This window comes from Mytilus galloprovincialis, chromosome 1 (assembly GCF_965363235.1).
Source record: "Mytilus galloprovincialis chromosome 1, xbMytGall1.hap1.1, whole genome shotgun sequence".
Classification (NCBI taxonomy): Eukaryota; Metazoa; Mollusca; class Bivalvia; order Mytilida; family Mytilidae; genus Mytilus; species Mytilus galloprovincialis.
In genome coordinates this window covers 25383812-25527990 of record NC_134838.1, presented here as the reverse complement: position 1 = coordinate 25527990, position 144179 = coordinate 25383812, and the positions used below count along the sequence as shown (strand labels likewise).

Here is a 144179-nt window from a genome sequence, read left to right as displayed (position 1 = left end):
TGCGACCAAACAGACATCAGACAGTGACCAGACAGTGAACCGACGCTGACGGAAGATATCCGTTAGAAAACTGTCGCTATATTTGGGATGATCAGGTACTGTCGGAACGCAATCCTATCACAGTCCTCTGGACCGCATTTCAAACGGCTTTGTATGGACTCGTATCGTGTTCTGTAATTTTCTGGACTCAGACGAGGGTATTGTTGCCAATTTTGTATTAATAACGGGACTGTTCCGGAACGGTTTCGTCAAAGACGGTTCGTATTCAGGATGTAATCTGGACTCAACCGACAAAACACAGCAATGACAAATCTCACCAAATCATGCCCGGTCCACAGGACAATGTCTAGACAGTTCAGAACATTGTTACGATTTCGATCAGATACAGCAGAATCTGTCATGACATAATCAAGATTGTAATCCGACTAGACAAAATCGGATGAGTTTTCCCGAATGTTACGAGACGCATCTAACTATCTGGGGTGCTTTTCCGACCTCTTCGATCCGTAAGAATATGTAACGAACGTTTACAACAGCGTTCAGGCAATAATAGTATATTCCAGATCATTGTGGAATCCGACTTTTTTACTTTTCGTTTTTTAAGGATGTCTGATTTTAAACGGGAGCAATAATCGGCACTGTGTGAACGCCGCATCAACGTTTCAATTTTCAGTTACGATACACAGGATCTTAATCAGACTTGGGATAAATTCGAATCCGGAATTATCCTGTCATGGACAACAGTAAAAATCGTGAATGTGTAACCCTGGCTTAAATCGGCTCTATTTTAATGTCTCCGCGACAAATTGTCAGCGGGGCATATTTTTTTTTTATATCCCTGTCTTTCCGTCTGTAAATCTAATTTACAATAACAGTGGTATATATATTAAATGCTACCCCTCTATCAGCATATATGCTATATCCTTGTAAGTAAAGTTAAGTTTCTGCTTTAACATGTTTAATGTAAATATTTTTAACATTTCTGAAATGGGTTTTCTAAGCAAAAGCAAATTCAGGATAAGAATAATAATAAGAATATTTTATTATTCCAATCAAGGGCCCTTGATGGGCAGCATAACATATACACATAGAACAATACATCATGATTTGTAACAGACAAACATTTTTATATAATAAAATGAACCATAAATATTATCTTCATTCTATAAAAATCAAATACAGTTAGTTCCAGGCAGGATCAGAACCATAAAATCATTACGATTATCATTGTTTTTACATTCATTAATTAACATTTCGTCTAACATCTAGACATGTAATAATATAGCTCCCTAAATATTTAAGTACAGACACATTTTCATTAGTAAATAACCAAACAAATTTTGCCTCAATTGAAAGATGTATAAAATTAGGACAAATACAGTTTATCTCCTTAAAAAATATCTCCCTATCATTTTTGTATGCTGGACAACTAGTTATAAAATGTTGTTCATCTTCAACCAGATTTATGATTAGGATATGATTTAGATATTTAAATTATTTTTGACGAACACTTCTTTAAAACACATTTTCTAATATACATATGGAAATGGGGAATATGTCAAAAAGTCAACAACCCGACCAAAGAGCAGACAATAGCCGAAAGCCACTAATGGGTCTTCAACGCAGCGAGAAAATCCCACACCCGGAAGTGGTCCTCAGCTGGCCCCTACATAATTTAGTGTACTAGTTAATTATATATATAAAAATAATCAATACCCCTTCAGTCTGTCCCTGCTCACCAAGTGAATGATAGTTAGAATTCTAGCAGAATAAGTTTATTGTTAAAGTTTATAAATCTAAATTACACGTAAAACCGTAACAGTTTGTCGTCAACAGCACATTTGTATATTTACACAATTAATCTAAGTACATATGTTGGCAACATTTATGGTGAACTACAACCTTGCAATATCTTTTCTACATTACATCCTATACATTTGACTGACAAAGTTCCTTTTTTTTCTTAACCATATAATGCTACTGTTAACCTCATTGGCCAATTAACTTAGGCGGAAGTCCATGTGATTCTGTCTCATTTGTTTAATATCCACTGAAGAGAGCGGACCGTGTCCTGACTGCTCAGGCCAAGTTGGCAACATACTTCATAGGAAAGGTATATATTTTTTATTTTAAATGGCAAGAGGCCATATGATATAAGAATGACAAGAGGTCATGTAATTTGAGAATAGCAATAGACATAATACATTTTTAAATGGGCAAGAGGCCATGAGATATGATACTGGAAAAATGGCGAGGGCCAAGGAGATGGTTTGATTTATTTGGAGATGGTAATATTTATTTTTTGATAAAGCAAGAGGTTTTGAGATATAATTGAAGAATAATGACAAGGGTTGTAAGGTATAATTTGAAAAAATAACCAGGGCCAAGGAGATATAATAAATTTTAGATTGGCCGGAAAGTCCGACACCACGAGGTCGAGTGCGAAATAAATTATATCTATAGGACCAATGTTTTTTTTTTTTTTTAACATTTGTATTGTATTTATATTCTAAACTGGTTGATAAGATATGTTCATTTCATAGTTTCTCACGAAATTTAATGAGGTATAAAGATTTTCAACAATCCCGTCGTGGCGAAAGGTGCGCTCGACACGTGTTATCATAGATTTTATAAGATTTGATTTATATAATCAAATGATAGACACTTTTAAAAATGTTGTTTGTTTCTTTAAGATTATAATGATAAATAACATTTGCCTATGTTCGTTTATTATGTGTGGTACTTCAGATAGTTTTAAAAAATGCCAAAAGGGGATTTCCCTCAACAGGTGCGCAAGGTCATTTGATGTCTAGACTAGTGTGTAGAGTTGTGTATTTATTTTCAGATGGTTTTAACCACGTGTTTGAAACGGAGGCACTCATTAAAAGGGGTACGGTTAGTGGCAGCTATTAAGAGAATAAGAGGAGGACAACCACAGGGCTTAAAGGAGTTTGCCCGTTTTCAAAAGGACAACAAATTGGATAATTTATCCATGGATGATCTGAGGCAACAGGTTTGTAGTACTATTAATCATTTCATTGTTTGACTTGATTTATCTTGCTACTATTTTAAAACCATTTATAGACAATCATATGCAAGTCAAGTGTTTTGTAATACATTATAAATAAACCAGTTTTATTTTAATTTAGCAAGGTTACTAGTACAAGAAGTAAAACAAAAGCTCTGTTGAGTTTTATTTGTCATTTTTTTGTTTTAAATTATTGATCAGGTTCTGGATTTAACTGGTGCAGAACTACAAGATTTACTTCAATTTGCCAATAGAGATAATACAGTTGAAGAAGCCAGGTGGGCCACACATTGTTTGATACTGTATGCAAATGAATATGGGCAACCTAGTGGACAAGATTTAACCCAGTCACAAGATCAAGTAAGTAATTTCTAGTCCTGCACTTTGAATGTAATGTCTTGGCTGGCAGATAAAATTAAATCTATTGAATTTTACATATACAATTCTGCACATTGACTAGGATGACAAGCTTAGAAGACAAATCAATGATCGCACTAGAGAATTTCTAAAATTGTATGCCAATGAGATAATAACCTAAGAAGTAATTGGACAATGCCATCATTTATGGTCTTTGTGTGGCCTTCACTTATGAGCAACAAATTGTACCACATAACGAGCATATAAAAATATAAAATTGTCTTGTTGGTTAATACATAATTACTTGTCTTACTGTGACGTAATCCATACTGGTTGAATCCAAGTATATGTTTATTCATATTTATAAATGAAAATATTGACAACACTGTGGTAATTTACATAGAATTTTGATATTAATAGTGATTCACTGGCATTGACTGGTGTTATGTAATGTGTGTTAATAATGATACCGGTTTTGTTTCTGTTTTTAAGACCGATTTTGTTTTCTGTTTTTAAGACTCCCACTACTAGTGCTAATCCTGTCAATGTGCAGATGAGTGGTGACATTGTGCAGAGTAGTGGTGACAACAACAACAATGGGACAAATAAAAGGAAGAGGGACGATTTGGAAGACAGGATTGCTAACTTAGAGAATACTACAAAAGAAGAAGTTGTTAAGAACTTAAAGGAGAAGGTGAGGACACTTTGTCTGCAAGATAATCCTAGTGATTCACTCATATTACTTACTCTGGAGGAACTTGCTAAAGCTGCAAGACGGGTTAATCATGATGATGCCGATACCTTTGAAGAGTTAACACGTCAGGCAAACCGACATCAATTAAAATTAGATATCTCTTCTTTGTGTTTGTCCGTACTGGGTGGTAAGGTTGCGGATGCAATCACAAAAGCTGTGTCGAAGTGTTTAAAGGAAAAGCAACCTGAAAAGGATACTACTCCAAAACCTGAAGATTCGCCATTGCATAATTTATACCCGCCATACCAGGCTCCTTGTATGTATCCATACAATGCTATGCCTTACTTGCAACCGCCATATCCAGGTGGCTTTAATAATAATTATAGGGGTAGACCCCGAAATTCTGGAAATTTTGGAAATTCTGGAATACGTCAGAGAGGTGCTTGTCTGTTTTGCGAGAGTACAAGTCATCAGATAAGAGACTGTGACAAAATGAAGGCTGCAAAGGGAAAATAATGTTTTTCGTATATTTGTATGTTCAATTAATTGGGGAATTTTAATTTATTGTGAAATATTTTGTTTTTTATTTTATTTTATTTTTTCTCTATTTGAAATGTCTTCATTTACAATTCAAGGGTCACTGATACCCTAGTGGTTCTACATGTTCCACGTGGATTGTAGGTGAAGGGGTTTCTCCTTAAAGTGCTCTTATGTTGGTTCTTGGATATAGAGAGAGTTTTATTTTCTCTTCAGAATAGTAATAAATTGGGAAGTTTAAATTCATTCAACATTCATGTTCCAGAATGGGAAATGGAAAGTGGTTTTAATCCCGAAAAGGTACAAGTACGCCAAGAACCAGCATGGGTAACACTTGGAGGTGAAACTCCTTCACTTACAACACACGTTCCTTCGGCTGAAGAAGTTCTGAATGGTGCATGTGGTGTTCATTTTGATAGTGGGACTTTTCCTTTGCGTGATCCTGATCTTTTTCTAAGCGGTCAGATTCATCACCATTTGTCTAACTGGAAAGATATTCTAGTAGGGACAGATGATAAAGATATACTAAAATGGCTTATAAATGGGGTTGATGCTACAGATTTTTTCAGATACTTTAAAGGAAATTTTAAGGGTCGTTTCTATGATTCGGATATCCCTCCAAATCAATATTTTCAAAATTCAAAAATTTGTAAGCAACATGTTGATTTTATTTCAAAAGAATTATGCGAGAAAATTGCTATGGGTTCAGTTAAGCTGTTGGGAGCAGTTGGTGAATGTGAACCCCCTAGAATAGTAATGCCACTTACAGTCGAACCCAGCAAGCCACGTTTATGCCATGATGAACGTTTTTTAAATTTGTGGGTGAAAGATTTACCATTTCATCTTGAAACTTTGAAAGATATTCCTAGATTAGTACAGAAAGATGCATTAATGGTAACATATGATGAAAAGTCAGGTTATGACCATGTTAAACTTAGTCAACATTCATTTACATATTTTGGTATTCAGTTTGGGGGATTTTACATGACTTACACAACATTGCCCTTTGGTTGGAAAGCAAGCCCATTCATATACCAGTCAATAGGGATGTGTGTAACATCATATTTAAGAAAATTAAATGTACTGAATACATTATATATTGATGATAGGTTTTCAGTAACTCGAGGGGGCCCATTGCAGTTTAGTGAGGAGAAAGAGTTCGAAGGTAGGAGGTTGGTTTATGTTATGCTGGAGGTTTTGACAAGGTTAGGGTATACTCTTTCGCTTAAGAAGTGTTCATTGGTTCCAGAATTTTGTAAGAAATTTCTTGGTTTTTTCGTTGATTCGGAAAAGCAAGCATTTATTTTACCAGAGGATAAGCGGAAAAAAATTATTGAGTTGCGTGAATTTATTTTGTCTTCTAAGGAGGTAGACTTGAGAACTTTACAAAGGTTTTCTGGAAAGTGTATTAGTATGCAATTAGCTGTACCTGGCTGTAAGCTTTTTTGCAGGGAGGTGAATGCTGCTATTTCTGTTTGTACTAAATGTAGTAGGCCTGTTAGGGTATTTGGACCTCTTAAAGAGGAGATTGAATATTGGAAATTTTTGGACAAATGGGAAGGCTTCTCAAAATGGAGACCAGAATTTCATAATAAGATTGACATGGTTACAGACTCTTCAGGTTATAGATATGGGGCACTTGTGAATTTAGGTGACAACCATTTGACTATGGGTGATTATTGGTTGGCTGATGATACTAGACCTATTCATGAAAAGGAGGCTGAAGCCATTTTGAAGGCATTGCAATCTTTGGGAAAATCTTTATTAGACTCTCGGGTTGATGTATTAACTGATAGCATGGCGGTAATAGGAGCCTGGAATAGTCAAGGGAGCAAATGTCCGGCCTTGAATTGTATTATGAAGGATATATTTCAGTTGGTCGCTGGGCAAAATGTTGATTTGCATCTAAGTTTTGTTCCATCTGAACTGAATATGGCTGATGGTCCTTCTAGAATTTTGAACACGGCTGATACTATGTTGAGTAATGCTTCATGGGTTTTAGTTGATTCTCGATTTGGTCCACATACTGTTGATCTTATGTCTTTAGACTCGAATGTAATGCAATCAGTAGACAGTAGGCCACTTAGACATTTTACCCCATGGTTAACACCAGAAACCTCTGGTGTTAATGTGTTTTCCCAAGATTTAAAGGCAGAATCTAATATGTATGTATATCCACCCTATGTATTGATTTTTCCTTTGCTATGTTTTTTGAAGGAACAGTCAGTTTCTTGCACAGTTGTGGTACCTGAACTTTATCCAGTTCCTATGTGGTGGCCAATGTTGACTAGTTGTTCATCAACCTCCATTCTTCTAGGAGCTAGGGGTCAAAAAGGGGTTGTCAAAGCACCTTCAAGGAAAGGCTTTGTTGTTGATGAATTTGGTTTAAGATGGCCATTGTGGGCATTCAGAGTTTCTTTTTCTTGATCTTATTTTTGTTTATATTTCATGTGAAGTAATACATCTGTAATACGGATATTTCAAGTGAACTTAAAATGAATTGAATGTTTTTGTATAATTTTAATGTACCAGTGTTGCTAATCTTTTCATTTATGAAAAATATGTATATTGTTATTGGGTAATGCATGTGCATTGTATTTCTTTTGAGGTTATAAGTCCTATTAAGATATTTTCAATTTTTAATTGTTAAAATTTTTGTCATTGACCTAAAAATGGACCTTATATTTGTCATTGCAGATAAATAGTGACATTGATTTGGAAAAAATTTAGGGAAGAATGGACGAGTTAGATAAACGAATAACTTGTTCATCGGGTCACAAGAGGAAGAAAAGTTTTCAAGGTTCTTTTCTCCAATTTCTCCAAGATTTAGATTGCAAACATTTGTCAGTTTGTACACCTGATGATATTCGAAGATTTTTAATTTGGAAGGATTTTTCTGGAAAAACTACTATTCACGGTGGTCATTGCAAACATTTAGGCCAAAAGGGGGAGTTTGACTGTTTTTGTCCAAAACGACTGGCTTCCGGTACAGTTGAAGGGGTGATTAATCAATTGGTTAATATATTTGATGATAATGGCTTTGGGAGATATTGGGACATTTTTTCTAAGTCTGGTAACCCTGCTTGTGCCCCCATAGTAAAAGAATATCTTAAACTAATCAGGGAAGAACAAGCCAGTGCACATGTATTGCCAAAACAAGCTAAGCCTATATTTTTATCAAAAATTAAGGCAATGTGTTCATACATTGATAGGGAAATTAAAAGTCCTGGTCTGTCATTACGGGAGAGGTATATTCTGTATAGAGATAGAGCTTGGATGAAACTACAATTTTTTGCAGGTGATAGGGCTAGTGACCTTTCTTTAGTTGTTGCTCAGGAGGTAAAAGTATTAAATGATAATAGTGGCTTGGTTTTTCAACATACGTTTGGAAAGACACTCCGAGGTGATAAGGGAAAGAGTAATACATTTGTTATTAAAAAGTGTGATGACTTGTCTATTTGTCCTGTACAAGGTCTGCTTGATTATGTTAATTTTTGCCAAGTCAGTACAGTTGATATGTCAGTAGGTTATTTGTTCAGAATAGTTTCTGAAAAAGGCAGAGTGTTGGATAAGGCTGTCAATTACTCTGTCATGTATGAGAGATTGCGTTATTACTTATCACTGTTGGGAATTTATGAAGGAGAAACCCCCCATAGCTTTCGATCAGGTTGTGCAGTTACCATGGCTTTATCAGGGGCAGCTGAAAATGTAGACCAGGCAATGAAACATATTGGTTGGTTTGGCAGAACAAGTGCCGAGTACTATAGTAGAATTCATACATTAGTTGATGCAGGCAGTATTGCATTGAGATTATCTCAAGTTGCAAATGGGTCTGAAAATATTGAAACTGTATTTAAAGAACAAGCTGACTATTCTAGTTTAGTTCATGTTTTTAACAAAGAGTAAAAGTAATCTTAATTGTGATCTAGCCCTAAGATTGAGGAAGTTTAATGAAGTATTTGCACCATATTCATTGTACTTGCATTGGTAATTAAAAATGTTTTCATCGTAACTATCATTTTGATAAGTTTTATTTGAATAATTGAAATTGCACAAGTTATTATTGTTAAATTTATAAAATACCCATGCATACATTTTGTGAATCTAAGAGCAATGTATAATTAATGTTATCTGTACAACACTTGTTATGTAATAAATAATATTAAGAAAGAAGATATGTTTTATTTTGAGTTTTGGGAAGAGGCATTATACTGTATTTGAGATTTTGGGTTTCATCTTCAGGAAGTCTGTAGAGTTTCTGCTACCCATAACTTAATGGAACTGTAGCAAGAAGATATTGGACACTGAGGATATGGTCATAACCTCATTGGCCAATTAACTTAGGCGGAAGTCCATGTGATTCTGTCTCATTTGTTTAATATCCACTCAATGAGGAGGCAAACGTTTGACAGAATAGGCAACGTTTGTACTGTAATGTATGTTTATAGCCTGCAAGTGAAGTTATTTTAATCCCACCTCATCCCACCCATTGTCTGTTTATAGTCGTGTGGTACCAAAATGTGATATACAGGATTGTATGTGAAATGTTGAGTTATTTTTGTTTTTAATTTATTCAATGCAGAGGCACCACAAGTCCTTCTAGTCTTTGATGTTTATTTTCCATCATAATAGGAGTTGAACAATAGACATGATAGAAATCATGACACCTAATTGCTAATTTCATGACATAGATTTGATTGGTTTTGTTATACTGAGTCATTTGGATTGTTGTTTGCTTAAAAGTTAAGCATTGTCTTGTTTAGAATCTATAGGAAAGGTATATCCCCATTTTGGTACTCCAGGAGTGTTCGATATCATCTCACACCAGTTCCCTGCAGAGTTTCTGCTACCCATAACTTAATGGAACTGTAGCAAGAAGATATTGGACACTGAGGATATGGTCAGAACCTCCTATATTTATTTTTTTTTTCTACATCAATTTTGGAGAATATAGCAAATCACGAACTTTGTGAGGAGTAGGTGGTATCATTTTATTGTGAGAGCTATGCGATCTATACTTCTTTTTATGTACGAGTATACGGTCCGGACCGTACGCGTACGGTCTTATTACTCATATGGTCTGGAACATATCTACATTTACGAAGGGAATTATAATGTTTTAGTTCCGTTTCTTCCTCTTTTTATACCCCCGCTTTAAAAAAGGGGGGGTATACTGTTTTACCTCTGTCTGTCCGTCTGTCCGTCAGTCCGTCCGTCAGTCCGTCAGTCCGTCCGTCCGTCAGTCAGTCCGTCCCATGAAACTTTCGTCACATTTTTCTCAGGAACTACACATCCACCCTTTCTGTAATTTGGTATCAACATTTATATATGTTAGCCATACCGTGTGATGCGTTTTCAGATTCATCACTTGACAACTTCCTGTTTACCGAACACTTGTATGATTTTACACATAATAGCCAAGTTGAAAATTTTCGTCACATTTTTCTCAGGAACTACACATCCACCCTTTCTGTAATTTGGTATCAACATTTATATATGTTAGCCATACCGTGTGATGCGTTTTCAGATTCATCACTTGACAACTTCCTGTTTATCGAACACTTGTATGATTTTACACATAATAGCCAAGTTGAAAATTTTCGTCACATTTTTCTCAGGAACTACACATCCACCCTTTCTGTAATTTGGTATCAACATTTATATATGTTAGCCATACCGTGTGATGCGTTTTCAGATTCATCACTTGACAACTTCCTGTTTACCGAACACTTGTATGATTTTACACATAATAGCCAAGTTGAAAATTTTCGTCACATTTTTCTCAGGAACTACACATCCACCCTTTCTGTAATTTGGTATCAACATTTATATATGTTAGCCATACCGTGTGATGCGTTTTCAGATTCATCACTTGACAACTTCCTGTTTACCGAACACTTGTATGATTTTACACATGATAGCCAAGTTGAAAATTTTCGTCACATTTTTCTCAGCAACTACAATACAAGGATTTCTGAAATTTGGTTTCAGGATTTATATAAGTCAGTTATACCGTGTGATGCGTTTTCAGATTCATCACTCGACAACTTCCTGTTTACCGAACACTTGTATGATTTTACACATGATAGCCAAGTTGAAAATTTTCGTCACATTTTTCTCAGGAACTACAATACAAGGATTTCTGAAATTTGGTTTCAGGATTTATATAAGTCAGCTATACCGTGTGATGCGTTTTCAGATTTATCACTTGACAACTTCCTGTTTACCGAACACTTGCATATTTTTACACTATTAATATTATCCACTTGCGGCGGGGGTATCATCAGTGAGCAGTAGCTCGCAGTTTCACTTGTTTTATCTTTTTTTTTCATTCAAGCTTTCCATGCAGGTAGTGTTTGTTTTGTTTTACATTTTCTTGTTTTGTCTTTCAAATTTTAGCATATGAATAAATTATTACTTTTTACTGTATTTTTCATTTGTAGATTATATGTCAAGAATGGTTGCTGATGAATATTTTACATTTTTTGGATTATTATCATTTTATTTAAAGACACAAAGATGACCAAGACAATAAGATAAAAAATAAATCAGTCATCATGGCAGAAATCCTTATAATTGAGCCCTTATATGAGTAATTTTCTTTCTGTAGAACCTCTAGTCTTATTGTCATTCTGAATTCTGCCCATTCATTGTAATTATATAGAATGTATACATATAATTTGAATTTTGAATCAGTGTGGCTGTATCATATCTCTATCGTTGTTTCGGGTTGCCTTTTCTTATCTGAACATCAATAGTGTATGTTTCTATAAAGGCAACTATAATGATCAGCTTATATGGTTATGTGAAGTATTTGGAATTTGCTTTTATGCATTAAAACAAAGGGACAATCAAACTCATAACCAGAAGACAAACTGACATCGCACACACGTCATAGCAAAAAATCAAACAATAAAAAAAGACTAGCGCCAGTCTTCAAAGCACTACACAGAAAGCTAAGGATCAACAAATACCTAACAAATACTGGAAGAGGTCTCAGATGCCCAGCAAGGGTGAGCAGATCCTGCTCCACATGTGACAATAGTCTTGATGGTCATGTTTAATTCAGCTGACAAGTCTCGTGCATTCGAAGTGATGACATATTTGAGGAAGGTTACAGAGGATTGTGGTAACAACACTTGGAAAATATCCGTGTCTCAGATATTCCCTAATGGTCAACCAACTCGTGATGTAAATAAGTCAAGGGAGGACTGCAACTTTATCTGGTTGATACCCTAGGTTTTATGAGCTTCTTTGTAAGCAGCAACCCTCTACCACATAAATCATGTAAACTTCATAACATGACATCAACTTGGATATTTACTTCATATAAAGGAACTTCATCCATAGAAAATGAAATGTTCACAATAAGGAAGCTGAAACTAGAATTGTGAGTCTTCTCACAATAGCATTCCCCAATCCCGCACTACTTTATGCACATCCTCATGTCTTGTACTATAACTGTTCATCCTTCCACACCAGTCCATCCGTTACGGAGGAGTTGCGCTTACCAGACAAATTGACAGACATGCAGACCTAATGACATATCGTAACTTTGGACAGTTTTGAAAACATATCTTACGACTATGGCATGTCCTACAACTATCACAAGACATGGCTCAGTCATAAGATATTTTCGAAAACCAAGCCCCTTGTCAATAAGGTTATTAAAAGACCTGGTTATTATTAAAGCGAGTACTATAAAACATGATAAATATATATTATCGACTTTGTGCACTTGCAAGTATAGTATTACATTTCCAGTGCGAAATAATAATCTCAAAGAGTACAAGATATTATACTTGAAGTAAAGAATGTCAAAATACATATATCGCACATCTAATGAATTGTCAAAACCTGCCGGGATTTAGGTATAGGAAGATGTGGTATGAGTGCCAATGAGACAACACTTCATCCAAATAACAATTTATAAAAGTAAACCATTATAGGTTAAGGTACGGCCTTCAACACGGAGCCTTGGCTCACGCCGAACAACAAGCTATAAAGGGCCCCACAGTTACAAGTGTTAAACCATTCAAACCAGAAAACCAACGGTCTAATCTATATAAAAAAAATTAGAAACGAGAAACACGTATAAATTACATCAACAAACGACAACTACTGTACATCAGATTCATGACTTAGGACAGGTGTAAACATTTGCAGCGGGATTAAACGTTTTAATGGTGCCAAACCTTCTCCCTTTTCCTGAGACAATAGTATAACATCACAACATAGAAAAACACACGATAAAATATCAATTGCACGCCTGGTAAACCATCTAATCTCAACCAAATGTTGAGACGGAAAAAAGTATTCTGGCACTTCCTGTTGAGCTATTCTGGTTCAAAATATTCAAAATAAACACAGGGTAGGTTGACTTTCCGTCAATTTACTGAAAATCAATGCGTTTTTTGTAAAATCGGAGAATGTCATGCCAGAGATATTTGAATTACAGTTTGTCTCGTGTATAACACAAATGAATTGGATTTAAAATTACATCGTAATGACTTTTCTCCAGCAGGTAAATGTGACCAGCGCAGTCAGCTATTGACAAAATGACAGTGATATCATTGATAAACTAGCATATATATTAGTAAATTAGTATTTTTCTAAAACATTATAAACATAAAATTATAGTTTGTTCTTTTTCTTTACTAATATAATTTCATTATGCTAAATATGTTATAAAGTATGTCATGTTGAGATTTTCTGGTATCGGTTGAGATATTCTGGAACAATGTTGAGATCTTCTGGTGAATGAAATTTTCAACTATAAAAAGGAAGATGTGGTATGACTGCCAATGGGACAACTGTCCACAAGAGACCAACATGACACAGACATTAACAACCATAGGTAACCGTACAGCCTTCAACAATGAGCAAAGCCCATACCGCATAGTCAGCTATAAAAGGCCTCGATATGACAATGCAAAACAATTTAAACGAGAAAACTAAAGGCCTTATTTATAAAAAAAAAAATTACGAAAAACAAATATGATTCAATATGTAACACATAAACAAACGACAACCACTGAATTACAGGCTCCTGACTTGGGACGGGCACATACATAAATAATGTGGAGGGGTTAAACATGTTAGCGGGATCCCCGCTTACCTGGGACAGTGGTATATATAACAGTACAACATAAGAACATAAGAACGAACTATAAAAATCAGTTGAAAAACGTTTAACTCATCAGATGGACAAAAATACAATTGGACGTGGCCGGGTTCTTGAACATCCCGACAACAAAACGACAATAGATCTGAGAGTACTCGCAGTTATCTGACAGCTAGTTCAAAGCCACTAACAACTAATAAAACTAGAGGCTCTAAAGAGCCTGTGTCGCTCACCTTGGTCTATGTGCATATTAAGCAAAGGACACAAATGGATTCATGACAAAATTGTATTTTGGTGATGGTGATGTGTTTGAAGTTCTTACTTTACTGAACGTTCTTGCTTCTTACAATTATATCTATAATGAACTTTGCCAATTAGTAACAGAGAAAAATATTTGGTAAAAATTTACATAAATTTACCAAATTAATGAAAATTGTTAAAAATTGACTATAAAGGGCAATAACTCCTTAAGGGGTCAATTGACCATTTAGGTCATGTTGACTTATTTGTAGATCTTACTTTGATGAACATTATCGCTGTTAACAGTTTATCGCTATTTACAATAGTAGTCAAGATAATAACCAAAAACAGCAAAATTTCTTTAAAAACTACCAATTGGAGGGCAGCAACCCAACAACTGGTTGTCCAATTCATTTGAATATTTCAGGGCAGATATATATTGACTTTATAAACAATTTAACTCCTTGTCAGATTTCCCCTAAATGATTTGGTCTCAGAGTTATAAGCAAAAAACTACATTTTACCCCTGTTCTATTTTTAGACGTGGTGGCCATCTTGGTTGGATGGCCAGGTCATCGGACACATTTTTCAAACAAGGTACATCAAAGATGATTGCGGCCAAGTTTGAATTAATTTGGCCCAGTAATTTCAGAGGAGAAGATTTTTGTAAACGATAACTTAAGATTTACGAAAAATGGTTAAAAATTGACTATAAAGGGCAATAACTCCTAAAGGGGTCAACTGACCATTTCGGTCATGTTGACTTATTTGTAAATCTTACTTTGATGAACATTATTGCTGTTTACAGTTTATCTCTATCTATAATAATATTCAAGATAATAACCAAAAACAGCAAAATTTCCTCAAAATTACCAATTCAGGGGCAGCAACCCAACAACAGGTTGACCGGTTCATCTGAAAATTTCAGGGCAGATAGATCTTGACCTGATGAACATTTTTACCCCATGTCAGATTTCCTCTAAATGCTTTGGTTTTTGATTTATAAGCCAAAAACTGCATTTTACCCCTATGTTCTATTTTTAGCCGTGGCGGCCATCTTGGTTGGTTGACTGGGTCACGCCACACATTTTTTAAACTAGATACCCCAAAGATGATTGTGGCCAAGTTTGGATTAATTTGGCCCTGTAGTTTCAGAGGAGAAGATTTTTGTAAAAGATTACTTAGATTTATGAAAAATGGTTAAAAATTGACTATAAAGGGCAATAACTCCTAAAGGGGTCAATTGACCATTTCGGTCATTTGACTTATTTGTAAATCTAACTTTGCCGAACATTATTGCTGTTTACAGTTTATCTCTATCTATAATAATATTCAAGATAATAACCAAAAACAGCAAAATTTCCTCAAAATTACCAATTCAGGGGCAGCAACCCAACAACGGGTTGACCGATTCATCTGAAAATTTCAGGGCAGATAGATCTTGACCTGATAAACATTTTTACCCCGTCAGATTTCCTCTAAATGCTTTGGTTTTTGAGTTATAAGCCAAAAACTGCATTTTACCCCTATGTTCTATTTTTAGCCGTGGCGGCCATCTTGGTTGGTTGACCGGGTCACGCCACACATTTTTTAAACTAGATACCCCAATGATGATTGTGGCCAAGTTTGGTTCAATTTGGATTAGTAGTTTCAGAGGAGAAGATTTTTGTAAAAGTTAATGACGACGGACGACGGACGACAGTCGACGGACGACGACGACGACGACGGACGCCGGACGCAAAGTGATGGGAAAAGCTCACTTGGCCCTTCGGGCCAGGTGAGCTAAAAATCATGCATCTAAGACTAAACTATCAATCCGTACACATCCAACATCCAATGAATTTAGTGTAAAGACGTCATAAACAGTCAGAGAAAAACATGACCTTGTGTAGCTTAGTATCAATTACATATACAACTGTCAAAATTCACCAACTTGCCGTATATTGTTTCATTTCAACAGTCATTTTAATCTTGTATGTAGTTATCACAGCAGCTTTTAAAGAGGCCTTTGGTTGTAATAGAGTCTAAATAGTAAATAGCTGTGTTTTTAAGTACTACTAGTATTAAAGTTCTAACGCTGGAGATTAAGTCTAGCATTTGAGATGCAGTTTTGCACAGAATCTTTAACGTCAATAATGTTGTAATTGACATCTCCAGGGCTAGAATTTATTTATTTTTTTTATGTGTAACATATTTGTTTTTCGTTCATTTTTTTTTCATATATTAATAAGGCCGTTAGTTTTCTCGTTACAATTGTTTTACATTGTCATTTCGGGGTCTTTTATAGCTGTCTATGCAGTATGGGCTTTGCTTATTATTGAAGGCCGTACGTCGACCTCTGGTTGTTACTTTATGTGTCATTAATGATTTTGGTCCCCTTTGGAGAGTTGTATTATTGGAAATCGTACCACAGAAAGAACATTGATAATAAAACGGATACATACAAATTGAAAACAAATCGCGTAAGAAAAATCAATTATTCACGGTGGGTATGGTTGTCCTGCGAGAGAACGTTCTGTGCTGGTGATTCGGTCCTGACGGGTGCTGGTGATCAATGAAAAAATGTAAACAAAGACGAAAATGATGATTTTTGACGTTTTCACTCATAAAAAATGGAAGAAACAGTTGAGACTTTTCAATTTTGTTTCTTATGGGTTCATATGTAAACCATTAAAAAGTTGACCCTCTAAACTGTTTCAGTAAGCGTAACACAAAAGTGCTCGTTTTCAGAAAGTCTAGAACTGAAAAAATAAAACAAAAATGCTCATAGAGTCCGCTTTCCATACCGCAATCCACACGGCAAAACTATTTTGTGAAAAAACATTGCAATTTATTAAAATTTAGCATTTTCTCAATTTATTCATGTCCTGATACTGTGCTGGTGGGTCCTGTCATTGTGCTGGTGGGTCCTGATACGGTGCTGGTGATTTTGGATAAGAAGTTGGTCATATTTGTAACAAATGTTACAAAATCAATAAAATTGGGCAGATAATTGTTGTCAATAGGATCTATGACTCCTATTTTAGCTCTTGTGCATCGATTTGGCTGTTTAATATGTGTTTTCAAATGATCGTAACTTGTATTACATAATTACATATTAAGGGCAACATCTTTCGTCCTCCTCATTTCCTCCTTCATTGTTACAGTGGTGTACCAACACAACAATTTATCACATAAAATAATAACACAAAGACACACATTATTGAACAACAAATGCTCGCAGGTACTGAAAGCTAGTTCAAAGCCGCATTTTCAACTAATAGATAAACCATGTTCTCATATACAAAAATTCCAATCGTGTCGATTAAAAAAGTCTCAAAACTTAAGTTCACATTTTAATGTTTAATGAAGCAGAACTTTAAAAGTGTGCAGTAAATCTTGTGCTCACAACAGTTATTGTCATAATTATGTATACATAAGACTTATTAAGGAATTAAGAAGGTACCAAAAAATATTTTACAGTTCAATTTAATGATCATGAATGGAAGGAAATGGTACGGAAGTTTACATAGGACAAAAAGAAATTGATAGTATTTTTTGGCGAAAGACTTAAATGCTTCTTTACAGCTCTTCTATAAAAGCATGCAAAAAAAAAACTTTGATTGACTTGCTTGCTATGTTTGCTTGGATGTTTTGAGGTAGTCGGAGTTTCAATACATACTGGGATTTGATTGGACAAATACAAACTTATAGTTAATGTTTATTGTCCAAACAAATTCTAGTATATAGTAAACAGACTACTTACCTGTCGTTTACAAACATCCAAACAATCATAGCAAGCAATTTGGTTTGTTTTGCATATATTTATAGAAGAGCTGTAAATTCTAAAAAAAAAATCTTGTTGTCGTAGATGGTTAAATCCTCAACAAAATCTCAATAACTTTGTTGGAACGAATAAAAGTTTTAAATCAAATTTTCGTGGACTTTTTAGCTTCCACCCTGACGAGGCATGTTAGCTGTTCGTATGCTGTTGCACCTGATGCACGGAAACTTTCACATTTCCATCTTCTTTTCTGAAATATTTTCCCCAGCTCATACTTGACAGGATTTTATCCTAGTAAAAGGTGTAACCAATAAATTGAACACAAGTTAAAAATTCCACAATACTATATAATTCATTTTATGTGTCAATTTGTTCGAAAAAAGTCGAAAAGAAGAGAGTTTTTTTAATGTCATGATTATCTGTCGCTTTCTAGATCTTTGCTTAGCATTTATTTCAGATGACATGGACTCCTCACCCTGGTGACCCTGCTGCCTTTCATAACTTTATCCGTATACATATATTAATAGATAAACAAAAGGCTGCAACTGGTATTTTTGTATTTAAAATGATTCGTTGTAACGAGAATATTTGTGGTGAATGGAAACTGTGAGGGTCAAAATCTTAAATTGCTTATAAATTTTGCTGGACCCAGTTTCGTTATCTGATCTGAATTTTCTGAAATGTGCAAGGTAGATAGACATTGGCCTTTTGATTTTTTTACTCGGTAAGTTTTGCCCTAATTGCTAGAACTTTTGCAATATTAAAGCCGATTTCAATGAGTGTGTAGACAAAGTGAATATCTTTGGTTATCTTGCTTGCTGAACAGAAAAGTCATTGTTAGGTTATGTAAACTACCCTACTTTAAGAGTAGACTAGTCCGACAAATGACACATTTTTCTGTCTGTAGGACCAGGCTACTTCGAAAGGAGGGTAGTATACCTTACCTAACAATGACTTCACGGTTTAGCTAACAAGCAAGCTAACCAAAGATATTACTTTTGCCTACATACTCAATGTAATCGGCTGTAACTAAAAACTCGAATACATTTTAACAGACAGTGGTCATGTTTGTTGATGAATATTGTTTTTCCTAGATTCACTCTTGAAAAATCATTTGGTAACATTTGGTCAAGTAATTTCAGAAAAGATCTTTTTGTAATTGCGGACGCTAAGACAATACATGAACCTCACACAACCCCTCCACACAGGTGAGCTAATATATGATCTTATAGCGATTCGGGTTGATAACCAGTTGAAATTAAGCCAGTTTTGTGTGTGTGTGTGTGTAGATTTGTATTGTTTTAAACTGTTATGACCTTTTAAAGTTAAATGTAGGTGTTTAATCTAAGAAGTTCTTTTTTAAACTTATATACTTGTTTTATACTCAATTGGTAGTATGAAGCTATGAGATATTTTAATGTTTGAAATTGAAGGCACAATTAACAAAGCAAACGGTAGTTTCAAATACTTTTAAATAGATCTTTAAGGATAATGTACCCTTGTGTTGATCCCATGCTAAACATAACAAAAATCTCTGTACAAAGGTTATCTCGTCTTCATTCTCTGACATATTCTAGTCTGCCCTTTCATAAAATAGTGAATTTTTTTTAGTGTTCTATCGAACTTTTGAAAAAATATACCTGATAACCGTTCAGACAAAAAAATTATGTTGAAAAAATCTTACAGATACAGCAAGTGATTCTTAATAGCTATAAGATACATTTTTCTTTTAAAATACAACTTTTAAATCTTACGAGAAACTATGCCAAGCTTAAAACTTTCACTGTAATCTCGCTCTAACTTATTACCCACCCCCCCCCCCCCCCCCCCAAAAAAAAAAAAAAACAAACAAACAAACCTGCAACACTATTGTCATTCTTATAGTCAGCACTAAATTGTTCACAAACAAATGTGTTTTAAGCTGCTAAAGACATATGATTCAAACGCTCAGAAAGTCCTTTGTTCTATATTTTTGCTCTCCATTTTTATGCAAAACCTTTTACATTTTTATTTTATGGGTTATTGTTGAAGGTCGTACGATGACGTATGGTTGTTAACACATACTTCCTTTGGTTTCTTATGGAAATTTGTCCATTGACAACAAACATACCACATCATCTACTTTATATAAGTATTGTATAATTTACAACGCATTTTGGTGATCTTGCAAAATGATCGTAATCCCGAAAATCGTAAACATATTTTCTTATCTTAAAAGGGTGCAAGAAGGGTTCCATTAACAGGCCAATAAATAAGATTACAGTTAATTTAAAAAAAAATAAAAATATAGGGGTATTTTTTCTCTCATAATAACAGTAATCAGATTCACAACAATGTCAATTTCAAGAAAGCAGACAACAGTTAATTAACCAATAACAGTACAGCATCAATGATCTTGAATATATGCCACTTTTAACTAAAATATAAAGGCACAGAACCAGGACATAGGAGCACAGAACCAGGACCGTTTTTCTTATCACCAGCACTGCGTCAGGACAATTCCGTTTAACGAACTTGCACGACTTTTGCAATATAATATTGTTGTAATATACTTTGCATGGTACTTATGACGCATCAGAGAAAAATTAAGCAACAAAACAGTCGTTTTATTGCCGTTCTGATACAATGTAAACAAACCCACCAGCACAGAATCAGGACCCACCAGCACCTGACAGGACCAAATCACCAGCACAGAACGTTCTCTCGCAGGACAACCATACCCACCGTGTTATTGGTATGTTAGTTTTCTTTGGTATCATTAATATTTTTGGCTCAACTTCTTAATCATGATCAGGCAAAACTATTGGCTCTTTATTCTGACATTATTTTTTTTTTTTTTTATACCTCTTCCAACCCATTTTTCGGCTTATTACACGTCCGTTTTATTTGGTCATTACATCGCGGACTCCTAACGGATGCAAAAATTTTGTAGATGTAAAACTTTTGTTTATCCTTTATGCGTTCGTTCGAGCTATATGGTAAGGTGTGACCACAGTTTTTAGCAGATATCGCATGCTTAGCATAGACACACACAATTTTTTTTTTTAGAATTTAAGTTGACCAGGCCAGAGTTCAAACTAACTATCTCCCACAATTTACCTACGTCGAATCCAGTTTTAAAATATTTCAAAAGAAAACTGAATTAATATTCAGAAATGGATAATAATTAATTTCATTCATTTCATCAAAAGTTATTCTCATTTAAAAAATTGCAAAGGAGATGTACATACAATGGAGATTACCTCTAACTGTCATAATCTGAAGGAGAACTGTTCTAGCAGACAAATGTGGAACTATCTCCTGACACTTTTAAGACAGTTCTAGCTAGAACAGTTCTAACCAAGAACTGATTTGGTCATTGGTAAGTTCTATACCTAGAATCGATTTACACAGTTCAACCTGGAACTGATCCTGACAGTTCCACGGCTAAAAAAAATCTTAGTCTCGATCATTTAGCCGCTTTATTTTTCAAAGTAGATATATTTAAATATGCGTCTGGGTAATCGAGACTAAAAAATCTACGACTAGAACAGAACTGCGACCTGATTTCGCCACGAACGCATCACGATTGTTTTGAACATGTTTAAATTAATAAAAGTTGGCTACTCTCAACACGAATACCAAGATCTCATCAAGACCGTAACACGACCATACTGCACTACGATCGCCAATAGCATTATATTTTTAGATATCGTAGTGCGATCACGGCCTAGTGTAACGGTTATAATATAAATGTTGCTGAATATTACCAAATATTAAGGATTTGCCCTGAATGCAGTTGTGAACAAACATCTAAGTTTTAATTATTTCCATACAACACCTGTGATTACACTAAGTTGGACGTCACTTATAATACTTACAAAGCAATTTTAAAATCGAATCACATTTTTATTTTGTAATAAGTTTTATAATGACAAAAATGACATCTTTTACTCATATTTAAGTTATCACCACCTTTTACCTGAAATAATGTGTACGATAAAATAAACCTAGAAAAGGGGTACTGTTCGATTGTTTAGTTTTTAACTATTTTATTTCTTTATAAATGAACGCATTTTCGGCATTAAATAAATTTTGATGTCTGTTAGGAATCGAATTCATCCAAATCATATTAATAAATAACCACTGTAAAATAATGTTATTTATATTTGTAAGGCATGCATTTTTCTATCGGCAATGCTTAAAATTGTATCTGAGTGTATTTAGATTTTATGTTACCACAGACAGAAAACATGAATCAGGTTAACCATAAAAAAAAAGGTAAACTCGAATAGTACAGCGCAACCAGAAAGTCTCAACATTGTGACAGAAAGACTCAACCAATACCTTTATATCTCAACCATTTATATTTTTTTTATTTTTCTGCTCAGAGTAGGCTTGACAAAATATTAGTTACAATTATGATTTATCTATGGCATGACATTCTCCGATTTTACAAAAAAGTCATTGATTTTCAGTAAATCGACGAAAATTCGACCTACCCTGTGTTTATTTTCAATATTTTGAACCAGAAAAGCTCAACAGGAAGTGCCAGAATACTTTTTTCCGTCTCAACCATTTGGTTGAGATTAGATGGTTTACCAGGCGTGAATTGGAAGGCTTAACTCAATCAAAAAACGTAAATTAACACACTATGAACGAATAAATTTGAGATGCGATACCTGAATGCATATACATAGTACATTGTATAGATCAGCAACACTGCAATAAACATATTTTGTCGAAAATTGCATCTGGTGCAATAAAGGAGTAGGTTCAGTAAGACCCCTTTTTGGTCCCAAAATATAGCAGTTTTACAAAATTGGGAAAATGTATTCGTTAAGCTATTTGTTGGAAAGAAGAATGATTCTGCTACATAAATATGGGCTGATTTTGACAATACAATGCACATATACCCAGTATTAGCATCATTAAGTCATGCTAATTTACTGAAATCTTCACAATTTTAGCATTTTAGTTAAATTTTAGACGGTTTCCGTCTGAAATGAAAGTGGCCGCATTCGTGTTCATTCATAATATTGAAATGTAAGTTGTATTTGATGATAATACATGATATATATAAAGGTTGAGGATGAACACGGATGCAGCCACTTTCGTTTTTGACAAAAACCATCTGAAAAATTACGATTTTTGGCATATTTAATAGATTTTTCATATTTAAGCTTGCATAGGAGCGTTTTTAATGACTTAATCAGTTAAAATCTGTCACATAAACTAATGGAATCAATTGAAATAGTCACTTAAATGTTTAAAAAGTGTCTAAAATATTTCGTTAGGTGAACTTGAAAATTGAGGCCAAAATCGGCCCTTACCGGACCTACTCCTTTGTATCCATAGTCATGGTACTAGCATTTGTTCGTGTTTGAATATTAATAGCATGTAATCTTTATTGTTTGTGGTTTGTACTTGGTTGAAGGTCAAATAGTGACAGCCCATTGCTTCTACGGGTGTGTTTAACTACATTGACTACTCATGAGAGTCCTGTGAGTTGTCAATTTGACTATCATATCACATTTCCTATATCTTTCTATCAGATTTCGTCCATTTTTGTACACAATATTTGCCACTGAACGTTAGACCCCCATTTGTCACTGTCAGTACTGTGGTGTCTTTTTCACGTTTTTACATGCCGTCTCATATATATAATCATGGTGGAACTTTCTAGAGCATGAATTTTTTTAGGTGTTTTGTATTTCAAAATTAAAGAATATATACATATGGAAAAAGTAATGCAACGCCGTATTTTTTTTTTAACCTTAGAAAACTAGCCTCCTTTTTTTTGATATGATATGATAAATTATTGGTATAATGATATTTAAACATTTTACTGTAATCGAACATTACGATGTCAGACATTAAAAAAACATAATTTTAAAATGATTGTTCACATCATGTATGGTTGATCTTATACGAAAAGGGATCAATACTTGGTGCAGCTTCTATTCGACAAATTTGTTGCTGAGGTAACCTCAACCATTCCTGATGAAGGACATTGTTTATTTCATGCAATGTTTGAACTGGGGTGTCTTTGTGCACTTTGCGCCCAATAATGTCTCATATATGCTCGATATGATTCAAATTCGGGCCTCGATCAGGCCAAGGAAGATAAACCGACTTTCATTGGACCGATGGATCTTCCTCCAAGATACTAATTTACAACGTTGGCGAGCTCTGCACAGTTGGATACATGCCACTCTTTGTTCGGAAACAAAGGTCTCAGAAATGAGCTTTTCGCACGATAACCAGTAATTATGAGTCGATTTCGAACAGTTCTTGTTATAGTCTCCTGTATGTCAACCACTCTCTCTTTTTTAGGGGGGAGGGGGGATTGTACTGTTTGCAAATGGTTCCTTCTGACCAACCTTCATAAGGTTTGGTTTTCCCTATTTGTTGTTATATGGGGGTATTTCTGATCTCGGTAGGTCGTTTAAGCCTCGTTCACTCCTTAACGGATAGCTTGAACGGATGCCTAAACGGATAACTTTTTTTCAATCTGTTCATGTCCGTTAGACGTCCGTTCTTATCCGTTAGACGTCCGTCCATATCTGTTACATGCCCTTTAGCGTACGTTTTATCCGTCGACGACTGTTCTGTCCGGTGGAAAATTTTGAGCATTTTCAAAACTTTGAACGGACGTCCAACGGATGAAATGTCCGTTGAACGTCCGGTAGGCGTCCGTTTTGTACGATACCTGTCCGTTTCGTTTCCGTTTTGTATCCGTTACGTGTCCGTTATACATCTGTTGGAGGTCTGGTAGATAAATTCACTAACGGACTTCTAACGGACGTCTAACGGATAAAACGGATGTTGAACGAATGTGGAACGGACGTCCAACGGATGAAATGTCCGTTGAACGTCCGGTAGGCGTCCGTTTTGTACGATACCTGTCCGTTTCGTTTCCGTTTTGTATCCGTTACGTGTCCGTTACACATCTGTTGGAGGTCTGGTAGATAAATTCACTAACGGACTTCTAACGGACGTCTAACGGATAAAACGGATGTTGAACGAATGTGGAACGGACTTCTAACGGACGTGTAACGGATAAAACGGATGAACGCATCTGAACTGGATAAATGCCAATTGAAAATGTCGCGTCAGAAATGCCAATTAGATTTCGTAAGGTTCATGAATTCTTATTATTCATAATCGATCTTAGAGTAAGGGCACGTCTTCACAATGCAGTAGCTCTTATTCAGACCAGACACTGCCCTTTGGCGGCATTTTGAATATCAAACCAAAACCAGTTACACAGAAACATTTTGAATATTTATGCAATTTACATGTTTTATTATTGTCGCCTTTAATTTTTCCCTATATCTTGTCCATCCGTTTTATCCGGTATGCTTTCGTTAGGTGTCCGTTTTATGCGATACTCGTCCGTTGGATGTACGTTCGACATCCGTTCTGTCCGGTACGTTTCCGTTTCTGGTACGTTGCATATAAGGTGTGTGTCCGTTATGCATTCGTTACGCGTCAATTTTTATTTGTCAGTACATCAACGGCCTCCCAATGGATAACAATTTTGTCAACGGACACCTTTTCTTTCATCCGTTAGTCGTCTGTTCGTGCTATCTGGTAAGGTGTGACCGAGGCTTAACATAATTTATTGCCTGAATTTTATTCATAAAACGACTTATAGTGGAGTATGGTGCTGACCAACTATAATTTGTCGAACAGACATACCTGCTTGTCTCATGCTGATAATCCGCCGTCTTACTCCAGTTAAGAGTTGTCGAGAACCCATTACATGGTTTCATTCACATAACTTTACAAACTTGTTAAAGTTATTGACCAAGCAAGTCGGCATATATCATTTAACCCACACGGCTCTGGTGATCATAATTAACCCGATAACGTAGCAGTTCGTGTTAAATGGTCATCCTGGGCGTGCAGATTAAAGGATATATACCGATTTGATTGGCCAATAACTGTTTTAACACATGACGCCTTCAATTTATGTGATTATTTTGGAAATATACGGACGATAATCCGCAATCCCGGACTCCCATGAAAGTTTCTTGTAGGCTAAAGAAAGGGGAATTACACTCTTATGTAGTTAAAGGTGTGTAAGTATTTAATAACTATTAACTTTTTTACATTTTTTGAGAATTCGATTTAATGGTAGATTTTTTTTGCTTCTGTTAAATTTATTCTCAATTTTTTATATAAATAAGTGACGAAATTGTGTAGAGACCTCTATTGTTGAATACTACTTCATGTTGCCTTCTATAGATGTCCTTAACTTGTGTTTGTCGTCTGTATGCTGTCTTATTGACGTATAATCTACATCTCCAGAGCTACAGTTTTAGTTCGGTTTGGTGTACTTTTTGAATATGCAAGAAAAAAATCAAAATTGACAGGGTTATTAAGTTAAAATTAATTGAATTTCTTTCGCTAAATAATATGCTTAGAGGAAGATGAACCAAGGATAGATCTACATAAATTTATACAGATAAAGTAAACTGAAAGAAAAAAAATCGTTTCAATCTTTAAATTTGTTTCTACTGTATTAATTATTGAAGACATGTCGTATCTTTATAAAGTCTGGTTGATCTGCAGCTTATTCCCCCTTAAATATGACCCTCCTTAAAATCGAGCATAAAATAGTCACTTAAAAGGCATACATACATGTATCTAAATAGTCGTAATAAAATCCATTGAGTAAAAAACTAATCCAAATCGGATTTAAGTTATTTGGATATTCTATAAAAAAAAATGAGTAAGGAAAACCCGACCAAAGAGCAGAGAACAGCAGGAAGGTCACCAATAGGTCTTAAATGCAGCGAGAAACTCCCGCACCCGGAATCGTGCTTCAGCTTGCCCCTAAACAAAAACAAGTATATATTAAGTTAAATTAGAATACAGATAGATACATGTAGATATACATCACTGTTTTAACAAAAATTACCAAAAAAATGTTTTTTTATCGGTTTGACTTTGAAACACTGATTTGAGATTTACATTGAATACAAAAAAAATCATAAAATATTTAAGATCCCACCTTTTGATTGAAAACAAATACAATGTTTAATCGTAAAATTGTCAAAAATGTTTTTAGTCTCGTTGCACACGATGATGTTTTTTTTTTTTTTTTTTTTTTTGTTTTTTTGTTTTTTTTTTAACTTTATGGAATTACATGTACACACCTTTCAAAATCCAGGGTCCGCTCCTACAGGTTAGAGTATTTTAAACTGTGCAATATATCTGATGTAGTTTATGCACACTTTTACTATGCATTATCCATATTATAGCACAGTAATAACAAAGATAAAATTGAGAATGGAAATGGGGAATGTGCCAAAGAGACAACAACCCGACCAAATAAAAAACAACAGCAGAGGGTCACCAACAGGTCTTCAATGTAGCGAGAAATTCCCGCACCCGGAGGCGTCCTTCAGCTGGCCCCTAAAAAAATATATACTAGTCCAGTGATAATGAACGCCATACTAATTTCCAAAATGTACACAAGAAACTAAAATTAAAATAATACAAGACTAACAAAGGCCAGAGGCTCCTGACTTGGGACAGGCGCAAAAATGCGGCGGGGTTAAACATGTTTGTGAGATCTCAACCCTCCCCCTATACCTCTAACCAATGTAGTAAAGTAAACGCATAACAATACGCACATTAAAATTCAGTTCAAGAGAAATCCGAGTCTGATGTCAGAAGATGTAACCAAAGAAAATAAACAAAATTACAATAATACATAAATAACAACAGACTACTAGCAGTTAACTGACATGCCAGCTCCAGACTTCAATTAAACTGACTGAAAGATTATGATTTCATCATATGAACATCAGGCACAATCCTTCCCGTTAGGGGTTTAGTATCATACCATCATAACATATATGAGAAGAACATAACCCGTGTCATGCCAACAACTGTTTTTTAAAAAATAATGTGTTTAGTTAGAGACTTTACCCAGGTCATGTGTTGAAAACAATGAGGATAAAAGCAGTTATTTTGCTGTTTACGGGAACAGTAAATAGAACTTATCGAGTCGACATTTATTTCGATTAAACTCAAGTGAGATTTAAGTAATGTTTAACTAGTCCTATTGCAATAACTTATATCACAAAACAATATAGAGTGTTTTTTTTATTTTGAATTTCAAAATACCTTTTTCCATGTGTATATATAGACCGTTGAAGAATCTTAGAGATCTAACTTATTTTACGGTAGTTTGCAGGATGTTAGACTAGAAGTAAAAGTCGAAGCCTTATGGGCTATAGCTAGCTAGGACACAAGATGTTGTTCCAAGGTTAAATTAATATAGTTAAACTGATTTAAATAGCAATTACAGTCAATCTTATGAAAAAAGACAGGGTCACCGCGGATTATTAGAGAAACTATGTGGAGCTCGCTTCGAAATTATAAAGCGTATTGATAGCAACATTTAGTATAATTAACGGATGCGTATAACACGTTCTTAGTCATTTTGTAACATTCAAATTACATCGACCTAATACACATTTTCGTAAATTCCATATTCTACAAGCCGTGCACTTGTCTGTCTAAACTGATTAGTGTATTACTATGCAATGTAGGCATTTTAATTATATCATTTTGAAATTGGCGTACCACACGGCCGTTTCTTTATTGAAAATGACACATAACAAATAAGGTGAACAAAAATTAGAAATAAACTGAAAATAGGTGCATTGTTGATGTGTGCAAATGTTAAATGCTTATTCAGCAAAGTGAAATTGCTTTTTAAATTTGTTACACACTATATTTTCTGAACGAAACGTATATATCTAATTTTCTAAAACCTATACGATTGCCTTTTCTCTGAAAAAGAAGCTTATTGTGCACGTCGCTTGATATGCATGCCAAAATTATGCAAGTATTGAATAAAGATGTAAAATATTTATCACTGAGACAGTAACATAACAGACAAAATAAAAACAAAACACATGCGTTTGGTATCCATCTTCCGATTTTCTTTATTGGATTCACTATAGTTCCAGCTCTCAATCGATTAGGGTGTTAAAAGGGAGTCGTAGCATCTATAGGAGCGATCTTCCATTTCATAAAGAAACAAAAAGATTTAGTTGATAATATGAGGAATAAGCTACCTTAACTGCCAGCTTTATACTAAGACAATGTCCTATATATTGATTGGTTGTTGGTTGTTTAACGTCCAGTGGCAAATATTTCATGCATGTTCAGAACAAATGATCTAGGCTACATTAACATATTGTTTATGTCTAAAATAAATTATAAGTTCAGATGAAAAATGTTTAGGGAACGAACATTGAACTTGAAAAGGCATGAGGGGTTATGGTATTTTTCCTGAAAAAAAATATTCTGATTCCCGAAATTGATGAATAAAAAATATGTTCAAGCATAGGACAAAACAAATATTTTGAATCCAGATCTTCACCAAAAATGATTTTATCTTTCAGATATATGCAAAATAAATTTAACTTTTATATATCTAAAAACATAAAAACTTCCCTAACCGCACATGTAATATGTACACATTAGTTGTTTAGGTGATAAAAAGGCCGTATTTGCCAATTTGTTATGATAAACCTTAATACTAGTGTTAAATTTTGACTAAATAATTTTAATTGATAGGGCTGAAGGGTTTCGGTAAAAAAAATCTGACTCGAATAAAAAAACATTTGTATTTCTGATTATCTTCAGTTTGTGAGTTCTACATCAATTTCATGAACTAATTCAGAGTCGGTTTTATGACATTTCTTGCATACTTTTTTTTTGTTACATGTACATGATGTAGCTTACTTTTCAAGTTTTTATATGACTGCAAAATAAAATTGAGAATGGAAATGGGAAGTACAAGCATGTAAAATTTTGCTTTCGAGTAATGCTTAATCATGTCAAAGTTGTTTTCAAGAAAAAACACATTTGGTTTCCAGACAATAACTTGAGTATAAGTGAATGGATATCTATGAAATTTTACTAGAAGGTTCAATACACAAAAGGAAGATCAGAATTGATTTTGGGGTTATGGTACACCATTATTGGGGGTGGATTTTTTTTCAAAATTTTGGGTTTTTCTTCCAAAAATTACCTTATTTACATTGATTATACTCATCTAGTATAAATAGATGCAACAAATACTGATTTGGCAGGAGATGCACTCAAAATAGGGTGATTTAAATATTTTATCTGTAATTTGTGCATTTTTCCTATGATATGTACTTTATGATAATGTTGATGTGAGTATCATGATAAAGAAAATACATTTGGTAAGTATGTATTATATTCACAATTGACATGCGCCAGTGCGCTGCAAAAGGATTTTTTTCCCCTCTAATTCCAAAAATTGCACATGATTTTTTTTTTCTCACAGAAACACATGAGTTATTTGGTAAATAAAACACTTGTCATTGTTTGAAACTTTCAGTAATAAAATTCTAGTTTAGCCTGTTTGAATGTTCCACTGATTGTGTGAAAATGTCAACAGAAAATGTACAAAACACTTGATAAAATTGCATTATCTGCAGAATTATTGATAAATTTCCTCACAATATATTCACAAGGACATAGAACTAACATATTGTCCATGCTATTCTGATCTGAGTTTTTATTCATACATATACTGGCATGGCTGGTGCTGTTTCAAGTTGTCTTCTTTTTCGGTTTCTTGAGAAGTATTTGTTTAACCTGTTCAGTCACTATAAAGTGTTACAATTCTTATTTAGACGCAACACATAAATAGTGACCAAAAAGGTACTGCTTTCACATGAGAGAAGCTAGAAAAAAAATTAAATGTACACATTTTCAATATTTTTGTAGGACTTACTGTCATATGAAATTAAGGAGATATGTAGTTAGAGACTTCTGCTAAATAGAAATATGTGGGTTCACCTGATACCTGTTTTCAAATTAGTCCATATTGAAGTTTAAATGAACTTAAATTAAAATATGTTTGAATTCAAGTGACATACAAAAAAATGGTGTTTTTTATATGCTAAATATAGATCTGTGGTTGTATCAGGCTGTGCGTGGCGAAGCATTTTATTGCCTTTAGGTTTGTACTTTTTTTTTTTGCTTTGGTCATGAAAATAAATTTGTAGTTCTGTTGTAAAGTTGCTTACATGAGAATACCCAAATTGGACCTAAATTGTCATTTTTTTTAACAACTTTTTTTATGTACCAGACAAAAGTTTATTCTGTGCTTATTTTGTAGACTACATGTATATAAAAAAGAAGATGTGGTATGATTGCCAATGAGACAACTATCCACAAAAGTTCAAAATGACAGACATTAACAACTATAGGTCACCGTATGGCCTTCAACAATGAGCAAAGCCCATACCGCATAGTCAGCTATAAAAGGCCCCGATAAGACAATGTAAAACAATTCAAACGAGAAAACTAACGGCCTTATTTATGTAAAAAAAAAAATGAAAGAAAAACAAATATGTAACACATAAACAAACGACAACCACTGAAATACAGGCTCCTGACTTGGGACAGGAACATACATAAATAATGTGGCGGGGTTAAACATGTTAGCGGGATCCCATCCCTCCCCTAACCTGGGACAGTGGTATAACAGTACAACATAAGAACGAAATATATCATTGTTTACAATTTAGTTACACCAATTTAATTTTGAGTCCATGTAGAGTCATTAAAAATGGGTTTGAAATTACATCCAAACAATCCATGATACTGTAATGAGCTTCATTATGAGGTCAGTACCCAAATTCCATACATCATTACATGTATGGTTAATTTCAAATCCTTAAAACTGGGATATAAACAGAGATTTTGTTTTATTTCTTCAAATATTTCGAACAATTTGACATTATTCCATGCTTTTACTATTATTTTTTGAAGAAAAGTATGCTGGTAACAAATTTAATTTGCTCATTTTAAAAAGATGATAATAAGATAACTTCACATGGTGAAGAAAACTTGTAAGATTTTTGCAGTTGTTTTTTTTTTTTTTTGCTGAATAGGTGCAATTTGGTTACTGAGTACAATTTTGGTACTGTGATGTTATATAACCATAAGTGTGTATTGCTAAATATAGGTTGAAATGTGAACCTGATAGTAATATAGTGATAAAGTACTTGGTAGAGTGAAAATGTTTTGATCAGGTTTAAACTGATGCATAAAATATGCAGGCGACTGCTGCAGCTTGAATTTTAAAGGATGTAGCCCACATACTTCCAAGTAACATGCCCTGTATATACCTATCAAAGTCATGGTACATGGGTTATCATTATAACTCCGTCTTCCCATAAAATCCAATGTTGGACCTTTATGAAAAAATACAAACTACGAAACACTCAATTATGTATGATTTCCCAACTAAAAGACATTTCAGTATATTCGCCCAACTAAGAACTGGCTATACAGAATTCAATTACTACAAGAACCGAGTAGGCCAAACCAACGCCATAGAGTCATGCAACTGTGGAGCACCTGAAACGCCTCAACATTTCCTTCTGGGGTGTCCCTGCTATGAAAACGAACGAGAAGATATGTTACACCAAATATCCAAAGAGGTCGGGGTCAGAAACTTGAATTTAGCTACTATGCTAACGAGACTGGACGGCGAGAACACAGAAGAGACAAAAGCCAAACTACAAACAGTGGCACATTACATTGACAGAACGGGTAGATTTAATACTGCTGTTCTACAATCCCAATCTTAACCAGCGCATACCAATTTAAAGCACAGAGAAGAAAATACGTCGAGGAAAACCGCACATTGGGACGATTCGTGCCAACAGGCCTTAAGATTGAGGATTGAGGATTTGGACAATATGGAAGCATACAATATATATATACAGTAGTCAGTTCTAAATGTACTACTCAGACTCAAGTCTCCTTTTGTGATTAAACTTAGAGAGAGAAAACAAAACAGTTTCCATCTCCTGGGACTGTATAAGGTGCGACATAATCAATGAAAAGATTTGTTGAGAGTTTGCCAAAGGAAGTACAAAATTAGAAGATTGTGAATTATTTGAATAATGTTTTATGTTTTTTAACTTTTGTGAAGTTTTGAATTAGTCTGTGGGTTACCATTGGATCCAGAGGGGGGACGGCCCCCCTTTTCTTTGGATTTTTTTTTATTATATAGGGAAGCACTGAAGCATGACTGGAGCGTCAGCGGGCCCCCTTATGAAAATTTTTTGGATTCGCCATTGACTATACGAATAACCGTGATCACATCTAACAGTAATACTATAATTATCACTGGTCCTTGATGTGGGGAATAATGTGGGGTTATTAGACCTCAAAAACTCGACTTTAACAGTCACAATTTGAACAGAACGTTGACTTAAACGTCCTTATTTGTTTTCAAGGGGTGGGGGGTTCGTCTGAACCCCTGAACCCCCTGTCTACAGGTATGAACATAAGTAGTCATGGTCAACCAGTGCACCGGAGTTTACCCCGCATGCCGCATGGCCATTATAAAAAACAAATCCGAAATGTATTGCTTGCAGAGGTTTTTTCTGTGTTCCCATGGTTGGACGGAACTTTTACGCTAAATATGTTATCGTTAACTATGATTGTGTGACTTTTAAATGAAGTACCTATGATTATTTAGGTAATTTGTTTTTTACCTCACTGATAATGGAATGTTGAAGCAGACGAAACATGGCGTCAGATGTTGTTCTCCTAACTTCGGTAATTTCCGTGGTACAATAAAATTTAAATGAGCTACACAAATTACCAAAATTTCTGCATGAATTCTTGTTTTTGCAAACAAATAAAATTCATGTCGTATTTAACATCGAAATTATTTCGATCTGTCCCGTTATTTCAAGATCGGGTTGAAATGTTAAATTCGGCCGCCATTAAAAAAAAATAATCATACGAGATTTAATGAGAGTGACGAAACTTTTCAGATGGGTCGTGTAGAGAGAGTTATCGTTCTTTATTCCAAAACGATGCTTCTACCATAAGTGCCAGCTAAAGCTGGCATATGACGACTTTTACCACGGATTTTGAGATATTTTTCGAGGTTTATAAATTTTGATAATTGATAAACTATTACAAGGTTAATAAGAGAACATCCATAGAATGCAGGTGCAAGATTTACCGCGCTGAAGTACGTTCATTATTCATTTTTCATTATTCAAAATTCAATAATGAATAATGAAATAGTTCATTTTTTTTTATTCACTATTCAACGTTAAATGATGAATAATAAATAATGATATAGTTTATATTTCAGTATTCAAGTTGAAAAGTGCATAATGAAATTAAAAAAAAAAAAATGACTGTGACACTAGTACTTAGTCTTTATCCCGTATTTCGGAACTCGTCGATTTGGTGATATTCAACAAATATTCAAATTAATATACTAAGAAAAAAAATCACCCTTTGAAATTTTCCTCTTTATCTATTTTTTTTTTTCAATTTCGGAGCTTAAACTAGTTTATTTCCCTAACTATTTTAACAGAATTTTCTTTGTAAATAATAATAAACGATATAAACGACCTACATACCAAAACATTTATAAAAAATATGATACATTGTCTTTTTTTAGTTTACAAATATATCTTATACCACATTCGAAAGCTCACCAACAGAGTAATAAAAGATATATAGTAAATATGTTCCACGACACCTATTAGAAGAGTTACGGAGAACCTAAATGTCGAAATACGCGTGAACATTAAAAAATAGCTTATTTTGAATAATGGACTGCTGCGACCCGCCATTCCTTACGGACAGAACACTTTATACACCTTTTGAAAGCTTGTTGATAGAAGATCAAAATGGATATAAACAATATGTGCCACAGTGACCATTGGAGGTGTTATGGAGGACAAAAATGGCAAAATACGCGTGAAAATTCAGAAATATCCTATTTCAAATATTGGAATGGATATTTTAAATCAGGAAATGGATTGCTGCGACGCTTTAGCCCCTAATTACAGATATGTCTTATACCTTATTCGAAAGCTTCCCAATAGAAGAACAAAAGGTATATAGAAAATATTTCAGCAACGCGTATTAGAAGAGTAAATGGAGAATCTAGATATCGAAATACGCGTGAACATTCAGAAATAGCTTATTTGGAATAATGGAATGGACTGCTGCGACCCGCCAGGCCTTAGACAGAAGACTGTATACACTTTCTGAATGCTGGTTGATAGAAGAACAAAATGGATAAAAACAATATGTGCCACAATGACATTAGATGGGTTATGGAGGACATCAATACCAAAATTCGCGTGAAAATTCAGAAATAGCCAATTTTAAATAAATGGAATGGAAATTTTAAATAAAAAAACGGATTGCTGCGACGCTACATAATTACAGATATGTCTTATACCTTTTTCGGAAGCTTACCAACAGAGGAACATAAGGTACATAGTAAATATGTTCAGCAACGCCTATTAGAGGAGTCACGGAGAACGCAAATGTCAAAACACGCGTGCATTTTAAAAAAAAATAACCTATTCTAAATAATGAAATGGACTGCTGCGACCCTTAAGCCTGTATTTTCATACATATATTATACCCACTTCGAAAGTTACAATGGGTAAATAGTAAATATGTTCTGCAACGCCTATTAGAGGAGTAACGGAGAACCTAAATGTCGAAATACGCGTGAACATTAAGACATAACTTATTTTGAATAATGGAATGGACTGCTACAATCCGCCAGCCCCTATATGTGGAACACTTTATTCTACCTTTGAAAGCTTGTTGATAGAGGTAAAAAAGTGGATATAAACAAAATGTGCTTAATACGCGTGAACATTAAGAAATAACTTATTTTAAATAAAATAACAGACCCATCAGCCCCTAGATACAGAAAATGTCATACACTTTTTGAAAGCTTGTTGATAGAGGAACAAAATGGATATACACAATATGTGACGCAATGACAATAAGGGGTTACGGAGGACATAAATGCCAAAATTACGCATGAAAATTCAAAAATGGCCAATTTTGAATGATTGAATGGATATTTTGAATAATAGAATGCATGGACTGCTGCGACTCTTCAGCCCATAATTACAAACATTTTTTTATACCTCATTCGAAAGGTAATTAATAGAGGAACAAAAGGTATATACATTTAGGTATATAGTAAAACTTGTTCCACAACGCCTATTAGAGGAGTCACGGAAAACCTAAAAGTCGAAATACGCGTGAACATTAAAAGAAATAACTTATTTTAAATAATGAAATGGACTGATGCGACCCACTAGTCCCTTTATTAGAAAAGTTTATACACCCTTAGCAAACGTGTTGATAGAAGAACAAATTGGATATGATAAATATGTGCCGCAATGAATATTAGAGGGGTTACAGAGGTCATGAATACCAAAATACGCATGAAAATTCAGAATTAGCCAACTTTGAATAACAAATTGGACTGCTGCGACACTTCGGGCCATAATTACAGATGTATTTTATACCTCATTCGAAAACTTACCAAAAGAGGAACAAAAGGTATATAGGTATAAAGTAAATTTGTTCCGCAACGCCTATTAGAGGAGTAACGGAGAATATAAATGTTGAAATACGCTAGAACTTCAATAAATAGCTGATTTTGAGTAATGGCATGGACTGATGCGAGCATCTAGCCCCTATATACAAAACAGTTAATACACTTTTTAAAAGCTTGTTGATAGTGGAACAAAATGGATATACACAATATGTGACTGAATAACAATATTAGGGGTTACGGAGGGCATGAATGCCAAAATAAAATTAAGAAATAGCCATTTTTGAATAATGGAATAGATATTTTGAGTAATGGAATGGACTGCTGCGACTCTTCAGCCCTTATTATTTATATATCTTAGACCTCATTCAAAAGCTAATCAAAAGAGGAACCAAATGAATAAAATAGATATGCTCCGCAACGCCTATTAGAGGAGTAACGGAAAACCTAATGTCGAAATACGCGTGAACATTATGTGGAACGCATCTATCCAATCGAACTAGAGATAAAGGATACTACAGATACAGATAAGTCGGCTTCATATCTTGACTTACATCTAGAAATTGACAATGAGGGTCGGTTGAAAACAAAACTTTACGACAAAAGAGATGATTTCAGCTTTCCAATTGTGAACTTTCCATTTCTAAGTAGCAACATTCCAGCAGCACCTGCATACGGGGTATATATCTCCCAATTGATACGATATTCCCGTGCTTGCATTTCCTATCATGATTTTCTTGATAGAGGTTTGCTGCTCACAAGGAAGCTATTAAACCAAGAGTTCCAAATGGTGAAGTTGAAATCATCCCTTCGTAAATTTTACGGACGCCATCACGAGTTGGTTGACCGTTATGGAATAACCGTTTCACAAATGATATCGGATATGTTTCTTACGTCGTAACTACAATCCCCTTCCCTTTCATGAATATGGCCTACCGAATTAGACTATTTATCGGATTTGTAATCGCATAAGCAACGCGACGGGTGCCACATGTGGAGCAGGATCTGCTTACCCTTCCGGAGCACCTGAGATCACCCCTAGTTTTTGTGTGGGGTTCGTGTTGTTTATTCTTTAGTTTTCTATGTTGTGTCGTGTGTACTATTGTTTTTCTGTTTGTCTTTTTCATTTTTAGCCATGGCGTTGTCAGTTTGTTTTAGATTTATGAGTTTGACTGTATCTTTGGTATCTTTTGTCCCTCTTTTAAGAAATAGCTTATTTTGAAAAATCCAATGGACTGCTGCCCCTTATTACTAAAATATCATATGCCTCATTCCAAAGCTTACCAATAGAGTATTTAGGGGCATGCTCATGCGGATTTGGACATATAGCTTCAAATCTATTTTGTTCCTCTATCAACAAGCTGACAAGGGTGAATAAACTTTCTGTATAAAGGGTTTGCGGGTCCCAGCAGTCCATTCCATTATTTAAAATAAGTTATTTCTTAATGTCACGCGTATTTCGACATTTAGGTTCTTCGTTTCTCCTCTAATAGCCGTTGCGGAACATATTAACTTCATACTTTTTGTTGCTCTATTTATTAGCTTTCGAATACTTCAAGTAAACAGAAAAGCTGTGCATCATGTCACTTTAAGCCTTCTTCTTGGAGCACATGGGGGTATCTGGTTTGGTAGCTTATTCTTAAATGACTTGGTTAGAATCTTAAATAGATAATATAATCGCAATTTTACATTAGACGTTTTACTAAAACACTTAGTAAATGACAATAGGGAAGTAAAAAGATGTAGAGAGGGCAGAACAGCTCTTCTTATTCCACTGATTGAAAAGTTCTAACAGACTTTTTTAAACTGCTTTTGCCCCGAAAACTCAGTGCAAAAAATTGCTGCTGCAATTCATTCACTTTATATCAAACCAATGTATCGTTCTGTCATTAATGAGTTTTATTTACTTAATTCAAAGGAGTAAATTCACAGGGACATATAGGTACAGAAGATTTTATGAGGTTATTGGATGAACTTAAAACCTGTCATGCTAATTATTTAGTGCACATTTTACCAGTTTGCATTTGTTTGAGATGCAATGAATATAGACATGAAAGACTAAATCAGCTTTCAGAATGTACTTATGTGACACCTTACCATAGTCCTATTACAAATAGTCCTTTCCGTCATTTACCAGGAGAACTACAACAGATCATGATAAATGATTAGTACACAATTGATTTATTGATAGAAAAAACATACTGAAAAATAATAAACAGGAAAAAAGATTTGAAGAGGCCATATTTTGAATGAACATTCAAAATTATTGTAGCATTTTCAAAGGTCTCAAGGTCTATTGATTCACGGAAATGTGTTTTTTTTTATGTATTAATAAAACAATTTCTCATTAAATTTCCAAATATAGGCAACCAATGTTCAATAGTCATAATTCGATAAAAAGGAAACAAATCAAGGCTGCAAACAAAAACTAAGGGAAACGCATCAGTCGCTAAAAGAAAATAAAGGAACAACAGAAATACTAAACTCCAAGAAAAAAATCTATGTAAAACAATCGCTAATAGCCTGGCCAAAACAAACGCCCGAAAGCTTATAGATACGGGCCAACTAATAAACAACTGTCAAATTATTGACTTGGTACAGGCCATTATTTAAAACAAATAAAAAAAAATGTTTTAGTTTAACCAGGTTTATGTGTTTTTATTGTTTGTTATTGTTTTGATGTATTATTGTGTTTCATTTAGCTTGTTGAATTTGTTGCTTTGTTGCTTTGTTACTTGTGTAGCTCATTTGACAAAAGAATGTCCTTTTCCAATTACTGTTGTACAGGGGACTTAGATTCTCTTGATTGGGTATTTTAAAGTTTCTCAACGTGTCAGTTTTATTTCTTATTTTCCTCCTTCCAAAGTCATTTAACCCTATACCTAGAATAACTTTTATAGTTAGGTAATGAGGTTTCATGATTGCCTATGGTCTACTCTCCAGCCAAAGACACAAGGATATGAATATTACAGTATAGCCTTCATCATGAAAAAACTATTTGATTGTATTTAAAGCAACAGTAGTATACCGCTGTTCAATAGTCATAAATCTAATCAAACAATAAAACAAATTTGGGTTACAAGTCAAAACCGAACAATCAATTATAAGAGGAAAACAGAACATCAAAAGCACTGAACTACAACGAAAACAAACGGCAAGTTGAACATACATAGAAGCTGTATAGTCTGGAATAACATTTAGCCTCAGAAACAGTTCAAAGAGATTATTCAAAAGCAGAGATCAAGTTAAGTGTAAATGTTGAATAAGATTCTAGCATATCAAATCACACAAAATATCAGAACCCTATCATTTCTGTCATCAATACAAGTGTTCTCTAAAGATAAAAGATAATTTCAACGAGTGAATAAGCCATATGGTACTAGAATTAAACATCAGCTCAGTTTACAAACCTTAAGACAAAATTATAAGCATTCGCCGAAAATTGGAGGGTTTGTTAGCATTGATAGCATGTAGAACTTGCATTACATTTCATAAACAATGCGTCTCCGGAGTGCTTTTATGGATGCTTCTTCAGCGGCTTCCGCTTGATCTCTGTTTTTGAAATGTCGACTTATTTTTTTTTTTGTTTTGTTCCGCATTTTTCTCTAATGGTTGACATTCTTCCTACCCCAATGAATGAGAAAGTGAGCTTAACGTGCTTAAGTGGAAGAATCGGAATTACAAATAAATAATCATGCATATTATATATACATTCGGAAGCATCTGTATTTTCTTCCAAAAATCACTGAACGAGTTAACAAATACTACACTATTGCAATTGCTATTGTGACTATGTTGAACGTATCTATTCCATCGAACACGAGATAAAGGATACAACAGATACAGTTAAGTCGGCCTTTATCTTGAGTAACATCTACACATTGACAATAAGGGTCTAAGTAGAAACATTCTAGCAGCGCCTGCATACTGAGTATATATCTCCAAATTGGTACGGTTTTCCCGATCTTGTATTTCCTATCAATATATGATTTTCTTGGTAGAGGGTTGCTACTCACAAGGAAGCTATTAACCCAAGAGTTTCAAATGGTGAAGTTGAAATCATCCCTTCGTAAATTTAACTGACGCCATTACGAGCCGGTTGGCCGTTATGGAATAAAAGTTTCACAGATGATATCGGATATATTCCTTAAGTGGTAACATCAATCCCCGTCCCTTTGCATGAAGGTGACCTACCGAAATAGTCTATTTACCGGGTGTGTAATAACATAAGCAACACGACGAGTGCCACATGTAGAGCAGGATCTACTTACCCTTCCAGAGCACTAAGATCACCCCCAGTTTTTGGTGGGGTTGTGTTGCTAAGTTTTTAGTTTTCTATGTTGTGTCATGTGTACTATCATTTGTCTGTTTGTCTTTTTTTTTAGCCATGGCGTTGTCAGTTTATTTTCGATCTGTCCCTCTGGTATCTTTTGCCCCTCTTTTGCAAACAAAGTTTACCTTATATCCTCCTCCTGCGTTGTATCATATATTTTATATTACATCACTTATGAAAACAGTTTGTGACTGAGGTCAGACTACGATAACCGTTGACAACAAAATTATCTGCAATAGTAAAAAAAATGAAAATAAGGTATATATTGCATGCGTCCGAAGCGCTATTCCGGGTTGATCTTAATCATTTACGCTCAGAGCCTGATATTTGAAAGACGAGGATGTAAAACAAAACAGAAACAGTTGAAGAGCTGTTCGACCAAAAGAACAAAAAAATTAGACAACATAGTTGACGGTCAGCTGCACTTGGTGGACTTGAAATATTATGTTTTTTTTATTTAAATATTTATAATTGGACAATTGAAGGGAATTAAAGGAATTGCAGAATCAAAACTCCTTTTTTTTGCTGGCATGGTTTCTAAAAAAAAATCGGAATTATATCTGTAATTACCAATGTAATTTCAACTGATCTTGCACTTTAATTTGCATATGGACAGTCTTTTTGAAGATGTGTGCGATAAGGATGATTTCCGTTACAATTATTATTGATTCTAATCACTTATCAGTGTCACCAAACGGATATATAAAAGAACTGACGGTATTATACTAGTATGGGACAAATAGTTGAACACTAATTGATGAGTGTAACACAAAACACCTGTATATATACGGACTGGTCCATGATGAGCAAACCGGTTAAACCCCGCCAGTCAAGTGAAATAAATCAAGTATTAACATCAGAGCAGTTAAAAGTAAATTAGAAATATATTATAATTGCTTCCTTTGTTGAAAAACCATTTCAAGCATTTAGGAGACAAAAGTCAAAACATAAAAGCGCTTTTAAGGTTCATCATAACCTTTTGGCTAAAATGGCCGTATTTACACCCCAAATTTTACTCTGAGTACAGACTAACCTATACACCTGCAACAGTTTTAAGGGATGGCAGGAACTAGATATATAAATTTTAAATGCATTTTATGTTTCAGAAAATTATAAACTTTTCTAGATGTTGCTATCCATTTTTTTTCGCTCCTGCAGAAGGTGCAAAAATTAACTAAGTAGTGAAAACGATTGAGAAGCTCCCCTCATATAATCAATGTTGTGAGTAGTATTGATTTAAATGGACAATAGATGGACAATAGACACCTGTAAACAATAGGTTATTTAACAGGTTTAAACTGTGTAACTGAGTGGACCGTATCAAATGAAACTCGGGTGTTTGTTTATTTTGCTATCTTCTGCAGACTGGAAAAAAATGAACATCAAAATCCAGGTAAGTTTTTAATTTTCTGAAACGTAGACTTCATATAACTTTTATATATCTAGTTCCTGCCATGCCTTAAAACTTTCCTGGATGTACCAGTTTGTCTGTACTCATAGTAATTTTGGAGGTGTAAACACGGCCATATTTTTCAATTCCTTATGATGAACCTTAATGCTGAACTCACCTGAACGTTTGAAAAGTCCTTGATTTATCCTTTGTCTAAAGCGTTTGAAAGATAAAGAATTTAGAAGACTTCAAAATGGCGCAAATTTATATTTTATTTATAGTTAAATGGCAAAAACATCAAATTTTTCTGTTTTATAAATTGCAATGAGAATTTTATTTAGAGAAAGAATCATACCAAAACAGGAGGAAACATCAGGAATCTTTTACGTGAGTGTTTCTTTATATTTGACTTGTTTATCTAGTTTTTATTTGTATGAGAAAATGTAAACAAAGTATCTACTGGATCCATATGCTCATGTACAAGTTCTATAGCTGATATGTATGTTCAAACAGCTCAGTCAATTGTTGATTGTTATACATTTTTTTCAATTATTTTTTTATTCATATTTTGGACATCTTCACTCGCCTGTCCAAAGCCAAACTGATCCCTCTTTAGGTTTGTCTTGTCTTGACTTAATCTTAATGGTTTATATATTGTTTTTAAAACAAACGACGTATAATATATGTGGACACAACATATAACAAACAGTACTGCCTGGTATACAATATGAATTTGAAGTAAACAAAAGGAGGATGATAACAAACATTTAGCGATAATACCATATCATAAATATGCAAATGCAGCTATTGTGTTTCTTTGAAACCTACATGTAAATAAGTACCTGTGTTACTTAGTACTCTTAAATCAAGATACAGGGGCAGATCCAGCCATTTTCAAAAGGGGGAAAAGGGGGGTCCAAACATAAGTTCCAGGAGTCCCCCCTAATCCGCCCCTGAGACATAATATACATAACACCTCATATGTGAAATATTTTACATTTACTGTATCATCGTACAATTTCGTAAAAAAACTAAAACTTTAGCAATTTATATCATGTAACTTTAATATAATAAGAACTTGTTCAAATTTCGAAGATTGCTAAAATTTTAGTTTCATAAATTAAATCGTTTTTTGGCAGCTAAAATTTTAGCCGTAAAAGTTTTGAATTAAAATTTCTGTAGGCTAAAAATTTAGTTTTAATATATAAATTTATTGTGTATTATATATAAAAAGGGAATGCTAAAGTTGTAGCAAACATGTTATTTCTTTTCTTTTTATTGCAGGATGATACTAAACCAGTTCGGAATTGTTTTTTCTTGTTTCTTTTATAGATAAATTGTATTCAGCTGAATTATTGAAAAGCTGAATGCAGTTTCTCTGGCACTAAAGAAATTAAGGTTTTTCAACATAGATGCGAATTGTTTCTCTTTATGAAATGGTTATTTAAAAAAATACATGTAAGTAATCATACATTAAATTTAAAACACAGGTTTTTAGCGAAAAAAACATAGAGTTTTAGCCATTTTGCAATGATTCAAAACAATCCATTTTGAGAATGAAAATTGCAGAGTATCAATATTTATTGCAGTCCGTTAAAGTCTAATATAGACATTGCTATCAAAAATAACATTGATATCAGTAATAGTGATTTGAGGTCGATCAGTTCAAAATGTATTTTTATGCAATTTATAATTAAAAAAAAATAGATTTTAGGCTCCAAGAATTAGCGGTTAAAATATAGTTGACAACGGTGGTATCTCCACAATGTTTTTTTTTATTATTAAGGTTACAAAAACCGTGTGTTGTCTCATTGGCAATCATAATCAATATCTTCTTTTTTATATGTTCATTATAAATTGTAAATTAAAAAACGAGTTACATTTTTGTTTCTATTTTATATAATACACATTAGACGATGTTTAGTTCAAAATTTACCAAAGGACGGTGGTAGTTTTGGGCACTCAAGCTTCCTCCAAAAACGCTAGCACTGCATAATAGGTACGAGGTATGAAGGACGCGTAAAAACACATTAGACTTTAGACTTTGTTATCACAAGTTTTAAAAAGCATACCATCATTTATAAAAACAACATAATCACTTATCTGCACTCTGATTATTTTTATAAAAGGTTTGTAAATGACTTTGTATAACACTTCTGAAGATAATTTTTAACTACCAATAACACACAAATAATTAATCAATCAATCAATAATCGGGAATTGGAAATAACAGTCCATACGACTATTCTGAATACCTTAAACTGTAAAATAATCGCTAGAAAGTTCTTTCAGAGTGAAGATGACTTCATTTAGGTTTATTGAATTTGAGGATCAGTCTTAATATATACTTGACTACAAGTTTGAACTGACATATCTTTTGAATCATTAAGAATATTAGTCACTACTAAACTATTGAAACAAACCATGGTAACAAAGCCGACTGTTTGACCATGATTTTTATGTATTATGATCTAAATTAGATAAAACTGCTAATTTTAACGAATCAAAAAATTGAATCATTTGTACGAGTTCTTCATTAACTGATTCGAGATCTTTATTCATATTGTTAAATTAATAACTTCGATTTTTATACGAAATGGAGTTTTTATTACATAAAACTGAGATTTATTTTTTTACTAAATAGCGCAAATACGTAATTGTGGTATCAATTTTCTGAATAGGGAAGCTGAATACAAAATGAAATAAAGCGTGTTCAAACAATGCTATCATATAAATCACTCGCTAGTATTTAACGTTATAGTACCCAAATTGCACCTGATACACAAATATCAGCTGTAATCCCTGAAAAAAAAACATACCGAACGTATCCATGCGACGTCCACAAATGTTCATCTTTTAAAAATGAGCACATTAAATAGGTTAAATTCATCAATGTTTCTCAAAAATTAATAGTAAGCATGACCTTATGTCAAATTGTTCTAGATATTGGAAAAAAATAAGAGAAAATATAAGTAATCGATTTTCAAGGATATGAATTCAAGCATGGATGCAATTTTTGGTACAGTACTCCTCGTGATAGGGTGTTACCTATAAACATGGTGTTTTTTTTTATTATTATGATGTTTTGAAGTTATTATGTATCGCATTGTATTAGCCCATTGATTATAAACCTATTCATAAAAATTCTTTAGCACATGAAAAAAAACATGAATGATGTTTATTGATACAAACATCTCTATTTTAAACAAATTTGATCAATTAAAAAGTTGCTATTTACCTTAAAATTTAATATGATATTTATTTACTAGTTCACATCTAATAGGACACGCTTCTAAAATAGGAAATTGAATCTACAGTATTTAAAACAAAACTAGGTAATATGTTAACAGTTAAATTGATAATAACAATATACAAGATTTTTACAGGCACATATTAGGATTTTTATTTGAAATTAGATGTCAAATAATTTTCCTAAATACTTCGTATTCTGTATATAATTATTATTTTTCTTATAGTATACACACATATGTCTCCATACGAATTAATTTAACTAAATTTGAGAATTGAAATGGGGAATGTGTCAATGTTTTTAGTTTTTGGTTGAGTTTACTTGAAAAATAAGCAAGTAAATTGACTTTCTTATTTTAGTAATGATTTTTGTCTAAATCTTTTACTGTTAATCATTCTATTTTATTATCACAAACGCTTGTAGAAATGACACTTTTTACAGATATATTGTGATTTTCAGTTGTTTTCTTCTTTTATATCTCAATTCCAAAATGATCACAAAATAACACATTCCGCAGAATACAAAGAATATACTTAAACAGTATAGTCCAATCTGCAAACCGACCAAAAGGACTTAATTCAACATTTGATCTATTCATTAAATGATTGAAGGACTAATGTGCATCACGGTTTTCTTTAATCACTAATTTATAAATAAACAAATATGGTGTCAAATACCACTGTCTACCTGCAAAAGAAATTATAGAAAACACTTACACTATGTTCAGGATAGAATTTTGTAATAAAAGTGTCAACTATTTATTGCGTCAGAAACGCTTTTATTGAAAAAACTTTATAGTAAAAGTGGCAGTTTTGATCAGTAAACTGAGTTCCTATGGGAAAATTACATTGTTTATATTTACAGACGTAATATGACCCCGTTTTTAATTATTTTTCTAAAAATCAGACAACACCAGTAAGTCTACATTAGATAGAACAGATTAAATATAAGTTAGGGTTTATAGCTACAAAACCTGATTCAGAACCTATACAGTATTTTTGACTGATCGATACTATAAATAAAAGTCTACGAAAAATTGGTGATATTCTTCAATGGACGTTTTTATTTTAACACGAATTCACAGTTAATATGTAATAGGTATACGGTTTGTTTCCTTTCCCAAGACATCAACAATAAAAATGTTTCCCTACATAAACAGACACTATCTATGTCACTAATTTATTTACGTGCTAATGTCAGATATACGATTGCATTCCCTTCTACTTTGAATATTATTCAGATCAGATCATATGTTCGTGGTTATTTTACAGAAACAATACACACAGTTATAACAACAAACCGCTTTTTAGTATTACACCTTCATGGATTTAGATACTATTTTAAATGTTCCCCCTTAGTTTTTTACAAGTATTTATACTATATTTATTTGAGAAGATTTTTAAAGTTTAAAATCATAAAAAAACTTGTTTAAAAGGGCAATAACTCCTTAAGGGCTCAAATGACACTTTACGTCATAAAACTTTATTGCAGATCTTACTTTGCTGAACACATATCCTGTTTACAGTGTATCTACTTCTTCAATAATATTAAAGGTAATATCCAAAAACTGTACAATGTCATAAGAATAACCAAATTAGTGGCATTAACATAACAATGGGTTTTTCGGTCTGTCTGAAAATTTCATGACTAATAGATTGTGAACATGTTTACCCCATGTTAGATTTGCTCTAAATGCTTTTGTTTCTGAGATATAAGCCGAAAACTGCATTTGACTCCTGTGTTCTATGTTTATTCATGGCGTTCATGTTTGTCAATTGATCACAACTTCGGTTACAATTTAAAAACTAGATACCCTAAGGAACATGTAGTTAAAGGTTGAATGTATTTGGCGGAGTAGTTTCAGATGAGAAGATTTTTTAAATAGTTTACGACGACAGACGACGACAAACGACGGACGACGACAGACGACGGACGACGACAGACAACGGACGCCAAATACAACAATAATACATGAGCAAACAACATTCATTGAAATACAAAACGATAAACTAACAAAAATAATTCAACTGTGTCAAAGTGATTATCAAAGAAATTCTAGATTGTAAATGATCAAATGTTTGCCAGATAAACTAAATGTTTATATTGATGATAAAAAGACTTACCTTATCGCTAATGTTAGTATCCAGTATAACACAATGTTGAATTTATCCGAAAAATCTATTTTTAATTTTGGTAAAACCTGATTTACCTGTGTCACAGATATTACTTCGCAAATACGTTTTGTTTCTGTCATTCTATATCTCTTTCTTTAAATGCATCATTAGTTATATAAACGTTTAATCCCCCATTTTTCTACGTGAGAAAAGACAAGTACTAAGTCCTTATTGTGACAGTTGTTATTCATTCGATTGATGTGTTTGCGCTTTTGATTTTGTCATTTGATAAGGGCTTTTTGACCTGAATTTTTCTCGAAGTTCGGTATTTTTGTGATTTAAGTCTTAACATACAGACTATTGTTGTTCTGTATAAATCAAGCAACTTATTATATCCATGCATAAATTGTTTGTCAAAGTGGTCTTTGTTTGGAATTAACTTCTAATCTTGTTTGCTTTGAGTGTCACTGATGAGTCTTATGAGGACACACCCCGGGTTTAGTGTACCAAATTATAAAACCGGTATATCAATTATTTAAACATATTTTCTTATACTTTTGTTATTAAGAAATACGTATTAGAATATCATGAATTAAATATGAGAATTTGAGTGAAATCTTTGAACTTGACTTAAGACATTTCTATTTTTAAACAGTATGATAATTAAACGACACATTCATCAACTCATTATCATCTGAAGGTAGTTTATATAACCAGAAAGGTATACTGCAGATTATGTAAATGAACTTCCTTTCAAATACGTACACTGAATTTAAAGGAAGTTTGAAGAAGAAAAATATACCTGAAAAATATCCATTTAATATAGTTTTGCTTGTTATTATCAAGTTAAAATCATTAAATAAAAATTATTATGCACGGGTTCTCATATAACACTGTATTTAAACTTTTAATATACATTTTATCGATTAACATTATTTCAAGGAGTGCAATTTAAAAACATAAAAAAGGAGACAAATATAAATGTTCTGCCAGACGTGTTTGAAATACAGAAATTATTTAAACATTTTGAGGGTGAGATAACAGACGTAAATAGACACAAACTGTCAAATAAAGCTCTACCAGTGGTACACTAACAAGACTATACAATAACAAGAGGCTCTGAAGTTGTATCAAAATATCTTTATAATGTATTAAAATTAGTATAAATACAAATACATATACACGATAACTACCATCCGAACGTCCGCGATACCGACACATAGTATACATAACGTATGATGTTTATAAAAATATACTAGTCAACAATAGAAACAATACAAGTTACAAATGTTTCCATACATAATGAAATTGGTTATAATGTACCAAGGTAATCAAGTGCCCAATTGGTCTGATATTTAAATAACAAATAACTAAGACAAATACGCGAAATAAAATCATTTTTTCATCCGAAAATTCAAAAAAAGATATTAAAATTTAAACTTTGTCTGCTAAACTTTGTTAGTTCCTTTGCAGATATTTAAGTACTTAATTCCCATATTCATAATTAAGGAGCGATTTTTTCATTATTTTCCGCAAAATCTCTTTGACTCTGGTCCGAGACCACACTTATTTCGTAGTGCATTTCTTTTAGAACATAAATGAAAATAAAAAAGATCCCACCTGAGCTTTCTCAAAAAAATGTTAACAGAGTGTTGTACTACTTTTGGGACAAATTATATCAAAATAATAGAAAACTTCATCGGCTCTAACTCAAAATATAGACAATTTTATGTTGAGGGCGTCTTGAAATCTTTTGACAGCTTCCGAAGTGCTAATTTTGAACCTTTTCAGCTGGACCTAATCACTACTTTCCTTTAAAGTTCTGGACCCAATTTTTTTTACAGTGTAATTTCACCGCCCTACTTGCAATTTGAGGCATTAAACATAAAGAAATCAATTTGGAAGGGGTATAAAAATTAATGGCAAGTAACCCACTGTCAACACTAGGGACTATATTCGTGAACAACGAAAATCATGGGACGACAATTGTGGTCTCGGACCTAATAGGATAGAAAGAGTGGAATAATCTTAATAAAACTTGGTATGACCAAAGTTTAATAAATTAAAACACTGCTTACAAAGTTTCATAACAATATGATATATATTATAGACAGTATATTAAATTCTATACTCATCTTTGCGTGTTAAATTTTGACGTTAAAATTGAAAAATTTCAACTATCAACATTTGGGGCTTTTAAAATTAAAATATTGAAAAAAAAACTTTTTAAATGCCTTGATATCAATTATCATGTACTAAAAGCAATAGAGTACTCATTTGATTTATCAGACTTAGTGTAGTTATTCAAAAGTCAAAGGAGTAGGTCCAGTAAGACCCCTTTTTGGCCCTAAAATATAGCAGTTTTACAAAATTGTTCAAATGTAAACTTTTAGTTATTCATTGGACAGTAGAATGCTTCTGCTACATACATTTTGGCTGATTTTGACAATACAATGCACATACATGTATATCGGGTCCTAGCACCATTAAGTCATGCTAAATTACTGAAATCTTCACAATTCTAGCATTTAAGTTAAATTTTAGACGGTTTTCGTGTAAAATGGAAGTGGCCGCATTCGTGTTCATCCTTAATATTGAAATGTAAGTTGTATTTTATGATAATACATAACATATATAAAGGTTGAAGATGAACACGGATGCGGCCACTTTCATTATTGACAAAAATCATCTGAAAAATTACATTATTCGGCATATTTGGTAGATTTTTCATATTTCAGCTTGAATCGGTGCGTTTTTTATGACTAAATCAGTTAAAATCTTTCACATCAACTAATTGGTTCGAATAAAATAGACACTTAAGTGTTTAAAAAGTGGTCAAAATCTTTCGTCAGATGAACATAAAATTTGAGGCCAAAATCGGTCCTTACCGGACCTACTCCTTTATATGACTTTGTGCCTAAAAATTGATATTTTTCAATGAAGGGGGTCTTACATGAAGATGTGACATTTTCCAGTAATTTTAAATTTGTGAAGCTTTTTGGTTATAAATAATCCTTACATATGTATTAAATGTACTTTAAATGGAAAGAAAAGTTACAAATAACATATCATATTAATTTCAAAGGGTCTTAGGCCAAGTAAGACTGGAAATAATGTAGGGTCTATTTAGGTCGTGCCACTTATTTACATTAAAAAATGCATATTGAGGCTATAAGAAATAAAAATGTGTGTCTTTTTTATCATTTCTATACTCATGTGACATGATACAACAAATCTGAGCACAAAAAGACTCTTGCAATTAACTTTTCTTACAGACAGTATGATCTGATACAAAGATTTTTGCCTTTTTAGGGGAAAACTTGCATGCAATTCATTCTCAACAGGCTTATATTTAAACCACTTGCTATCCTACAGAAGAACAGAAAGATATTATGTGAAATGGAACAGGTACAATAGACATTGTAAAGTGCTTTTGATACAAATTTAGTGAGGTCTTTATTATGGACTTCAAATTTTATGTACCAAGCTCCACACTTTTGACTTCATCCAAACAGGGCGTTAGACAAGGGTCATTTATACAACACATTTAGCACATATTGTCTGAGATAATCTTCTTTTCTGTAGATTCAGAGTGCATAAATAAGTAACAGAACTAGATAAAAGCATAGAAACACAAATATTGACACATGAAAACCTGTCAGATTGAAAATCGGGATGCCATTTATGCATCAATATTGAAAAATCTATAAAATGCCTATTTTGGCCATAAAATGCCAAAATTGGTCATTTTTGCAGAAATTCTATAAAATAAAAGTTTAAATCCTTTAGTTTCATGCTATTTGACAAATTGACACCATCAAATCATTTAGGGAAGTTGCCAAAGTACAGATTCTATATTTACAGATTTCACCTCTTAGGTCCGAGACCACAATTATTTCGTAGTGCATTTCTTTTAGAACATAAATGAAAATAAAAAAGATCCCACCTGAGCTTTCTCAAAGAAATGTTAACAGAGTGTTGTACTACTTTCGGGACAAATTATATCAAAAATATAGAAAACTTCATCGGCTCTAACTCAAAATATAGACAATTTTATGTTTAGGGCGTCTTGAAATCTTTTGACAGCTTCCGAAGTGCTAATTTTGAACCTTTTTCAGCTGGACCTAATCAATATTTTCCTTTAATATTCTGGACCCAAATTTTTATACAGTGTAATTTCACCGCCCTTCTTGCAATTTGAGGCATTAAACATAAAGGAATCACTTTGGAAGGGGTATACAAATTAATGGCAAGTAACCCATTGTCAACACTATGGACTATATTCGTGAACAACGAAAATCAAGGGACGACAATTGTGGTCTCGGACCTGTGTTCTCTGTTAAACACGGTATTTACTAGCATTCCAAATTTGTCAGATTATTTTATTCATATGCGTTTGCTTTTCAAATATATGTTTTTCATCGGGTAAGTTTTGCCTATTTATTATATATTATGATAAATTTTAATTCAAACTTGTTTATCGTTTCATTTGATGACAAGTATATAATTCAATTATTATAGACACAATAATGGACACATTTCAAAACATGAACATTATTTCGAACAAATGTCTCTGCGACCAACACAAACTGTTACTGATACGCCAACTTCTAAACTGGTACGTCCCTTGAATGAGAAACTTTCGATAAACGTCAAACTGTCAACACTAGGGACTATATTCGTTAACAACGAAAATCAAGGGACGACAATTGTGGTCTCGGACCTGTGTTCTATGTTAAACACGGTATTTACTAACATTCCAAATTTGTCAGATTTTTTTATTCATATGCATTTGCTTTTCAAAAAACCGCGCTGAAGTACGTCCATTATTCATAGTTCATTATTCATTATTCAATAATGAATAATGAAATAGTTTATGTTTCATTATTCAAATTGAAGCGGTGAATAGTGAAATAAATATAAAAAAAATTGACTGTGAAACTATAGCTATGTCCTGATTCGCAATGCTCATAAGAGGGTTTACGGAGGACCTAAATGCCACAATATGCGTAAACATGAGGAAATAGCCAATTTTGAACAATGAAATGGATATTTTGAATAATGGAATGGACTGCTATGACCCTTCAGCCCCTTATTACAGATATATATTATACCTCACTCGAAAGCTAATAAAGAGAGGAACAAAAGGTATATAGTCAATATGTTCCGCAAATCATATTAGAGGAGAAACGAAGGACTTAAATATCGAATTACGCGTGAACATTGAGAAATGGCCAATTTTGAATTAATGAAATGGATATTTTGAATAATGGAATGGACTGCTATGACCCTTCAGCCCTTAATTATATATATATATATTATACCTCAATCGAAAGTTTATCAAGAGAGGAACAAAAGGTATATAGTCAATATGATCCGCAACGCATATTAGAGGAGTAACGAAGGACTTAAATATCGAAATACGCGTGAACATTGAAAAATAGCCAATTTTGAATAATGAGATGGATATTTTGAATAATGGAATGGACTGCTGCGACCCCTTAGCCCTAATTATAGATAAACCTTATACCTCATTCGAAAGCTTATTACGAGAGGAACAAAGGGTTTATAGTCAACTTGTCCCGCAACGCATATTAGAGGAGAAACGAAGGACCTAAATATCGAAATACGCTTGAACACTGAGAAATAGCCAATTTTGAATAATGAAATGGATATTTTGAATAATGGAATGGACTGCTGTGACCCTTTAGCTCTAATTATAGATAAACATTATACCTCATTCGAAAGCTTGTTACGAGAGGAACAAAGGGTTTATAGTCAACATGTCCCGCAACGCATATTAGAGGAGAAACGAAGGACCTAAATATCGAAATACTCTTGAACATGAAGAAATAGCTTGTTTTGAATAATGGAATGGACTGTTGCAACCCTAATCAAGGCAAAATTTATACACCAAATTAAAGCTTATTGATAGAGGAATAAACTGAGTATAAACGATATGTGCCGCAATGACCATTAGAGGGATTACGGAGGACCTAAATGCCAAAATACGCGTGAACATTAAGACATAGCTAATTTTGAATAATGAAATAGATATTTTGAATAATGGAATGGACTGCTGCGACCCTTTAGCTCCTAATTATAGATAAACATTATACCTCATTCGAAAGCTTATTACGAGAGGAACAAAAGGTATATAGTCAATATGATCCGCAACGCATATTAGAGGAGTAACGAAGGACTTAAATATCGAAATACGCGTGAACATTGAGAAATAGCCAATTTTGAATAATGAAATGGACATTTTGAATGATGGAATGAACTGCTGCGACCCTTTAGCCCTAATTATAGATAAACCTTATACCTCATTCGAAAGCTTATTTCGAGAGGAACAAAGGGTTTATAGTCAACATCTCCCGCCACGCATATTAGAGGAGAAACGAAGGACCTAAATATCGAAATACGCTTGAACATGAAGAAATAGCTTATTTTGAATAATGGAATGGACTGTTGCAACCCTAATCAAGGCAAAATGTATACACCAAATTAAAGCTTATTGATAGAGGAATAAACTGAGTATAAACGATATGTGCCGCAATGACCATTAGGGGGATTACGGAGGACCTAAATGCCAAATTACGCGTGAACATTAAGACATAGCCAATTTTGAATAATGAAATAGATATTTTGAATAATGGAATGGACTGCTGCGACCCTTTAGCCCCTAATTATAGATAAACATTATACCTCATTCGAAAGCTTATTAAGAGAGGACCAAAAGGTATATAGTCAACATGTCCCGCAACGCATATTAGAGGAAAAACGAAGGACCTAAATATCGAAATACGCTTGAACATGGAGAAATAGCTTATTTTGAATAATGGAATGGACTGTTGCAACCCTAATCAAGGCAAAATGTATACACTAAATTAAAGCTTCCTGATAGAGGAATAAACTGAGTATAAACCATGTGTGCCGCAATGACCATTAGAGGGATTACGGAGGATCTAAATGCTGAATATCTCGTTTATTTATGATTATTTTCTTATAAAATGTGAAACTTATGCATTAAATATCAATTTCTATCATAATATGAAAAGAAATTACATGTAACAGAACCCCATCTAGTCCTTAGTGGCATGTTATAAGTCCTTAATGCACTAAGGACTCCTTAGCAGTGTTTAGACGCACCCATTAAGATCTATTAAGTTTCTTTACGAATCGGGGAAGGCATATGCCCCATCTACTTATCACCTCTTCAACCTTTTATATGGCACATTTTGTTTGGGTGGGAACCATCGATGTTTACAGCAATATCAAAGAATAAGATATGATGATGGTAGAAAGAACTATGGGCGTCATGTGGCAAATATTACATGCATATCGGACCATGAGGTTGTCAATCTGTATGAAAAGATTTCCAATACAACCATGTTATTTAGAAGGAATGTTTACATGCTATACTCTTGTACTAGTATTACAGGGTTCTTGTGTCAGCGTTCACCTTAGACACACATCTTTTTAACGATGTTTAAAAAAAACTTTAATATCTATGAATTTGAGCATTTTTATACAGAATTTGCCCACACTAGGTGCACAAAAGGCCGGGTAGCTGTGGTTTACTTGAGAAAAAAACACAGGGTGTTCTTCGGCTTTGTTTTAATTTTTTTTAATAGGTGGAAATGGAGGGTCGGATACCTTATCCCATTACTTTACAGAAAAGTTAATTAAAAAATGTTGAACTGCAAAACTTTTATCAGAACAAGGAAAAAAGGGAAGCTGGGTAGCTTATGTTTACTTAAGAGAAAATTAAGGTTGTTCTCCGGCCTAGTTTATGTTTTGTTTTTAGTAGGTCTTAAGTGGGGATCGGACAGCGTATCACACTACCTTACAGATAAGTTAATAAAAAATGTTCTACGGCAATACGTTTGTCCGCACAAGGTGCAAAGAAAGTCCGGGTAGCTGTGGTTTACTTGAGAAAAAACACAGGGTGTTCTTCTGCTTAGTTATTTTTCTTTAAAGAAAGTCCAAATTTGGGGTCAGACACCCTACCCCACTACCTTTCAGAAAAGTTAATAATAAATGTTGTACGACAACACTTTTGTCAGCACAAGGTGCAAAGGGAAGCTGGGAAGCTTATTTCTACTTGAGAAAAAAACCATTGTTTTCTTCGGCTTAGTTAATTTTTTTTAAAGTAGTTCCAAATTTAGGGTCGGACACGCGACTCCATTACATTACAGAAAAGTTCATAAAAAATGTTAAACGACAAAACCTTTGTCAGCAAAAGGTAAAAAGGGAAGCTGGGTAGCTTATATTTTCTTGAGAAATAATCCAGGGTATTTTCCGGCTTAGTTTGTTTTTTTATAGTAGGTCTAAAGTTGATGTCGGACACCGTACCACACTACCTTGCAGAATATTTAAGAAAAATGTTGTTCGACAAGACTTTTGTCCACACTAGGTGCAAAGATTGTTCGGGTAGCTGTAGTTCACTTGAGAAAAAACACAGGGTGTTCTTCGGCTTAGTTATTTTTCTTGAAAGAAAGTTCAAATTTCGGGTCGGACACCCTACCCTACTGCCTTACGCAAAAGTTAATAAAAAATGTTGTTGGACAACAATTTTGTCAGCACAAGGTGCAAAGGGAAGCTGGGTAGCTTATTTCTACATGATAAATAATCCTGGGTGTTCTCCGGCTTAGTTAATTTTTTTTATAGTAGGTCTAAAGTTGGGGTCGGACACCGTACCACACTTCATTGCAGAAAAGTTAATAAACATTTGTTCAATGGCAATTCTTTTGTCTGCACAAGGTTTAAAGAAAATCTGGGTAGTTGTTGTCTACTTGAGAAAAAAAACAAAAGGTTTTCTCCGCCTTAGTTTATTTTTGTTATAGTAGGGTTAAAGTTGATGTCGGACACCCTACCCCACTGCCTTACAGAAAAGTCAATAACAAATGCCGTACGACAACACTTTTGTCAGCACTTAGTAAAAAGGGAACCTGGGTAGCTTATCTTTTCTTGAGAAAAAATCCAGGGTGTTCTCCGGCCTAGTTTATGTTTTTTTATAGTAGGTCTACTGTTGGGGTCGGACACCGTACCACACTTCCTTACAGAAAAGTTGATAATAAATGTTCTACGGCAATACTTTTGTCAGCACAAGGTGCAAAATGAAGCTGGGTAGCTTATTTCTACTTGAGATAAAATCCATGGTGTTCTTCGGCTTAGTTAAAAAAATTTAAGTAGGTCCAAATTTAAGGTCGGACACGCTACCACATTACATTACAGAAAAAATAATAACAAATGTCGTACGACAACACTTTTGTCAGCACTTAGTAAAAAGGGAAGCTGGGTAGCTTATCTTTTCTTGAGAAAAAATCCAGGGTGTTCTCCGGCTTAATTGATTTTTCTGATAGTAGGTCTAAAGTTGGGGTCGGACACCGTACTACATTACCTTACAGAAAAGTTAATAAAAAAAATGTTCAATGGCAATAACTTTGTCTGCACTAGGTTTAAAGAAAAGCTGGGTAGCTTTGGTTTACTTGAGAGAAAAAACACAGGGTGGTCTACGGCTAAGTTTATTTCTTTTATATCGTTGGAACATAGTAAGGGTCGGACACCGTACCACACTACCTTACAGAAAAATGAATAAAAAATGTTCTACGGCAATACTTTTGTCCACACTAGGTGCAACACAGGCCGGGTAGCTGTGGTTTAATTAAAAAAGAACACAGGGTGTTCTTCGGCTTTGTTTTTTTTTTTCTAAAGTAGATGCAAATGGAGGGTCGGACCGCCTACCCCATTTCATTACAGAAAAGTGAATAAAAAATGTTGAACGACAAAACTTTTGTCAGCACAAGGTAAAAAGGGAAGCTGGGTAGCTTATGTTTACTTGAGAAAAAATCCAGGGTGTTCTCCGGCCTAGTTTATATTTTTTTTTATAGTAGGTCTACAGTTGGGGTTGGACACCGTACTACACTTCCTTACAGAAAAAGTTAATAACAAATGTTCTACGGCAATACTTTTGTTGCAAAGGGAAGCTGGGTAGCTTATTTCTACTTGAGAAAAAATCCATGGTGTTCTTCGGCTTAGTAAAAAAAAAATAAAGTAGGTCCAAATTTAAGGTCGTACACGCTACCATATTACATTACAGAAAAGTTAATAACAAAAGTCGAACGACAAAACGTTTGTCAGTACAAGGTAAAAAATGAAGCTGGGTAGCCTATGTTTTCTTGAGAAATAATCCAGGGTGTTTTCCGGCTTATATTATAATTTTTTATGGTAGGTCTAAAGTTGGAAATGGGGAACGTGTAACAGAGGCAACAACCCGATCAAAGAGCAGAAAAGAGCTCAATATCACCAATTGGTCTTCAACACAGCGACCGAAGGTGGGCTTCATGCAGCTGGCCCCTAAACATGTGTACGTATGCAGTGAAAATAGAAGTTACACACAAGTACAATATATAAGAAAACAATTAATTAAATTGACAAAACATAAGCAAAACTAACAAAAGACGGAGGCTCCTGACTTGGACATAAATATGTAGTGTTAGACCATCTGAATAACATCTAAACAATGCAGAATATACATAGACACGAAATCACGCACATTAAAACTCAGAGTCAGAAATCTTATTGGCCCAAAACCACAATTATTGATCCCGCTTTTCGGTGTCTACGAATATAGTCCCCTTTAATAATAGTGTATTTTTTCTTCATTTTTTTTATTTCCCTTCCTCATAAAATCAAATACATATACTACGTTACTTTTTCTGACATCGAATTCGGACTTCTTTTGAAATGAGCAATACTGTGCGCATTGCTGTGTGTCTGTTGACTAGAGGTATATTGTAGATTCATTGGTGGCCTTCGGCTGTTTTCTGCACTTTGGTCGAGTTGCTGTCTCTTTTGAGCATTCCCCATTTCTATTCTCAATGTTATGATATGCATAATATATAAATACTACTCATGTTCGGAATAAGTTGATACCAAAAGAAAGTGCACATGTATACATCATAAACAATTCTTCAAGATTGTTAGCTATAAACAAGGGAAAGGAAATACTGCAAAGTAAAATAAAAAATGATGTACGTTAGAGGATTTTTGATTTTTCAATTTATAATGTCAAAATGAAAAAAAAGGTCCAATGCATATTGAAGCATTTTTCATTTTTTAATATTTGATGTCAAATTGAAAAATGCTCCACGTTGGAGCATTTTTCATTTCCAATATTTAAAGTCAAATAAAAAAATGCTTAAGGTCAGCAATTTTCATATTTACTTTTTACAATGAAATTGAACTATATTTTTTTCTTAAACAAGCAATTACAAATGTTTTATTTTTTAAACTGTTGAAAAATTAAATCATTTTTAACACAACCTTATTATTATTTTTTTTAAATATCCTCATGAAATCAAAATGTGTAATCTCATGAATATTACAAATTTCAAATCGCATTCAGGAATGGATTTTTATGAGTTGATGTCAAAAGATGTTTGTAACATTTTTCCAAACAATGAACTTAATGCGGAGTTATTTGCAAAATTTAATTTTTATTTCAATATAGCAAATGTTTGACGTCAATGCCCACAGAAGAATAAAGAACAGTGTACACTAAATTTGTTTAAGTTCATTTAGATTTTTTACAAAAATAACGAATTCAGATATATTTGATTGAATGCGTTTTCGACTAATTGTCTAAACTATGAACCTACCATTTTTATGTTTGTTGCAAGCATCTTTTTGAAAAAGTGTTTACTTATTCTTTTTTATATACCTTGTCATTTGTTACGACTTTTTACAGACTCTCCTTGCAATAGAAAAAAAAATCATTTTATTTGTAATTGCTTTTGGATAAGACCGTTTTGCGTGCAAACCTTTTTTTATTTGTTTTTCAGCAAAATTCATTTAAAACCACATTTAATAGTGCCGTTATATTAGATAGAATGCATGTACAGTTGATAATCTGATATCTTGATATATTGCTTTTTTCTAAGAGTCAATCGAATTTACCTGTTATTAAAATCGCCAAACGTTTTCTTCTGATGTTGTAATATTATTCCACAAGTTGGGAAAATCTCCTGAAATTAATAATAAAAAGAATCAAGAATTGAACATTAATGAAGTTAGTAATTTATGTACAATAGAAAATAGAGACCATACCAAACCAATGAACACCAACTATCATATTCCTGACTTGGTACAGGCATTTTCTTTTTATAACAAAATGGTGGATTAAATTGGTTTTAAAGCTAGCTAAACCTCTCCCTTGTATGACTTTCGTATTAAAATCCATTATTTTGACAACGATTTGTGAACAAAACAAACAGATATAACAGGTGAAAATGTCAAAAATAGAGGCACAACAGCCAACATTGTGTTATTATCTTAATCCCTATAAAACAAACAAATATATTAACAAACATTTACCATGCCACAATAATACAATGATGGGATGTATAAGTACAAAGCCACGTCATATATAAGAAAGAAACACAAAACGGCATATAGACAAAAAAACATATAGACAAAAATGCATATAGACATATATGTGTTCGAATGCATTTAAGACTAATTGTCTAAAAAATGACCCTATAATTGTTATATTCATTGAAAGAATCTTGTTATAACAGTACTTATTTATTTTTGTGCATTGTTTTCCTCTAGTTTCAAATTTTGTAAGGCTCTCCTTGCAAAAGAAAACGTCATTTTATTCACAATTGTTTATGGGAAAGACTGTTTTACGTGCCTACTTTTCTTAAATTTTGTTTTAGCAATAGTAAACTAATTTTAATAGTACCGTTATATTAGGTAGAATAAATGTACAGTTGATTATCTTGATATTGATGTATAGCTTAATCTAACAGTCATTCGAATAAACCTGTTTGTAAAAGTCGCCAAATGTTTTGCCCCTGATGTTGTAAGATCATACCATAAGTTTGGAAATGCTCCTGAAATTAGTAATAAGAAAATAGTTAATGATTGCATATTAATAAAGATAGTAATGAAAGTACAATAACAAATTGGGACCATATCAAACCAATAAACACCAACTGGTATAATCCTGACTTAGTACATGCATTTTCTTATATGAAAACTTGTGGACTAAACCTGGTTTTAAAGCTAGTTAAACCTCTCACTTGTATGACTGTTGTATTAAATTTGTGAACTAAACAAACAGACAATTTGAGTAAAAATGTCAAAAATAGAGGCACAGCGGTCAACATCGTGTTATTATCATAATCTCTATAAAACAATCAATAAAAGTCGTCAAAAGTTTTGATTCTTATGTTGTAAGGGTATTTCATCAGTTTGGAATAATAGAAAAAAGTCAATAATTGAATATCGATACAGATAGTAATCACTGTACACTGGAAATCATCATCATCATCATCATCATCATCATCATCATCATCATCATCATCATCATCATCATCATCATCATCATCATCATCATCATCATCATCATCATCATCATCATCATCATCATCATCATCATCATCATCATCATCATCATCATCATCATCATCATCATCATCATCATCATCAACATCAACATCATCATCATCATCATCATCATCATCATCATCATCATCATCATCATCATCATCATCATCATCATCATCATCATCATCATCATCATCATCATCATCATCATCATCATCATCATCATCATCGTCATCATCGGTCCAAAGTTGGGGTCGGACACCCTACCCCAACCTTACAGAAAAGTTAATAAAAAAAATTGTTCTACGGCAATACTTTTGTCCGCACTAGGTGCAAAGGGAAGCTAAGTAGCTGATGTTTACTTGATAAAATATCCAGGGTGTTGTTTGCCTTAGTTTTGTTTTTAAGTTGGTCCACAGTTGGGGTCGGACACCCTATCCCACCCTTACAGAAAAGATAATAAACATTGTTCTTCTGCAATAATTTAGTCTGCAGTATGTGCAAAGGGAAGCTTGGTAGCTGATGTCTACTTGATAAAAAAATCCAGGGTGTTTTTTTGCTTAGTTTTATTTTTAAGTATGTCCACAGTTGGGGTCGGACACCCTAACCCAACCTTACAGAAAAGTTAATAAAAAAATGTTCTACGGCAATACTTTAGTCTGCACTAGGTGCAAAGAGAAGGTGGATAGCTGAGATTTACTTGAGAAAAAATCCAGGGTGTTCTTCGGCTTAGGTTTTTTTGGTAAAGTAGGTAAAAAGTTGGGGTCGGACATCCTACCCTACCCTTAAAAGTTAATGAACATATGTTTTACGACAAAAACTTTGTCCGAAATAGGTGGAAATGGAGCTGCGTAGCTGATGTCGAGATGAGAAAAAATTTAGGGTGTTGTTCGTCTTAGTTTTTTTTTTAACTAGGTCCAAAGTTAGGGTCGGACTCCCTAACCCACAATTACAGAAAAGTTAATAAAAAATATTCTACGGCAATACTTTTGTCTGCACTAGGTGCAAAGGGATACTGGGCAGCTGATGTTTACTTGAGAAAAAATCAAGGGTGTGGTTCGGCTTAGTTTTGTTTTTAAGTAGGTCCACATTTCATGTCGGACACCATACCCAACCTTACAGAAAAGTTATTAAAAATGTTCTACGGCAATACTTTCGTCCACACTAGGTGAAAAGGGAAGCTTAGTAGGTAATGTTTACTTGATAAAAAATTCAGGGTGTTGTTCGGCTTAATTCTATTTTTTGGAACTAGGTCCAAAGTTGGGGTCGGAGAGCTACCCAACCCTTACTTAAATTTTTATTAGAAATGTTCTACGTTAAAACTTTTGTCCGCACTAGGTGCAAAGGGAAGCTGGGTAGCTGATGTGTACTTGATAAAAAATCCAGGATGTTGTTCGGCTTAGTTTTGCTTTTCAGTAGGTCCACAGTTGGGGCCGGACACCCTAACCCACCCTTACAGAAAAGTTATTTAAAAATGTTCTACGGCAATACTTGTGTCTGCACTAGGTGCAAAGGGAAGCTATGTAGCTGAGGTCTACTTGAGAACAAAACCAGGGTGTTGTTCGGCTTAGTTTTGTTTTTAAGTAGGTCCAAAGTTGTATTGGACATCCTGTTCCATTTCCTTACAGAAAAGGTAATAGAGAATGTTCTACGTTAATACTTTTGTCCGCACAAGGCGCAAAGGGAAGCTGGGTAGCTGTGGTCTACTTGAGAAAAAACACAGGGTGTTCTTCCGCTTAGTTTATTTTATTTTCAAATAGGTCAAAACATTGAGTCTAACAGTCTACTTCACTACCTTACAGAAAAGTTAATAAAACATGTTCTACGTCAAAAGGTTTGTCCGCACTAGGCGCAAAGGAAAGCTGGATAGCTGTGGTCTACTTGAGAAAAAACAGATGGTGTTTCTCTGCTTAGTTTTTTATTCTTTAAAGTAGGTGCAAATATTGACTCGGACAGTCTAATTCACTACTTTACAGAAAAGTTAATAAAACATGTTCTACGTCAATAATTTTGTCCGCAGTAGGCACAACATGAAGCCAGGTAGCTGTTGTATTCTTTAGAAAGAACACACTGTATTCTTCGGATAAGATTTTTTTTTAAATAGGTCAAAAGATTAAGTCGGGACAGTCTACTTCACTACCTTACAGAAAAGTTAGTTACACATGTTCTACGTCAATACTTTTGTCCGCACTAGGCGCAAATGATAGCTGGATAGCTGTGGTCTTCCTGAGAAAAAACACACGGTGTTCTTCGGCTTAGTTTTTTTTTTTAAAGTAGGTCCAAAGATTGAGTCTGTCAGTCTACATCACTACCTTACAGAAAAGTTAATAAAATTGTTATACGTCAATACTTTTTGTCCGCAATAGGCGCAAAGGGAAGCTAGGAAGAACTTGAGAAAGAACACAGGGTGTTATTCGGCTTAGTTTATTTTTTTTTTAAGTAGGTTCAAAGTTTGGTCGGACACCCTACCCCACTACCTTACATAATTGTTAATACAAATGTTCTACTTCTAGACTTATTTACATTTAAAACATAGAGTTCTTAAATCTGTTGTATTTATAGAACTAACTAAATCAAATCTAGCCAATGTATGTGAAAGTTTGATATCAGAAGTTGATATGGAAAAAAAAATATATTAAAATATTTATAATTATACTTTAATTTATTCTATGTCAACTGAAAAGGGATTAAGTTGTATTGCAATTTTAATTGTTTTGCACAGTAGCAAGTATTACACACTTTTAAAAAGAGAATGACATAGGTTCAGATATTATCAAGCATTAATGGGCAGGCTGGAAAAGAAAAAAATTGATAACCACATTGTACTGTTACGGGGGAGAAAAGAGGATAGTCATTTGGGGGTGTAATTAATATTTTTCGTTTATCTTTTGATAAAATTGATTTTGACAAGGGCGTGCGCGACGTTGAAATGACACCAAAAGCTACACCATGTTATTTATCAAATGACATATTTACCTCAGTTTTTGTAGAAATGGAATTTGGCAATATGCCTTCATTGACTTACATAGGAAGACATATGTCAGATATCTTTAGAAATGCCAAAAAAAAAAAATAATTAATGAGTCCAAATAAATGGTCAGCTGTGGAATGACACATTAATGTGTTGTTCAAATATTTGCAAATAATGTAGATTGCCTTTCAAATACAGGTTTCTTGTCAGCAAGTCTTCATTTTGCACCTATTCCAGATTTTCTTGTTTAGGGTCAAGGGTGTCTATCAAAATTATAATCAGGAGAAATTGAATGCAACTTTGGACCTGAAACCTTTGCTAAAGACATCAAGGGAGAACTTTTTTCCCAGAAAATAAAATATTCAAGAAGATGAATAACCGTAAGCAAAAAAGAAATTGTCACGCAGAAAAATTCCAAGGACTCCACAGTTTAAGTAAAATAAATGGTAGCTAAAATCTCAAAACTACTTTACTCCAAAGTATGTTTAAGTTCAATCAATATCTAGAATTTAAAATAAATAAAAAAAGGAATCCATAGATCAAGGACAATATTTTTGTTTAGCCCTCCCCCTTTTTCCAAGATCTGTTAGTTTTTGTTTTCTATTAGTTACAGCTGCGTATTACACTTCGAATTGATAGTGAAAGGGGATTGAAAGTTTGTTTGGTCATTTAAACAAACTAGGCAGGTAGGGCAATGCATACCCCGTGCCTACTTTTTTAAATTTTTATGCACGGAAATGATAAGAATATTATATATATATCAGATCCTTTGTCAATGGTGGAATAATTGTTTACGGTACACCTTTGTTTTTTTTCCTGAATTCACTTCAACAACAGTTATAAAAAATAGGAAGTCATTAAGTTAATTGAGAAATTTATCTAGATTTTTTTTTACCATACATTTTATATCGTATGTTTTCTTTAGATTAAGAAATACAAGGAATAGAAAATAAAGTTGAGGACTAAAATCCTTTCAGATAAATGCAGGGAAGGTTGTATATCGTAGTAAAATAAATATTCGTATTTTCATTATCAATCTTGTATTTTTTTTCTTATAATAAATTTTATCTGGACTATTATACCTTTGGTATAAGACCCTGTTTACACTGGCAACGAAACTGAATCGATCTTTATTTGAATCGATCTTAAAAAGACAAGGGCCGTGTTCACCCCAGTTCGCATTTACATTGCACAAGCAAGATCGATCTTATTAAATCCAGTGCGTTTACACTACAACATAAAAAGAACCGGTCTGACTTTTATTTTCCTATCTAAATATAACAAACACCTGAAAAAAGATCGATCGCGATCGATCTAAGCGTTTGCACAAAAAGAAAGATCGATTCAAATATGATCGATCATTTTAAAACCACCCCTAGAGGTAGACTTTTTAAGTCCGATTGAAGATCGATCTTACCCGTTTACACTGGACCAAAGATCGATATTATTTGTCAGTGTAAACGGGGTCTAATAGTCCCAGATTTTTTTCTTGACGATCATCATATTTTTTACCAGAGCAGAAAATACAATGAAACCTGTGGAAGGACAGGGACATACCAATTATACAAAACAATTTCTGATAAAACAGTTTAACATTAAGAGGTTCACTTAATCAACATACATCTGGTTACAATTAGTGAATCAAAGAGAAAGTGTGACCACAAAGTTTATATATGTAACAGATTACTGATAACATGCTGAGATAAAACTGTAAATTATGTGTAAAATCAGGGCTTATGACTTAGAGTGAAATAAAAAGTTCAATGAAAATCTTTATCCTCCCTGCAACATTGTTTTCTCTCACCAATTTCACACAAACCTACATCAATCTATCCTCTAAACTATCTAGTAAATAGTTTTCAAATAAGATATTAGCATATAGATATTCTTTTTAAAATAATAGACAGTGTTAGTAGAAAACAAAGATTTTTAAACTGGTCTTTTATTCCTGACTTTTATTTTCTGTTTTGCCATGCCTGCAGTGGCGGATCCAGAAATTTTCATACGGGGGGGGGGATCACTGACTGCCGAAGAGGGGTCCGCTGCAATCATGCCTCGGTAATTCCCTGTTTGACCAACCATTTTTGTTTAACCTAAAATTGAAAAAAACCCTCTAAATCCGCCTCTGGGCCATGCATGTGTCTATTTTCTAAGCACGAAGTATAAAACAACGTGTCTCTGTGTTCGGGGTAAAATCAAATTTGCTCATTGTTGAAGGCCGTCTATCAACTTATTTGTTTAATTTACCGTCGTTTGGTCTTTGGCAGATATTTGGTGTATTTGAAAATAAACAATATATTTCTTATTTCTATATTTTAGCCATCCTTCAATTATGAAATATTATGGGTTCTCGATGAAATACGAAAAGTATCAAAAACACGACATGAACATTATAAAGATTGCAAAAAAGTTAGTATTCAATTTGGGTCTCCCCATATGAACCGCGCTGAAGTACGTCCATTATTTATAGTTCATTATTCATTATTAAATATAAAAAAAAATGATTAATAAATAATGAAATGGTTTATGTTTCATTATTCAAATTGAAGCGGTGAATAGTGAAATAAATATAAAAAAATTTGACTGTGACACTATAGCTATATTTTGATTCGCAATGACCATAAGAGGGTTTACGGAGGACCTAAATGCCACAACATGCGAAAAATGAGGAAATATGAAAAGGAAGATGTGGTATATGATTGCCAATGAGAAAAATATCCACAAAAGACCAAAATGACACAGACATTAACAACTATAGGTCACCGTACGGCCTTCAACAATGAGCAAAGCACATACCGCATAGTCAGCTATTAAAGGCCCCGATAAGACATTGTAAAACAATTCAAAAGAGAAAACTAACGGCCTTATTTATTTAAAATCATGAACGAAAAACAAATATATAACACTTAAACAAACGACAACCACTAAATTACAGGCTCCTGACTTGGGACAGACACATACATAAATAATATGGCGGGGTTAAACATGTTAGCCAATTTTGAATAATGAAATGGATATTTTAAATAATGGAATGCACTGCTATGACCCGTCAGCCCCTAATTACAGATATATATATTATACATCAATCGAAAGCTTATTAAAAGAGGAACAAAAGGTATATAGTCAATATGTTCCGCAACGGATATTACAGGAGTAACCAAGGACTTAAATATCGAAAAACATATATGTACGCGTGAACATTCAGAAACAGCCAATTTTGAATAATGAAATGGATATTTTGAATAATGAAATGGACTGGCAGAACCCTTCAGCCCCTAATTTCAGATATATATTATACCTCGATCGAAAGCTTATTAAAAGAGGAACAAAAGGTAGATAGTCAATATGTTCCGCAACGGATATTACAGGAGTAACCACGGACTTAAATATCGAAAAACATATATGTACGCGTGAACATTCAGAAACAGCCAATTTTGAATAATGAAATGGATATTTTGAATAATGGAATGGACTGACAGGACTCTTCAGCCCCTAATAACAGATATATAGTATACCTCGATCGAAAGCTTATTAAGAGTGTTTCTCGTTTCTCGTATTTTTTTATATAGATCAGACCTGGACCGTTGGTTTTTCCCGCTTGAATGGTTTTACACCAGTAATTTTTTATCGACCTTTATATCTTGTTGTTCGGTGTGAGCATAGGCCCCGTGTTGAAGACCGTACATTGACCTATAATGTTTTACTTTTATAAATTGTGACTTGGATGGAGAGTTATCTCATTGGCACTTATACCACATCTTCCCATCTATGTGGATATCTTTCATAGAGTCTTGTAGCGGTCATTTGTACTCGTGCATGTGCATGGTTAAGTATAGGAATCAAAAGGCGATCGAGTTTGGTAGAGTCGAATATAGGTCAGGTTTGGATTTATTAATTGTGGCAGTAGTCAGCCAGTGATCAAGAAGTATTGTTCGAGTAAATCTAGAAAACAGATAAAACGCAGATTAATGGCATTGAGCTCCAAGCGTCGGATATATTTATTTATCAAGTATAAGTCAAGCTTATCAAGTACTGACCAGTAAAATATGTAGGACAGAAAGTCACTAGACAAAAAGTCACGGACAAAAAGTCACTTGGCAAAATAGTCACAATTTAGTTCTGAGATAAGTTTTCTTTGAAAAAAAACACTTATTAAAAAAACTAAATGGGGAATGTGTCCATGGGCCATATGCAGATAATGCCCCCGCTTGCATAAGACGTTATAAATGCTCATAAATCAAGAACATTAAAAGTGTGTTCCTGATATGAGTTTCGTGGCAGTAAGCATTTTTAAACTTCATAACATTTGGTTGAGGCAAACTCGAGTTAGAGAAAGGAAACGAAATATTCAGCAATTTTGCATATTTGTAAAGGGCATAACTCTGGAACGGTGAAAATTATTGAGACCAAAATTCAAACTTGATATGTGTTATAAAAAACAACAGCAGAGGGTCACCAACAGGTCTTCAATGTAGCGAGAATTTCCCGCACCCGGAGGCGTCCTTCAGCTGGCCCCTAAACAAATAAATACTAGTCCAGTTTTAATGAACACCATACTAATTTCCAAATTGTACACAAGAAACTAAGATTAAAATAACACAAGACTAACAAAGGCCAGAGGCTCCTGACTTGGGACAGGCGCAAAAATGCGGCGGGGTTAAACATGTTTGTGAGATCTCAACCCTCCCCCTATACCTCTAACCAATGTAGTAAAGTAAACGCATAACAATACGCACATTAAAATTCAATTCAAGAGAAATCCGAGTCTGATGTCAGAAGATGTAACCAAAGAAAATAAACAAAATGACAATAATACATAAATAACAACAGACTACTAGCAGTTAACTGACATGCCAGCTCCAGACTTCAACTAAACTGACTGAAAGATTATGATTTCATCATATGAACATCAGGCACAATCCTTCCCGTTAGGGGTTTAGTATCATATCATCATAACATATATGAGAAGAACATAACCCGTGTCATGCCAACAACTGTTTTTAGAATAAATGTGTTTAGTTCCGATGCAAAGACCTTATCTGTGACTCAATATTAACGCCAAAATATGCAATCTTTAATGACTTGACAACAGTATCGTAATTATATCCTTTCTTAATAAGTCTATTCAAGGTTTTGTAAGTTTCTGAGGTGAATACTGACACCTTTGTGCTTTATAAAGAATATTACCATAAAAAATTGGATGTGAAATACCTGAACGTATTAGAAGTCTGCATGTTGAGCTATATTTACGAATGATGTCCTTATACCGATGATAAAATTTAGTAAATGTTTTGACTAGTTTGTGATATCAAAAACCCTGGTGTAACAATTTTTCAGTAATAAATAAATTTCTCTCGTTAAAATCTAAAAAATGCCGGAAACATCTGACACATTTACAAATGTGGTTTTAACCGCAACACGATAAATACTAGCATCAGACACTTAATTAGAAATAACCCTGACCGTTTTAAATTTCCCACCCTTTTTATATATTAATGAAGCTTGAAAGACCTATTCAAGCTATCCCTATAGCCTTCCCCTGGGAATTAATGCATTCAGTTCCATGATAAGAAAAATATATATAGTATGAGAATAGGGAATTTAACTATCGGATCCAGAAATGTTATAAGTGGGGGCACACTGACTGCCTAAGAGGGGGGTCCGCTCTGGTCATGCTTCAGTGATTCCCTATTTAATCAACCAAATTTCCCCCAGAAACCCGGGGGTCTCCCTGATCCCCTCTAAATCCGCCTCTGAATTTTAAACATCCTCTTTTATAAGTTTGACGACTCCTCTCCCAAAAACAACAGTTAAAGATGCTTTTCGAACATCTTTATTGTAGCAGGTTATTCTTACGACTAAACTTTTGTCTTCCAAAGGTAATCATTCAGTTTTTGAATGTTGACCTTGCTATTGAAATTTATAATTAAAAAACACAAGTTGTGCACATTGACAACGCTCCAGTCTGAACACATCCAGTAAAACTGACATACTCTAGCGACAAACTATATCTGAACAACTCAGGTTGAGCATAACAAACCATTAAATTTGATTGACCACATAATTCTCAGTGAAAGTTCATATCATGTAATCTGATCTTCATCAGCTGCAATTGGAATTTGTGTGCACGCTTAAAAGTCATTAACCTGATGAGATACATATGGTTTCAATATTCAAGCAAAATAACAAGTCCAGTGTATTTATATACAGGCTTAATTGTTGTTTTTTATGATTTCTATCATAAAATAATTTAAATTAAAAGTTAAAAAATAACTACTTGTGTAAAATGAAGTGTTTTCAGTTTTTAAAACATATAAAAACTATAGTCTAGTATTTTAAACTAAATACATAGGAGACAGTGAAGATATACACTGTATGAATTAAACAAATGAAAAAGTCTATTTTGATTTTATATGTATGATGATTTGTGTGATTTATACTTGAAAATAAACCATTTCCTCAATTTTTTAAATGCACAAAATCTATTATATAACAGAAAGCACAAAGGTCTTGACATCCTCACGTTTCGAAAAGTCATTGAATTATTGCAAATATTTATTCGAAGTTTATCATCGGTAAATTGTTATTGAAAATTGTCCACATGTACACATACTGTTCATATAATAATATTCCTAAATAGACAGTTCGCATCAACATCACAAAGGTTTAGGAATCAGGAAGCTTTCTGTGGTCTTGGATTTTCCTGAAATATGAAAAAGGATTAATCATGTGCATACATCTTTTTTGAATATGTACCTTAATTATATTTCTCTAATGTTTTTAGCTCACCTGGCCTAAAAGGCTTAGTATGGACTGTTTGTAAAGTACGATATCTGACTTGTGAAATGGGCGTACTACCGAAAGCACAAGAAGTTCTTAATTCATAATTGAACGACAGAAATTAAACTGTGGTCAAGATGACTCTCTTTCCTTACACCAGTTGATCAAATATTTAAACGATATATAGTCATGGGTTATATGTTCTGCGTTTACGCGTTTATCAGCTGACATTATCAATTCAATCAAAACACATGCTGTCATCGATGTGCGTGTTTAGTTATTATTACATTTGAACATTATGAAAAGAATCTGCTATTATAGGTGTTGCAATGTCGGCTTCAGTGAGGGCAAATGTCAATCCACTATCACGCAAGATTTCACTCAGACTTTTAAAACAAGTCATTGTAATGGACAATCCACCAAACATGACGATAAACCTATCTTCCCCGTACAAATCTGGCCATTCCTACTGTAATTGCTTAGCCAATACCAAAGTGGTTGATCTGCAGCTATAATTGTTGTTGCCCGGGATTTAGAAAGTTAACCACCTTTTTCACCTTATTCAATGAATGCTTGATCATTGCACCTGAAAGGACGTGTTTTCAAACAGTGGCATCATAAAAGTTACAGGAACTGAACAGAAGAGCCTTGATGTTTAGAGGAATGAAATGATAACAAAGATATGTTTACAAAATCCAAATCCTCATCTGTAAGATGAACTACGATTTACATCATTGTGCCCTTATAGTGCGTGCAAATATCTCTTTATGTCTATAAATAGTCTGCGCATGTGTGAAATTGTTATACGCATGTGTATCATAACCTCAAAAAATAGTTTCGAACAAATTCATAACGTCATTAAAAATCCAAAAGCGCTAGGTACAAATGTATATAATGAATAGCTCAAATGTTTTTGTGTGAATTTTGTAACATCTTCGCGCATGCGCAAATCCTGAACATGTAATATATGTATAAATGTCACATGAAATGAAGGTAGCCACCAAATAATATTTTATTCTAAAAGAAGATCAAAGAAAATGTTTTCCAGAAAAATAAGTATTTTAAACCTGGAAAAAAACAGACAATTTATAAAAATGATTTTTTTTTATCACCAGCAGTTTTTTCTTAAAAAGTATATAATAATTATGCTTAGTGCTAATGTTCATGCTTGTATCATCATTTGCACAATTCCCTCCATTTTACTTGCTAATATCTTCCACTAGTAGCTGAGATATCTAGGGTGTTCTTCGGCTTAGTTAATTTTGTTTAAAGTAGGTCCAAATTTGGGGTCGGACACCCTACCCAACTACATTTGTACCTTACAGAAAATTTAATAACAAATGCTGTATGGCAATATGTTTGTCCGCACTAGGTACAAAGAAAAGCCGGGTAGCGGTGGTTTACTTGAGAAAAAACACAGGGTGTTCTTCAGCTTACTTTTTTTTTAGAAAGTGCAAAGTTGGGGCCGAACACCCTACCCAACTACATGTACCTTACAGAAATTTTTTAATAAGACATGTTCTACGTCAAATCATTGTCCTCAATAGGCGCAAAGGGAAGCTACTTTTTTAAGAAGGTTTACAGATTAAGTCGGACAGTCTACTTTACAGTCTACCTTACAGAAAGGTTAATGACAACTGTTTTACGGCATTACTTTTGTCCGCACTAGGTGCTGTGGTTTACTTGAGAAAAACACACAGGGTGTTCTTCGGCTTAGTTTAATATTGTTTAAAGAAAGTGCAAAGTTGGAGCCGGACACCCTACCCCACTACCTTACAGAAAAATGAATAAAAATTGTTGTACGTCAAATCATTGTCCGCAAAAGGCGCAAAGGGAAGCTGAGGAGCTGTGGTCTACTTGATAAAATACACAGTGTGTTCTACGGCTTAGTTTATTGTTTTTTTTTAAGTAGGTTCAAAGATTGAGTCGGACAGTCATCTTACCTTACAGTCTACCATACAGAAAAGTTAATAAAAAATGTTCTACGGCAAAACCTGTGTCTGCACAAGGTGCAAAGGGAAGCTGGGTAGCTGAGGTATACTGGAGGAGAAATCAAAGGTGTTCTCCTGCAAAGTTTGTTTTTAACTTTGGTCCGAATTTAAAGGTTAGACACCCAACCTCACTACCTTACAGAAAAATGAATAAAACATGTTGTACGGCAAAAGTTCTGTCCGCACTATGTGCAAAGAAAGGTCGGGTAGCTGTGGTTTACTTGACAAAAACATAGGGTGTTCTTCGGCTAAGTTTATATTTTTGAAAGAAAGTGCAAAGTTGGTGTCGGAAACCCTACCCCACTACCTTACAGAAAAATTAATAAAAAAATATTGACGTCAAATCATTATGCGCAATAGGCGCAAAGGGAAGCTGTGTAGCTGTGGTCTACTTGAGAAAAAAAACAGTGTGTTCTCTGACTTAGTTTAATGTTGTTCAAGTAGGTTCAAAGATTGAGTCAAACAGTCTTCTTACCTTACAGTCTACCAAACAGAAAAGTTTTAAAAATGGTCTACGGCAAAACATGTGTCTGCACTAGGTGCAAACGGAAGCTGGATAGCTGAGGTATACTGGAGAAGAAACCAAAGGTGTTCTTTCGCACAGTTTTTTTTTTTGTAACGTAGGTCCAAATTTAGGGTCAGACACTCAACATCACTACCTTATAGAAAAATTAATAAAAAATGTTGAACGGCAATACTTTTGTCCTAACTAGGTGCAAAGAAAATTCGGGTAGCTGTGGTTTACAAGAGAAAAAACACAGGTTGTTCTTCGGCTTAGTTTTACTTTTTTTTGAAAGAAAGTGCAAAGGTGGTGTCCGACATCCTAACCCCCTACCTTACAGAAAAATTAATGAAAAATGTTCTATGGCAAAAATTGGGTATGCACTAGGTGCAAAGGGAAGCTGGGTAGCTGAGGTGTACTGGAGAAGAAACTCAAGGTGTTCTTCGGCACAGTTTGTTTTTAACGTAGGTCCAAATTTAGGGTCAGACACCCAACCCCGCTACCTTACAGAAAAAAAAAATGTTGTACTGCAATACTTCTGTCCCCACTAGGTGCAAAGAAAGGCCAGGTAGCTGTGGTTTAGTTGAGAAAAACACAGATTGTTGTTCGGCTTATTTTTTTTTTTTAAGTGCAAAGTTTTGGCCAGACACCCTACTCCACTACCTTACAGAAAAAATAATAAAAACTATTCTATGTCAAATCAGTGTCCACAATAGGCGCAAAGGAGATCTGGTTAGCTGTGGTCTACTTGAGAAAAAACACAGTGGGCTCTACGGCTTAGTTTAATGTTTTTTAAGTAGTTTCAAAGATTGAGTCGGACAGTCTGCTTACCTTACAATCTAGCATACAGAAAAGTTAATAAAAAATGTTCTGCAGCAAATCTAGTGTCTGCACTAGATGCAAAGGGAGGCTGGGTAGCAGAGGTATACTGGAGAAGAAACCCAAGGTGTTCTTCCGCAGTTGATTTGTAACGTAGGTCCAAATTTAGGATCAGACACCCAACCTCACTACCTTACAGAGAAGTTAATAAAAAAATGTTGTAAGGCAATACTTTTGTCCGCACTAGGTGCAAAGGAAAGTCAGATAGCTGTCCTTTACTTGAGAAAAAACACAGGGTTTTCTTCGGCTTAGTTTATTTTTTTTTAAAGAAAGTGCAAAATTGGTGTCGGACACCCTACCCCATCATCTTACAGAAAAATTAATAAAAAAAAATATTGACGTCAAATAATTGTCCGCAATAGGCACAAAGGGACGCTGTGTAGCTGTGGTTTACTTCAGAAAAAAAACACAGTGTGTTCTACGGCTTAGTTTATTCTTTTTTAAGTAGGTTCAACGATTGAGTCGGACAGTCTCCTCACCTTAAAGTCTTTCATGCAGAAAAGTTAATAAAAAATGTTCTACGGCAATATTTGTGTCTGCACTAGGTGCAAAGGGAAGCTGGGTAGCTGATGTGTACTGGAGAAGAAAACCATTGTGTTCTTCGGCACAGTTTTTTAACGTAGGTCCAAATTTAAGGTCAGACACCCAACCCCGCTACCTTACAAAAAAGTTAATAAAAAACATTGTACGGCAATACGTCTGTCTGCACTAGGTGCAAAGAAAGGCCGGGTTGCTATGGTTTACTTGATAAAAAAACACAGGGTGTTCGTCGGCTTAGTTTTACTTTTTTTGAAAGAAAGTGCACAGTTGGTGTTCGACACCCTACCCCACTACCTTACAGAAAAATTAATCAAAAATATTGACGTCAAAATATTCTCTGGCGCAAAGGGAAGCTTTGTAGCTGTTTTCTACTTGAGAAAACACACAGTGTGTTCTACGGCTTAGTTTATTGTTTTTTAAGTAGGTTCACAGATTGAGTCGGACAGTCTTATTACCTTACAGTATACCTTACAGCAAAGTTAATAAAAAATGTTCTACGGCAGAACTTGTGTCTCCACTACGTGCAAAGGGAAGCTGGGTAGCTGAGGTGTACTGGAGAACAAACTCGAGGTGTTCTTCGGCACAGTTTGTTTTTAACGTAGGTGCAAATTCAGGGTCAGACACCCAACCCCGCTACCTTACAGAAAAATTAATAAAAAATGTGGTATGGCAATACTTCTGTCCGCACTAGGTGCAAAGAAAGGCCGGGTAGCTGTGGTTTACTTGAGACAAAACACAGGGTGTTATTCGGATTATTTTTTTTAAAAGAAAGTGCAAAATTGATGTCGGACACCCTTCCCCATCACCTTACAGAAAAATAAATAAAAAAATATTGACGTCCAATACTTGTCCGCAATAGGTACAAAAGGAAGCTGTGTAGCTGTGGTCTACTTGAGAAAAAAAAAAACAGTGTGTTCCACGGCTTAGTTTATTGTTTTTTAAGTAGGTTCAAAGATTGAGTCGGACAGTCTTATTACGTTACAGTCTACCTTACACTTGAGAAAAGTTAATTAAAAATGTTCTACGGCAATACTTGTGTCTGCACTAGGTGCAAAGGGAATCTGGGTAGCTGAGGTGTACTGGAGAGAAACCCAAGGTGTTTTTCGGCACAGTTTTTTTAACGAAGGTCCAAATTTAGGGTCAGACACCCAACCCCGTTACCTTAAATAAAAAGTTAATAAAAATTATTGTACGGCAATACTTCTGTCTGCACTAGATCCAAAGAAAGGCCGGGTTGCTATGGTTTACTTGAGAAAAAACACAGGGTGTTCTTCGGCTTAGTTTATTCTTTTAAAAAGAAAGTACAAAGTTGGGCCCGGACGCCCTACCCCACTACTTTACAGAAAAAAAGAATAAAAAATGTTCTTTGTCAAATCATTGTCCACAATAGGCGCAAAGGGGAGCTGGGTAGCTGTGGTCTACTTGAGAAAAAACACAGTTTGTACTTCGGCTTAGTTTATTGTTTTTCATGTAGGCTCAAGGGTTGAGTCGGACAGTCTTCTCACCTGAAAGTCTTTCATGCAGAAAGGTTAATAAAAAATGTTCTACGGCAAAACTTTTGTCTGTACTATGTGCAAAGGTAAGCTTGGTAGCTGGGGTATACTGGAGAAGAAACCCAAGGTGTTCTTCCGCACAGTTTTTTTGGAACGTAGGTCCAAATTTAGGAACAGACACCCAACCCCGCTACCTTACAGAAAAGTTAATAAAAATTATTGTAAGGCAATACTTTTGTCCGCACTAGGTGCAAAGGAAGGTCAGATAGCTGTCCTTTACTTGAGAAAAAACACAGGGTTTTCTTCGGCTTAGTTTATTTTTTTTTAAAGAAAGTGCAAAATTGGTGTCGGACACCCTACCCCATCATCTTACAGAAAAATTAATAAAAAAAATATTGACGTCAAATAATTGTCCGCAATAGGCACAAAGGGACGCTGTGTAGCTGTGGTTTACTTCAGAAAAAAAAATACAGTGTGTTCTACGGCTTAGTTTATTCTTTTTTAAGTAGGTTCAACGATTGAGTCGGACAGTCTTCTCACCTTAAAGTCTTTCATGCAGAAAAGTTAATAAAAAATGTTCTACGGCAATATTTGTGTCTGCACTAGGTGCAAAGGGAAGCTGGGTAGCTGATGTGTACTGGAGAAGAAAACCATTGTGTTCTTCGGCACAGTTTTTTAACGTAGGTCCAAATTTAAGGTCAGACACCCAACCCCGCTACCTTACAGAAAAGTTAATAAAAAATATTGTACGGCAATACTTCTGTCTGCACTAGGTGCAAAGAAAGGCCGGGTTGCTATGGTTTACTTGATAAAAAAACACAGGGTGTTCGTCGGCTTAGTTTTACTTTTTTTGAAAGAAAGTGCACAGTTGGTGTTCGACACCCTACCCCACTACCTTACAGAAAAATTAATCAAAAATATTGACGTCAAAATATTCTCTGCAACAGGCGCAAAGGGAAGCTTTGTAGCTGTTTTCTACTTGAGAAAACACACAGTGTGTTCTACGGCTTAGTTTATTGTTTTTTAAGTAGGTTCACAGATTGAGTCGGACAGTCTTATTACCTTACAGTATACCTTACAGCAAAGTTAATAAAAAATGTTCTACGGCAGAACTTGTGTCTCCACTACGTGCAAAGGGAAGCTGGGTAGCTGAGGTGTACTGGAGAACAAACTCGAGGTGTTCTTCGGCACAGTTTGTTTTTAACGTAGGTGCAAATTCAGGGTCAGACACCCAACCCCGCTACCTTACAGAAAAATTAATAAAAAATGTGGTATGGCAATACTTCTGTCCGCACTAGGTGCAAAGAAAGGCCGGGTAGCTGTGGTTTACTTGAGACAAAACACAGGGTGTTATTCGGATTATTTTTTTTTAAAGAAAGTGCAAAATTGATGTCGGACACCCTTCCCCATCACCTTACAGAAAAATAAATAAAAAAATATTGACGTCCAATACTTGTCCGCAATAGGTACAAAGGGAAGCTGTGTAGCTGTGGTCTACTTGAGAAAAAAAAACAGTGTGTTCCACGGCTTAGTTTATTGTTTTTTAAGTAGGTTCGAAGATTGAGTCGGACAGTCTTATTACGTTACAGTCTACCTTACACTTGAGAAAAGTTAATTAAAAATGTTCTACGGCAATACTTGTGTCTGCACTAGTTGCAGAGGGAATCTGGGTAGCTGAGGTGTACTGGAGAGAAACCCAAGGTGTTTTTCGGCACAGTTTTTTTAACGAAGGTCCAAATTTAGGGTCAGACACCCAACCCCGTTACCTTAAATAAAAAGTTAATAAAAATTATTGTACGGCAATACTTCTGTCTGCACTTGATCAAAAGAAAGGCCGGGTTGCTATGGTTTACTTGAGAAAAAACACAGGGTGTTCTTCGGCTTAGTTTATTTTTTTGAAAGAAAGTGCAAAATTGATGTCGGACACCCTACCACATCACCTGACAGAAACATTAATAAAAAAAATATTGACGTCAAATAATTGTCCGCAATAGGCACAAAGGGAAGCTGTGTAGCTGTGGTCTACTTCAGAAAAAAACGTTTTACGGCTTAGTTTATTCTTGTTTAAGTAGGTTCAAAGATTGAGTCGGACAGTCTTATTACCTTATAGTCTACCTTACACTACAGAAAAGTTAATAAAAAATCTTCTACGGCAATACTTGTGACTGCACTAGGTGCAAAGGGAAGCTGGGTAGCTGATGTGTACTGGAGAAGAAACCCCAGGTGTTCTTCGGCAGTTTTTTTTTTGTTCGGCTTAGTTTTTTTCTTTTAAAGTAGGTCCAAAGTTGGGGTCGAGCACCCTACCCCGCCCTTACAGAAAAGTTAATAAAAAATGTTCTACGGCAATACTTTTGTCCGCACTAGGTGCAAAGAGAAGCTGGGTAGCTGATGTCTACTTGATAAAAAATACATGGTGTTGTTCGGCTTAGTTTTACTCAAAGTAGGTCCAAAGTCGTGGTCGGACACCCTACCCCACCCTTACAGAAAAGATAATTAAAAATGTTCTACAGCAATACTTTTATCCGCATTAGATGCAAATGGAAGCTTAGTAGCTGATGTCTCCTTGAGAAAAAATCAAGGGTGTTGTTCTGCGTAATATTTTTTTTTGAACTAGATCCAAAGCTGGGGTCGTACACCCTACCCATCCCTTACTAAAAAGTTTATTATTAAAGTGTACGGAAAAACTTGTGTCTGCCCTAGGTGCAAAGGGAAGCTGGGTAGCTGAGGTCTACTTGATAAGTTTTGTTTTTAAGTAAGTCCACAGTTGCGGTCGGACACCCCACCCCAACCTTACAGAAAAGTTAATAAAACAAAATGTTCTACGGTAATACATTTGTCTGCACTAGATGCAAAAGGAAGCTGGGTAGCTGAAATCTACATGAGAAAAAATCCAGGGTTTTCATCGGCTTAGTTTTTTTTTAAAGTAGGTCCAAAGTTGAGGTCGGACACCCTACCCCACCCTTTAAGTAAGGTTAATAAAAATATGTTGTACGGCAAAAATTTTGTCCGCACTAGGTGGAAATGCAGCTGGATAGCTGAGGTCAACATGAGAAAAAATCTAGGGTGTTGTTCGGCTTAGTTTTTTCTTTTAAAGTTGGTCCAAAGTTAGGGTCGGACACTACCCCGCCCTTACAGAAAAGTTAATAAAAAATGTTATACGGCAATACTTTTGTCTGTACTAGGTTGAAAAGGGAGGTCTACTTGAGAAAAAATCTAGGGTTTTTGATTTAGTTTTTTTCTTTTAGAGTAGGTCCAAAGTAGGGGTCGGAAACCCTACCGCAGACTTACAAATAAGTTAATAAAAAATGTTCTACGGGAATACTTTTTTCCGCACTAGGTACAAAAGGTGCAAAGGGAAGCTGGGTAGCTGATGTCTACTTGATAAAAAATACATGGTGTTGTTCGGCCTAGTTTTATTCAAAGTAGGTCCAAAGTCGGGGTATGACACCCTACTCCACCCTTACAGAAAAATAATAAAAAAATGGTATACCGCAATACTTTTGTCTGCACAAGGTCAAAAAGGGAAGCTGGGTAGCTGATGTCTACTTGATAAAAAATCCAGGGTGGAGTTCGGCTTAATTTTTTTTTTAACTAGGTGCAAAGTTGTGGTCGGACACCCTATCCCACCCTTACAGGACAGTTAATAAAAAAATATTCTACGGCAATACCTGTGTCTGCACTAGGTGCAAAGGGAAGCTGGGCAGCTGATGTCTACTTGAGAAAATATCAAAGGTGTTGTTCGGCTTAGTTTTGTTTTTAAGTATGTCCACAGTTGGGGTCGGACACCCTAAGCCATCCTTACTGAAAAGTTAATTAAAAATGTTCTACGGCTATACTTTTGTCTGCACTATGTGCAAAGGGAAGCTAAGTAGGTGATGTCTCCTTGAAAACAAATCAAAGCTGTTGTTCGACTTAGTTTTGTTTTTAAGTATGTCCACAGTTAGGGTCGGACACCCTAACCCACCCTTACTGAACAGTTAATAAAAAATGTTCTACGGTTATACTTTTGTCTGCACTAGGTGCAAAGGGACGCTAAGTAGCTGATGTCTACTTGAGAGAAAATCCAGGGTGTTGTTCGGCTTAGTTTTGTTTAAACTTTTGTCTCCACTAGGTGTAAAGGGAAGCTGGGCAGCTAATGTCTTCTTGAGAACAATTCAGGGTGTAGTTCGGCTTAATTTTTTTTTAACTAGGTCCAAAGTTGGGGTCGGACACCCCATCCCACCCTTACAGAAAAGTTAATTAAAAATGTTCTACGGCAATACGTTTGTCTGCACTAGGTGCAAAGGGAAGTTTGGCAGCTGAGGTCTACTTGAGAAAAAATGCAGGGTGTTGTTCGGCTGAGTTTTATTTGTAAGTAGGTCCACAGTTGGGGTCGGACACCCTAACCCACCCTTACAGAAAAATTGATTAAAAATGTTCTACGGCAATACTTTTGTCCGCACTAGGTGCAAACGGAAGGTGGGTAGCTGATGTCTATTTGATAAAAAATACAGTGTGTAGTTCGACTTAATTTTTCTTTTAACTAGATCTAAAGTTGGGGTCGGATACCCTATCCCACCCTTACAGAAAAGCTAATCAAAAATGTTCTACGGCAATACTTTTGTCTGCACTAGAAGCAAAGGGAAACTGGGCAGCTGCTGTCTACTTGAGAAAAAAGCAAGGGTGTTGTTAGGCTTAGTTTTGTTTTTAAGTAGGTCCACAGTTAGGGTCGGACACCCTAACCAACCCTTACCGAAAAGTTAATTTTTAAATGTTGTACGGCAATACTGTTGTCCGCACTAGGTGCAAAGGGAAGCTAAGTAGCTGAGGTCTACTTGAGAAAAAATCCAGGGTGTTGTTCGACTTATATTTTTTCTTTTAAAGTAGGTCCACAGTTAGGGTCGGACACTATACCCAACCTTACAGAAAAGATAATAAAAAATGTTCTACGGCAATACTTTCGTCCACAGTAGGTGAAATGGGAATAAATTCAGGGTGTTGTTCGGCTTAATTTTATTTTTTTGAAATAGGTCCAAAGTTGGGGTCGCACACCTATCCAACCCTTACTTAATTTTTTTTTTTAAAATGTTCTACGTCAATACTTTTGTTCGCACTAGGTGCAAAGGGAAACTTAGTAGCTGATGTCGTCTTGATCAAAAATCCCGGTTGTTGTTCAGCTTAATTTTTTTTTAACTAGGTACAAGGTGGGGTCGGACACCTACCCAACCCTTACTTAAATTTTTATTAAAAATGTTCTACGTCAACACTTTTGTCCGAACTAGGTGCAAAGGGAAGCTGGGTAGCTGATGTCTATTGATAAAAAATCCAGGGTGTTGTTCGGCTTATTTTTTTTTTTTTTAACAAGGTTCAAAGTTGGGGTCGGACACCCTATCCCACCCTTACAGAAAAGTTAATAAAACATATGCTACGGCAATACTTTTGTCTGCACTAGGCGCAAAGGGAAGCTGGGCAGCTGAGGTGTACTTGAAAAAAAATCAAGAGTGTTGTTCGGTTTAGTTTTGTTTTTAAGTAGGTCCACAGTTGGGGTCGGACACCCAAACCCATCCTTACATAAAAGTTATTTAAAATGTTCTACGTCAATACTTTTGTCTGCACTAGGTCCAAAAAGAAGCTAAGTTGCTGAGGTCTACTTGAGAAAAAATCCAGGGTGTTGTTCGGCTTAGTTTTGTTTTTAAGTAGGTCCAAAGTTGGGATCGGACATCCTATCCCATTACCTTACAGAAAAGGTAATAGAGAATGTTTTACGTCTATAATTTTGTCTGCACTAGGCGCAAAGGGAAGCTGGGTAGCTGTGGTCTACTTGAGAAAAAACACAGGATGTTCTTCGGGTTAGTTTATTTTATTTTCAAATAGGTCAAAAGATTGAGTCGGACAGTCTACTTCACTACCTTACAGAAAAGTTAATACAACAGGTTTTACGTCAAAACGTTTGTCCGCACTAGGCGCAAAGGAAAGCTGGATAGCTGTGGTCTACTTGAGAAAAAACATAGGGTGTGTTTTGGCTTAGTTTATTTTTCTTTGAAGTAGGTGCAAAGATTGACTCGGACAGTCTAATTCAATACCTTACAGAAAAGTTAATAAAAAATGTTCTACGTCAATAAATTTGTCCGTAATAGGCGCAAAAGGACGCCAGGTAGCTGTTGCATTCTTGAGAAAGGACACACGGTGTTCTTCTGCTTAGTTTTTTTTTTTTTAAATAGGTCCAAAGATTAAGTCGGGACAGTCTACTTCACTTCCATACAGAAAAGTTAGTAACACATGTTCTACGTCAATACTTTTGTCCGCAATAGGCGCAAAGAGAAGCTAAGAAGCTGTGGTGTACCTGAGAAAAAACACAGGGTGTTATTCGGCTTAGTTTATTTTTTTTAGTAGGTCCAAAGTTGGGTCGGACACCCTACCCCACTACCTTACATAATAGTTTTTAACAAATGTTCTACGTCCATAATTGTGTCCGCACAAGGCGCAAAAGGAAGCTGGGTAGATGTGGTCTACTTGAGAAAAAACAGAGGGTGTTCTTCGGCTTAGTAGTTGATTTTTTTTTTAAATAGGTCCAAAGATTGAGTCGGACAGTCTACTTCACTACCTTACAGAAAATTTAATAAAACATGTTCTATGTCAATAATCTTGTCCGCACTAGGCGCAAAGGGGAGCTAGGTAACTGTTGTCTACATGAAAGAAAAAAACACAGGGTGTTCTTCAGCTTAGATTTATTTTAAGTAGGTCCAAAGTTGGGGTCGGACACCCTACCCCAGTACCGTACAGAAAAGCTGATTAAAAATGTTCTACGGCAATACTTTTGTTCGCACTAGGTGCAAAAGGAAGGTGGGTAGCTGATGTCCATTTGATAAAAAATCAAGAGTGTAGTTCGGCTTAATTTTTCTTTTAACTAGATCCAAAGTTGGGGTCGGACACCCTATCCCACCCTTACAGATAAATTAATAAAAAATGTTCAACGGCAATACTTTTGTCTGCACTAGGTGCAAAGGGAAACTTGGCAGCTGATGTCTACTTTAGAAAAAATCAAGGGTGTTATTCGGCTTAGTTTTGTTTTTAAGTAGGTCCACAGTTGGGGTCGGACACCCTAACCAACCCTTACAGAAAAGTTAATTTTAAAATCTTGTAAGGCAGCACTTCTGTCCGCACTAGGTGCAACGGGAAGCTAAGTAGCTGAGGTCTACTTGAGAAAAAATCCAGGGTGTTGTTCGGCTCAGTTTTTTTCTTTTAAAGTAGGTCCACAGTTGGGGTCGGACACCATACCCAACCTTACAGAAAAGTTAATTAAATATGTTCTACGGCAATACTTTCGTCCACGCTATGTGAAAAGAGTAGCTAATGTCTACTTGATAAAAAATTCATGGTGTTATTCGGCTTAATTTTATTTTTTGAAACTAGGTCCAAAGTTGGGGTCAAACACCTACCCAACCCTTACTTAAATTTTTAGTGAAAATGTTACCTTACAGAAAAGGTAATAGAGAATTTTTTACGTCAATACTTTTGTCTGCACTAGGCGCAAAGGGAAGCTTGGTAGCTGTGGTCTACTTGAAAAAAAAAAAACACACGGTGTTCTTAGGTTTTGTTTTTTGTTTTTTTTTTTGAAATAAATCCAAATATTAAGTCGGACAGTCTACTTCACTACCTTACAGAAAAGTTAGTTAAAATGTTCTGCGTCAATACTTTTGTCCGCACTAGGCGCAAAGGGAAGCTGGGTAGCTGTGTCTACTTTAGAAAAAACACAAGGTGTTCTTCGGCTAAGTTTATTTTATTTTCAAAAAGGTCAAAAGAGTGAGTCGGACAGTCTACTTCACTACCTTACAGAAAAGTTAATGAAACATGTTCTACGTCAAAACTGTTGTGCGCACTAGGCGTAAAGGATAGCTGGATAGCTGTGGTCTCCTTGAGAAAAGACACACGGTGTTCTTCGGCTTAGTTTATTATTTTTAAAGTAGGTCCAAAGATTGAGTCGGTCAGTCTACATTACTACCTTACAGAAAAGTTATCAAAACTGTTCTACGTCAATACTTTTGTCCGCACTAGGTGCAAAGGAAAGCTAGGTAGCAGTGGTGTACTTGAGAAAGAACATAGGGTGTTCTTCGGCTTAGTTTATTTTATTTTTTTAACAAGGTTCAAAGTTGGGGTCGGACACCCTATCCCACCCTTACAGAAAAATTAATAAAAAATGTTCTACGCCAATTCTTTTGTCTGCACTAGGTGCAAAGGCAAGTTGGGCAGCTGAGGTGTACTTGAGAAAAAAATCAAGGGTGTTGTTCGGCTTAGTTTTGTTTTTAAGTAAGTCCACAGTTGGGGTCGGACACCCTAACCCGACCTTACATAAAAGTTATTTAAAAATGTTCTACAGCAATACTTTTGTCAGCACTAGGTGCAAAGGGAAGCTAAGTAGCTGAGGTCTACTTGAGAAACAATCCAGGGTGTTGTTCGGCTTAGTTTTGTTTTTAAGTAGGTCCAAAGTTGGGATCGGACATCCTATCCCATTACCTTACAGAAAAGGTAATAGATAATGTTCTACGTCAATACGTTTGTCTGTACTAGGCGCAAAGGGCAGCTGGGTAGCTGTGGTCTACTTGAGAAAAAACACAGGGTGTTATTCGGCTTCGTTTTTTTTTTTAAGAAGGTCCAAAGTTGGATCGGACAACCTACCCCACTACCTTACGTAATTGTAAATAACAAATGTTCTACGTCAATACTTTTGTCCGCACTAGGCGCAAAAGGAAGCTGGGTAGATGTGGTCTACTTGAGAAAAAACACAGGGTGTTCTTCGGCTAAGATTTTTTTTTAAGATGGCCAAAAGATTGAGTCAGACGGTGTACTTCACTACCTTACAGAAAAGTTAACAAAACATGTTCTACATCAATACTTTTGTCCTCACTAGGCGTAACGGATAGCTGAATAGATGTGGTCTACTTGAGACAAAACACAGGGTGTTCTTCGGCTTATTTTTTTTAAAAGTAAGTCCAAAGTTCGCGTCGGACACCGTACCCCAGTGACTTACAAAAGAGTAAACAAAACATGTTCTACATCAATACTTGTGTCCGCGCTAGGCGCAAAGGAAAGCTGGGTAGCTGTGGTCTACTTGAAAAAAAAACACAGGATTTTCTTCGGTTTAGTTTATTTTTTTGAAAGGAGGTCCAAAGATTGACTCGGACAGTCCACTTCCCTACCTTACAGACAAGTTAATAAAACATGTTCTAGGTCAATACCTTTGTCCGCAATAAGAGCAAAGGGGAGCTAAGTAGATGTGGTGTCCTTGAAAAAAAACCACACGGTGTTCTTCGGATTAGTCTTTTTTTTATTTTAAAATAGGTCAAACTATTGAGTCGGACAGTCTACTTCACTACCTTACATAAGAGTTAATAACACATGTTCTACGTCAATACTTTTGTCCGCACTAGACGCAAAGGATAGCTCGATAGCTGTGGTCTTCTTGAGAAAAAAAAACACGGTGTTCTTTGTCTTAGTTTATTGTTTTGAAAGGAGGTCCAAAGATTGAGTCGGAAAGTCTACTTCACTACCTTACAAGAAAGTTAATAAAACATGTTCTACGTCAATACTTTTGTCCGCAATAGGCGCAAAGGGAAGCTGGGTTGCCGTGGTGTACGTGAGAAGAAATACAGGGTGTTCTTCGGCTTTTTATTTTCTTTCAGTAGGTCGGAAGTTGGGGTCGGACACCCTTTCCCATTTCCTTCCAGGAAAATTAAAAGAGAATGTTTTACGTCAATACTTTTGTCCGCACTAGGCGCAAAGGGAAACTGGGTAGCTGTTGTCTACTTGAGAAAAAACACAGGGTGTTCTTCGGCTTTATTTATTTTTTTGAAAGTAGGTCCAAAGATTGAATCGGACAGTCTACTTCACTACCTTAGAAAAAAGTTAATAAAACATGTTCTACGTCAATACTTGTGTCCACACAAGGCGCAAAGGAAAGCTAGGTAGCTGTGGTGTACCTGAGAAAGAACACAGGGTGTTCCTCGGCTTAGTTTTTTATTTTTTAAATAGGTCCAAAGATTGAAATGGATAGTCTAATTCACTACCTTACAGAAAAGTTAATAAAACATGTTCTACGTCAATACTTTTGTCCGCAATAGGTGCAAAGGGAAGCGAGTTAGATGTGGTGTACTTGAGAAAGAACGCACAGTGTTTATTTTTTTTAAAGTAGGTTCAAAGATTGAGTCGGACAGTCTACTTCACTACCTTACAGAAAAGTTAATCAAACATGTTTTACGTCAATACTTTTGTCCGTTGTAGGTGCAAAGTGAAGCTAGGAAACTGTAGTGTACTTAAGCGAAAACGCAGGGTGTTCTTCGGCTTAGTTTGTTTTTTAAAGTTGGTCCACAGTTTGGATCGGACACCTTACCCCACAACCTTACAGAAAAATTAATAAAGAATATTCTACGGCAATACTTTTGTCCACACTAGTTGCAAAGGGAAACTGGATAGCTGAGATCTACTTGAGAAAAAACATAGGGTGTTTTTCGACTTAGTTTATTTTATTTAAAGTAGGTCCACAGATTGAGTCGGACAGTCTACTTCACCACCTTACAGAAAAGTTAATCAAACATGTTATACGTCAATACTTTTGTTCCCACCAGCCGCAAAGGATAGCTGAATAGATATGGTCTACTTGACAAAAAACACACGGTGTTCTTCGGCTTAGTTTATTTTATTTAAAGTAGGTCAACAGATTGAGTCGGATAGTCTACTTCACCACCTTACAGAAAAGTTAATCAAACATGTTCTACGTCAATACTTTTGTCCGCACTAGGCGCAAAGAGAAGCTGTGTAGCTGTGGTCTACTTGAGAAAACACACAGGGTGTTCTTCGGCTTAGTTTTTTTTCAAATAGGTCAAACGATTGAGTCGGACAGTCTACTTCACTACCTTAAAGAAAAGTAAATAAAACAAGTTATACGTCAATACTTTTGTCCGCACTAGGCGTAAAGGATAGCTGAATAGATGTGGTCTACTAGAGATAAAACACAGGGTTTTCTTCGGCTTAGTTCATTTTTTGAAAGGAGGTCCAAAGATTGACTTGGACAGTCTACTTCAATACCTTGCAGAAAAGTTAATAAAAAATGTTCTACGTCAATACTTTTGTCCGCACTAGGCGCAAAGGAAAGCTAGGTAGCTGTGGTGTACTTAAGAAAGAACACCCGTTCTTCGGCATAGTTTAATTTTTTTTTAAATATGTCAAAAGATTGAGTCACACAGTCTACTTTACTACCTTACAGAAAAGTTAATAAAACATGTTCTATGTCAATACTTTTCTTGCACTAGGCGTAAAGGAAAGCTGAATAGATGAGGTCTACTTGAGAAAAAAAACACAGGGTGTTCATCAGCTTAGTTTATATTTTTTTTATAAAGTAGTTCCAAAGATTGAATCGGACAGTCTACTTCACTACCTTACAAAAAAGTTAATTAAACATGTTCTACGTCAATACTTGTGTCCACACTAGGCGCAAAGGAAAGCTAGGTGACTGTGGTGTATTTGAGAAAGAACACAGGGTGTTCTTCAGCTTAGTTTTTTTTTTAAATAGGTCCAAAGATTGAAATGGACAGTTTACTTCACTACCTTACAGAACAGTTAATAAAACATGTTCTATGTCAATAATTTTGTCCGCAATAGGCGCAAAGTGAAGCTAAGTAGATGTGGTGTACTTGAGAAAGAACACAGGGTGTTCTTCGGCTTAGTTTATTTTTTTGAAAGTAGGTTCTAAGATTGAGTCGGACAGTCTACTTCCCTACCTTACAGAAAAGTTAATAAAACATGTTCTACGTCAATACTTTTGTCCGCAATAGGAGCAAAGGGAAGCTAGGTAGATGTGGTGTCCTTGAGAAAAAAAACACACGGTGTTCTTCGGATTAGTTTTTTTTTTTATTTTAAAATAGGTCAAACTATTGATTCGGACAGTCTACTTCAACTTCACTACCTTACAGAAAAGTTAATAACACATGTTCTACGTCAATACTTTTGTCCGCACTAGGCGCAAATGATAGCTGGATAGTTGTGGTCTACTTGAGAAAAAAAAACACAGGGTTTTCTTCGGCGTAGTTAATTTTTTTTAAAGTAGGTCCAAAGATTGACTCGGACAGTCTACTTCACTACCTTACAGAAAAGTTCATAAAATATGTTCTACGTCAATACATTTAAAACTTTAAAACTGTACGAAAACGCTTCGGGGGCTAAAATGAATATGGATAAGACTGTTGGCATGTATTTAGGCAAGTGACGAAATAAAAAACCAAAATTTAACAAAATTAAATGGTCTAAGCGTCCTGTGAAAGCATTAGGGGTACAACATGGATATGGGGTGGACTTGGATCAAATTTGGTTAGAAAAAATAAATAAGATAAAAAACTGTATGGAAGTTTGGAAATCCAGAGATCTCACATTTACGGGAAAAGTTTTAATTATTAAATCTTTTGTACTGTCTGTCATTGGATACGAAATTGAAATGAGAGGTATCCCGGATATATACGAAAAACAATTAAATAATATTATATGGTCCTTTATATGGGATGGGAAAATAAACCAAATCGCTAGAACAGTGTGCTGTTTACCGAAAGAAAAAGGGGGGATAGGAATGATAAACTTAAGGGACTTTATTAAATCAAAACAGGTGAAAAGTATGTACAGTATTGTCAACTCAAAAACACAAAAATGGAATGCAATAGGAAAATACTGGTTAACGTCACTTGACGAAAAATATGATACAGATTTTTTTATATGTTCTTGTTCGGACACTACATGTTTTAGGCAAATACAAATGTCCAAATATTATAAAGAACTTTTAATTTCCTGGACTGACTTACAGAAAATCCAAAAATCGGTCACGAAAGAAGACCTTTTAGAAGAAAATATATTCGGCAATTGTAAATTTAAGTTCAAGTGACATGCATTATATTATGCAAATTTTGCCTCCAGTGGAATAAAAAAAATAAAAGATATATGGGACTTAAACAATAAATCCTTTAAAACTTCTTTTGATATTTTTAACAGTGTTAAAAATAAAAGAAATTGGATTGCATAATATAGCCGCATTAAATCTTCGTTAACACCTCAACAAATTGACGTTTTAAAAACAGACTCTATCATACAAAGTCATTCTGATAGACCTATTAAAATAACAAATTCTTGTCAATTTATAAAAAATGGAGTTGTCGTTGATGCCAAAAAATTATGCCTTAAAGATATTAGATACTTTTATGAGAATAAAACAGCTCCAAATAGCCAGCTTAAGTGGAATTTACATTTTGGGAATGAACTACCATGGGAATACATTTGGGAAACTTTAAATAAGAATTTAGCTAACAGAAAAACTAAACAACTTCAATGGAAGTTACTACATAATATAATTTACAGTGAAGACAAATTGCAAAAAATGAATCGCTCAAACGGGAAGTGTCACTTTTGCAATGAAAACGAATCACTTTTTCATCTTTTTATTTATTGTAAACTGGTGGAAGACGTTTGGCGGGAAATTTTTGAGAAAATATGGAAATTTTGTTCCAAATTTAGTATCGAAAAATTACAAAAATTGGAAACAAGTATAATTTTTGGGGTCATTAATGCAGATGCATCTTATACCCAAATTTTAGACACGGTGCTTCTAATCACGAAATGGGTTATCTGGAAAACTAGAAATATCGCAAAATATCAAAAGAAAGGGATAAGTAAATCGGTGATTTTAAATATGATAAAACATGAAATGCAATTTTTGCTCAAATGTCTTAAACCAAATACGAAAAACGAAGCCTTTTCTACTATTGTGACATTTTTTGTATATAAATATATATTTTGCGTGGTCAGGTCAGTGCGGTGACCTCTTTACTACCGATTGAATAATAATATGTACACTGCTCTCAACTCCCGTGCATGTAATTTCTATTATGTATGTAATTCATGTATATCATCTAATTGTAACAAGTCATGTTGGATCAACAGGTTCATTTAAAAACAAATATTTACTCACCATACCTTTGAAATAAATCCTTTTTGAAAATCAAAACCATTAATCCATTTTTTTTTTTTATGAATGAACTACACATCCCTTTAACAAATCGCACGTGGTAAATGATCACTCGACCAGAAGTTAAATGTAATTTAAATTAACATAACAAAAGACTTGATGTGTACGATAAAATTGAAACTGCCTAATAAATACAGGTAGCCTTGGTGAGAAATAAATAAAGATAAAAACATACTTTATTCAAAAAATTATATTTGGTGAGAACTGGTAAAGATATATATAGATCGATAATGATTGCAGGTACATGTACATTTGTACAAGGATAGATAAGATTTATAAAGGTGATGTTAATAATTCATAGTGGAATTTTTTTTCTCATTTGCTTTTTTCCCGACAAATGAGACTGTAAAAATTGGGGCCCCCTTAGTTGCTCCCCTGGGCAACTGATGGTTGATGTAACAGGTGATTGTTAATAAAATATGTTTAATATTAAAAAAAATAATAAAAAAAAAATACTTTTGTCCGCAATAGGCGCAAAGGGAAGCTGGGTTGCCGTGGTCTACATGAGAAGAAACACAGGGTGTTCTTCGGCTTTTTATTTTCTTTCAGTAGGTCTGAAGTTGGGGTCGGACACCTTACCCCATTTCCTTCCAGAAAAGTTAATAGAGAATGTTCTACGTCAATACTTGTTTCCGCACTAGGCGCAAAGGGAAGTATGGTAGCTGTGGTCTACTTAAAAAAAAACACAGGGTGTTCTTCGGCTTTGTTTTTTGTGTTTGTTTAAATTGGTCAAAAGATTGAGTCGGACAGTATACTTCACTACCTTACAGAAAAGTAAATAAAACATGTTCTACGTCAATATTTTTGTCCGCACTAGGCGTAAAGGATAACTGAATAGCTGTGGTGTACTTGAGAAAGAACACAGGGTGTTCTTCCGCTTAGTTTATTTTTTTGAAAGTAGATCCAAAGATTGAATCGGACAGTCTACTTCACTACTTTACAAAATAGTTAATAAAACATGTTCTACGTCAATACTTGTGTCCACACTAGGCGCAAAGGACAGCTAGGTAGCAGTAATGCACTTGAGAAAGAACACCGGGTGTTCTTCGGCTTAGTTTTTTTTTTTTTTTAAATAGGTCCAAAGATTGAAATGGACAGTCTACTTCACTACCTTACAGAAAAGTTAATAAAACATGTTCTACGTCAATACTTTTGTCCGCAATAGGCGCAAAAGGAAACTAGGTAGATGTGGTGTACTTGAGAAAGAACGCACGGTGTTCTTCAGCTTAGTTTATTTTTTTGAAAGTATGTCCAAAGATTGAGTCGGACAGTCTACTTCCCTACCTTACAGAAAATTTAATTAAAATGTTCTACGTCAATACTTTTGTCCGCAATAGGCGCAAAGGGAAGCTAGGTTGCTCTGGTCTACTCGAGAAGAAACACAGCGTGTTCGGCTTTTTATTTTTTTTCAGTAGGTCTGAAGTTGGGGTCGGACACCCTACCCCATTTCCTTCCAGAAAAGTGAATAGAGAATGGTCTACGTCAATACTTGTTTCCGCACTAGACGCAAAGGGAAGTATGGTAGCTGTGGTCTATTTGAGAAAGAGCACAGGCTATTCTGCGACTTAGTTTAATTTTTTTTTTAAGTAGGTCCAAAGATTGAGTCGGCTAGTTTACTTCACTACCTTACAGAAAAGTTAATAAAATTGTTCTACGTCAATACCTTTGTCAGCACTAGGTGCAAACGGACGCTGTGTAGCTGTGGTGTACTTGAGAAAAAACACAGGGTGTTCTTCGGTTTAGTTTATTTATTTTTTTAAATAGGTCAAAAGATTGAGTCGGACAGTTTACTTCACAACCTTACAGAAAAGTTAATAAAACATGTTCTACGTCAATACTTTTGTCCGCACTAAGAGCAAAGGAAAGCTAGGTAGCTGTGGTGGACTTGAAAAAGTAATAGAGGTGTACTTAAGAAGAATCACAGGGTGTTCTTCGGCATTTGATTTTCCTTCAGTAGGTCCGAAGTTGGGGTCGGACACCTTACCCAATCCCCTTACAGAAAAAAGTAATAGAGATGTTTTTTACATAAATAAGGCCGTTAGTTTTCTTGTTTGAATTGTTTTACATTGTCTAATCGGGGCCTATTATAGCTGTCTATGTGATATGGGCTTTGCTCAATGTTGAAGGCCGTACGGTGACCTATAGTTGTAAATGTCTGTGTCATTTTGGTCTTTTGTGGATAGTTGTCTCATTGGCAATCATACCACATTTTCTTTTTTTAATGTTCTACGTCAATACTTTTGTCCGCACTAGGCGCAAAGGATAGCTTGGTAGCTGTGGTCTACTTGAGAAAAAACGTAGGGTGTGTTTCGGCTTAGTTTATTTTTTTTTAAAGTAGGTCCTAAGACTGACTCGGACAGTCTACTTCACTATCTTACAGAAAATTTAATAAAACATGTTCTATGTCAATAATCCTGTCCGCACTAGGCGCAAAGGGAAGCTAGGAAGCTGCGGTGTACTTGAGAAAAATCACAGGGTGTTCTTCGGCATTTGATTTTCCTTCAGTAGGTCCGAAGTTGGGGTCGGACACCTTACCCCATCCCCTTACAGAAAAAGTAATAGAGATGTTTTTTACATAAATAAGGCCGTTAGTTTTCTCGTTTGAATTGTTTTACATTGTCTTATCGGGGCCTATTACAGCTGTCTATGTGGTATGGGCTTTGTTCAATGTTGAAGGCCGTACGGTGACCTATAGTTGTTAATGTCTGTGTCATTTTGGTCTTTTGTGGATAGTTGTCTCATTGGCAATCATACCACATCTTTTTTAAATGTTCTACGTCAATACTTTTGTCCGCACTAGGCGCACAGGGAAGCTTGTTAACTCTGGTCTACTTAAGAAAAAACACAGGGTGTTTTTCGGTTTAGTTTATTTTTTTTTAAAGTAGGTACAAAGACTGACTCGGACAGTCTACTTCACTATCTTACAGAAAATTTAATAAAACATGTTCTAATTCTGTCCGCACTAGGCGCAAAGGGAAGCTAGATAGCTGTTGTCTACATGGAAAAAAAAACACAGGGTGTTCTTCAGCTTAGTTTTTTTTTAAAGTAGGTCCCACAGTTCGGATCAAACACCCTACCTTACAACCTTACAGAAGAATTTACAAAGAATATTCTACGTCAATACTTTTGTCCGCACAAGGCCCAAAGGGAAGCTTGTTTGCTGTGGTCTACTTGAGAAAAAACACAGGGTGTTCTTCGGCTTTGTTTCTTTTCTTTTTTTAATAGGTCCAAAGATTGAGTCGGACAGTCTACTTCACTACCTTACAGAAAAGTAAATAAAACATGTTCTACGTCAATACTTTTTGTCCGTACAAGGCGCAAAAGGTAGCTGGGTAACTGTGGTCTACTTGAGAAAGAACACAGGCTGCTCTGCGACTTAGTTTATTTCCTTTTAAATTAGGTCCAAAGATTGAGTCGGCCAGTCTACTTCACTACCTTACAGAAAATTTAATAAAAAAATGTTCTACATCAAACCTTTGTCAGCACTAGGTGCAAGGGGACGCTGGGTAGCTGAGGTCTACTTGAGAAAAAACACACGGTGTTCTTCGGCTTGTTATTTTTTTTTTTGCTTTTTTTAATAGGTCCAAAGATTCAGTCGGACAGTCTACTTCACTACCTTACAGGATGTTAATAAAACATGTTCTACGTCAATACTTTTTGTCCGCACAAGGCGCAAAAGGTAGCTGGGTAACTGTGGTCTATTTGAGAAAGAACACAGGCTGCTCTGCGACTTAGTTTATTTTCTTTTAAATTAGGTCCAAAGATTGAGTCGGCCAGTCTACTTCACTACCTTACAGAAAATTTAATAAAAAAATGTTCTACATCAAACCTTTGTGAGCACTAGGCGCAAGGGGACGCTGGGTAGCTGAGGTCTACTTGAGAAAAAACACACGGTGTTCTTCGGCTTGTTATTTTTTTTTTTAAATAGGTCCAAAGATTGAGTCGGACACCCAACCCCAGTACCTTACAGAAAAGTTAATAAAAAAAAACTACGGCAATACTTTTGTCCGCACTAGGCACAAAGGGAACCTAGGTAACTTTGGTTGACTAGAGAAAGCACACAGGGTGTTCTTCGGCTTAGTTCATATTTTGAAAGTAGGTCCAAAGATTGACTCAGACAGTCTACTTCACTACCTTACATAAAAGTTAATAAAGCATGTTATACGTCAATACTTTTGTCCGCACTAGGCGCAAAGGATAGCTTGGTAGCTGTGGTCTACTTGAGAAAAAACGTAGGGTGTGTTTCGGCTTAGTTTATTTTTTTTTAAAGTAGGTCCTAAGACTGACTCGGACAGTCTACTTCACTATCTTACAGAAAATTTAATAAAACATGTTCTATGTCAATAATCCTGTCCGCACTAGGCGCAAAGGGAAGCTAGGAAGCTGCGGTGTACTTGAGAAAAATCACAGGGTGTTCTTCGGCATTTGATTTTCCTTCAGTAGGTCCGAAGTTGGGGTCGGACACCTTACCCCATCCCCTTACAGAAAAAGTAATAGAGATGTTTTTTACATAAATAAGGCCGTTAGTTTTCTCGTTTGAATTGTTTTACATTGTCTTATCGGGGCCTATTACAGCTGTCTATGTGGTATGGGCTTTGTTCAATGTTGAAGGCCGTACGGTGACCTATAGTTGTTAATGTCTGTGTCATTTTGGTCTTTTGTGGATAGTTGTCTCATTGGCAATCATACCACATCTTTTTTAAATGTTCTACGTCAATACTTTTGTCCGCACTAGGCGCACAGGGAAGCTTGTTAACTCTGGTCTACTTAAGAAAAAACACAGGGTGTTTTTCGGTTTAGTTTATTTTTTTTTTAAAGTAGGTACAAAGACTGACTCGGACAGTCTACTTCACTATCTTACAGAAAATTTAATAAAACATGTTCTAATTCTGTCCGCACTAGGCGCAAAGGGAAGCTAGATAGCTGTTGTCTACATGGAAAAAAAACACAGGGTGTTCTTCAGCTTAGTTTTTTTTTAAAGTAGGTCCCACAGTTCGGATCAAACACCCTACCTTACAACCTTACAGAAGAATTTACAAAGAATATTCTACGTCAATACTTTTGTCCGCACAAGGCCCAAAGGGAAGCTTGTTTGCTGTGGTCTACTTGAGAAAAAACACAGGGTGTTCTTCGGCTTTGTTTCTTTTCTTTTTTTAATAGGTCCAAAGATTGAGTCGGACAGTCTACTTCACTACCTTACAGAAAAGTAAATAAAACATGTTCTACGTCAATACTTTTTGTCCGTACAAGGCGCAAAAGGTAGCTGGGTAACTGTGGTCTACTTGAGAAAGAACACAGGCTGCTCTGCGACTTAGTTTATTTCCTTTTAAATTAGGTCCAAAGATTGAGTCGGCCAGTCTACTTCACTACCTTACAGAAAATTTAATAAAAAAATGTTCTACATCAAACCTTTGTCAGCACTAGGTGCAAGGGGACGCTGGGTAGCTGAGGTCTACTTGAGAAAAAACACACGGTGTTCTTCGGCTTGTTATTTTTTTTGCTTTTTTTAATAGGTCCAAAGATTCAGTCGGACAGTCTACTTCACTACCTTACAGGATGTTAATAAAACATGTTCTACGTCAATACTTTTTGTCCGCACAAGGCGCAAAAGGTAGCTGGGTAACTGTGGTCTATTTGAGAAAGAACACAGGCTGCTCTGCGACTTAGTTTATTTTCTTTTAAATTAGGTCCAAAGATTGAGTCGGCCAGTCTACTTCACTACCTTACAGAAAATTTAATAAAAAAATGTTCTACATCAAACCTTTGTGAGCACTAGGCGCAAGGGGACGCTGGGTAGCTGAGGTCTACTTGAGAAAAAACACACGGTGTTCTTCGGCTTGTTATTTTTTTTTTAAATAGGTCCAAAGATTGAGTCGGACACCCAACCCCAGTACCTTACAGAAAAGTTAATAAAAAAAAACTACGGCAATACTTTTGTCCGCACTAGGCACAAAGGGAACCTAGGTAACTTTGGTTGACTAGAGAAAGCACACAGGGTGTTCTTCGGCTTAGTTCATATTTTGAAAGTAGGTCCAAAGATTGACTCAGACAGTCTACTTCACTACCTTACATAAAAGTTAATAAAGCATGTTATACGTCAATACTTTTGTCCGCACTAGGCGCAAAGGAAAGCTATGTAGCTGTAGTGTACTTGAGAAAGAACATAGTGGGTTTTTTGGCTTAGTTTAATTTTTTTTAAAGTAGGTCCAACGATTGACTCGGACAGTCTACTTTACTTTACTACCTTACAGACAAGTTAATCAAAACTGTTCTACGTCAATATTTTTGACTGCAATAGGCGCAAAGGGAAGCTGGGTAGCTGTGGTCTACTTGAGTTAAAATCCAGTTAGTTTTTTATTATTCTTTGAATAGGTCAAAAGTTATGGTTGGACACCCTACCCTTTTACCTTATAGACAAGTAATTAGAAAATGTGTTACGGTAATACTGTTGTCCGCACTAGGGGAAAAGAGAAGCTTGGAAGCTGTGGTCAACTGGAAACAAAAACACAGCGTGTTCTTCGGCTAAGTTTATTTTTTTTATTTTTCAAAGAAAAAGTTAATTACAAATGTTCTATGGCAAAACTTTTGTCAGCAGTAGGTGCAAAGGGAAGTTGTGTAGCTTATGATTACTTCAAAAAAAAACAAACAGGTTTTTTTTGGCTCATTTGTTTTTGTTTTTAAGTAGGTCCAAAGTTCGGTTGGGACACCCTGCCCCACCCTTACAAAAAAGTTAATAAAAAATGATCTACGGCAATACTTTTGTCCACATTAAGTGCAAAGGGACGCTCGGTAGCTGTAGTTTACTGGAGAACAAATTTTCTTGTTTTTTTTTAGTAAGTCCAACGTTGGGTTCGGACCCCTACCAAACTCTCACAGAAAAGTAAATATAAAATGTTATACGGCAAAACTTTTGTCCGCAATAGGTGTAAAGGGAAGCTGGGTAACTGAGGTCAACTTGAGTTAAAATCCATGGTGTGTTCGTCTTATCGTTTTTTTTAAGTAGTCTAAAGTTGGGGGCAGACACTCTACCCCACCCTTACAGAAAAGTTAATAGAAAAACGTTCTTCGGCAATACTTTTGTCCGCACTAGTAGTAAAGGGAAGCTGGGTAACTGAGGTCTAATTGAGAAAACAAATGCAGGGTGTTTTTCGGCTTACTTTTGTTTTAAGTAGTCCAAAGTTGGGATCGCACATCGTTCCCAACTCTTATAGAAAAAAAAATGTTCTTTGGCAATACTATTGTCTGCAAGAGACCCAAAGGGAAGCTGAGTAGATGAGATGTACTTGAGAAAAAAATCTAGGGTGTTGTTCGGCTAAGTTTTTTGGTAAGAATTCCGAAGTTGGGGTTGGACACCCTACTCCACCTTTACACAACAGTTAATAAAAGAATGTTCTTCTGCAATGCCTGCACTATGTGTAAAGGGAAACAGGGTAACTGAGGTCTAAATGGAAAACATCCAGGGTGGTTTTCGGCTTTTTTTAAGTAGGTCCAAAGTTGGGGTCGGACATCTTTTACAGAAAAATTAATAAAAAATTGTTCTACGGCAATCATTTTGTCCGATTAAATGCGAAGAGAGGCTGGGTAGCTGTAGTGTACCTGAAAATAAAAATCGGGGGTGTTGTTCTGATTTTTTTTAAGTAGGTCCAAAGTTGGGGTTGGACACCATTTCCAATTCTTACAGAAAAGTGTTAAACCAAAATGTTAAACTGCCATACTTTTCACAGCACAAGGTGCAAATTACAGAAAAGTTAATAAATAAATATTCTTCGGCAATACTTTTGTCCATAACAGGCGTAAAGGGAAGCTGGGTAACTGAGGTATACTTGAAAAATGCAAGGGTGTTTTACGGTTTAGTTTTATTTTGTAAAGTAGGTCCAAAGTTGGGACAGGACATCTATCCCAACTCTTACAGAAAAGTTACTAAAAAATATTCTATGGCAATTTTTTTGTCCCTACTAGGTTGAATATAAATCTAGGTAGCTAAAGTCTACTTGAATAAAATCAAGGGTGTTTAATGGCTTATTTTGTCTAAAGTTGGGACCGGATATCGTTCTCACATGTTACAAAAAAAAGTTCTACGGCAACTCTTTTGTCTCACTATGTGCAGTGAGAAGCTATGTTGCTGAGGTCTGTCTGAGAAAAAAATCCGGATGTTCTTCGGCTTAGTTTTTTTCTAAGTATGTCTAACGTGGGGGTCTGACACCCTCTACAACCCTTACAGAAATGTTGATCAACAAATGTTCTTCGGCAATGCATCTGTCCGCACGATGGACAAAAGGGAAGCAGGGTAGCAGAGGTCTACTTGAGAAAACAAATCCGGGTATTGTTCGATATTTTTTTTTTTATTGTTAAACTAGATCCACAGTTGGGGTCGAACACCCTACCCCACCTTACATAAAAGTTAATAAAAAAAGTTCTACGACAAGATTTTTGTCCGTACTAGATGAAAAGGGAAGCTTGGTAGCTGAGATCTACTTGAGAAAAAGAAACAGGGTGTTGTTCGGCTTGAAGTTTTTTTTAGGTAGGGTCCAAACCTTGTAAAAGTCGCCGAAAGTTTTTGTTCTTCTGTTTAGAGATTATTCCACAAGTTGAGAAATTCTTCTGAAATTAATAATAAAAAATAGTCTATAATTGAATACTAAATAAATGTAGTATTATGTAATCAATGTACAGTAGAAGACCGTGTATATTCACGCTAAACAAATGGCATTTTTAACTGAAAAGAAAGAATAGCAAATTGCTCTTCACACTTTAAACATAATGCAAAACTCTTTTGAAGTGACTTTTGAAAAATCATTTTCTTAATGTCATTTGAAATTTGGAATTTTAATTTTTGATTTCACAAGGATATTAAAAAAAGATAATAATTCAACAGTTTGAATACATCAAATAATTTGCAGATGCTTGATTTAGAAAGAAAAATAATATAAGTTCATTTCATACGAAAAATTGAAATTGATGACATTAAGCATTTTTCAATTTGACTCTAAATGTTGAAAAATGAAAAATGCATTTTTCATTTTAAATTGAAATTACTTCGCAATATAAAAATTTGAAAAGATGATCAAAACTGCATCATTTTTTTAAATTTTTAATGAGTAGATCTAGAATGAAATGAAATTTGTTTTAAATATTCAAGTTGTTGACACTATTTTAAAATTATTCACGGTTTCTTTTTTGTTTTTCCTCGTTTTTAAGCAAAACATCTTGAAGAACTTGTTAATTATGTATACGTGTGCACTATGTGTGTATCACCTAATTTTGAACATGAGAAATATACTAAAATGTACAATAATGACCAAAAAAGATGTGAATTTTTATTAATTAGTTTACCCGCAGAACACACGACTGAATACCTACACGTGCATGGAACATGCCAAATATCCTTAAATGTTTATGATAACATTGAGAATGGAAATGTGGAACGTGTAACAAAGGCAACAACCCGACCAAAGGGCAAACAAGAGCTCAAGATTACCAATTTGTCTTCAACACAGGGTGAAATTCTAGCGCCTGAATGTGGGCTTCATGCAGCTGGCCCCTTAACATCTGTGCGTATGCAGTAAAATAGAAGTTACACACAAGTCCAATTTATAAGAAAAGAAGTAATTAAATTGACAAAACATAAACAAGACTAACAAAAGACGGAGGCTTCTGACTTGGACATGAATATGCATTGTTAAACCATCTAATACCTCTAAACAATGTAGAATATACATAGACACGAAATCATGCACATTAAAACTCAGATATCTTATTGGCCCAAAACCACAATTAATGATCCCCATTTCGTTGTCTACGAATATAGTTCCCTTTAATAATAGTGTTTTTTTTTCTTTCCCTTCCTCATAGATTTCTTAGTTTTTCTGGTGTGGAAATAATAGAAGTGAGCTTAAACATGTTAAATAAACTTTTCAATTTTTCATTTTAACTGATGTTTATATGGAAAGAGTGATTAGGCCAGGTGCTTTTTTTCTAACAGTCCATCGAATTTACCTGTTTATAAAAGTCGCCAAACGTTTTCTTCTGATGTTGTGAGACTATTTCACAAGTTGGGAAATTCTCCTGAAATTAATAATAGAAAGAGTCAATAATTGAACATTAATGAAGTTTAATTTAATTAGTAATTTATGTACAATAGAAAATAGTGACCATACCAAACCAATGAACACCAACTGTCATATTCCTGACTTGGTACAGGCATTTTCTTTTTATAAAAAAAATGGTGGATTAAATTGGTTTTAAAGCTAGCTAAACCTCTGCCTTGTTTGACTGTCGTATTAAAATCCATTATATTGACAACGATTTGTGAACAAAACAAACAGACATAACCATGATAACAGGTAAAAATGTCAAAAATAGAGGCACAGAAGTCAACATTGTTTTATTATCTTAATCCCTATAAAACAAACAAATATATTAAAAAACATTAACCATGGCACAATAATACAATGATGGGATGTATAAGTACAAAGCCAAGTCATATGTAAGAAATAAACACAACAAGGCATATACACAAAAAGTTATATACATATATGTGTTGGAATGCATTTAAGACTAATTGTCTGAACTATGAACTTACCATTGTATGTGTGTTGAAAGCGTCGTTTGATAAAAGTGTTTACTTATTCTTTTGTATTATACTTTGTCACTTGTTTCGAATTTTTAAAGACTCTCCATGCAATAGAAAAAAAACATCATTTTATATGTAATTGCTTTTGGATAAGACCGTTTTACGTGCATACCTTTTTTATTTGTTTATCAGCAAAATAAAACCACATTTAATAGTGCCGTTATATTAGACAGATTGCATGTGCAGTTGATAATCTTGATCTTGATATATTGCTTTTTTTCTAACAGTCCATCGAATTTACCTGTTTATCGCCAAAATTTTTCTTTCTTCTGATGTTGTGAGATTATTTCACAAGTTTGGAAATTCTCCTGAAATTAATAGAAAGAGTCAATAATTGAACATTAATGAAGTTCAATTTAACTAGTAATTTATGTACAATAGAAAATAGTGACCATACCAAACCAATGAACACCAACTCTCATATTCCTGACTTGGTACAGGCATTTTCTTTTTATCAAAAAAATGGTGGATTAAATTGGTTTTCAAGCTAGTTAACCTCTACCTTGTTTGACTGTCGTATTAAAATTCATTATATTGACAACGATTTGTGAACAAAACAAACAGACATAACAGGTAAACATGTCAAAAATAGAGGCGTTATTATCTTAATCCCTATATAACAAACAAATATATTAATAAACATTAACCATGGCACAATAATACAATGATGGGATGTATAAGTACAAAGCCACGTCATATGTAAGAAATAAACACAAAACGGCATATAGACAAAAAGTTATATAGACATATATGTGTTCGAATGCATTTAAGACTAATTGTCTGAAAAATGACCCTACCATTGTTATGTTCATCATGTTCATTGAAATAATCTTGTTATAACCGTGCTTATCTTTTTTTTGTGCATTGTTTTCCTCTAGTTTCAACTTTTTAAAGACTATCCTTTCAAAAGAAAACGTCATTTTATTTACAATTGTTTATGGGAAAGACTGTTTTACGTGCTTACTTTTGTTATAATTTTTTTTAGCAATAGCAAACTAAATTCAATAGTGCCGTTATATAAGGTAGAATGAATGTACAGTTGAATATCTTGATATTGATGTATAGTTTATTCTAACAGTCATTCCATCAAACCTGTTTGTAAAAGTCGCCAAATGTTTTTACCCTGATGTTGTTAGATCATTTCATAAGTTTGGAAATGCTCCTGAAATTAATAATAGGAAATAGTCAATGATTGCATATTAATGAAGATAGTAATCAAAGTACAATAGAACATAGTGACCATATCAAACCAATAAACATCAACTGTCATAATCATGACTTAGTACATGCATTTTCTTTTATAAAAACATGTGGATTAAACCTGGTTTTAAAGCTCTCTTTAAACCTCTCACTTGTATGATTGTCGTATAAAAATCTTAACAAAACAAACACACATAATAAGTAAAAATGTAAAAAATAGAGGCACAGCAGTCAACATTGTGTTATTATGTTAATCTCTATAAAACAAACAATAAAAGTCGCAAAAAGTTTTGATTCTTATGTATTAGGGTATTCCATAAGTTTGGAAATTCTACTGAAATCAATAATAGAAAAACAAGGCAATAATTGAATATCAATGCAGATAGTAAGCATTATACAATGGAAAATAATGTACACTAACTTTGTTTAAGTTCATTTAAATTTTTTTACAAACAAAATAATCAATAACCTCGAATGCAGATATACACGTTCGCATGCGTTTACGACCAATTGTTTGAAATATGAAGTTTCCATTGTTATGTTTATTGAAAGCATCTTTTTTTTTATAAACGTGCTTATTTATTTCGGTGTATACCTTGTTACTAGTTTCGACTGTTTAAGCTCTCCTTGAAAAGGAAAACAAAACATAACTTTATTAGCACTTGCTTTTGGATAAGACTGTTTTACGAGCCTTATTTTTCAGCAAAAGTAGACGACATTCAATCGTGCCGTTATGTTAGGAAGAATAAATCTACAATTGATTATCTTGATTTCGATGTTTTGCTTTTTCTGACAGTCATTCGAATATACCTGTTTAAAAACTCGCCAAAAGTTTTGCTTCTGATGTTGTGAGATTATTCCACAAGTTTGAAAATTCTCCTGAATCTAATAATAAAAAGAGTCAATATTGAATATTAATGGAAGTAAGTTAGTAATTAACAATTGAAATATCAAATTTGTTAAAGTTCATCTAGATTTGTTTACAAAAATAGTCAGCAACCTCGAATGCAGATATATGTGTTCGAATGCGTTTACGACTTCTTGTATGAAAAATCAAATCATAATTGTTATGTTCATTGAAATCATCTTTTTATAAAAGTCCTTATCTAGTGTTTGGCAAACCTTAATACTAGTTTCGACTTATTAAAGACTCTCCTTGCAAAAGATAAACGTCATTTTATTAGCATTTGCTATAAGATAAGATTATTTTACGTGCCTACTTTTTAAGTATTTTTTTTAAGCTAAAGTAAAGCACATGCTATAGTGCCGTTATATTACGTAGAATATATGTACCGTTGATTCTTATTCATATTTCGCCTTTAGGTCTCAAGAAATGAATTAGATTAACTTCTCTATTAGGCGTAATGTAATATCTATGTTTAAGGATGTACACCTCTGAGGAGCCAACAATTTCTGGAATTAAACATTTTTTTCTAAACCTGCTTTTTGAGTTGATAAGACTGTGATAAAATCATTGGTGAAGAAAAAATCATATCGTGGTGCACTTCTTTTCTGCTACAGTCCTTTGAAAATGCCCAGTTGTGATGATTTTCCCATTTTTCATCGATTATTACCTATTTTTGGGCTATATTTAGTGGCCCAATCTGACTAAATTGTACTTAATAAAACTATAGGTAGGTGTACCATGGTCAATTTTACATTTTTGTTATTTTCTTAGTTTTATGAACAAAAAGCATGTTATATCAACTTTTTTGTTAAAAATGATTGAAAAAAATACGTATCTAAGAAATTTGAACAGACCAAAATGACATAGGATGAACATGATTCTTGTAAAATCATTTTTTGTATCCCTCACCCATTTTCTCAAAATATTGGCTAAAAACATTTGTAAATATACAGACTTGATTTGTCGTAAAATTTGAAAACTGGATTACTCAAAAACCATTCATTGTAAATCTACAATTTTTTGACAGCGTTATGTTTAATTATAATCTTTTTAAAATTCATTGATATTTTACATTTGTATCACATATTTTAGAAATTATTCAAGAACGAGATTTCAACGAGACTGAACGAGACTGAAGAGTCAGAAAAATACATCCTTAAATAAACAAACAAACCATAACCACCAGACCAGAGATGGTCGGTGACCTTGATCCTAGTATATACGCACTTGTTCTAAACAGTGAACACAACACTTTACTTAAGGTATCCGACCCATAATAAAGATTTACGGAAAATTTTCCGGAGTTTACCGAGGTGTCAATTTTTTCAACACCTCGGTATTTTCCGCCTAGTAAGCGAAAGTATAGTTATTATTTTTAAAATGATGATTAAAATATCGAAAGGCTTAATTGAAGTATATTTTCATGAACTATAGAGTAAACGCTCATTTTTTCGAAAAATTGTCCAATTTTGACAATCCGGAAACAGAAGTTATAATAAACAAATATGGACGACTCGGTCGGCGGCCAAGACAGACGAAGGCGTTTTACCAAAAAAAGCACGCCGATTTAAGTCTCTTCGTCTTATCGTGATGCAGAAATAATGTGTGCAGTTTGGATGCAACTGGTTGTCAAATATGTTGTACCGGCATAGGAAGATTAGTTGATAGAAGGAATGTAAACACATCACGAACTTGTCCTTTTCATCTGGCGATCTGCTCTGGGAGACGATTTGAATGGATCGTTCATTTTTATGTTTTAAAGTTCTGTATTCGTATGTTGAGTGTATATCTAGATGGAATTGAACCGACTTCCTTATGGTTTCTATTACATAGAGAACCTAGTAAACCAAAGGCCAAGCTGATGCCAAGCTTCAGTGTAAAACTTTGAGCAGGTGCCAGGTAATTTGCATTTACAAATCCAAACATTTTAAAACTTGAGTTGGACAACATTGTCATGTTAATTATGCCCTACTACACCAGCTTGTCTGGCAAAACAGCCGTTAGATGTCATAATAATTTAAACTAGATACATGTATGTAAAAAAATGATTATTTAAAAAATAATCCAGGTCTGTCAGTGTATATGTTTGTAATAATTTAGGAACAAACACCCAAGTCAAGGCAAAAAACAAATACAAATATATTGATAACAATTGCAAGAAAGCATTAAACAAAAGTGCAGTAGAACTAAATAGGAAAACATGCATGCTATCAGACAATTGAGGGATTCAAGCCAAGGCTACCCTTCAACATGTTCAAAAGTTGAATTGCCATGGTACACATACAATGTACATGTATGATCATCATGTAGCATGAACCATCAATGGCTCTTAAACTTGTCACATTGACACAGACACTGCCACAACACTAATTAATTGATACATGTATATACTAGCATGACTATATATAGTAATATATATTTGATAATATCCATCTAAAAATCATCTGATAATTTAATCAGTATTTGATGAAAAAGTCAAATGCTCATGTACATGATGTAGGATACAAAGAAACATAAATAAAGAGCAAACAAACAATTGACCGTTCATACATGTATATATATCTGGGAGTTTTTTTCTGTTTAATTTCTATGAATGTAAGAAGAAGTTGATACTTTTTATGTACAAAACAATGTACGTGTACTTCCCATTTTAATCTGATACCCATACTATAATTTTTTTTTTTTTTATACAATAACTAGTCGAAAAATTTAAATACAGACAAATATTCAACGACTGAGCGAATAAGACACAAGTTCACCAAGGTGCATTGTCCCTGAGTAAATTTTCAGCGTTGTAAGGTCACAAGTTGTAAAGCTTTTCAATATTTGAATTCTTTGATTATTTATTCTTTTTATTACATCTGATCATGTACATGTACATTGGCAAATAGCATTTTTACCACAAATATTATTCTATTATAAAATGTATGTGTTTTTTTAATATATGTCCAGTTTTCACTTTATTATATTTGGTAAGAAAATTTGTATTATAAACTAACAAACATCATGTGTACATACATACATGTACACATGATGCACATGTACATTGTACTGCTACATATATATACATTCCTTATCTATGTGCTATCAAAATAAAGAACATTTTTGTAACAGAAATTTATATTTCATTTTTTAGAGAAACCATCCTTGTTAAAGATGTGACATTAATCCCTCCAAACCTACAAAACACAATTGATAAGGTAAGTTGCAGATTATCTGAGATATTTTTGATTATTATCCCAAGAAATGTAGCATACATGTATTACTCTTACTGTAAGTTGTACAGTTATATATGTATTTCTGCCATCTGTCACTGTTAATTTAAATGTACATTAGGGGTCAGTAAATAATCAAAACATGATACATGTATAAAGACTAATGGTGTGTATTTTCATTAAATAATACACAGGGTTTTTTTTGTGTTCAGATTGATAGCAATTTTGTTGTCAATTGTTGTAGTGTCATTAATTAATGAATGAAATAAATGGTTGTACCTAAAATTATTTGAAACATGTCTGAACTTAACTTATATATAGATACAATTTACATTGTATTATAACCAATTTTTATTTACATTTGTATATCTATATGTACATGTGCATGATCAATGTATCAATGATGACAAGGAACTTTTTATTTAAATTTCAGAGATGCTAATTAACCTTGTTAATGACTGTGGAGAACTTATGCTACATTTACCTAATACACAGACAAACACAGATGGACATACATGTAGGTAATAAATAGAGCAGTTTTCTAAGATACATGTTCATGTTTATTGTTATATCATGTATATTATGCCTTGTCTTTAAAAAATATAGATATGAAACATGAACACATATGTACATGTTCCATGTTTACATGTATTAGAGAGTTATCTAAACTGTTTAAAAGCTGATAACTACTTAGTACTATCACAGTTTTAGTCTATTTGTTTCTCTATTTGTCCATGATTTATCTTATAATGGATAGAGTTTGAAAATTAAATCTATAAAGTTGGATAAAATATTCATAATTCTTGCATTGGTACAAAGCCATTTTGAAAATAAGAAGATGTGGTATGACTGCCAATATGAAAACTCTCCCCGATACATGTACTTCACATGACATATAAAGGAACCACTTTAAGTCACCATACAACCTTACACAATAAGACAAACCCATACTACATAATCAGCTATAAATTTAAACAATTCAAAGGAGAAAACTAAATACAACTACTGAATTATTGGTTATACAGCATTAAAATACAACTACTGAATTACTGGTTCCTGACTTGGGACAGGCACATACAGAATTTGGCAGGGATAAACTAGATTAAACTTTATTAAAAAATACCCATTATCAAACTAAAAATCCCTATTACTAAGTGAACTCAGATTACTCTGCTGTTTACATATTTGTTAAACTATAATTTGCTTCTTGTAGAAATAAGCCTGTGAGATCAAGATGCAGATATATCCACCAGATACCAAATGCCACACCAAAGCAGACATTTTCAAATGTTGAGAGACCTATGAATACATCTACATCCTTCTTCAGACTTTGAAACAACTGATTGAGTATGTTAGCTAACATTTAATCAATTATGTTTGAACAGTGCTACACAACAGCCTGGTTGGATTTTGCTTTTTCCACCGGACCACTCCAACTTTAATCTCTTTTTTGTTAAAATATTGATATCTAATGCTTATCTGCTTTTTTTCCAATTGATTGTGCTTGCAAGTCCTTTGATTAAACAAAAAAAAAGTGCATGCCCACTCCCACTGTGGACGGCAACGCAAAATCCACCTGAGCTGTAGTGTTAATTTGAAAGTCAATGACTTCTATTAAAAAAAAGAAAAAAGAAATCTAGAACTTTACATCTTTTTTTTAATGCCCCTATTTATATACAAAAGAAGATGTCATATGATTGCCAAAGATACAACTCTCCACACGAAACCAAGTGACACAGAAATTAACAGTTACAGGTCATTGTAAGGCCTTCAACAATGAGCAAAGCCCATACCGCATATTCAGCTATAAAAGGCACTGAAATGACAAATGAAATATTATGCATGGTGGGGGTGAAATAAAAAGTGTCTTCTGACCCCTGATCCCCCTACATTTATTTCTGGAACATCCCTTAGTGTTGCAAAACATAAACACATTTGGTAGTCAGATTGCTTTCAACCATATACTATAGTGATAGTTTTCTTCTTCAGAATGCTAAATTTAAAAGTTTTAATTAATTTGTGATGAATTTTCTTTTTTACTTCCAGTTAGGCAAGATGTTATCTCTCATATCAAAGAGATGGAATATGAAACTGGCAGCCAGTATTGATATAATGTGGTACTAAAAGCTCAAATACCATCAGGGGCTGAAGACATAACAGGAATTGTGTGGGATTTGACCAACCTTAGACTAAAGAGAAAAGTTGTTGCTGCATTACAGATATTTTGAACTCAGCAATTTTTATTAATGTATTTAATGTTAATTCTCTCTCTTATGAATAATATGATATTTATACTTGCAATCAGCATGAATTGAAAGTTCCTCATGTCTGTAAAACTGTTTTCCCTTGACATTGACCACATTTCATGGATCGGTGAAAAAAGTTATGTACCCATGGTCAAGTCCATGTATCAGATTCAAAAAGCAATAGGTCTGCTTAATTTGGTATACTGTATGATTGACCCTGATCTCATTGTCATGCTTTATTGATCAATGTTAATATTCAAAAGATTTAATATTGATTGTACATTGTATATATAGATATGATAATATTTATTTGTATCCTTTGAACCATCATGACCATGTTATATTTTCATGATAATGTTCAAATAAATATTGAAATGTGATAGAGTTTATTAATATCATCGATAGAGATTATTTCTATTATTTATTATGTGCATGAAGTAGAATAAACACTTTCTGAAATATTTCATGGGAAATAATTAACCTAACTGAGTTCAATGTTGAACAGGAATGATGGGGTATTTTTTGATGAGCTTTAGTTAATGCAGGTGTGAAATATAAAAAAAAATGAATCCCCAGTCTGAGCCCTAATGCTTTCATGTGATGTCTGGTGTTGCACATTGGACAAAATCGAAAACATGTAGCAAAACCATAAATATTGTCCAACATGTTTAACCCCACCACATTATGTATGTATGTGTTGTCCCAAGTCAGGAGCCTGTTATTCAGTGGTTGTGGTTTGTTTGTGTGTAAAATGTTTTGTTTTTGGATCATTTTTTTTTAAATAAGGCCGTGTGTTTTCTCGTTTGAATTGTTTTACATTGCCATTTTGGACCTTTTAAAGCTGACTATGCGGTATAGGCTTTGCTCATTGTTGAAAGCCGTAGTTACCTATAACTTAATTTCTGTGTCATTTTGGTCTCTTGTAGAAAGTTTTCTCATTGGCAATCATACAAGATCTTCTTTTTATTATATACTTTTGAAATATGAGCAAAAAGGAGAGAATTTTCATATTTCAGGTCCTAAAATTACCTTGACCTTTGACCTTTTGACCTTAAGGTTGACGCTAATCCTATATATAATGCATATCATAAAGTTATCATAATTAACAAAATGTAATGAAAGATTATAGTACATAAAGGTAAGTTTACTATAGAAAATTGAGCAAAAAAGGAGGTCATTGTATAATTTAGCTCCTAAAATTACTTGACCTTTTGACCTGTTGACCCCTAAAGGTTGAAACCAAACCAAGATTTTTTTGAATTTCATCAAATGGTCTGTATTTACAAAGGTTGTGAAGATTATGGGACCAATAGGTAGATACACTTTTGAAAATTTAGCAAAAAAGGAGATTTTTGTTGATTTTAGCTCCAAAAATGACCTTGACCTCAACCTTTTGAACTTTACATGTCATAAATATCATAGTTTATTCTTATTATAAGATTATATCAAGTATGGTTAGTTTTGCTAAAGATTTACATAAATTATACCAAAAAACATCAGAACAGGGATACCAAGTCTCCATTTACGAACTGTGATCTTGACATTCTAAATCAAAATTTCATGTTGGTACGGTAAAAGTTTCTAAAAATTTTTTTTAGGATGGAACAATATGTAAAGTTAATTTAAATGTCATTTTTTAATGCTCTGCTAAAATATTCACTTTTGAACTAGTGAAGATATAAAATTGACAAATTTGAGACTTTTCTCCTTTTTCTATTATTAGAAACAATAACACAGTTCTAAAAATAGAATAGCAAAAAAACAATATATTTTTTATGTTTAATTTTACAAGGTTACATGTAAGGTTCCTTTTAAAAGATAGATTAGTAAATTATACTATATAGATTTCTTAAAATTACATCCTATTAAAACCCCTTATTTGGCATTTGAGGACAAAAAAGGGGGCACTTTAACCCAGCTCTGCTGTTAACCTCAAATATTTTGCGGATTTTTATTTCATAGTAAGAACTCTTAGACCCCCCTACTTACAATCCTTGATATAAATGTAAATTATTTTGCTTGTTGTATATTGGCTAATTATTGGCCGAATACCTTAAATTCTTTTTAGTTATTGTATTGTTTATTTAAATTTAGGAAGTTTGAAAGTTACTTAAAATATAATTATCTTGTCTTTGATGCAAGACAAGTGTTAATGTTAATAAGAAAAAAAGATGTCTTGTCTACGATGTTTGACAAGTGTTGCTGGAAATGCATTAAACTTTTTTTTTGTCTACAATGTATGACAAGTTAATTCATTTAAGTTATTCCCCGTGCTGGACGGCACATTTGCTACTTTATTCTGTTACTCCTGTTTGTTGAACAGGTAGATATTTAAAAGTATTTCTTTTTACCTAAATGGCGTGTGTACTCTTAACATTTATTCACATTATGTTTTTTTACAATGGCTGAATTTGATTATGCAGATGTTATGCTTTGCAAGATGTTGTCCTCCTCCTCCTCCTCCTCCTCCTCCTCATTATCCTTTTTATCCTCCTCCTCCTCCTCCTCCTCCTCCTCCTTTTCCTCATCATCATCATCATCATCATCATCATCATCATCATCATCATCATCATCATCATCATCATCATCATCATCATCATCATCATCATCATCATCATCATCATCATCATCATCATCATCATCATCATCATCATCATCATCATCATCATCATCATCATCATCATCACCACCACCACCTTTGTTGTGTATGAAGATGGGAATTTTCTTGTAAAGCCCTTAACGTCCCTGCGAAAACGCAAAACTACAAAACTCCGAAGAAGTGTACTATTTATATCAACTTCTTATTAGTATCGCATTGATATTAGAATTCATGGCCGAGTTAAATCACTAACAGAATTTGAAAATATTCTAGACTTTTATTTACAAGTAATTCCAAACTGGGTAAAAACAGGAGAAAGTTTTACAAAATTCAAATATTAGAAAACAGATTATTTTTGGAAACCGATACGTTAAACATTGCAACAATAGTTTGTTCTTTCAAAACTGGGTAGCGAGTGGATTGATTTATATCAACGACTTACTTGATCTTGCGGGAAAGTGATCAAATGTTTTTGTTTTTTTATTTTAGAAAAATTAAACAATCAGTCTAATTGGATTGTAAAGTTTACAATCGTAAAATCTTCCATCCCAACGGAATTGAAGGAAACTCTCTAAAGAGTAAAATCAGTATCAATAAGGACAATTTGATATGTGGAAATAAACAAATACAATCAAAATATATCTATAATAAAATGTTATATAATAGTCTAGTAGATCAAAAATATTCACAGGCAATTGGTATAAATATTTGGACAAGCAATTTATAGTTAGATAGCAAGCTAAATTTCATTCGTAAACGATTTTATATCTAAATCTTTAAGAGAGAATAAGTTGAAAATGTTTAGATGGAAACTACTACATTATAGTATTCCAAGAAAGTAATTACTATTTAAATGGAAAATTTCTGATAAAAATGAATGTATTTTTTTGGTAAACAGAAGAGGAAGATTACTTTCATTTCTTTATAACGTGTTATTTTTTAAAAGACTTTAGGGATAAAGTAGAACATCTTGCACAAATAAATTTTTAAAATAAAATATCAGTTAAACATATAGTATTTGGATTCAACATATCAGATAAGGGTTCTTATGGTTTTAACTATTTTGTGACAGTTTTAGATTTTTGCATTTTCAAATTATACTATGTTTCAGAGCAGAAATTGAAATATATAGATGTGTATGAATTGTTTATAAAGAAATTAAGAAGGGTTATGAATGAACATGATGAAAGCAAAATAATTTCTCGAAGTGTATATTTCATAAATTTGAAGAAATTGATTTAATAGAATAATTTGCATATAATATAATAGTTTCTGTAATATTGTTGATTATATTGTGAGTATGTTCCTGGCAACTCAGAGTTTTTTCACAGGAATACTCCACTGGCGCTTGGACAGTAAAATATAATTGTAACAAACTATCTTTAGAATAACATGAATAAGGAATGTATTTGTTGTGAAAAAAAAACATAATATTTATTACGAAGAAATTGCTGAATACAAAGTAAAGGAGGTAGCTTAAATGTCGTTCAGTATTACAAAAACCTACATATTATTAATCATATTTGACAATATAACATTTAGATATTTGAACGAAAACATAAATACAACTAAAGTAGGAAAATTCTATCTGTTGCCTAAAATACATAAACTATTTGAAAATATACTAACAGAAATGGAGAGAAATGAAACAGCTAGACGAGAAAATTTAATTCCGAGCAGACCAATTGTATCCTTGTGTAAAACACCTCTACACAATAGTGGACACTATATCGATTATTTTCCTGTTCCGTTTGTTAAACAAGAGGCTCTCAAGAGTCTAAATCGCTCACCTGTTATTGTTTTGCTGAAATCTTTCATCAATGATCATTTTTGCTTTTTAATGTATTTTAATATGTGGCTTTAAAATGCAATTCAAATGTGCATAGTATCAGTCATATTTTCTTCAAAAGCAAATAAATGCATTTTAGCCATACTGTCTCTGTTTCTAGACTTACAACAAGTAAATACAATACAAAATTTATCCTAGATTCATTTGCAAAAATTTGTTCAAAAACATAGACAACATGTGTAAAATTGTCCTTAAAGAGCAAATACATCCATAACGGGTCAATTGAAAATTTTGGTAACATAAAACCTTGACCTTACTTTGTTGAAATTTTTTGCTGCTTACAATTTATCTTAATCTTCAATAATATTCAAGATAATACAAAAAATCTGAACATTTTCCTTAAAAACCAATTAAGTAGCAACAACCCAACAATGGGTTCTTCGGTTTATCTGAAAATTTCAGGGCTGATACATTTAGACCTTTTAAACCAGTTTACCCTTTGTCAGATTTGCTTTAGTTTCTGAGATATAAGCCAAAACTGGCGGCGGCAGACGACGGACGACGACGGACGCCAAGTATAAGTCAAAGCTCACACGGTGCCCTTCGGACGTCGCTGAACTTAAAATAATATTCATATATATAAAAGATAAGTCAAGTTTTATTATTTCGATTGAAAATATAAAACCCAAACGTGACTGTTACCTATAAGTAGCATTCGATGCCAATTATATGTACACTTGTTTTACATTTAATGACATACTGGAAGCCACAAACGGGGAACTGACCAATATTGATCCAAGCAAGAATGAAATCAAAGTGCCAACAAAGGACAGTATACAACGCCTATTAAGGCTTATTTTAGAGAAAACAATGAAAATGAATTTATATTTAACAATAACCATTACCGTGAAACCTTGGGCGGACCTTACAATGTTTGTGATTCTTCAAAACATTTTACAACGCTTTCAACGCAGATACCCTATGATAATCACTTCCAGATATAGGGATGACGGCTGGATTATATATTCCGGGCCTATAGAGGAAATACACGAGCTAATAATAATAGACAATTCTCCGCTCACTGACCTACTGAATGACGAATGCACGTTTCAACCCCAAACTGCAAAATCACAAACGGTGTTGTACACTTTCTATTAATCTGCTCGAAATATGATGCGCATCGAAAATAGATGTTTGATACGCTTAAAAATAATGACATAACAGATCTCTCATTGAAACACCTTCTATCTGGATACACACACACTTTTAGTCACATACGGGACACTAATATACTTATAAGAAAATAAGGAAAACTCTCCAATATTAGTTTCATTTAGTCTTAGTTTAGATATTATAAAATAAACAATTATGTATTTTGAACCAGTGTGTATGAAGTAAATCTCAGATGGTCCCTCAAGTTAAACTATTTTATCAAGTTATACAATAAACAATCTTAAAGAAAAATACAAACTCACCCAAATCTGAAATCATTTCCTTTTTTAATACACATAGAATAATTATAAGCAAGTCAGAAGTGCAATGCACACTTCACCTTTGTGTCAGTCCATTCAGCGAAATAAAATAGACCTTTTCTACCACTGTTATACATCAGTAAATCAATCACCTTTCAAACACGAGTACTAATTGACCATGAAATGCACGCATTTAATTTTAACAAGTATCAACATTCAATTTGAACACTGTGATCTATTGAAGATTAGAACACTATATAATTTAACAGTATATAATAAGGGTAAAATACAACATCACTTTAATATTTTCTACAATGGATAATTACCGTCAAATTTTTTAGAAATTAAAAAATAAAAACAACACAACACAACACGCTTTGTTTGTATACGTAACAATAGAAACATTTGCTACAGCCGTTTTTCATGAAAAGTGCGACTAACATTTGTCTTGCTTATTTAACGTTATATGTTAAAAGCTAAAGAAAAAGTGAGAACAAAGAAAAATGCAATATATGTCTTTTCAGATCATCCCAAACTGACAATTATAGTCATATTATTAGAAAATAAGAAAAACCAACAAACACAATCAATACGCTCATATATTTTTTTGGGAATAGAAGTGCTAAATCCTTTATATGAGAATAGAATTATAAAATCTTAATTCGTGCTAGAGGATGTCAGTTACATAAACACACACAGATTTTTGTATATATAGTCAAATGCGTTTTGTTAGAAGATACTTTTTCACTTTTTTCGTCTTTTGGAAAATGTTGTTTGTGCTGTATTTAGACCCTTCATCAACGAAAATTGTTTGACATGCTTACATTGGTAGCATTTTTCAAAATAGCATATGTCTTGTTCTATGTTTCTAAATATACTTTGATAAGTATATCACAGACGACAAAAAGGTGAACAAACAGATAAAATTTCTAAACAATTATATGATACCTATCAGTTCATAATTTACATTTCATTAGTAACTATCATTTGCTTTTTTTCATTTTCCTATTATATGTTTCTCCTGTTATGTGTTTTTTCCTCCATAGATAAACACTCTATGGTAACAAAGTCAACCATGTTCGTCACATATTCATCTAATTAATCGCCAAAATGTAATACATAAAATAAATTAAGGACTAAACATATATATACATAATATTTATGCTGTATGAATTTAAGACGCAATTACTACATAAGTAAGCCGCCAACCAAAAGCAATAACAACAACGTCACACATGTACAAATAAAATAATTGTTTCGTGCAATGTATGATTGGATGCAATAGTACAGAGTCACGTCAAATGAATAACAGACCTGACAGTAAAAGTTATATTAAAAAAGACAAATGAAAGAACATTATAACACGTTATTATTTTACTCCAATAAAAAATCAAAAACGACAGTCCTTCACCAAATGGTAAAATCAAAAAGTCATAATGCAAATTGCTGCAAATTGGTAACTAGTATATGATAAACAACAAACTATGAAGATGTCAAAGAATCATCTTTACGTCGTGAAAAGGAAGCAAATGATACCCAAGGGACATTCAAACTCATAAGTCGAAAATAAACTGACAACGCCATGTAGGTTTACTTGTTTAGTACGAAATTACATGAAGTGAGTACGATTTTGCTTTGTTACGAGACTCTCGCTATTTGACATATTCGACTTAAAATAAAATATTTCAAATTACTATCGTCAATGTTGACGACAATATGGCTTAACTTTAATTGAAAATAAAAGACAGAAATTATATAGTTCAGGTTCAAATGAATGATAGTTCAAAAAAGTCAAACAACTGTGTAAATGTCTCGAAAATAACCCTTTCACCCCATTGGAAGTGAAATGAAAACATTTAATCAAAATTGTTTGGAAAATTGATCGTCTTGGCGAGTCATGCTAGTCATGCTTGAAGCTCACGAAGGCATGTGTCCATTTCGATTCATAAAAAGATTGTAACGGAACGCAAATGTACTTTAGAAATGTCTTAAATTACTAGTTGCGGACATCTGTATGATTTGTTAAATGATAGTTGACTTTTCGACAGATTACTATTATTATCGTAAACTATGAATTATCTTCAGGTGTGTAATAAAAAAATCTACAAATTAAAGATTGTCTTTATTAGAACGTCTATTTAGCCAAACAGAATAAATGAAACAAACTGACCTTTATTCGTCAACTACAAGTTATCGTCAAAAGTGTTATGAAAGGTAATTTTAATTTCGCTACACAATAAAGATTTTCTTTACCTAAACGTTAAGTAAGCCACACATAATGATTAAAGCAAAATTATCATTCACGTTAGCTTTATAAATTTTATCACCGATCACAAACTGTCAAATTTATACAGATTAATCCCACTTCGAACATCTGTCTCTTTTTGTATAAAACCTTATATAAATCATGGTATAAAATTTCTAAACTTGGAATAACAAAGTCATGAATGGACATTGGTATAATAAAAATCAACATTGATATTAATAAAAGTGAGACGAAGTGTATCAGTTTAAATTCAATATTTAGGCTATACTAAAATATAGAAAATAAAAGAATGAAATGTATTTGGGTTGATAGTTAAAATAATGTTGACGTCTGTAATATCTGAAAACGTAATGTCTTTTGCATTAATCGAAGGTGGTCTAATATCTAGAACTGCTGTATTGATGGAATATAAAAATGATTTTAGTTATATTTGGTTAGAAAAAGCTTGTGTTCATTAAAAACGTAAATTAAAGAACAATATAATGTATTTCTCTTTTATATGATGCACTAAAACGATGTTTCGTTCGTTCAAACATCGAAACTATTTCACAGTTATGGCATACCTTATCTAGTTGAAATAGGTTCACGGAAAAAGAGTCAAGGGAAAGACGTCATTAATTTGGAAGGTAAAGAGTCACACATTTTGATAAATGTAGGGAGAAAAAGCCACAAATCTAAAATGTCAACATTAAATTTTGTACAATTATTTGATATTTCATCGTCCATTTTTGAAATTATACTGAAATTTAAATGGCAACTTATGTCCCTCTGGTATCTTTCGTTCCTCTTTTATGATATTGTGTATATGAGAAACCACTATTTTAAGGTTTCAATTGTGTATCTGTCCAGATATTACACAATTGACAGGGAAACAGTTATCTGGAGCCGTGTAGTTAGTAAGTAACCGCCTGTTGGATTGTAATCATTTGTTTTAATCTTATAAACGTATTAATTGCAATAAACACAAAATCGAAACATCCCGGTATTTTAGAATTAAACACTCAATGCAATTCAATTTTGAGACCAAATATCAATATACTCTTTTCATAGAGCTTTTTTACAGTTTGCCAAAAGGTACGAACGAACGTAAAGGAAGCACGTATTACATTTAAACAATAACAATAAAGAGTCTTTGGTTGATCCGGTAAAACAGCATTAATCTGCTAGACCACAATACTTTTTTGTCAAATTGGAATTCAGAATATTTGTTTAGGAAAAGTTATAACCCCTGAAGTTAAATGCTCGTGCTTTTACACTGATAGCAAAAATGAAAAACTTTTTGTGGGAAATTAAACGGTCTCTCTCTCTCTCTATCTGATTAATTGTGTATACTAGATTAAGGCTAAGATCTAGAATTGGAGGCTATGAACGTGTCTGTTAGGTAGAGGTACTCTTGTACGCCACACTCCATAATCTGCTCTTAAAATCAACAAAATATATACAAGTAGATCGGTTAGTCCATCTATATACACATTTTATCACATTAATATATATCAAGAAAATAAATCTGCAGTTTTGCATCCAATATTTTGTAGAAATAATAATGACCATTAAACAGTAAACAAACTTGAAAGATAGACCCATATTGGTCACTCGATACCCAGGGCCAAAACGCAAATATGCGCTAAAATAACCGTTCAATTATGAGCCTAACTCCGGTGTATGGGCACATCACAAGTTGATAATGAATATTACATAGGAAAAGGCGATGATTCACAAGTTAATAACGAGCATCAGCATTTATTTGCTTTGGTATTTTCTTATGTTAATTAATTCAACATTGTAATTTTAAAAGTGTACCGGTGGGGGCGGGGTGTAGGAGTACTTTAACAAAATTTAGGGGTATTTTTTCTTCTGACTACCATGCCATATATTTAGAATATTTTGCAGAGTTATCTCCTTCCACCTGGTGGTACTATAATGTTACCCATCGTACGTCCCGACATCCTATATCTCATGAAAATTCTAATTTAATAAGTGTCGTTGCATGTAGGGAACTAGTCCTAAATAGGCTCACATTGAGTTGAAATGCTATCGAAGTTATCGGACTATAATGGAAACATGTCAAAATAAAGGATCCCTAAATCGACTTTTACTCTACTGTTATTTAAACATACTTTAGTGTCCAAAAATGAAAAATAGATCAGACAAACTGTTTTTCAATTTGAAGGTTTTATTATACGTGTATTAATGGCATGCGTCGGAAGCGCTTTTACGGACTTCTGAGTTGAAACCTTATTTTTCATTATAGCCTAAGGTGACCAGAACATCATACAACAAAATTACGCAAATTACATCATACTTTTGTATATTAAGGTGGTACCTAACACTACAGGGAGATAACTCTGTAAAGTCAGCTAAACGTTTTAATTACGTTGTGTTGTAAAAGGAATATTAAGCTTCTCAATGATCAAAATTTGTGTTTGTCAAACTGCTATATAACCAGTGTAATTTTTCTGACAAAACGGTTGGTTCAAAATTTTTGAAATTTTTATATTTTCGTTAAAGGGTCAAAGTTAATACTTTGACAAAATTTTATGAAAATTAAACGAGCCAAATAAATTTTCAATGAAAGTGTTGGGTACCACATTAATGCAGAATAATAAGAATAATATGGGTTGGATTGCCGATTTAAGAATTTGAATTGATGGTTTATTTATTTGACGTAGAAGAGATTAAATCTATAATTTAACAATAAGAATTACGGTAAGAATTTCAATTTTAAAGCAATCGATCATAGTTGTCAAAACACTTGAGTGGTTTATTCATCATATGCATGTTCCATGTGTGTGAATGAATTGAACAATCTAATCTCTGGTATCTGGTCTCAACAAAACATAAGACTCAAGGTAATAATTGCATTAAAAAGGCATTAAAATATTAATAGATTTAAATCTCTGTTTTAATTCTCATTTTAATGATGTCTCTCTTAAGAGAGATTGATTTCAATCAGAGAAATGTGTTCTCCTTGACAGTTGAGAAAAATTTCTTTTGTATTGAATTTTACAGATGTTAAAATTATACAATCATATGAAATTACAGACATCTACAAGGTTCATGATTTCTTTGTGGCAACCATGAAAATTGAATGTCAAATTTACAAAATATATATATACTCATTACTGGCTGTATGCAAACGTATGTAAGAATTTACTAAGCAAAACAGAAGCTACTTTAAATCGTTAACTTAGTAAATAGCAAGGAACTGTCGTATATATACACTTAAAACAAAATACAATTATATTAATTATGATTAGCAACCACAACGGCCGATAATCTTCATTCAATTTCCGAGTTGCAAAATGGAATTAAAAAAAGATACTACACTACAATCCCAGAAAGTACACAAATTAAATAATACCACTGACGGGTCATAACAGTATGTATTAAGATATTTTAATAGTATTTATGTTCCAGACCATATGAGTATTTGTTTGGATCTATGCGTACTGTTTTCAAAATGCGTATACGGTCAGACTGTACGCATAGGGTCTACCTAATTTTAAATGTAAATGAAATTAAACTTAATATTTTAACTGTTTAAAAAGGTCACGTAAATTTGATATGCTACGATTGTGTATCCAGCATGTCAGTAATACATGAGATTTAATTTTATCTTACCTCCTATACATTTCTAAGAATAGGATTGGTTAAGAGCAACCACGTGGAGACAGTGTATAATCCATATCATGTTAGTAGTGGAGTTGTGTCCCTTTATACAAACAACACGGCGGTGAGAAAAAAAATCTTAAATCGATAATGAACGATTGGAACTAATCCCATACAACACATTTAAAGCTAACAAGTTTTTATTGTTGGCTCTTGTTTTTAAATAGACCTATAGCAGTTGGTTCATAATACTAACAGTATTGAAGACTTGATAACTTTTATAGACCACAAGTCTTAATATCACATGTTAAGATAGTCGGTAAGATAAATTCGTCACATACTGTGCTAGTGAACTAATACGATATAAATGGAGTCAGTAAATTCTATATTCGAATTCGAGCTTCGCTTTCACCCGATACGTAATTTACCGATCCCATATATATATATATATATATATATATAATTGCCTAACAATGTAATGTTAACACACTATTTAGTATGTAAATATATGAATGTTTAAAATATTTACAAAATGATGAAAATAAACGCAATATTTCGCTAGACCAACTAGCTTTATCAAGCCAGCATCTATCCAGGTGAAATCGGATGTAGATGATAAGAAACTTTTGCAGCTCAATGTATGTGTTGCACTTAACTGCCTTGAAAATAAGAAAATTTAGCAGCTCAATGTCTATGAGCAATTGAATTTAGCTGCTTTGGAAATAAGAAAATGTTGCAGCTCAATGTATATGTTGCACTTGGATTTAGCTACCTTGAAAATACATAATTGGTAGTTGAAGTTAGCAACGTCCATTGGCCAATATTACAGGATAAAAAGGACGATGCTTTGTATTAAATTATTCTGTATCTTTCCTGTATCTTTTTTTGTCTTTTTCGTAAAGACCATCATGTTCTAAAGTGTGGAGTTGGTGGATCCAAAAGTGTTCTCTTCTCCTCGCCGTGGTGTCCCGCGGTGTTGACTTCTATAATTTGGAAAGAAACATTAGCAAAAGGATGTTTCGTTGAACAAAGATGTCTTGTGAGAGGACAGTTTTTGTTGGTTTTGTACGATGAACGATGGTTATTGAGCCGAATATTAAATTTGTCAATTGTTTCTCCCACATACTGAATGCCACAAGTGTCACATGTTAATATATAAATTGAGTTTTCCGTTTTACAGTTGGAATAAGAGTAGATGGTATAATTTTGTTTAGTAACGGAGCTGATGAAAGAACTGCTTGTATTGGCAGATTTACAACACACACAATTTTTCGACCACATTGTTTGTAGCAACCGGGCGATGGATTAGGATTGGGCTGCTTTGCTAATACAGATGTCACTAATTTGTCACTGATGTTTTTAGGTCTTCTGAAGGCCATGACTGGTGGTGATGAAAAAACTTTTTTAGATTTAAATTTATTTTCTATAATTTTCCAATGCTTCTGAACAATGGATGCCACATTTTTAAAATCAGGATGGTAAGTGAGTACAAGGGGTGTTCTGTTAGCTGCTTTATTCTTATCTTTGTACTCAAAAAGTTCTTGGCGACTAGTTCTGTTTGCTCTTTCGAAAGCGCTATCAATGATGTTGTTATTGTATCCTCGAACAACTAGATGTTTACGAAGCTGTCCAAGTCTAGAATTTTTCGTATTTTCAGTAGAGCATATTCTCTTGATTCGCAATGCCTGGCTCAATGGGATACCACGAGAGCAGTGTTTAGGATGGCAACTTTTAGGAGAAAGGAATTGATGTTTGTCCGTTCGTTTGGTATGAAGGTCCGTTATAATGGTTTCGTTCTTGATGTAACTCGTAGTATCGAGGAAGTTAATTTTCTCCATAGATGATTCATATGTAAATTTTATTGAATGGTGGAAAGAGTTACATTGTTCTAGAAATTCATTGAGATGTTGTTGTGAATCTATCCAATTGAAATCAATATCGTCCATGAATCGGAACCATGATAAAGGCTGATATGGAGCACTAGCCAAGAGGCGTTTTTCAAGTTGGCCCATAAATATGTTGGCATATGACGGGGCAATTTTTGTACCCATACTAGTACCGTCTATCTGGAGATGGTGTTTTTCATTGAAAGGGAAGTTGTTATTCTCCAGTACTAGTTTGAGAAGTGTAACAAGGCACTCAGTAGGAGGCTTTTTTACACTAAGAGTGGTCCATGCATCTTCACACGCTGCTATTCCTTCGTCTTGTGGAATGTTGGTATATGAAGAAGACACGTCTATGGATGCAAGTATAGTATTGCTTGGTAAAGGATTGAGGTTTTCCATTTTCTTGAGATAATCAGTTGTATCTTGAATGAATGAGGGTAGTTCTTTCACGTGAGGTCTTAGATGATGGTCTACAAATTCTGTTATCTTTTCAGTTGGATGACTATTCGCTGACACAATTGGTCGACCTCGATTGCCCGTTTTATGTATTTTAGGCAACATATAGAATCGTCCGGCCTTTGCTTCGTTCTCAAGAGGTCGGAGATAATCAAAGGTGTCATTGTCTATATGCTTATTGTCGAACATCTCTTGAAGGACGGTGTTGATCCTTCGAATAGTATTAAGCGTTGGATCTGTGGTTAATTGTTTATAAAAATGGAGTTAGAAAGTTGGCGATTCCCCTCTGCTTTATAATCTGTTTTATTCATGATAACCACAGCGCCCCCTTTGTCGGCAGGTTTTATTACAATATCCTCTTGATCTTTAAACGCTTTCAAAGCTATACTTTCTGACTTTGATAAATTATAATTTCTTGTATTTGTTATACAGGACTTTATATCAGACCTCACGTAGTTAATGAATGACTCCAAGTTATCATTTTTACTCTTTGGGGGTTTCCATGAACTTGTTGTCCTAAATTTTGGGATGGGCGGGACTTCTTCATTGGTGTCAGTATCTGAATCTGTTAATCCGGCTTCTTCAAGGTTTTTCTTGCCCCTATTGTAGAAAAAATCTTTCAAGCGTAAACGTCTAGCGAATTGGTCTAGGTCTCCGTCTAGCTAAAAAGTTGTTTACAGTTGATGGGATAGGACAGAAGTTTAAACCTTTACTTAAAAGAGATTCCTCAGCACGTGTGAGTTCTTTAGATGACAAATTTACAACAATGCTTTCTGTTTTTTGTTTCCGTCTTTTAAATTTTCTTTTTCTAGGGATCTTTTGGTCTGTTGGATTAATATCATTCATATGCTGATTTAAATTGACAGTGTGAATTTTATCTCTTTGAAATGTATTCCTTTGTTTTTCTTTATGTTTCGATAGTTCAATTTGTTCAATATCTGCAAGTCGACGTTTAATTATTGCTAAATCGTCACGAGAAATGTTACTATTGTTGATGATATAAACTCATCATAGATATCAGGACTAAATTTTATATATACGCCAGACGCGGGTTTCGTCTACAAAAGACTCATCAGTGACGCTCAAATCCAAAATAAGTTTTAAAAAGCCAAATAAAGTACGAAGTTGAAGAGTATCAGATATCTGATATTTCATTTACAATTTGTTTGTAATTTGTGGTTGTAAAGGAAAGTAACAGTTGAAGAAGCTGGATTGAACTGTTAAACTGAATTCCATTCCAACGGCTCATGAATCTTTTGGATTTATGTCCCGGTGCCTGGCGACTCACTTTGATGTTTAAACCTTTTGGTACAGTTTTACTTTGAATATTGAAGTTATTAGAAGTAAACATAATTCGAAAGAAAAGATTGTACAATATTGAGGAAGTTTACTACAAAAACCGTAAAAGAATCTAAACAATATTTTTTTTTTAAATCCGTCGAAAATACAATGAGAAAATATAATAAAAACGTGTCGAAAAGTATGAATAAAGTAGCTTTGTTACCCTTATAATACCAGTTGTTGATATAATATTTCCAGATTATTATGTAGGGTTGATGATATATTTCACTTCATTTAACTAATTGTAATAATATAAATTTGTAAATTCCAATAAATGTTTGTCTAAAATTTACCCATACGGTCCAAATACATATATGGTTCCAGTTCGTCCTATAATGCACGTTTATACGCATACGACCAGGAACGTATCATTGTGGTCTGTTTTCATTCTGCGTACGGTCCAAATCGTCATATGGTCTGGGACATTTATATAAACCTATAAACATATGGTGGATATTGTTATACACTACTTATAGGTTGCATTTCTGTATATATTGACAATGCAATTTCCCTTAGGAACTCCTTTTACGTCTTAAACTGTACCACTTTTACTATGAAGTTTTGAAAAAAATCTTATCCTAGAATTAAAAGTATGTATGCATCACAATTGTTTTCAAAGGTCAAAATATAGGGCTGTGCGGCATATTTTCAACGTTTATATGCCCTGAACTTCTCAGAGTTTAAACTAGCACTAATTTTCTTAACTACCCCTACCTCGAATGAAAGGTTACCACAGATTTCAATGTAAACAATATGCACATGTTTATTTACAGGTTACATTTCCAAGTTATGTCTCTGTGAGATGGAACACAGGGAGCATAACTGGGAACCAGAATGTAAACAAAATTAATTTTCTATGAATATTCAAGATCTCCCCAAAAGAGGCGTGTTTTGAGAAACAGCTGTATTTACAAAGTGCAACCTATAACATGTACTAAATATATATTTTTAAAAGATATCCAATAGATATTTAATTTGTCGGCGTCAGCCTAAAAAATAACTTAACACACATAGGGAAAACGTACTATACAACTGTTTTTAAAATATAATTCTTTAATTTCACTGTTATCTACCAAATTGTAAGTTTGGTATCATTGTGGTCTGTTTTCACCCACTGGTGCGATGTCGTTACTGATGGACGTTTCGTTCCTGAGTGTATCTGAGTGGTTGGCAATCCTGTGGTTGAGAGTTCAAACCCATACACTGTGCGTATTGATGTGTGTTTCTTTATTCCACATAGGCTAGAGGTAACGGGAACGATTGAGATCTCAATCCGTCTGTGACTTTGAGTACAAATTAAGTACAATAGTCACATATTCGGATCCAGAATATATGTGGCAAAAAGTTATTTAAGTGTTTAATTCTTTCGGAGTTAGTAAATATTCTAATCTGGTTACTTATGTGTTCTTTGTTCTACGAATATCTGTATACTCATGTATGTTGACAATGAAACCACATCTTCTGATAAGAATTGTATATGATGGTCCAAGTAATATGTCGAAAACGTGTACATTTCATTTTTTTCTAGATTATCGCATGCGATTGTGGTACCTTTTTGGTCTCTTTTCATTGTGTTACATATACATATGAATCGTAACACTTTATATTTACTAAACAGGTAAAAGGTATACTTCTCAAGAAACAAAAAAACTTATTGGCACCAGGCTATGAAGGAATAAAATCTCAGATCAAAATAAAATTGAGAATGGGGAATGTGTCAAAGTGACCACAACCCGACAATAGAACAGACAAAAGCAGAAAGTCACCAATAGGTCTGCAATGCAGCGAGAAACTCCCGCACCCGGAGGCGTCCTTCAGCTGGCCCCTAAACAAATATCTATACTAGTTTAGTGATAATGGACGCCATACTAAACTCCGAATTATAGCATAGCATGGACAATATGTTGGTTATACGTAATTGTGCATAGCAACGATACCTATCAATAATTGTGCAGATAACCTAAACATTTTATAAGTTTATCCGGGTTTTCAAACATGTTTTGTTCAATTTTTAACTTCACACCAATCGGTCAAAAAGGCTATTTCTTCACGTCCAAACAAGTAAAAGTGTTTCATTCACCAACAAAAAACGTGCGAAAAATATCCAAAGCAATTTTGTATATCAAAGTTATGTAGATCCGTGCAAACGTTCATGTCAATTGCGAACTGACCAAATAATTTTTATATTACGACCAGTCCACTGATATTGACATTATCAGAGAGTACACATCAAAGGCAAATGCACAAATCACCGATAGATATGTTAATTTGTTTAATACGTTACATGAAGTGATTTCGATTGAGCTTCATGACGACTCTCTCGCTAATGGATATTTGTGGCTAAAAATAAAATATCGTTTATTTCAAATTACTATCTGGTAATTAAGTGGAAATTAAAGACGGAAATACGTTTTGTGTTCAATGGAATCATAGTTCAAATCAGTTTAACTACTGTGTAATTGTCTCGAAAACAACCCTTTCACCCCGGTAAAATTCAGATGTAAACATTTATTCAGTTAGTTGGTACATTTATCACCTTTGCGAATCAGGCTATTATATCACGAAGGCGGGAATCCTTTTCCATTGATTAAAAATGTAACGGAACGCAAATGTACTGTAGAAATTTATTAAATTACAAGTTGCGGACACTTTATATGATTTTTTAAATGATAGTTCACCTTTGAAAAGGATAATCCTATCATTATTTGTGTGTTATTTGTAGTTCTAAATTATCTTCAGAAGTATCATAAAAAGTCATTTATAAACCTTTTATAAAAATAATTAGAGTGCAGAAAAGTGATGTGTTGTTTTTATAAATGATGGTATGAATTTTACAAACTTGTTATAACAAAGTCTTACATAGACATTGCTATCAAAATTAACATTGATATCAGTAATAGTGATTAGAGGTCGATCAGTTTAAAATGTATTTTTATGCAATTTTAAAATAAATGGATTTTAGGCTCAAAGAATTAGCGGTTAAAATATAGTTGACAACGGTGGTATCTCCAAAAAAAATGCTTGTATTATTCGGAAGTGATGTAATATTTCGTTTTTCAGTAGTTGCAAGTCAATGGGGTATATGTAATGATGATGGTTTATTACAGACTTGGGGTCAATTACATTTGAATGTAATTAATTAAATTACATATTACATTGCAAAAATGATCCATTACACTAATTACACATTACACAGTTTTGGAAATGTAATTAATTAAATTACAATTACTTTACTAAAGTAATTAATTAAATTACACATTACATTTCATCATGATATTTGTTAACAATATTATACATGTATATATAATGCATGTGTAAACTATGCATGTAAGCATAGTTTAAGCATTGCATTTGATAATCATTAGTTATTTTAATGTTATGTCATTTATTCTGAATCTCTCTGGTCTGAACACTTTGACAGCAACTTATTGCTTGATCAAAACATAGAAGTTCCATGATCAGAAGATCATCATAGTGATAGGAGAGGGAATTGGTTCCTATTAACCAAATGACAAGAGGTAACCAAAGTAATTATCTGTGTAAGATGACAAGAGGTATCCAACGTCACTACATGTGTAAGGATACCAGAGGTTGCCAAATTGATTTATTGTGTAACGTGACCAGAGCATCGTTGTAAGTTGACCAGAGGTACACATAGTCAATATCCTTGCAAGTTGATCAGAGGTTACTAAATTAAATATAAGGGTCTAGTGACCAAAACATCAATGTAAGGTATTTAGAGGTATCAAAAATCAATTTCTGTGTAAGGGAACACATTCCCGTGCTTGTATTTCCTAGCATGAAGTAACAAAATACACAATTTATGTTAGGTGAGCATCGGTATCCAAAGTCAACATATGTGTAATTATTGTTAACAGTGGTAACCAAAGTCAATATTTGTTAAGAGAACAATAAGAACCAAAGTAAACATTTGTATAAAGCCAACAAAGAGAACCAAATATGTGCTAGGTGACGAGAACTACCCAAATTAAATATTTGTGTCAATCAAGTAGATGTAATAAATTCATTATCAGTGTAAAGAGACCAGAGGTAACCAAATAGGATAAAAGTGTTAAGTGAACAGAACATCATTATATAGTGACTAGAGGTAACCATAGTCTATATCTGTGTATGGTGATCTGAATTAAAGAAATCAATATCTGTGATAGATGATATTTGGGTAACTTAAGTTAACATCGGAAAGTAAGGTGACCAGAGGTTACACTAGTTATCACGTCTAACAATGACTAAAACATCATTGTAAGATGACCAGTGGGCATAGTCAATATCAATGCAAGGTGACAAAGGTAACCAAAATGAATATATGTGTAAGATGACGAGGAGTAACTAACATCAATATATTTGTATGGTTACCAGAGGTAACCAATTGAATATCTGTTTAATGTGACCAGAATATCATTGTAATGCAGTCAATAGATGTGCAATGTGACCACAGGTTACCCAAGAAAGTATATATGTAAGGTGACAAGAGGTAACCATATTGAATATCTGTAGAATGTGACCAACACGTCCTTGTTAGGCGTCAATAGGTAAACATAGTCGATATATGTACAAGTGACCAGATATAACTAAAGTTAAATAGATGTGTAATATCCTTGTAAGTTGAAAAGAGGTAACAAAATAAACAATTTATGGTTACATGGTAGGTGAGCCTTGGTACGTACCCAAGGTCAACATATGTGTTATTATAGTGAGCAGAGGTTAACAGAAAGTCAATATATGTCTATAGAGAACAAATGGAATCAAAGTCAGAGGCAAACAAATCATATAAAAAAGTAAAGTGATCAGAATATCATACTAGAGGTGACCACAGTCAATATCTAGGATATGTATATTTTAGGTACACATCAACTATACCTCAAGTATAGACTAATTTAATCTACATGCATTGAAATATAATGTTTATTAATGTATATTGCCATCAAAACTTTCGACAAGCCTTGTCTACTTGATGTATACATCATTTGTACTTTAAGTTCAGACCAATTCAATCTTCATACATTTGAACATTATGAAAAAGGAATGTCTTTTCCCAATAACAACAGTTTGACAGTCTTTTTCTAGTCGACTACAAATCAATTGCACTTCAGGGTCACACTAACTACGTTCTCATAAACTAAAAGCAAAGGGAAATTAGTGTTTATTACAATCATTCGAAAGGCTTTGTCTACTTAAGTTGCACATCAACTGTACCTCAAGTGCAAACAAATTCAATCTGAAATATAAATCAATTGCTTTTAAAAGGCAATGATAAACGGTCTTTCCCCCCCTTGAAACATGATTGTTTGTTATGTGTGTGTGTGTTTGTTTGTTTGTTTGTTTGTTTGTTTGTTTCTGTAAGGGGTCTGTATTATTCCGGGGAAATTTCATGTTTAGTTTGGAAAGTTTTTATTTTATTTCAGGTCCAGCGCGCGCGCCAGATTGAGGAGACATCACGTGACGCGGGTTTATAATAACGAAAACTTTTTATTTCTTTTTAGGTGGGGATGTTGAACAGACAAGATGTATAGAGACGGAATGTACACAATGTAATTTCTTTTGTCATTGTAGGAAATTTACATTTTGATCACAGTTCACCAGCAGTGCATGCTTTGGATTTAATTGAATCGGTGTAACTTTAAAACACATTTAAAGATTGTGTTCTGATAATGTACATTTTTCAGCACCTGTTTGTAACACAGAATAGTATTTCAATCTAGGAGCGGACATTTTATTGTAGGATTTCACTGAGATTTACGGACCTAGCAAGCGATTTGTACGACATTGCCATTTCTTTTCTCTAAAAAAAGTCTTGAGAGATATCTGCACCACGTTGTTTTATGAACTTTAAGTACAGGTATGCCCTGCTGACTGCAAATTTAGGGGTTGATTGGGCTTGTTGTTTCAGAGTGCATGTGGATTTTTTTTTTCAGAAGAGATGTAAGAACAATATTCAAATTCAATTCTTCTTGAACAATTGAGAGTTTTTTCCTTCCATGTTATTTTAAATGTGCTGTAATAAATAAACTGTCATACGTATTGATTGATTGATTGATTGATTGGTTCGTTGGTTGGTTGGTTGGTTGGTTGGTTAGTTGGTTGATCAATTAAACACGTGGGATAGGGTCCCTTGAAACAGGCGAAAAAAAACAAAATGAGACCTTGGACCCCGTATTAAACACATGAGACGCAAACATGCACTGATTGATTGATTGATTTATTGGTTGGTTAAACACGTTGATTGGTTGATCAAACACGTTGGTTGATTGGTTAAACACGTTGGATAGGTTTCTTGAAACAAGCGAGAAAGAAACAAATGAGATTTTGGACTCCATATTAAACACATGTATGATTCGTTGGTTGGTTGGTTGGTTGGTTAAACATGTTAATTGGTTGATTAAACACGTTGGTTGGTTGGTTAAACACGTTGGATAGGGTTTCTTAAGACAAGCGAAAAAGAAACAAATGAGATATTGGACCCCATATTAAACACATGAGACGGAAACATGCACTGATTGATTGATTGGTTGGTTCAACACGTTGATTGGTTGATTAAACATGTTGGTTCGCTAACCACGTTGGATAGGTTTCTTGAAACAAGTGGAAAAGAAATGAATGAGATCTTGGACTCCATATTAAACACATGAGACGGAAACATGCACTGATTGATTGATTGATTGATTGGTTGGTTAAACACAATGATTGGTTGATTAAACACGTTGGTTGGTTTGTTAAACACGTTGGATAGGGTTTCTTGAAACAAACGAGAAAGAAACAAATGAGATATTGAACTCCATATCAAACACATGAGACGGAAACATTCACTGACTGATTGATTGGTTGGTTAAACATGTTGATTGGTTGATTAAACACGATGGTTGGTTGGTTGGTAAAACACGTTAGATAGGGTTTCTGGAAACAAGCGAGAAAGACACAAATGAGATCTTGGACCCCATATTAAACACATGAGACGGAAACATGCACTGATTGATTGATTGGTTGATTGATTGATTGGTTGGTTGGATAAACACGTTGATTGGTTGATTAAACACGTTGGTTTGTTAAACACGTCTTTAAAAGCGGAAAAGAAATAATGAGATCTTGGACCCCATATTAAACACTTGAGACGGAAACATACATGCACTGATTGATTGATTGATTGATTGATTGATTTCATTGATTGATTGATTGATTGATTGGTTGGTTGGTTGGTTGATTGGCATTCAAACACACATAAAACTCTTTAAATAATGCCAAAATCACATAATTTGCCTCTTAGTACATGACCTTGACCTTTCACATTTCGACATTCGTCAAGATCATTGCTCCACAATGTCATTACAAAAGACCCTATGGGTCAAGGACCTTTTGATTTAAGAGTTTTGCCTAATAATGGCTTTTTATAAACTATGAATGGGGGTTATGTCCCTTACATAATGGTAAAACCAATACATATAACATAAAAATGTTGCCCCTTGAAGTACCAAGCATTTTTCACTACTTACATTTTCTGTATGCATAACCATTCCAAAGTTATAGGGAAATCAAAGACAAATAAAAAAATCTAAAATACGACCTTGACCTTTGACCTTGACCTTATTTTCATTTTTTTGGACCAAGGATCTCAAATCAAAAGACCCTAGGTCACTTATTGTTTTCCAGTTTAAAATACATTTCAAAATTTCAAATACAAAAGGGGAAATAACTCTCATATGGAATCTCTATACGGCTTCGGTCTAAATAAAACAGCACATCCTGAGGCTACAAGGAACAATTTGGAAAAATACATTTGTCGGTTTCTTATACGGTTGTGAAAATTAATCTATAACAAGAAAAACAGTGTTCGGGGAGATAACTCTTATATGGGAAATAATTAGGTTTCGCGGTGTCAGTTTCAAAAGCGCATAATCTGTTCGATATCATATTATATTTATCTAAGCAACATCTTGCGAAACAAAAAAACAGCGGAGGAAAAAATTTTGGCGGAAGAAAAAAATAATAATAATAATTAAAAACCAATTGTTCAGAGAACAATTGAAGGTCTTTCCACTGAAAACAATGTATTGTAATATGAAAGTTGTAAAATTAAGTTTAAAATGTCATTTCAATCGTCAACTGATAGGTTATTGTACGCTGATTCCAGAAATATATGGTTTCTATACAATATTTTTTAAATAAGGGAGATAATTTGTTACTTTCGGTTTGAAAAATGTTACTTCCGATAATATTTGAATATTTAATTGACACTGATTCCAAAAAGATCTGGTTCTATATACTTTTTTATTAATAAAGTACAAAAATAGCTACTTCCGGTTTACACAAGGTCACTTCCGGTTGTTTTTTTTCAAGGTTAAATGGTTTGATACCTTTCGCCAAAAGTCTCATGGATATATCATGTATAAATATGAGCTGAAAGCAAAGGTCAAAAACTAGAACGTCAAATTAATCTATGACCTTGAGATCAATTTCAAGGTCATAAACCAAGGACCTCAAATCAAAAGACCATAGGACTTAATTATATTTGGTTAATCAGTTATATCACCATACACATATTTTTAAATACAAGAGGGGAGAAAACTCACTTTTACGTTCAACGTACCCTTGCAATAAAAATTTACGTGTTACGACATGTCGCAACTAACAATTTAGAAAAAATAATTTGTCGATATCTTATACAGTTTCTGGAAATTAGTGGAAATAAGCCAAATTCAAAAATTGGAATATGACCATGACCTTTGACCTTGACCTAATTTTTATTTTTTTGGACCAAGGACCTCAAATCAAAAGATCCTTGGTCTTTAGCACTTATGGTTTACAAGATAGAAATGCATATCACTTATATCAAATGCATAAGGGGAAATAACTCTCATATGGAGCGTTCATATCACTTCGGTCAAAATAGGACAAATCATGCGAAGGATATAACGAGCAATTTTGTAAAATAAATTTGTCATAATATTTTACGGTTGCGAAGGAGATGCGCTAACAAGGAAAACAGTGTTTGGGGAGATAACTCCTACAAAAAAAAGTATTCGTTTACGCAGGGTAAATTTCAAAAGCGCATAAACTGTTCGATATCATATACCAAATATCTAAGCGACGTATTGCGAAACAAATGTTTATCGCAAGAACAAAATTAGGCGGAAGAAAAAAAAAAAAAATAATCAGAAGAAAAACAATAGGTCTTTCCACAGAAAAGTGGAAAGACCTAATAATAATTAAAAACCAATTGTTCAGAGAACCAATGATGGTCTTTCCACCAGCTAAGACCTTTTTTTTATTTGAAAATATTAAAATTTGGTTTAAAATGTCAATTTTAGAGTCAAATGAAAGCTTATTGAACGCTTATTCCAAAAATATATGGTTTCTTTAAAAAAAATATAGAGAAAAGGAAGATAATCTTTTATTTCCGGTTTAAAAAGTTTACTTCCGGTATTGTTTGATAGTTTACTTGACACTGATTTCAAAAATATATGGTTTTATATACTTTTACATTGATTTAGTACAAAAAATAGCTACTTCCTGTTCACAAAAGGTTACTTCCGGTTGTGTTTTTTAAGGTCACATTGCTTACAACTAAATGCAAAAAGTCCCATGGCTTTATCATGTGTACATATGAGGTAAAAGCAAAGGTCGAAATCTAGAATGTTTAATTAGCATATGACCTTGAGCTCAATTTCAAGGTCATCAACCAAGAACCTCAAATCAAAAGACTCTAGTCCTCTACTTTATATTGTTAATGAGTAATATTACCATACGTATGATATAAGATACAAAAAGGGGGAAAACTCGCGTCAAATGTCTACGTACCCTTTCGACTAAAATTTATTTGTTACGACATGTCGTAACTCACAATTGTGTGAAAATATTTTGTTGATATCTTATATGATTTCTGAAAAAAAGAGATAACAAGCCAAACTCAAAATTTTAATCATGACTTTGACCTTTGACCTTTGACCTTGACCTAATTTTCATTTTTTAGGACCAAGGACCTCAAATCAAAAGTCCCTAGGCCTCTACCACTTATGGCTTTCCAGTTAAAAATGCATTTCACTTATATCAAATATAAAAGGGGAAATAACTCTCTTATGAAGTCTCCGGATAGCTTCGGTCAGAATTAATCACATCATCCTGAGGATATAACGAGCAATTTGGTAAAATAAATTTGTCGGTTTCTTATACGGTTGAGAAGATTAAGCGATAACAAGAAAAATAGTGTTCGAGGAGATAACTCGTATATGGTTTAGCAGGGTCAGTTTCAAAAGCGCATATACTGTTCGATATCATATTTCATTTATCTAAGCGTCATCTTGCGAAACAAAAAAACAGCGAAGAAAAAAAATTAAAAAACAACTTTTGTCTGCACTAGTTGCAAAGGGAAGCTAACTAGCTGAGGTCTACTTGAGAAAAAAATCCAGGGTGTTGTTTTGCTTAATTTCTTTTTTTATTAACTAGGTCCAAAGTTTGGGTCGGACACCCTATCCCACCCTTACAGAAAAGTTAATAAAACATGTTCTACGGCAATACTTTTGTCTGCACTAGCTATATAGGTGCAAAGGCAAGCTGGGCAGCTGAGGTCTACTTGAGAAAAAATCAAGGGTGTTGTTCGGCTTAGTTTTGTTTTTAAGTAGGTCCAGAGTTAGGGTCGGCGACCATAACCCACTCTTACAGAAAAGTTAATTAAAAATGTTCTACGGCAATACTTTTGTCTGCACTAGTTGCAAAAGGGAAGATAAGTTTTGTTTTTAAGTATGTCCAAAAATGACGTCGGACACCCTTCCCAAACCTTACAGTTAAGTTAATAAAAAAAATGTTCTACGACAATACTTAAGTCTGCACTAGGTGCAAAGAGAAGCTGAATAGCTGAGATCTACTTGAGAAAAAATGCAGATTGTTCTTAGCCTTATTTTTTTTTAAAGTAGGTCAAAAGTTGGGGTCGTCACCCTACCATACCCTTTAAGAAAAGTTAATAAACATATGTTGTACGGCAAAACCTTTGTCCGCACTAGGTGGAAATGGTGCTGCGTAGCTGAGGTCAACATGAGTAAAATGTAGTGTGTTGTTCGAAATTCGGCTTAGTTTTTTTTTCTTTGAAAGTAGGTCCACTGTAAGGGTCGGACACCCTATCCCTCCCTTACAGAAAGGTTAACAAAAAATGTTCTACAGCAATACTTTCGTCCGCACTAGGCGAAAAGGGAAGCTTAGTGGCTGATGTCTACTTGATAAAAAATTCAGGGTGTTGTTCGGCTTAATTTTTTTTTTTTAACTAGGTCCAAAGTTGGGGTCGCATACCTACCTAACCCTAACTAACAATTTTAATAAACATGTTCTACGGCAAACCTTTTGTCCGCACCAGGTGCAAAGGGAAGCTGGGTAGCTGATGTCTACTTAATAAAAAGTCCAGGGTGTTGTTCGGCTTAATTATTTTTTTTAACTAGGTCCAAAGTTGGGGTCGGACATCCTATCCCACCCTTACAGAAAACTTAATTAAAAATGTTCTACGGCAATACTTTCGTCTGCACTAGCTATATAGGTGCAAAGGGAAGCTGGGCAGCTGAGGTCTACTTGAGAAAAAAACAAGGGTGTTGTTCGGCTTAGTTTTGTTTTTAAGTTGGTCCACAGTAGGGGTCGGACACCCTAACCCAACCTTAGATAAAAATTAATTAAAAATGTTCTACGGCAATACTTTTGTCTGTACTAGGTGCAAAGGGAAGCTAAGTAGCTGAGGTATACTTGAGAAAAAATCCAGGGTTTTGTTCGGCTTAGTTTTGTTTTTTTTTATTAACTAGGTCCCAAGTTGGTGTCGGACACCTTATCCCACCCTTACAGAACAGTTAATACACATTGTTCTACGGCAATACTTTTGTCTGCACTAGGTGCAAAGGGAAGCTGGGTAGCTGATGTCTACTTGATAGAAAAATCCAGGGTGTTTTTCGGCTATGTTTTGTTTTTAAGTATGTCCACATTTGGGGTCGGACACCCTACCCCAACCTTACACAAAAGTTAATAAAAAAAAATGTTCTACGGCAATACTTTAGTCTGCACTAGGTGCAAAGAGAGGCTGGGTAACTGAGATCTACTTGATAAAAAATCAAGGATGTTCTTCGGCTTAGGTTTTTTTTAAAGTAGGTCCACAGTTGGGATCGGACACAAACCCACCCTTAGAGAAAAGTTAATAAAAATATGTTGTACGGCAAAACCTTTGTCCGCACTAGCTGGAAATGGAGCTGCGTATCTGAAGTCAACATGACAAAAAATCTAGGGTGTTCTTCGGCTTAGTTTTTTTCTTGAGTAGGTCCAAAGTTGGGGTCGGATATCCTATCCCACCCCTACAGGAAAGTTAATAAAAAATGTTCTACGGCAAAAATTTTGTCTGCAATAGGTGCAAAAGGAAGCTGGGTAGCTGATGTCTACTTGATAAAATATCCAGAGTTACGTTCGGCTTAGTATATTTTTTAAGTAGGTCCAAAATTGGGATCGGACATCCTATCCCACCGTTACAGGCTAATAAAAAAATGTTCTCCCTAATACTTTTGTCCGGACTAGGTGCAGAGGGAAGCTGGGTAGGTGATGTCTACTTGATAAAAAATCTAGGGTGTTGTTAGGCTTAGTTTTTTTCATTTGAAGTAGGTCCAAAGTTCGGGTCGGACACCATACCCACCCTTACAGAAAAGTTAATAAAAAAATGTTCTACGTCAATACTTTTGTCCACAATAGGTGCAACGGGAAGCTGGGTTGCTGATGTCTACTTGATAAAAAATACAGGGTGTTGTTCGGCTTAAATTTTTTTTAAACTAGGCCTAAAGTTGGGGTCGGACACCCTACCAAACCTTTACTGAAAAGTTTATTAAAGATGTTCTACGTCAAAACTTGTGTCTGCAATTGGTGCAAAGGGAAGCTGGGTAACTGAGGCCTATTTGAGAACAAATGCAGAGTGTTCTTCGGGTTAGTTTTTTTTTTATGTAGTTCCAAAGTTGAGGTCGGACACCCTACCCCTCCCTTTAAGAAAAGTTAATAAAAATATGTTGTACGGCAAAACTTTTGTCCGCACTAGGTGGAAATGGAGCTGCGTAGCTGAAGTCAACATAAGAGAAAACCTAATGTGTTCTTCGGCTTAGTTTTTTTCTTGAGTAGGTCCACAGTTGGGGTCGGACATCCTATCCCACCCTTACAGAAAAGTTAATATAAAAACTGTTCTACGGCAAAACTTTTGTCTGCAATATGTGCAAAGGGAAGCTTGGTAGCTGATGTCTATCTGATAAAAAATCCAGTTTTGTTCGGCTTAGTTTATTTTTTAAGTAGGTCCAAATTTGTGGTCAGACATCCTATCACACCCTTACAGATAGGTTAATACAAACATGTTCTACCCAATACTTTTGTCTGCACTAGGCGCAAATGGAAGCTGGGTAGCTGAGGTCTACTTGAGGACAAATCCAGGGTGTTGTTCGGGTTAGTTTTGTTTATGTAGATCCAAAGTTGAGGTCGGACATCCTATCCCACCCTTACAGAAAAGTTAATAAAAAAATGTTCTACGGCTTTACTTTTGTCCGCACTAGGCGCAAAGGGACGCTAGGTTGCTGATGTCTACTTGATAAAAAATCCAGGGTGTTGTTCGGCTTAATTTTGTTGATGTAGGTCCAAAGTTGGGGTCGGACACCCTACCCAACCCTCACTAAAAAGTTAGTTTATTAATAATGTTGTACGGCAAAACTTGTGTCTGCACTAGGTGCAAAGGGAAGCTGGGTAGCTGGGGTCTGCTTGAGAAAAAATCAAGGGTGTTTTTCGGCTTAGCTTTGTATTTAAGTAGGCCCACAGCTTGGGTCGGACACCCTACCCCACCCTTTAAGAAAAGTTAATAAAAATATGTTGTACGGCAAAACTTTTGTCCGCACTAGGTGGAAATGGAGCTGCGTAGCTGAAGTCAACATAAGAGAAAACCTAATGTGTTCTTCGGCTTAGTTGTTTTCTTGAGTAGGTCCACAGTTGGGGTCGGACATCCTATCCCACCCTTACAGAAAAGTTAATATAAAAACTGTTCTACGGCAAAACTTTTGTCTGCAATATGTGCAAAGGGAAGCTTGGTAGCTGATGTCTATCTGATAAAAAATCCAGTTTTGTTCGGCTTAGTTTATTTTTTAAGTAGGTCCAAATTTGTGGTCAGACATCCTATCACACCCTTACAGATAGGTTAATAAAAAAATGTTCTACCTAATACTTTTGTCTGCACTAGGCGCGAAGGGAAGCTGGGTAGCTGAGGTCTACTTGAGGACAAATCCAGGGTGTTGTTCGGGTTAGTTTTGTTGATGTAGGTCCAAAGTTGAGGTCGGACATCCTATCCCACCCTTACAGAAAAGTTAATAAAAAAAATGTTCTACGGCTTTACTTTTGTCCGCACTAGGCGCAAAGGGACGCTAGGTTGCTGATGTCTACTTGATAAAAAATCCAGGGTGTTGTTCGGCTTAATTTTGTTGATGTAGGTCCAAAGTTGGGGTCGGACACCTTACCCAACCCTCACTAAAAAGTTAGTTTATTAATAATGTTGTACGGCAAAACTTGTGTCTGCACTAGGTGCAAAGGGAAGCTGGGTAGCTGGGGTCTGCTTGAGAAAAAATCAAGGGTGTTTTTCGGCTTAGCTTTGTATGTTAGTAGGCCCACAGCTTGGGTCGGGCACCATACCCCACCCTTTAAGAAAAGTTAATAAAAAAAAATGTTCTATGGCAAAACTTTTGTCCGCACTAGGTGGAAATGGAGCTGGGTAGCTGAGGTCAACATGATAGAAAATCTAGGGTGTTGTTCGGCTTAGTTTTTTTTTCTTTTACAGTAGGTCCAATGTTCGGGTCGGACATCCTATCTCACCCTTACAGAAAAGTTAATAAAAAAAAATTTCTACGGCAAAACTTTTGTCTGCAATATGTGCAAAGGGAAGCTGGGTAGCTGATGTCTATCTGATAAAAAATCCAGTTTTGTTCGGCTTAGTTTATTTTTTAAGTAGGTCCAAATTTGTGGTCAGACATCCTATCACACCCTTACAGATAGGTTAATAAAAAAATGTTCTACCCAATACTTTTGTCTGCACTAGGCGCAAATGGAAGCTAGGTAGCTGAGGTCTACTTGAGGACAAATCCAGGGTGTTGTTCTGGTTAGTTTTGTTTATGTAGGTCCAAAGTTGAGGTCGGACATCCTATCCCACCCTTACAGAAAAGTTAATAAAAAAATGTTCTACGGGTTAACTTTTGTCCGCACTAGGCGCAAAGGGACGCTAGGTTGCTGATGTCTACTTGATAAAAAATCCAGGGTGTTGTTCGGCTTAATTTTGTTGATGTAGGTCCAAAGTTGGGGTCGGACACCCTACCCAACCCTCACTAAAAAGTTAGTTTATTAATAATGTTGTACGGCAAAACTTGTGTCTGCACTAGGTGCAAAGGGAAGCTGGGTAGCTGGGGTCTGCTTGAGAAAAAATCAAGGGTGTTTTTCGGCTTAGCTTTGTATTTAAGTAGGCCAACAGCTTGGGTCGGACACCATACCCCACCCTTTAAGAAAAGTTAATAAAAAAAATGTTCTATGGCAAAACTTTTGTCCGCACTAGGTGGAAATGGAGCTGGGTAGCTGAGGTCAACATGATAGAAAATCTAGGGTGTTGTTCGGCTTTGTTTTTTTCTTTTACAGTAGGTCCAAAGTTCGGGTCGGACACCCTACCCACCCTTACAGACAAGTTAATAAAAGAATGTTCTAAGTCAATACTTTTGTCCGCACTAGGTGCAAAGGGAAGCTGGGTTGCTGATGTCTACTTGATAAAAAATCCAGGGTGTTTTTCGGCTTAGTTTTGTTTTTAAGTCGGTCCACAGTTGAGGTCGGACAGACTACCCCACCCCTACAGAAAAGTTAATAAAAAATGTTCTACGGCAATCCTTTCGTCTGCATTAGGTGAAAAGGGAAGCTTAGTAGCTGATGTCTACTTGATAAAAAATCTAGGGTGTTGTTCGGCTTCATTTTTTTTTAACTAAGCCCAAAGTTGGGGTCGGACACCCTACCAAACCTTTACTGAAAAGTTTATTAAAGATGTTCTACGGCAAAACTTGTGTCTGCAATTGGTGCAAAGGGAAGCTGGGTAGCTGAGGCCTATTTGAGAACAAATCCAGAGTGTTCTTCGGGTTAGTTTTTTTATATAGTTCCAAAGTTGAGGTCGGACACCCTACCCCACCCTTTAAGAAAAGTTAATAAAAATATGTTGTACGGCAAAACTTTTGTCCGCACTAGGTGGAAATGGAGCTGCGAAGCTGAAGTCAACATGAGAAAAAACCTAATGTGTTCTTCGGCTTAGTTTTTTTCTTGAGTAGGTCCACAGTTGGGATCGGACACCCTATCCCACCCTTACAGAAAAGTTAATAAAAAAAATGTTCTACGGCAAAACTTTTGTCTGCAATATGTGCAAAGGGAAGCTGGGTAGCTGGTGTCTATCTGATTAAAAATCCAGTTTTGTTCGGCTTAGTTTATTTTTTAAGTAGGTCCAAATTTGTGGTCAGACATCTTATCACACCCTTACAGATAGGTTAATAAAAAAATGTTCTACCCAATACTTTTGTCTGCACTAGGCTCAAAGGGAAGCTGGGTTGCTGAGGTCTACTTGAGGACAAATCCAGGGTGTTGTTCGGGTTAGTTTTGTTTATGTAGGTCCAAAGTTGAGGTCGGACATCCTATCCCACCCTTACAGAAAAGTTAATAAAAAAAATGTTCTACGGCATTACTTTTGTCCGCACTAGGCGCTAAGGGACGCTAGGTTGCTGATGTCTACTTGGTAAAAAATCCAGGGTGTTGTTCGGCTTAATATTGTTGATGTAGGTCCAAAGTTGGGGTCGGACACCTTACCCAACCCTCACTAAAAAGTTAGTTTATTAATAATGTTGTACGGCAAAACTTATGTCTGCACTAGGTGCAAAGGGAAGCTGGGTAGCTGGGGTCTGCTTGAGAAAAAATCAAGGGTGTTTTTCGGCTTAGCTTTGTTTTCAAGTAGGTCCACAGCTTGGGTCAGACACCATACCCCACCCTTTAAGAAGAGTTAATAAAAAAAAATGTTCTACGGCAAAACTTTTGTCCGCACTAGGTGGAAATGGAGCTGGGTAGCTGAGGTCAACATGATAGAAAATCTAGGGTGTTGTTCGGCTTAGTTTTTTTCTTTTACAGTAGGTCCAAAGTTCGGGTCGGACACCCTACCCACCATTACAGACAAGTTAATAAAAGAATGTTCTAAGTCAATACTTTTGTCCGCACTAGGTGCAAAGGGAAGCTGGGTTGCTGATGTCTACTTGATAAATAATCCAGGGTGTTTTTCGGCTTAGTTTTGTTTTTAAGTAGGTCCACAGTTGAGGTCGGACAGACTACCCCACCCCTACAGAAAAGTTAATAAAAAATGTTCTACGGCAATCCTTTCGTCCGAATTAGGGAAAAGGGAAGCTTAGTAGCTGATGTCTACTTGATAAAAAATCGAGGGTGTGGTTCGGTTTTTTTTTTTTTAACTGAGCCCAAAGTTGGGGTCGCACACCCTACCAAATCTTTACTGAAAAGTTTATTAAAAATGTTCTACGGCAAAACTTGTGTCTGCACTTGGTGCAAAGGGAAGCTGGGTAGCTGAATTTTACTTGAGAACAAATACAGGGTGTTGTTGGGGTTATTTTTTTTATGTAGGTCCAAAGTTGAGGTCGGACATCCTATTCCACCCTTATAGAAAAGCTAATAAAAAAAATGTTCTACGGCAATACTTTTGTCTGCACTAGGTCCAAAGGGAAGATGGGTTGCTGATGTGTACTTGATAAAAAAATCCAGGGTGTTGTTCGGCTTATTTTTTTTTTTTAACTAGGTCTAAAGTTTGGGTCGGACACCCTACCCAACCCTCAATAAAAAGTTTATTAATAATGTTGTACGGCAAAACTTGTGTCTGCACTAGGTGCAAAGGGAAGTTGGGTAGCTGAGGTCTACTTGATAAAAAATCAAGGGTGTTTTCGGCTTAGTTCTGTTTTTAAGTAGGTCCACAGTTGGGGTCGGACACCCTACCCCACACTTACAGAAAAGTTAATCAGTGATAATGGACGTCATACTAAACTCCGAATTATACTATGTTAGTTATACGTATTTGTGCATAGCAACAATACCTATCAATAATAGTGGCTAAAAATAAAATATCTTTTCTTTCAAATTACTATCTGGTAATTAAGTGGAAATTTAAGATGGAAAAACGTTTTGTGTTCAATTGAATAATAGTTCAAATTGGTTTTACTACTGTGTATTTGACTCGAAAACAACCCTTTCATCCCGGTAAAGTCAGATACAAACATTTAATTAAAGTTATTTGGTGCATTTATGACCTTGACGAATTTGGCTATTAGATCACGAAGGCGGGAATCCTTTTCAAGTGATAAAAATGTTACGGAACGCAATTGTACTGTAGAAATATCTTAAATTACAATTTGCGGACACTTTATATGATTTGTTAAATGATAGTTCACCTTTGGACATGATAATCCTATCATTATTTGTGTGTTATTGGTAGTTATAAATTATCTTCAAAAGTGTTATAAAAAGTCATTTACAAACCTTTTATGAAAATAATCAGAGTGCAGAAAAGTGATTGTGTTGTTTTTATAAATGATGGTATGATTTTTAAAACTTGTTATAACAAAGTCTAATACAGACATTGCTATCAAAATTAACATTAATATCAGTAATAGTGATTTGAGGTCGATCAGTTAAAAATGTATTTTTATGCAATTTATAATTAAAAAAAATAGATTTTAGGCTCCAAGAATTAGCGGTTAAAATATAGTTGACAACGGTGGTATCTCCAAAATGTTTTCTTTTATTATTAAGGTTACAAAAACCGTGTGTTGTCTCATTGGCAATCATAATCAATATCTTCTTTTTTATATGTTCATTATAAATTGTAAATTAAAAAACGAGTTACATTTTTGTTTCTATTTTATATAATACACATTAGACGATGTTTAGTTCAAAATTTACCAAAGGACGTTGGTAGTTTTGGGCACTCAAGCTTCTTCCAAAAACGCTAGCGCCGCGATATAGGTACGAGGTATGAAGGACGCGTAAAAACACATTAGACTTTAGACTTTGTTATAACAAGTTTTAAAAATCATACCATCATTTATAAAAACAATATAATCACACATCTGCACTCTGATTATTTTCATAAAAGGTTTGTAAATGACTTTTTATAACACTTCTAAAGATAATTTTTAACTACCAATAACACACAAATAATTAATCAATCAATAATCGGGAATTGGAAATAACAGTCCATACGACTATTCTGAATACCTTAAACTGTAAAATAATCGCTAGAAAGTTCTTTCAGAGTGAAGATGACTTCATTTAGGTTTATTGAATTTGAGGATCAGTCTTAATATATACTTGACTACAAGTTTGAACTGACATATCTATTGAATCATTAAGAATATTAGTCACTACTAAACTATCGAAACAAACCATGGTAACAAAGCCGACTGTTTGACCAAGATTTTTATGTATTATGATCTAAATTAGATAAAACTGCTATTTTTAACGAATCAAAAAATTGAATCATTTGTACGAGTTCTTCATTAACTGATTCGAGATCTTTATTCATATTGTTAAATTGATAACTTCGATTTTTATACGAAATGGAGTTTTTATTACATAAAACTGAGATTTATATTTTTACTTAATAGCGCAAATACGTAATTGTGGTATCAATTTTCTGAATATGGATGCTGAATACAAAATGAAATAAAGCGTGTTCAAACAATGCTATCATAAAAATCACTCGCTAGTATTTAACGTTATAGTACCCAAATTGCACCTGATACACGAATATCAGCTGTAATCACTGAAAAAAACATACCGAACGTATCCATGCGACGTCCACAAATTTTCATCTTTTAAAAATGAGCACATTAAATAGGTTAAATTCATCAATGTTTCTCAAAAATTGATAGTAAGCCTTATGTCAAATTGTTCTAAATATTGGAAAAAAATAAGAGAAAATATCAGTAATCGATTTTCAAGGATATGAATTCAAGCATGGATGCAATTTTTGGTACAGTACTCCTCGTGATAGGGTGTTACCTATTAACATGGTGTTATTATTATTATGTTTTGAAGTTATTATGTATCGCATTGTATTAGCCCATTGATTATAAACCTATTCATAAAAATTCTTTAGCACATGAAAACAAACATGAATGATGTTTATTGATACAAACATCTCTATTTTAAACAAATTGGATCAATTAAAAAGTTGCTATTTACCTTAAAATTTAATATGATATTTATTTACTAGTTCACATCTAATAGAACACGCTTCTAAAATAGGAAATTGAATCTACAGTATTTAAAACAAAACTAGGTAGTATGTTAACAGTTAAATTGATAATAACAATAGACAAGATTTTTATTATATGTCAAATAATTTTCCTAAATACTTCGTATTCTGTATATAATTATTATTTTTCTTATAGTATACACACATTTGTCTCCATACAAATTAATTTAACTAGATTTGAGAATTGAAATGGGGAATGTGTCAATGTTTTTAGTTTTTGGTTGAGTTTACTCGAAAAATAAGCAAGTAAATTGACTTTCCATTTTAGTAATGATTTTTGTCTAAATCTTTTACTGTTAATCATTCTATTTTATTATCACAAACGCTTGTAGAAATGACACTTTTTACAGATATATTGTGATTT

General features: G+C 34.2%; 2 protein-coding genes and 3 long non-coding RNA genes across 6 annotated transcripts; 3 read left to right on the top strand and 2 right to left on the bottom strand.

Moving 5' to 3' along the window:
- The first annotated feature begins 2830 nt into the window (after nucleotides 1-2830).
- LOC143070690 (uncharacterized) lies at nucleotides 2831-4831 on the top strand. Its single transcript, XM_076244892.1, has 3 exons — nucleotides 2831-3013; nucleotides 3230-3388; nucleotides 3903-4831. The coding sequence occupies exons 1-3, from the start codon at nucleotides 2846-2848 to the stop codon at nucleotides 4593-4595; spliced, it is 1020 nt and encodes a 339-aa protein (XP_076101007.1). The 5' UTR covers nucleotides 2831-2845; the 3' UTR covers nucleotides 4596-4831.
- A 2833-nt stretch (nucleotides 4832-7664) lies between these two features.
- Nucleotides 7665-8730, top strand: LOC143070699 (uncharacterized). The gene has a single exon (XM_076244896.1). It carries the CDS (start codon nucleotides 7809-7811, stop codon nucleotides 8520-8522), a length of 714 nt encoding a protein of 237 aa, XP_076101011.1. The 5' UTR covers nucleotides 7665-7808; the 3' UTR covers nucleotides 8523-8730.
- A 61302-nt stretch (nucleotides 8731-70032) lies between these two features.
- LOC143072897 (uncharacterized) lies at nucleotides 70033-100020 on the bottom strand. The gene is made up of 3 exons (XR_012977345.1): nucleotides 99825-100020; nucleotides 98363-98429; nucleotides 70033-70308 (listed from the first exon to the last, which is right to left on the bottom strand). It is a non-coding gene; the product is annotated as an uncharacterized LOC143072897 (long non-coding RNA).
- A 1454-nt stretch (nucleotides 100021-101474) lies between these two features.
- LOC143072703 (uncharacterized) lies at nucleotides 101475-113980 on the bottom strand. The gene is made up of 3 exons (XR_012977286.1): nucleotides 113893-113980; nucleotides 102472-102546; nucleotides 101475-101623 (listed from the first exon to the last, which is right to left on the bottom strand). It is a non-coding gene; the product is annotated as an uncharacterized LOC143072703 (long non-coding RNA).
- On the top strand, nucleotides 104316-108358 carry LOC143072626 (uncharacterized). 2 transcript variants are annotated; one of them, XR_012977270.1, is made up of 5 exons: nucleotides 104316-104467; nucleotides 105705-105768; nucleotides 106217-106300; nucleotides 106997-107130; nucleotides 107830-108358. It is a non-coding gene; the product is annotated as an uncharacterized LOC143072626 (long non-coding RNA). The 2 variants fall into 2 exon arrangements; XR_012977275.1 differs by having other exon boundaries at nucleotides 106217-106304.
- Nucleotides 113981-144179: the final 30199 nt, after the last annotated feature.

Coding starts and splice junctions, on each gene's coding strand:
- LOC143070690 (XM_076244892.1), top strand. CDS start 2,846: ATGGTTTTAACCACGTGTTTGAAACGGAGGCACTCATTAAAAGGGGTA. Junction 3,014..3,229: donor TGGATGATCTGAGGCAACAG/GTTTGTAGTACT, acceptor ATTATTGATCAG/GTTCTGGATTTAACTGGTGC. Junction 3,389..3,902: donor TAACCCAGTCACAAGATCAA/GTAAGTAATTTC, acceptor TCTGTTTTTAAG/ACTCCCACTACTAGTGCTAA.
- LOC143070699 (XM_076244896.1), top strand. CDS start 7,809: ATGTGTTCATACATTGATAGGGAAATTAAAAGTCCTGGTCTGTCATTA.